Genomic DNA, 131,494 nt, shown 5'->3' on the forward strand with positions numbered 1-131,494 from the left:
TTCCGCTACCACGGACCACAACGGAATTCGGAATCCATATCGGGATTCTCCGCTAACCGGAAGCCGAACTTTAGACGCCGAACTTAAAACAGAAGTTCGCTCAACACTAATTCTGAATGGAGAGCAATCCGTTCAGGATGCATCAGGATTAGAGTTGAGCGGACACCTGGATGTTCGGGTTCGGCCGAACTTCACAAAAAAGTTTGAGTTCGGGACCTGAACTTAACCCGAACCCCATTGAAGTCAATGGGGACCCGAACTTTTGAGCACTAAAATGGCTGTAAAAATGTCATGGAAAGTGTCACCGCCAGTTCTGTGAGAAGGTCTGGCAGACGTTCTTCTCTACCTCTTGTATGACGTTCTTTGTTTTGGTTTCACTTTGTCTTTCCCTTTCCTTCTGCCAGGTGTCCTTATTTAGACTAATTGTCTTCCTTTATATTCCCTCCCATACTGCCTCACTTTGTGGTTTATACTACTTCCTGGATGAAGTGTTCACTGCTGGAGGCTGCTGCTGCTGTTTGCTCAGATATGTCTCTTCCTTTTTTTGTGTTTCCTTGCTGGCTTGATTCTAGGTGACCCTTACTACTCCGTCCGTATTAAGTGCAGGGAGTCAGTGGTCGTGTCCCCTCACTATTATAGGGTTTTCAGGTGTCACACTGTCTTAGGTACGTGGGCATGCAATCGTCTACCATTGAGACCCTTGCATGTGCTTAGCAGTCAGGGACAATCCCGATATGGATTCCGAATTCCGTTGTGGTCCGTGGTAGCGGAATCAATAATCGTCCATTATTGATTCCGCTACCACGGACCACAACGGAATTCGGAATCCATATCGGGATTCTCCGCTAACCGGAAGCCGAACTTTAGACGCCGAACTTAAAACAGAAGTTCGCTCAACACTAATTCTGAATGGAGAGCAATCCGTTCAGGATGCATCAGGATTAGAGTTGAGCGGACACCTGGATGTTCGGGTTCGGCCGAACTTCACAAAAAAGTTTGAGTTCGGGACCTGAACTTAACCCGAACCCCATTGAAGTCAATGGGGACCCGAACTTTTGAGCACTAAAATGGCTGTAAAAATGTCATGGAAAGTGTCACCGCCAGTTCTGTGAGAAGGTCTGGCAGACGTTCTTCTCTACCTCTTGTATGACGTTCTTTGTTTTGGTTTCACTTTGTCTTTCCCTTTCCTTCTGCCAGGTGTCCTTATTTAGACTAATTGTCTTCCTTTATATTCCCTCCCATACTGCCTCACTTTGTGGTTTATACTACTTCCTGGATGAAGTGTTCACTGCTGGAGGCTGCTGCTGCTGTTTGCTCAGATATGTCTCTTCCTTTTTTTGTGTTTCCTTGCTGGCTTGATTCTAGGTGACCCTTACTACTCCGTCCGTATTAAGTGCAGGGAGCCAGTGGTCGTGTCCCCTCACTATTATAGGGTTTTCAGGTGTCACACTGTCTTAGGTACGTGGGCATGCAATCGTCTACCATTGAGACCCTTGCATGTGCTTAGCAGTCAGGGAGAGCTCTTAGGGTTTTATAGGGCTCACCTACTGTATATGCTCCTTAGTAGATCAAGCCAGTCGGTCGTTTATTTATAAGTTCCAGTTATCTACAACTTCACCCGTGACAGAAAGGGCTAGAGGGCTGCAAATGCCAGCAAAATGTGGTTAAGAGCATGGCAAGTGCTCTGCAAACAAATGTGGATAGGGAAATGACTTTAAATAACATAAAATACGTAAAAATAAAAAATAATAATCTTGATCTAGGAGGACGAGGTCCACATGGAGTAGGAGGTTGAGGAGGCGGTGGATGTGGCGGTGGAGGTGGAAGCGCCGGTGGAGAAGGAGGAGGTAGCCTACACTGCTTTTTGGTTTTAAATTTATTTTTTATTTTTTTAATTAGGGTACACACCAAAACATTGGGAAATATAACCTGTGATAACCCCCTCCAGTCGTGCACGTTCAGACAATACACTGGCTAGAGGGCAGGCCAGCACCTCCAAGGCGTAAAGGGCAAGCTCAGGCCATGTGCCCAATTTGGAGACCCAGAAGTTGAAGGGGCAGACCCATCATTCAGTTCGTCATACTGCTCCACCATGTCGCACGTCTCCATGATGTCCACGATCCAATTGGATATCTTCTCTGTCAACTTTCGATGTTCTTTTATGCGCCTACCATGGTTATAACGGGTGGCAGGGAATCAGGGTTCCAGGCCGGAGAGGGAGCCTGAGAAAGAGAGACCACATCCAAGGGAGGTCAATGGATGAAATTAAATGTAATCGAGCAGGAATGTGGGACAAAGTATTGAAGCATAAGCTTCCAAGTTAAGGAGGGGGCGCGCAGCAATTACCCACTCCCGACTCGGGGAGGTAGTGACGATAAATAACAATACAGGACTCTTAAGATGCCCTGTTATTGGAATGATTAATAAAAAATTATAGGGAATGTCACTGTGGTATTTTGGATTTGGAAACGTTAGCCAGGAGAGGCCCTGCTGCCACTTTGTTGACTCTAGCTAACTTCTGCCTGATCGCACGTCCCTGTGACGTCCACCATCCATTTGGATATCTTCTCCATCAACTTTCGATGTTCTTTTCTGAGCCTAGCATGTTGATCAGGGTTATTGGCGAATCAGGGTTCCACGCCGGAGAGGGAGCATGAGAAAGGGAGACCTCATCCAAGGGAGGTCAATGGCTGCAATGGGATGAAGCGGAAATGTGGGACAGGTTATTAAAGCAGAAGGATCGAATGAAAGGGTCAATTAAAGACGAATTTTAGAAATTTAAGTCCCTGTCACCTATGCAGAGCAGGGGGTTTTCATCGCCAGAAATGGTTTAATGTCACCCACCAATGGAACCCTATGCAGAGCAGGGGTTTATTCATGGCAAAAGTTGTAAAATGTCACAGAAGAATGTAACAGAAAAATTAGTGAAATTTATTAACCTGTCTACTAGGTAGAGCAGGGGTATATCACAGCCATAAATTGGTGAATTTCACCCGAAAATGTAACAGACAAATTAGTGATTTATTTTAACCTGTCTACTAGGTATAGCAGTGGTATATCACACCCAAAAATTGGTGAATTTCACCCGAAAATTTAACAGACAAATTAGTGAAATGACATAAAATAAAATACGTACAAATAAAAAAAAAAAAACTTTATTTATGAGGTGGGTGTCCATATTGAGTATGAGTTGGAGGAGGCGGTGGACGTAGCGGTGTAGGTGGAAGCAGCGGTGGAGGAGGACGAGGTAGCCAACACTGGTTTTTGGTTTTAATTTTTTATTAGGGTACACTCCAAAAGAGTGTGAAATATCCAAAATACAAGAATGAGCAATTGCGCTGTAGTATGTCTATTCTGCAAAAGGTATGGACAAGTCCTGTGGGATCCATGCCTGGTTAATTTTAATGAACGTGGGCTTGTCCACATTGGCTGTGGACAGGCGGCTGCGCTTGTCTGTGATAACGCCCCCTGCCGTGCTAAACACACGTTCAGATAATACACTGGCTGCAGGGCAGGCCAGCACCTCCAAGGCGTAAAGGGCAAGCTCAGGCCATGTGCCCAATTCCACAAGAGAATCATGAAGTTCCTGTCTAGGAATTGGGTTGGCAAGGAGGCTTTCATTTATCCGCCAATTACATATTTTCGAGTGACATCCAGCTGTTTTGATATTGATAAAAATAGGCGCATGATCAGACCAGGAAATGTTGCCCAGCTCTGCCGATTCCAGCATTCGAAGAGTCGGGGTGTTCCCAAAAAAATAATCTATGCTAGTATGTGTGCGGTGTGGATAGGAATAAAAGGTGTAACTCTTAGGCTGCGTTCACACGGGCGAGATTTCCGCACGGGTGCAATGCGGTAGGTGAACGTATTGCACCCGCACTGAATCCCGACCCATTCATTTCTATGGGGCTGTTCAGATGAGCAGTGATTTTCACGCATCACTTGTGCGTTGCGTGAAAATCGCAGCATGCTCTATATTCTGCGTTTTTCACGCAACGCAGGCCCCATAGAAGTGAATGGGGTTGCGTGAAAATCGCAAGCATCCGCAAGCAAGTGCGGATGCAGTGCAATTTTCACGCACGGTTGCTAGGAGACGATCGGGATGGAGACCCGATCATTATTATTTTCCCTTATAACATGGTTATAAGGGACAATAATAGCATTCTGAATACAGAATGCATAGTAAAACAGCGCTGGAGGGGTTAAGAAAAATAAAAATAAATTTAACTCACCTTAGTCCACTTGATCGCGTAGTCCGGCATCTCCTTCTGTCTCCTTTGTTGAATAGGACCTGTGGTGAGCATTAATTACAGGAACAGGACCTTTGATGACGTCACTCCGGTCATCACATGGTACGTCACATGATCTTTTACCATGTTATAAGGGAAAATAATACAATCTACAGAACACCGATCCCAAGCCCGAACTTCTGTGAAGAAGTTTGGGTTTGGGTACCAAACATGCGTGATTTTTCTCACGCGAGTGCAAAACGCATTACAATGTTTTGCACTCGCGCGGAAAAATCGCGGGTGTTCCCGCAACGCACCCGCACATTTTCCCGAAACGCCCGTGTGAACCCAGCCTTAGGCTACTTTCACACTAGCGTTCGGGGCTCCGCTTGTGAGCTCCGTTTGAAGGCTCTCACAAGCGGCCCCGAACGCATCCGTACTGCCCCAACGCATTCTGAGTGGATGCGGATCCGCTCAGAATGCATCAGTCTGGCAGCGTTCAGCCTCCGCTCCGCTCAGCAGGTTGCAGCGTTCGGGTGTCCGCCTGGCCGTGCGGAGGCAAACGGATCCGTCCAGACTTACAATGTAAGTCAATGGGGACGGATCCGTTTGAAGTTGACACAATATGGCTCAATTTTCAAACGGATCCGTCCCCCATTGACTTTCAATGTAAAGTCTGGACGGATCCGTCTGAACAACTTTCACACTTAGAACTTTTTCTAAACTATAATGCAGACGGATCCGTTCTGAACGGATCCAAACGTCTGCATTATAGGAGCGGATCCGTCTGTGCAGACACCAGACGGATCCGCTCTGAACGCAAGTGTGAAAGTAGCCTTAGAGGCAGGGTAGTTTATTCTCCAAAAGTCATAAAGTGCATGCTTTCTGATTAGTCGCCTAAACCGCTGTGAAAGCCTACGTTGTGTGATGAGGGCGGTGCTGCATGCAGAGATAGCCTGTTCCAATGATCAGAGAATGAGATATTAAAGTCTCCACCGATGATCATTGTCGCTGGCAAATAAGTAGATAGTTTCCCATATTGTATTATGGGCTGTCACACATTTGCACCTAGAGTGTCCATGGGTACACAATTGACCAACATGCAAATAATCAATATATATATATACACAATACTATGAGGTTACAGGATGGCATTGAATTACATCCCGAACCCTCATAGAAAAACCTAATACAATATAATATACACACATACACCACACTATGGGGTTTCAGGATGGCTTTGGATTTTCGTCCCGAACCCTCATAGGAAACAGTATGTCCAAGTGATCCCTGGCTTCAGGACTTTGTTGGAGCTATGTCCTGAGCCTCCTACGATTAACTTCGTGAAGTTCTGTCTGGTTCTGGTTTAGTTGGTTCGCAAGTCTCTTGACCCTCCTGTAAATTAGACACAGTCCCATGTACATGACGATTACCAGAACCAGAAGAACTATCACCGGGTGTATCAATAGGTTGAAGAAGGATGTTGCCTTCGGACTGTAGACAAACTTTCCCACCAGGAAACTTCTCTAAGGCGGTAGCGATCGCAGTTATTTTGTTCTTATCATGCCATAGTTGAATGGTGGCTTGTTTCTCTGTCTCTAGAACATTATAAAGTATTTCATCCTCTTGGCTGAAGTCCAGCAGGAGGTGCTTAAGTTCTATCCCAAAGCCAAAAGGAATCTTCTGGAGTTTCACGGGAACGTCAGGGCGGATGTGGAGTCTCTTCTCCGGGGTGATTGGTGTCCTTCCTTGCAGCTCTGCAACGTCTAAACCTAGGACAGAACTAAGGGTGCAATACGCTCCGGGGAGGAGTTCTCCTCTCTCGGTGCAATTAGTCCCATGAATTGCATAAGACATATTTTGCCTTTGGTACCAACACCAATACCCCTGTCCCAAGTATTTTCAGATGGGAGGAGGGTATTGGGCTGGCCTTCTCATAGGACCCCTCAGTGTTCCAACACTGGTGTCCAAGCACCTGATCTTGACAGAGGATAGCATCCTCTTTCTCCCAACATCCCTCCGTGTCTAACAGATAAGGATGGCCTCCCTCATAGGCTAGAACACCCGAGGGGAGCTGTGGATGAAGTACCGTCCGGTTATTTATAACAATTCCTAGGTTAATGGCACTGTATCCCTGTCTAAGATGGCCAGATACAGGTGCCAATGATGAAGCAGTGCAAGTGAGATTCCGACATCCGTGCCACTGGACTACCCACCAGTTGGTGTGATTGGCTGCAAAAAGAGATATAAGAGGACTTACCTGTTGGCGGAGTTTCAATGGGAAGTGGCCGCCGTACAATGATGATACAATATATTTAAGGTTGCCCGAGAGTTCACTTTGGACTTGCGTACACGCCAGAGCAAGTTGAGTTCTATTCTGTTCCTCCAAGAGTTTACATCGTGCTGGGTCTTGAATCCTTCTCCGGCGTGTCGCGCAATATCCCCAAGTTTACTTCTCAGGACTTCCATATCCATAGTGTTCAGGGTGCCTACTCCCAATGCACCTCCGCCTAGTCCCATGGCTACCAGATCTCTTCTTCCCGTGTTTCCTGTGTCCGAGGTCGTCCTTTCTTACCTCTTGCCCCGCCTCTATCCAACCTCTTATCATGTCAATTTGGTTCCTCACAAACTCCCCACATCTGTGATCCCAATGATCAACTCTGAAGTCATCCACGGAAATTCTCCAGGTGAATAGGACGAATTATGCCCCTGTGATGATCTTCCATGGGGATGACAGTTGAGGAGCTATAGGATCTGCCAATTGATGGATAGGGGCGTTGCAAGAGTCCGAATGCAGTTTTATAGGTTGGAGACCTGTCGTTTCATACGGGATCCTCACCACTGTTACACAAACTTGCCCTCTACCTCTGAACGAATACCATTGGTCACTTTCTCCAGCCTGTAACACTAGTTTTCCTACGGGTTCGGATTTGGACAGATAGACCCACTGTGTAAATGTCCAGCACCCTTCATCTACTGCCTCGCAAAACGAACCTATAAAATCTATATTGATGTCAAAGTTAATATCCCTGCCACTGGGGTCTTTCCAATCGGAAGACACATACCTTCTCCGGTATTCCTCAGTCATAGGGGTACCGTCCATCCATACATCCACAGTAGGGGTATCCACCCCATTGCACACTAAATCCCAACTCTAGGGATTAGTGTCCAACATTACCATCTGGGTATCTTGTTCCCAGTGGGCATAGGTGACGAAATAGTATACAGTCACCTCCTGAACACAATTGTCTTTTATGATGGTGATCATGAAAGACCGTATGGATGGAGATCCCTTTAACTGAGCATACCTAGGATCCTTGGCATCAATCCGTACCGTTAAAACTGTGGCTCAGTAAAAGCCTTCCAGTTTTACCGGACCACTCTGGTCATTCCATAGGGCCTGACTAGAGTTACTGCAGTTTAACTTTAACATCATTATACTGGTTCGTATGTAATCTGTGGACACATGAACATAACTGGATTCCCTAGTGGGAATCCCTCAACATACAATAAGCTTTTAGGGTACCCTTTACCGGAATGGGTCTATCAAAATATGTCCTTACCCTCAACCCATCATGGCTGTCCTTCCTTATGAAGGTAGCTTTAGGATATGCCAGCCACTATACTCTGCCCCAGTGACATCTTCAGGACTCAAAACCCCTTCCTTGATACACAACACCATAGTAGTGTTGGCTTCCACTTGCTTGTAAGGGTGCAAGTGAGGATCCCTAGTCACCCATCTTAAAGATTTGATAGGTGCAGGGTCTGAGTCCTGAAAATGTCTGAATTCCTTGAGGCAGAGGGCATGTAAGTAAGTCATGTTGTATGGCAGACACATTCTCCACAGGGGTATAATGTTGAATTACACCTTTGGCAAAACCCTCCCTCTGGAAACCATACAGATACCACTGTCCCGGTGCAAAGGAGAAGTTCTCGTATGGTTCCAGGATTTTGCCATCCAAACATTCTACCATTAAAAGACCGGGTTTACTAATTGATATGTTGGCCATACCATTATGAACTCCCAGGCCCTCCCCCGAAGAGGTTGAGCCTGCCATCATTATGCTTACCACCAGTGTCACAAGTTGGAGATGTGCCATGTTCAGAGGATTTCTGGGACAGAACATACTTGGCCTTGTGGTTCATCTGCAGACTCTGGCCACTGAGATCCATAATCCACCTCCCGAATCTCTGTTGGGAGACTCCAGGGAGTGTATCACGGAGCAAGAAGGCCTATGGAGAGTGTGGAGTCTGCAAGGTGAGGGGCCTGAAGCCTACAATATGCTCTGTGTTTTTTTTTTTAAAAAGGCTTTATTTTTCCATTTTCACAGAAATAAACAAACTTTAAATAGGGGAACAACCCCCTCAACAAGGTGTAACCTTAAACATCACATTCAATTGACAGGCAAAATAATAGGATTACTTATAGACAATATGTCTGCAATTGCAAAGGGTCTAATGTAATTCACATCAGTCATGAAGCAGAATTATTGTCATGAAGTCTAATTGTTTCATTAAAACATGTCTCCATTCATGCACACATTCATACTGGCAGTGACCTGGACATCTCAAAACTCCTCCAGCCCCATTACACAGTGACTGAGTTTGCACTCAGCCAAATATCCCAGATTTTCCCCAAATTTTCCGGTACGCCCCTAGCTTCGTGAGTTAGCTTGTATACTGATAGTGTGGCATTAATAAGCTGGATCCAATGAGACAATGTTGTTTTTTTGGGGGGCTTCCAGTTTAGCAGAATTGACTTTCTCGCATAAAACATCAGCAACCTATAAAGGATTTTGGTATGTTTAGTTGGAATAATATCGTTGACAAGACCTAGTAGACTAACTTCAGGTGTTACAACTGCTGGGAGCCCCAGTTGAGCATCAAGATAGTCATCCACCTGCGTCCAGAATTCAGCAATGACCGGACACTCCCATACCATGTGCAATAGGGTCCCCCTGTCATTATCACATCTTGTACACGTATCTGAAGCAAGTTTATGCATGTGTACCAATCTCACTGGGGTATAGTAGACTCTGTGTAACCATTTCGTCTGAATCAGCTGATCCCGTGCACAAATCACAATCCTCCAATGCAGGAATATCAGCCCTCCACTTAAGAAAAGCACTTGTCATCAGCGAAGGCCGGGAGGATAGAAGGAAAGCGTAAAAAGACGACACCATTTTAGTGTCCGACTGGCAATTTTCTCTACTGCACTATATTCTAGCCTCAAAGGACCAGCCCCAAACTGGGATTCGCAAGCATGTCTCAGTTGAAAAAATCTAAAAAGAGATGCTTGTGGCAAGTTGTATTCCGTTTGCAAGGTTGAGAATGTTTTAAAAAACCCGTCTTCATACACTTGAGTCAGGTATTTGACACCCTTTCACGGCCAGAACTCAAAATCAAGCAGAGAATTTAGTTCCACCAGTTTGGGATTTCCCCACAAGGGCATCACTGGGGATAGTATATTGCTTTCCTCTCCATCCTCCCCACCCCCGCAAAAGTATTCCACGCATTGATCACCCCCGCCATCAGTGTAGTAAAATGTTTTACCGGGTACTTCCCTGCTCTATACACTAAGTTCGTCATAGCTTCATACGACCCCATGAGAGCCGCCTCCAATACCACCGCCGGGTTATAAGGGTCTGCCTTAATCCACCAAGCAGCATAATTTAGTTGTGTCGCAATGTAGTATAGGTACATATTCGGAAGGTCCAGGCCACCTCTCTCATTAGTAGCTTTCAAAGTATCCCTAGCTATGCGAGGAACGGAATTATTCCATAAAAAGGGCGTTAGTAAGCGGTCTAGGGTCTGAAAATGAGATTTCTGCAAAGTTAAAGGGGTTTCTCTATATATGTACAGTAGCTTAGGAAGAAGGATCATTTTAAATATATTAATGCGCGCTATCAGTGACAGTGGTAGCGCCTCCCAAGCTTTCAGTTTTTGCAAAACGTATTTAACTACCGGGTTTATGTTCAAATCTATAAATTGGGTGACGTCTTTATGTATGACTATCCCCAGGTATGTGAAGTTACTCACCACCTGAAGTGACGACCTGGGTGAGACACTCTGAGGGGAAGACTCATCAACCAAATATAATGCTGATTTGGCCCAATTGACCCGTAATCCTGAAAATGTTCCATATAAATCCACTATCTCTAGTAAGGCTTCCAAAGAATGACCTACATCTGTGTGAATTCAGTTAAAGGGTTTCTGTCACCCCACAAAACTCTTCTTTTTTTTTTTTGGATACTTATATTCCTTATAGCGCGATATAGGAGAATATAATAGTCTTACTTACTTTCATGCGGCCGATTCTTTAGAAAACGAAGTTTTATAATATGCAAATCAGGGCTCTACCAGCAAGTAGGGCGTCTACTTGCTGGTAGACGCAGCAGAAATCCGCCCCCTCATCACCGAAAGAGAAGACGTCATCGGCGCAGGCGCACTGAGGGAGTGCTGAGGAGACGAGCCTCCTCATCTCAGAGCGCCTGCGCCGAATGACCAGAGGCGCGCGATTTTTGAAATACTGACAGGGCCGGCCGGAGGAGGAGATCACGGCTGGCTCTGTCAATCAACAAGAGGAGGGGGCGGATTTCTGCTGCGGTTACCAGCAAGTAGACGCCCTACTTGCTGGTAGAGCCCTGATTTGCATATTATAAAACTTCGTTTTCTAAAGAATCGGCCGCATGAAAGTAAGTAAGACTATTATATTCTCCTATATCGCGCTATAAGGAATATAAGTATCCAAAAAAAAAAAAAAAGAGTTTTGTGGGGTGACAGAAACCCTTTAAGTATAAATTGTATTGTCTTTGAGCTAGCAACCAAAGTGAATGATACTCTGGCGTGGGGTCATCTACATATGCTTTTTCTGCAACATCTAATTTTCCCTCTAATTTCACCCGCGAAGAGAGCAGTTCTGTCCTGTGTGTTGCTATCGCCGCTATTAGTACCCCTCTCGCAGCCTTACTTGCGTCCCATACCACCAGTGGATTGGAGGAGCCCTCATTAACTTCCCAATATGCTGAAATAGCTTTCCTACACGCCACTCCCACAGGAAGGACGTCTAGCCACTTTGGATTCAACCACCAAGTAGAACGCGGCCTACTGCTCGGCAATGTAAGGATTATCTGCAAGGGGGCATGATCTGAAATACCCCTCGGCAGATACTCTGCAGCTTTCACCCATAAAAGCCCCTCCTGATTTGTGAAGGCCAGATCTATACGGGACAATGCATTAACAGAGGTCGAGTGACATGAGTATTGCTTTGTGTTAGAGTATAAGTTCCTCCTTATCTCCGTCAAGTGATGTGCTTTCGCCCAATATAGTAAAGCGGGATTATGTCTGGGAGAAGGCCTAAGTCTATCAAGATTGCTATCTAGCGTGGCATTAAAATCTCCCAATATGAACAAGGGAGCAGCAGGTAGAACAACTACTCTGGCTATGATTTGGTCAACCACTTCCCTCTTAAACGGTGGGAGTACATAAATACCTACTATTAAGACGTCACAACTAGGGATGAGCGAACCCGAACTGTATAGTTCGGGTTCGTACCGAATTTTGGGGTGTCCGTGACACGGACCCGAACCCGAACATTTTCGTAAAAGTCCGGGTTCGGGTTCGGTGTTCGGCGCTTTCTTGGCGCTTTTTGAAAGGCTGCAAAGCAGCCAATCAACAAGCGTCATACTACTTGCCCAAAGAGGCCATCACAGCCTTGCCTACTATTGGCATGGCTGTGATTGGCCAGTGCAGCATGTGACCCAGCCTCTATATAAAAGCTTGGGTCACGTAGCGCTACACGTCACTCAGCTGATTCAAGCATAGGGAGAGGTTGCAGCTGCGACGTTAGGGCGAGATTAGGCAGATTAACTCCTCCAAAAGACTTCATTCTGTGATCGATCTGCAGCTGTGGATCATTGAAGTGCTAATATCAACTTGCTCACTTTTTTGAGGCTGCCCAGAGCGTTTTTAGATCACTTTTTTCTGGGGTGATCGGCGGCCATTTTGTGGCTTGTGGTGCGCCAGCACAATTGATCACCAAGTGTATTTAACCATCAATAGTGTGGTTATTTTTTGCTATATCCTACATCAGCTGCAGGCTGAGCCTGTGTCACCGAAGTGCATTTAACCATCAACAGTCTGGTTATTTTTTGGCCATATACTACATCAGCTGCAGGCTGAGCCTGTGTCACCGAAGTGCATTTAACCATCAACAGTCTGGTTATTTTTTGGCCATATACTACATCTGGTGCAGGCTGAGCCTGTGTCACCCAAGTGCATTTAACCATCAATAGTGTGGTTATTTTTTGGCCATATACTACATCAGGGGCAAGTTGAGCCTGTCACCCAGCGCCTAAAAAAAAGACCTGACATTTCTATTCAACCAAATTTGTACTGTTTTAGCTGGTCAAGTTATTTGTAGTGACCGTAAAAGCACACTTTTTGTTCTGGGTTGAAAAACTATTCCCAAATTTGCCATTCTCAAAATAACTAGTTTCTGCTATATGAGGCCTACTTGAAATCTATCCCAAAAAGGATATCTTACATTGAAGGTGCTGATAGTGTCATTCAGAAAAACTTAACACACACGCTACCGTGCAGATACAAGTCTAATTCTGTGATTAAACCTATACCTGTCACACAGCGCAAAAAAAAACAGGCCTGACATTTCTATTCAACCAAATCTGTACTGTTTTAGCTGGTCAAGTTATTTGTAGTGACCGTAAAAGCACACTTTTTGTTCTGGGTTGAAAAACTATTCCCAAATTTGCCATTCTCAAAATTGTGGTGAACGGGAACAATGAGGAAAACATCTAATAAGGGACGCGGAAGTGGACATGGTCGTGGTGGCGTTAGTGGACCCTCTGGTGCTGGGAGAGGACGTGGCCGTTCTGCCACAGCCACACGTCCTAGTAAACCAACTACCTCAGGTCCCAGTAGCCACCAGAATTTACAGCGATATTTGGTGGGGCCCAATGCCGTTCTAAGGATGGTAAGGCCTGAGCAGGTACAGGCATTAGTCAATTGGGTGGCCGACAGTGGATCCAGCACGTTCACATTATCTCCCAAGCAGTCTTCTGCAGAAAGCGCACAGATGGCGCATGAAAACTAAGCCCATCGGTCTGTCACATCACCCCCATGCATATCAGGGAAACTGTCTGAGCCTCAAGTTATGCAGCAGTCTCTTATGCTGTTTGAAGACTCTGCTGCCAGGGTTTCCCAAGGGCATCCACCTAGCCCTTCCCCAGGGGTGGAAGAGATAGAATGCACTAACGCACAACCACTTATGTTTCCTGATGATGAGAACATGGGAATACCACCTCAGCACGTCTCTGATGATGACGAAACACAGGTGCCAACTGCTGCGTCTTTCTGCAGTGTGCAGACTGAACAGGAGGTCAGGGATCAAGACTGGGTGGAAGACGATGCAGGGGACGATGAGGTCCTAGACCCCACATGGAATGAAGGTCGTGCCACTGACTTTCAGAGTTCGGAGGAAGAGGCAGTGGTGAGACCGAGCCAACAGCGTAGCAAAAGAGGGAGCAGTGGGCAAAATCAGAACACCCGCCGCCAAGAGACTCCGCCTGCCACTGACCGCCACCATCTGGGACCGAGCACCCCAAAGGCAGCTTCAAGGAGTTCCCTGGCATGGCACTTCTTCAAAAAATGTGCTGATGACAAGACCCGAGTGGTTTGCACGCTGTGCCATCAGAGCCTGAAGCAAGGCATTAACGTTCTGAACCTTAGCACAACCTGTATGACCAGGCACCTGCATGCAAAGCATGAACTGCAGTGGAGTAAACACCTTAAAAACAAGGAAGTCACTCAGGCTCCCCCTGCTACCTCTTCTGCTGCTGCCGCCTCGGCCTCTTCTGCTGCTGCCGCCGCCTCGGCCTCTTCTGCTGCTGCTGCCGCCGCCTCGGCCTCTTCCTCGGCCTCTGGAGGAACGTTGGCACCTGCCGCCCAGCAAACATGGGATGTACCACCAACACCACCACCTGCGTCACCAAGCATCTCAACCATGTCACACGGCAGCGTTCAGCTCTCCATCTCACAAACATTTGAAAGAAAGCGTAAATTCCCACCTAGCCACCCTCGATCCCTGGCCCTGAATGCCAGCATTTCTAAACTACTGGCCTATGAAATGCTGTCATTTAGGCTGGTGGACACACACAGCTTCAAACAGCTCATGTCGCTTGCTGTCCCACAGTATGTTGTTCCCAGCCGGCACTACTTCTCCAAGAGAGCCGTGCCTTCCCTGCACAAACAAGTGTCCGATAAAATCAAGTGTGCACTGCGCAACGCCATCTGTGGCAAGGTCCACCTAACCACAGATACGTGGACCAGTAAGCACGGCCAGGGACGCTATATCTCCCTAACTGCACACTGGGTAAATGTAGTGGCAGCTGGGCCCCAGGCGGAGAGCTGTTTGGCGCACGTCCTTCCGCTGCCAAGGATCGCAGGGCAACATTCTTTGCCTCCTGTCTCCTCCTCCTCCTACTCAGCTTCCTCCTCCTCTTCTTCCACCTGCTCATCCAGTCAGCCACACACCTTCACCACCAACTTCAGCACAGCCCGGGGTAACGTCAGCAGGCCGTTCTGAAACTCATATGTTTGGGGGACAGGCCCCACACCGCACAGGAGTTGTGGGGGGGTATAGAACAACAGACCGACGAGTGGTTGCTGCCGGTGAGCCTCAAGCCCGGCCTGGTGGTGTGCGATAATGGGCAAAATCTCGTTGCAGCTCTGGGACTAGCCGGTTTGACGCACATCCCTTGCCTGGCGCATGTGCTGAATTTGGTGGTGCAGAAGTTCATTCCCAACTACCCCGACATGTGCGGGCCGTCTGTTCGCGCTTCCGGCGTTCACACCCTGCCGCTGCTCGCCTGTCTGCGCTACAGCGTAACTTCGGCCTTCCCGCTCACCGCCTCATATGCGACGTGCCCACCAGGTGGAACTCCACCTTGCACATGCTGGACAGACTGTGCGAGCAGCAGCAGGCCATAGTGGAGTTTCAGCTGCAGCACGCACGGGTCAGTCGCACTGCGGATCAGACCCACTTCACCACCAATGACTGGGCCTCCATGCGAGACCTGTGTGCCCTGTTGCGCTGTTTCGAGTACTCCACCAACATGGCCAGTTGCTATGACGCCGTTATCAGCGTTACAATACCACTTCTATGTCTCCTTGAGAAAACACTTAGGGCGATGATGGAAGAGGAGGTGGCCCAGGAGGAAGAGGAGGAAGAGGGGTCATTTTTAGCACTTTCAGGCCAGTCTCTTCGAAGTGACTCAGAGGGAGGTTTTTTGCAACACCAGAGGCCAGGTACAAATGTGGCCAGACAGGGCCCACTACTGGAGGACGAGGAGGAGGTGGAGGAGGATGAGGATGAAGCATGTTCACAGCGGGGTGGCACCCAAAGCAGCTCGGGCCCATCACTGGTGCGTGGCTGGGGGGAAACACAGGACGATGACGATACGCCTCCCACAGAGGACAGGGCAGCCTGGCACACATGAGCGACTACATGCTGCAGTGCCTGCGCAACGACAGCAGAGTTGCCCACATTTTAACGTGTGCGGACTACTGGGTTGCCACCCTGCTGGATCCCCGGTACAAAGACAATGTGCCCACCTTACTTCCTACACTGGAGCGTGATAGGAAAATGCGCAAGTACAAGCGCACGTTGGTAGACGCGCTACTGAGAGCATTCCCAAATGTCACGGGGGAACCAGTGGAAGCCCAAGGCGAAGGCAGAGGAGGAGCAAGAGGTCGCCAACGCAGCTGTGTCACGGCCAGCTCCTCTGAGGGCAGGGTTAGCATGGCAGAGATGTGGAAAAGTTTTGTCACCACGCCACAGCTAACTGTGGCAACATTTCACTAACATGGTGGAACAGTACCTGTGCACACCCCTCCACGTACTGACTGATGGTTCGGCCCCATTCAACTTCTGGGTCTCCAAATTGTCCACGTGGCCAGAGCTAGCCTTTTATGCCTTGGAGGTGCTGGCCTGCCTGGCGGCCAGCGTTTTGTCTGAACGTGTATTCAGCACGGCAGGGGGCGTCATTACAGACAAACGCAGCCGCCTGTCTACAGCCAATGTGGACAAGCTGACATTCATAAAAATGAACCAGGCATGGATCCCACAGGACCTGTCCATCCCTTGTGCAGATTAGATATTAACTACCTCCCCTTAACAATATATTATTCTACTCCAGGGCACTTCCTCATTCAATCCTATTTTTATTTTCATTTTACCATTATATTGCGGGGCAACCCAAAGTTGAATGAACCTCTCCTCTGTCTGGGTGCCTGGGCCTAAATGTGTGACAGTGGCCTGTTCCAGTGGTGGGTGACGTGAAGCCTGATTCTCTGCTATGACATGAAGACTGATTCTGTGCTGACATAAGGCCAGATTCTCTGTTACGGGACCTCTCTCCTCTGTCTGGGTGCCGGGGCCTAAATATGTGACAGTGGCCTGTTCCAGTGGTGGGTGACGTGAAGCCTGATTCTCTGCTATGACATGAAGACAGATTCTGTGCTGACATAAGGCCAGATTCTCTGTTACGGGACCTCTCTCCTCTGCCTGGGTGCCTGGGCCTAAATATGTAACAGTGGCCTGTTCCAGTGGTGGGTGACGTGAAGCCTGATTCTCTGCTATTAAGGAAATTGTGGAGACCGCACACCTGAGTATAATGGTGGGTGCTCGCAGAGGACTTCAGTCGCAGAGTATATAGAGATAATCCACGGCACACCAATGTCTTTTGCTTTGCAAATTTATTATTGGTACAAAAAAGTATTCACAGATTTTGTCAATATATGACTGGTCGCGCCATCATAATGATATCAGCATAAATCACATATCTTTGTAGGCCATAATGTGTCCCAACGTTTCGGTCCTGTCAAAGACCTTTCTCAAGGGATCTGTAAAGGAGTATAAATATAACGTTTTTATTGGCGTCTAGATGTGCCGACCATAGCATACTGTTGACATATAGTAAGGGAGGAAACAAATAAGAGAATAGGAGGAATTGTACACATACATATATGAGTGTGTATGTGTGTTTCTGTACACACACACACATACATGCACATACATATGCATACATACAGGTCTCAGATTATGACATTGGTAAAAAAGAGAGTAAAGGGTAGGTAAAGTAAGAGGGATACAGGACAGGTAAGGCAAATGCTGTCTTTGTTAAAGGAGAACCTAGTGATCAGGACTGGGCTGTAGCATGAACTATTACTGATTGGTGGGGCATAAAACTGAATCAAGGATCTGGGTAATGAATAAGTTAGATTGATGTGGTAAGTATCACAAGAATTGTCTGTGCATGAATAGAGCAGCGAATTAAATCTAAGTACCTAGTGCATAAATGGCATGGATATGTAGCATAGATATATGGCATATAGACTCACCATGGCCGGGTAGCAAATGGCTTGATGCAGGCGCTGTGTGTCTCTGCGTCTGTTTGGATTTTATGCTAGAGGACCGGAAGTCATGCGGGCGCTGTGGTCTGTGACCGGGTTCAGTTGGTCACATGATCGCTGGTGACGTCATGTGAGCCGCGTGACCGCGGGCCGCAGCATGCGCATGCGCACTAGGTGCTGGGGCAGAGAAATGAAAGATAGCTTTATTCTGGGGATGTGTAACCTGTTGTGCCTAGGAAAAAGGAAATAATTGGCTGGGGATCGCTCTGCTGGTAGATTAGAAGGAAGAAGAGGAGTTGTAGAGAAAGATATTGAGAATATTATGAAATAAAAAGTATATACAGTTCTATGCTAGAGCTATGATTGAAATGAATGGGGAAGGTTTTCTCTGGTGAAAAGGGGTCACATACATATATAGAAGGAATAATTTAAAGTATAATTAAGTAATTGCTTCTGTTCTCGTCGTGCTAAAATATGAGGAATAAAACAAGAAACCACACAATAGACAATAAAACAAAAAACAAAAGACAAAAGGCGAACAAATCACATTATATAGTTCTAGGTTCCATAGATAAGTATCTAAGCATATACGTATCTATATGTACTATAATCTTATACTATATTATACTATAATATAATCTATGATGAGAGAGAGGGGGGACGGAAAGGGAGAAAAAGGGGGAGGGGGAGGGGAAGAGGGGGAAGGGTGGAAGGAAAGTACGGGGGAGGGGAAGGGAGGGGGGAGGGAAAGGTTTTTTTCTCACCAACTTGTATATTGACTATGAATATATCCGACTAGGGAGCCTGAAATAAAGGAGAAGTATATGCATATTAATATCAAAGAAATAACATTATGGCTCCATAGCAGTCCACAATCCGAAAAATAAGAAAAATTATTAAAGATTGAGTGTTTAAAGATCACAGTAAAAGTCACATTCCCGGTTAAGGCCTCTCGGGGATAAAGTGTCCAGTCGGTGAATCCAGAAGCTTTCTCTTTGTTTCAATGTTTTGATCCTGTTACCGCCTCTCCGTGGGGTATTAACTTGTTCCAAAACCTGATAGCGTAAGGAGGAGATCTGGTGGTTGTGCTCCTTAAAATGTGCTGGGATTGGTAACAAAAACTGTTCAGTCCTGATGGTGGATTTATGTTTAGAAATACGATTCCTTATTTGTTGCGTGGTTTCACCCACATAGCAAAGTCCACACGGGCATTTAATTAAATAAACGACAAATGAGGAATCACAGGTATAGTATCCTTTGATAGGAAATCTTTTGCCAGTGTGTGAATGTGTAATAAAGTTGCCCTTGATCACACTCGAGCACTGGGCACAGTGTAGGCACGGGAAAGTGCCGTATTTTGGATTCTGTAAAAAACGCTGTTTTGGTATTTTATTTAAAGGTCCAATATCTGCACGGATGAGGTGGTCCCTAATGTTTTAGGGATCTTTTGTAACAAGTGATGGGGGGAGACTGAAACTCTGGGATCTCGGGGTATGCTTGTGACAGTATAGACCATTGTTTTCTGATTGTTTGTTGGATTTTTGGGGCAAGGGGGTGGTATGTGAGGATGCATGGTATCCGTGGTGAGGGAATGGTAGTTTGTGAGGTAGTTTGTTTGCATATTGTCGGTTTGTTGGTAATCAGTTGGTCAGGGTAGCCTCTCTGTCTGAATTTAGATTTCATATCTGATTGTCTCTGTTGTAAAGTTGATGGATCTGTTACTATTCTTTCTAACCTTGTGAATTGAGATTTAGGGAGTGATGCTTTGGTGGCTCTAGGGTGGTTGCTGGTGTAATGTAGTAGGCTGTTCCTGTCTGTTGGTTTATTGTAGAGGTCAAATTGAATGTGACCAGATGGATCCTTCAGGACTAAGGTATCTAAAAAGCAGATTTTCTCGGTATTGGTTATGATAGTGAAACCAAGTTCTGGGTAGACATTGTCAAGGTGGTGATGAAAGTGCAAAGCACTCGATAAGGGACCTCTCCACAAACAGAAAATATCATCGATAAATCGGAGCCATATTTTCGCATGTTCTTGAAAAAGATAATGTGTGTAGACAAACTGTTCCTCAAAGTGGATCATGAAAGCGTTTGCATAGGGCGGGGCTACGTTAGCCCCCATCGCGGTACCCCGTTTTTGAACATAGTATTGATCCCCAAAGAGGAAGTAGTTTTCCTGCAACACTAAGGTGAGCAAAGATAGGCAGAATTCCTGTTGTGTGGGGGATAAAGTAGAGGCAGTAGCAAGTAAGTGTGCTGTGGCTTTGATGCCTTTATCATGTTCAATGGACGTATAAAGGCTGTTGACATCCATAGTAAACAGAATGGTATCTGGTTCTGGTTGGATCTGTTTAATTTTGGAGATGAAGTCATTGGTATCTAATAAAAATGATCGTGACGTCTTGATGAGTGGGGTAAGTATACGGTCTAGGTAAATGGAGAGGGGGGACAGGATAGATTCAGTGGAGGCAACGATTGGTCTTCCAGGGGGGTTCTCGAGGTTCTTGTGTATTTTGGGCAAGATATAAAAAACTGGGATTATTGGATGTTGTTTGGTTAAATAAGTTGTTGTTTTGCTATCAATTATGCCTAATTCTTGATAGTGCGATAAGGTGGACTGAATTTTTTTGGCTAACGTGAATGTTGGGTTGGATGGTAATGGCAGGTAGGTAGTAGAGTCACTCAATTGTTTTTGCACTTCAGTAATGTACATGGACTTGTCCATGACTACTATTGCGCCGCCTTTATCAGCAGGTTTGATAATGATGTCCTGGTTTGTTTGTAATTCCGTGATAGCCCTTTGTTCTTCTATGGGGAGATTATTGGTGTGTTTAAATTTACCAGTCTGTTGGGCCTTGATGATCTGTTGAATGGATTGGTATGTGAAAGAGATATAGGTTTCTGCTGGGTGGTAGGTTCTGGGAGGCATGAATGTGCTTTTTAGTCTCAGATCAAAGTTCTTCAATGATAGGGGGTCTGAAATGCTGGCTTGTGATGGGATTGGTATGGGATCTGCTTGGTTGAAATGTGCCTTTAATCTTATGTTGCGAAAAAATCGCTGTAATTCTAATTCCAAATGAAATGTATCAAGAGGAGTGGTAGGACAAAAGGTTAATCCTTTTTGTAAGACTGCGATATGTGCTGGAGATAGGTTCATGGAGGAAATATTGACAACTAAGTTCTCAACTTTACCTGAGAGCGAGTCTGGATTCTGTTGTCGGTGTCTGTGCCTTTTGCCCCTCCGCGTTCGTTTCTGTTGTAGCGTTGGCGTGTCCGTCCTCGTCCTAAAAAAGGTTGGGAGTTGTATTGGTTGTAGGATCGGTCGCTTTCGGATCCGGAGGAACTTGCGGAGAAGTGTTGTTGGCGATGGTCTTGTGGTGGCCGAAAGTTGGGATCCCTCCACCTGTAGACTCGATTGGAGCGATAGTCTTCCGCGTCTCTGATGAACTTTGTTCTTTTCCTTTTTTCTATCAGCTTCTGGAACTCGGAAATCTGTTTGGTAGTTTTCTCCTTTAGGTTTGTCCACTCCTCTTGTGGCAATACTGTTGAGAGTTGGTTTTCTGTGGATTCAATCTGTTTCGTTAATTCGCCAATTGTTTGATGAGCCTTGTCTATGGTCAGGAGCATTAAATCAAAAGAGCACTTATTAAGTATGCTTTCAAAACGATTGCAAAAATCAGGGTCATCACGAAAAAGTGTGGGACGCAAATGGGACCGTAGTCCCCTCGGTATGCGACCGCTTTTGTGATACTCGGTGAGTGTACTGCAATGTAACTGCAGTGAAACCAGTCTTCGTTGATCACGTGTGTAATCTCTGGTTTTCCATTCCTGTGAGGGAATTTGTAGAAAATCATTACCCAGTTGTACCTGGGCGATGATATTGGTAGTTGCTTCAAGATCATATGAAAACGTGTTCTGAGACATATAGTCTGGGTGCTGATTCTCTGCTATGACATGAAGACAGATTCTGTGCTGACATAAGGCCAGATTCTCTGTTACGGGACCTCTCTCCTCTGTCTGGGTGCCGGGGCCTAAATATGTGACAGTGGCCTGTTCCAGTGGTGGGTGACGTGAAGCCTGATTCTCTGCTATGACATGAAGACAGATTCTGTGCTGACATAAGGCCAGATTCTCTGTTACGGGACCTCTCTCCTTTGCCTGGGCCTAAATATGTGACAGTGGCCTGTTCCAGTGGTGGGTGACGTGAAGCCTGATTCTCTTCTATGACATGAAGACAGATTCTGTGCTGACATAAGGCCAGATTCTCTGTTACGGGACCTCTCTCCTCTGTCTGGGCCTAAATATGTGACAGTGGCCTGTTCCAGTGGTGGGTGACGTGAAGCCTGATTCTCTGCTAGGACATGAAGACAGATTCTGTGCTGACATAAGGCCAGATTCTCTGTTACGGGACCTCTCTCCTCTGTCTGGGTGCCGGGGCCTAAATATGTGACAGTGGCCTGTTCCAGTGGTGGGTGACGTGAAGCCTGATTCTCTGCTATGACATGAAGACTGATTCTGCGCTGACATAAGGCCAGATTCTCTGTTACGGGACCTCTCTTCTCTGTCTGGGTGGCGGGGCCTAAATATGTGACAGTGGCCTGTTCCAGTGGTGGGTGACGTGAAGCCTGATTCTCTGCTATGACATGAAGACAGATTCTGTGCTGACATGAAGACAGATTCTCTGCTATGGCATGAAGAGACTGATTCTCTGCTGACATGAAGCCAGATTCTTTGCTATGGCATGAAGAGACTGATTCTCTGCTGACGTGAAGCCAGATTCTCTGCTATGGGACCTCTGTCCAATTGATATTGGTTAATTTTTATTTTTTTAATTTTTATTTTAATTCATTTCCCTATCCACATTTGTTTGCAGGGGATTTACCTACATGTTGCTGCCTTTTGCAGCCCTCTAGCTCTTTCCTGGGCTGTTTTACAGCCTTTTTAGTGCCGAAAAGTTCGGGTCCCCATTGACTTCAATGGGGTTCGGGACGAAGTTCGGGTCGGGTTCGGATCCCGAACCCGAACATTTCCGGGATGTTCGGCCGAACTTCTCGAACCCGAACATCCAGGTGTTCGCTCAACTCTAGTCACAACCTCTAATGTTAGCCTGCAGCAGTACATATTTCTCTGCCGGATCAATGTGCACGGACATCAGCTGAAACGGAAGAGTCTTACTGACCAGTATGGAAACTCCTCTAGCGTAGTTAGAATAAGTCGCATGATAAACAGATCCCACCCATGGTCTTTTAACCGCAAACACTTTTTGACCCCGGAGATGAGTTTCCTGAAAAATAAGAACATCCGGGTTATACTTCTTAATAGTGGTAGGTTGTGGTGGCTCACTAGCAAGTAGTTAAGGTATGGTGCTGCAAGCTCATATAGAGGGAATCACCCCACCCTCTCTTAAAAGGCAAATGTAGTAACTGGTAACTGGTAACAAGATTGACATGTGCAGAAAATATTTATTAAATTCCCATAAAATACAAGTAATAAAATTTATAAGAACAATGTAGCAATAATATACAACATTACAGTCACATATATTGTGGTAGATATGATCGATACTATATTAAAAAATATATATATTCGATAGAAATATTCGATAGATTGAATGGTAGAAAATTCAATGTTGAAATATTCGATAGAATATTCGATACCACTCAATAGTGTCGATAAATTCAATAATATATATCACACCAAAAAACTTATGCTGTTTAGCAAGTATATGCTGTTATTTGGGAAAGAGGGGGTATTATCTTCTAGCACTCTATCCCAATTTGGGAAACTGAATGTCACTGAAAATGTTGTAGGTGTATTCACTGGGAGCGCAATATGTTCATAAAGTGTCCACAGGAATCCTGATAATGTGAAAAGTCTCTTATAGCATATCCTTTTAAGGTCGATATGAGCTTTGAATTGAAGAAAACTTTAAATCGATATTTGGCTTACCGTCTAGCGTCTGTTGTCTCCCTATTGCTTCAATGGAGCTTTAAATATTTGCCGGCTTATTCAGTCGCTCCATACAGCAAGCTGGTTTAAATTTTGCGGGAGTTCCAAAGATCGCGGGAGTTGCCACTCTGTTCCGCAATTTCCTTTGGTGCAGCTTTCGACGATAAGAATAGTTAATCCTTTACTGTAGAAATTTTCTTCTGTATGGCCATACAGTATTATCGGAGGCTTTTCAATGCAGGTACATCACTTGTTTCACCATACGCATTACGGGTAGATTCACTCTCCCTTCCTCAGTGGTCAAGTGTCTGCCTGCTCTGCCTCCATTTTTATCCATTCCTTTAATTGCTTCCCAAATCTCGGACACCTGTTGTTCATGCTACTCCCAGTTGGCCAGGGAATCCTCCCACATAATCAGGGGATAATTCTATACAGCCTGGATTTTATTTTATTTTTTTCCCTCTTGCAGTTTCCATGCGTTTTTTATGCGTTTTTTTGGGGACACAATCGTTTTTTGGCCCAGATGTCCCAATTGGTGTGATATATCATTGTGTGAAATATTAACTTGATATCTGATTGCTAACACTTATAAAATTACTTTTTATAATAAAATATTATTAAACAAATTTTCAAGATTAAAATATCAATATAAGAATGTAAAACAATAAATAATAAATGTGAGGAATCTCACATTTATGATCTGTTAGAGAAAGGTCTGAAGTTTACCCCCACTAATAAGATAGATAAATTCTCTACATATATAGGAGTACAAAAACTAATAAGGAATATCTGCCTCAAAAAATATTTTATCAAAAATCCAATTGTGAGGAATGAGAAAGTGATAGTTGAAAAAAAACGTAAAAAAGACAAAAAACCCTAACAAAAACCTCCTAACAAATAAATCAAATATGTTCCCGAGGAGTGAAATCAGCAAAGAAATAGGAGCCTTTCAGAAGTGTGTAGAGGAAGATATTTGCAAACTAAAAGCTAGATCAAGAGCCACAAACAATCTTACCAGAGGAGAGTTTGAGGCATTGAAACTACAAAAAAAACACTCTATCACTATACGCCCCGCGGATAAGGGAGGTGCGGTAGTGGTGATGGACACAATTAATTATAATAGGGAATGTCTCCGACAACTCTCAGATGGGGAGACCTATCAAAAATTGGGGGGAGACCCCCTTGAGAGATTTGAGTTGGAGCTCAGGAGATACAGTATGGACGGATTGGATAATGGTACAATATCACAGCAGGAACTGGATTTCATTTTGGGCACGCAGAGGAGGCTACCATGCTTCTACTGCCTGCCCAAGGTGCATAAAAATCCGAATGATCCTCCAGGACACCCTATCGTCTCAGGGATTGGATCTATCACATCCAACCTGTCCAAATATATAGACGTACAGTTATAGCCAATAGTCAAGAAAACCAATTCCTATATTAAAGATACTACCCAAATCATACAGATTCTGGAAAACTTAGATGTCCAGTCTGGATGGATTATGGGTACACTTGATATTCAGTCACTTTATACTGTGATTGAACATCAGCAAGGAATTGATGCTGTAAAAATGCAATTAATAAGAGATGGCTCGTATGGAGCAATAAAAAAAGAATTTATAACGAAAGGAATAGAGTATATCCTGAGCCACAACTACTTCTTTTTTGAGGGGGAATTCTTCCTGCAGAAGCAGAGTACCGCCATGGGGACCAGATTCGCCCCCAGCTATGCTAATTTGTTCTTGGCTGAGTGGGAGTACAACCTCATCAAGCCGAGGCTGGGGACGGATCTGGCCCTGTGGCGCCGTTATATAGATGATGTGATCTTCATCTGGAAAAAGAGTAAAGAAGAACTGGAAAAATTCCTAGAAACAATTAATATTAATAATTTAAATCTGGTCTTTTCCTCAAACATACAGGAGAGCACCGAATTCTTGGATTTATTAATCACACAATCTGGTAATAAATATATATGTGAGACATTTTGTAAATCCACAGCTAGAAATAGTTATATTGATTTTTCTAGCTGTCACCTGCCGAAATGGCTGACAAATGTTCCCTCTGGTCAGTTCCGTAGGATTAAGCGGAACTGCACAGAGGGACATACTTTTCAGATGGAAGCCATTGAGATGAAAAGACAATTTATTGAGAAGGAATATCCTGAAAACTTAGTGGAGGAGTCACTCACTAGGAAATTAGATAGAAGAGCGTTCTTTAATAAGGAGGACAATAAAGATAAAAATGAGATGGATAATGAGAAAGATAAAACACAAAATAAAGAAGAAGCCATGAGAGTTGTTCTTCCATTTAATGAGAATTATAGGAAGATTCAGAAAATTATTAAAACCCATTGGCACCATGTGTTGAATGACAAAATTGTGGGACACTTACTCCCGACTGTTCCGACGATTACCTTCACTAGGGCACCCAATCTAGGTATCAAGGTGGCCCCTACCGTAAAACCGTGGAAACAGAATAAGTTGAGTTTTTCAGGAACTTGGCTGAGTTTGAAGGGTTTTTATAAATGTGGAAGGTGTATGGGGTGTAGAATGAATAAAAAAACCCTGCCTGACGACTAATGTCCCCTCGACTCAAAACGACTTTAATTGGGAGATAGAAGATTGTCTTACATGTGACTCCAGTGGAGTTATCTACCTTCTCCAGTGCCCCTGTAACAGACAATATATAGGACGTACCAAGAGGCCATTCAAAAAAAGAGTGGCCGAACACAACATCAGGAAGGGTTATGATAAACATTCCCTATCTAAACATTATAAAGAGATACATAATCAGGATCCATCAAGTCTGATGTTTATGGCACTGGAGAAGGTGGAGAAACACTGGAGAGGCAGTGATTTTATCAGACAAATGTCTAGGATAGAATCCAGACGCATTTATGAATTTGGATCTCTACAACCGAAAGGCCTTAATTCGGAGTTGGAAATTTTTGGATTTATGTAGGTTGGGGGTCTCGTGGCCGACGGCACGTCGCATGCTAGGCCGTTTATCGGCGCTGCGACGTGTCCTTGGCTCCGAGATACCCACCCTTCTTTCTCTATCAAATCCGAATAATTGTATCAAACTCTAGGATTCCTATGAAACTTTCAAGATTCCTCACATTTATTATTTATTGTTTTACATTCTTATATTGATATTTTAATCTTGAAAATTTGTTCAATAATATTTTATTATAAAAAGTCATTTTATAAGTGTTCGCAATCAGATATCAAGTTAATATTTCACACAATGATATATCACACCAATTGGGACATCTGGGCCAAAAAACGCATGTGTCCCCAAAAAAACGCATAAAAAACGCATGAAAACTGCAAGAGGAAAAAAAAATTAAAAATTAAAATCAAGGCTGTATAGAATTATCCCCTGATTATGTGGGAGGATTCCCTGGCCAACTGGGAGTAGCATGAACAACAGATTTGGGAAGCAATTAAAGGAATGGATAAAAATGGAGGCAGAGCAGGCAGACACTTGACCACTGAGGAAGGGAGAGTGAATCTACCCGTAACGCTTATGGTGAAACAAGTGATATACCTGCATTGTGGGCTGCCCTCTTCACAGTTCTATCGTTATTTGCAACTTTGACATGCTTTAAAAGCCCAATCTAAGATAGCCCCGAATTTGATGATGGAGGCAGAGCAGGCAGATACTTGACCACTGAGGAAGGGAGAGTGAATCTACCCGTAATGCGTATGGTGAAACAAGTGATGTACCTGCATTGAAAAGCCTCCGATAATACTGTATGGCCATACAGAAGAAAATTTCTACAGTAAAGGATTAACTATTCTTATCGTCGAAAGCTGCACCAAAGGAAATTGCGGAACAGAGTGGCAACTCCCGCTATCTTTGGAACTCCCGCGAAATTTAAACCAGCTTGCTGTATGGAGCGACTGAATAAGCCGGCAAATATTTAAAGCTCCATTGAAGCAATAGGGAGACAACAGACGCTAGACGGTAAGCCAAATATCGATTTAAAGTTTTCTTCAATTCAAAGCTCATATCGACCTTAAAAGGATATGCTATAAGAGACTTTTCACATTATCAGGATTCCTGTGGACACTTTATGAACATATTGCGCTCCCAATGAATACACCTACAACATTTTCAGTGGCATTCAGTTTCCCAAATTGGGATAGAGCGCTAGAAGATAATACCCCCTCTTTCCCAAATAACAGCATATACTTGAAGTTTTTTGGTGTGATATATACACTGCTCAAAAAAATAAAGGGAACACTTAAACAACACAATGTAACTCCAAGTCAATCACACTTCTGTGAAATCAAACTGTCCACTTAGGAAGCAACACTGAGTGACAATCAATTTCACATTCTGTTGTGCAAATGGGATAGACAACAGGTGGAAATTATAGGCAATTAGCAAGACACCCCCAATAAAAGAGTGGTTCTGCAGGTGGTGACCTGACCACTTCTCAGTTCCTATGCTTCCTGGCTGATGTTTTGGTCACTTTTGAATGCTGCCGGTGCTTTCACTCTAGTGGTAGCATGAGACGGAGTCTACAACCCACACAAGTGGCTCAGGTAGTGCAGCTTATCCAGGATGGCACATCAATGTGAGCTGTGGCAAGAAGGTTTGCTGTGTCTGTCAGCGTAGTGTCCAGAGCATGGAGGCGCTACCAGGAGACAGGCCAGTACATTAGGAGATGTGGAGGAGGCCGTAGGAGGGCAACAACCCAGCAGCAGGACCGCTACCTCCGCCTTTGTGCAAGGAGGAACAGTAGGAGCACTGCCAGAGCCCTGCAAAATGACCTCCAGCAGGCCACAAATGTGCATGTGTCTGCTCAAATGGTCAGAAACAGACTCCATGAGAGTGATATGAGGGCCCAACGTCCACAGGTGGGGGTTGTGCTTACAACCCAACACCGTGCAGAACGTTTGGCATTTGCCAGAAAACACCAAGATTGGCAAATTCGCCACTGGCGCCCTGTGCTCTTCACAGATGAAAGCAGGTTCACACTGAGCACATGTGACAGACGTGACAGAGTCTGGAGACGCCGTGGAGAACGTTCTGCTGCCTGCAACATCCTCCTGCATGACCGATTTGGCATTGGGTCAGTAATGGTGTGGGGTGGCATTTCTTTGGAGGGCCGCACAGCCCTCCATGTGCTCGCCAGAGGTAGCCTGACTGCCATTAGGTACCGAGATGAGATCCTCAGACCCCTTGTGAGACCATATGCTGGTGCGGTTGGCCCTGGGTTCCTCCTAATGCAAGACAATGCTAGACCTCATGTGGCTGGAGTGTGTCAGCAGTTCCTGCAAGACGAAGGCATTGATGCTATGGACTGGCCCGCCCGTTCCCCAGACCTGAATCCAATTGAGCCAATTGAGCACATCTGGGACATCACGTCTCGCTCTATCCACCAACGTCACGTTACACCACAGACTGTCCAGGAGTTGGCAGATGCTTTAGTCCAGGTCTGGGAGGAGATCCCTCAGGAGACCACCTCATCAGGAGCATGCACAGGCGTTGTAGGGAGGTCATACAGGCACGTGGAGGCCACGCACACTACTGAGCCTCATTTTGACTTGTTTTAAGGACATTACATCAAAGTTGGATCAGCCTGTAGTCTGTTTTTCCACTTCAATTTTGAGGGTGACTCCAAATCCAGACCTCCATGGGTTAAAAAATTAGATTTCCATTTTTTTATTTTGTGTGATTTTGTTGTCAGCACATTTAACTATGTAAAGAACAAAGTATTTCAGAAGAATATTTAATTAATTCAGATCTAGGATGTGTTATTTTTGTGTTCCCTTTATTTTTTTGAGCAGTGTATTATTGAATTTATCGACACTATTGAGTGGTATCGAATATTCTATCGAATATTTCAACATTTAATTTTCTACCATTCAATCTATCAAATATTTCTATCGAATATATATATTTTTGAATATAGTATCGATCATATCTACCACAATATATGTGACTGTAATGTTGTATACTTCTTAATGTAATTAAACACTAGTGCTCTTTTACCTTTGTCATTGAGTCCCCGGACATTCCAGGAAATTAGCTTACATATAGCCATTGTTGCTTAAGAGATATATCCCCTTCTCCTCCAGATCCTTCAGCGTCACTGCCCCATTCACACACACACACATTCCAACTTATATCTAAAGTAGAACATCCCAATCTGCACCCACCCTGCCCAGACATCCCCAACTCGTCTAAGCTTCTATATCCCTAACCTACCAATCCTTTTAGTGTAAACCAAGGAAGACACAGTCTGCTTAAAAAAACAAAAACTAAGACATAGTATAAGACCTAAGTCCCTCAAAACTATTCAAAATAGAGTGATAACTCTGAACTGAGATTAACCCCTGTCAGTACCAAAACTTCCTGGCATTACTATACTATCCTGCTATCTGCGTGTAGGATCATATCTGTCCCGCAACAGCTGAGGTGTGACACCTAAAGACCAGATTGATATAAACAGAGCTCCATTAGTAGAGCAAAACATTAGCAGCGGTTCTCTGCGATTCCATAGTCCTCCACCTCATCTCGGACGCTGTCGATCAATCCAGTCAGCCGCTTCCTCTGGAGTCTGGAAGAATCTGGCTCTGTCTCCCTGTTGGATTCTCAGCTTGGCCGGGTATATCATTGCGTATTTAATTCCCAGCTCCCGTAGACGAGTCCTGGCATTTGAGAACGGTCGCCGTTGCTTCTGCACCTCTGCTGTAAAATCAGGGTAGAAGGATAACTTCTCATTTTCAATTTGAATGTCCTTCTTTTGTCTGGCGGCCGCCAGAATAGCATCCCGATCCCTGTAGTTTAATATCTTCATTATTGAAGACCATTTCAGGGGACTACCTCTTGAAGCTCATCAAGAGAATGCCAAGAGTGTGCAAAGCAGTAATCAAAGCAAAAGGTGGCTACTTTAAAGAACCTAGAATATGACATATTTTCAGTTGTTTCACACTTGTTTGTTATGTATATAATTCCACATGTGTTAATTCATAGTTTTGATGCCTTCATAGTCATGAAAATAAAGAAAACTCTTTGAATGAGAAGGTGTGTCCAAACTTTTGGTCTGTACTGTATATACATATATATACACACACATATTATATATATATATATATATATATATATATATATATAAATAATATACTTATGTAATGCGGCCAGAATATCGCCCATTTCGGGTGCCCCGCCAGAATGCGCCTGCAGGAGGGAGAGGCCGACAACTGGACAATTATGTCCAGTTTCGGCCACTTCAAAGGACAGAGGATCAATAAAGATCCTCTGCCCTTTGATAACATCTCCGGCAGCGCCGGAGTAATTACAGTGTCGGAGGTATGCGATATCTCCACACGCGGGAGGATCAAAGGATCCCCCTGCCTGGAAGCGCGGGCTGGCGCAGTGATGTCAGGAAGGCGCGGAAAGGCAGGAGCGCGCGCGCCGGGTCTAAATAACCCGGCAGCGCTGCGCTACAGTGAGTTAACCCCCGCCGCCCCAGAAGCGAGGAGAGCGCAGGCTGCGCTCTGAAAGAGGCGGTGCTGCGCTCCATATTTAGCCGTGCAGCCCGGACAAGAGCATCCCCTAGAGACGAGCATTACCCCTGGACCGGTATAAGTATCCCTATATCACCAACAAACCCCTTACTATTCCCTATACCACCAACGCTTTTATTAACCCCTTCCCTGCATTGCCCTGCTATCCCTGATCCACTGCCACCAATCCCCTATAACCCCTGCTATTGCCCTACATTCCTACCCACTGCTACCAATCCCTGCTATACCGCTGATCCCTGTACCCCCCTTGCAGTAACCCCTACAACTTGTTCCCCTGAAATACCCCTTTACCTACCCCCCTGCTGTACTCTTGCAGCAAATAGTGTTTATCCCCTTGTTACCCCATAGAGACAGCGTATAGAGCCAGGTTGGGTGGGCTGCTACTATTTGTGTGTGTGTGAAGTGTAATATTTAGATAGATTTGGGGAGGAATATTGTACTGTGTGTAGCGTAGTTTAGGCGTATTATTATAGTGTATTGTTTTATTATATTGCGGTGTGTACAGCTATATGTATATATATAACCGTTGATGTATAAATATATATAGCGTATTGTTAGACTTGTATATTTGTATTGTGTAATAAATATTTTATTATTCATAATACAGTGTATAGTGTTTTTGGGTCGTCGCCGTAGTATATCGTAGTAGCAGTAGTAATTTGCACGTAATTCAGGAAATTAGGTAAGGCAACAGAGGTAGTTTTCTTTTAAAGGGTTTCTGTCACCCCACTAAAGTGATTTTTTTTTTTTGGGCTAGTTAAATTAGTTATATAGCGATATCTGAAAATATAATAGTGTTCCTTACTTTGATCCAGCAGTTTAGTCAAAAAACGAAGTTTTATCATATGCAAATTCGGTCTCTACCAGCAAGTAGGGCGTCTACTTGCTGGTAGCTGCTGCAGAAATCCGCCCCCTCCTCTTGTTGATTGACAGGGCCAGCCGGGATCTCCTCCTCCGGCCAGCTCTGTCGGCATTTCAAAAATCGCGCGCCCGTGTTGAATCTGCGCAGGGGCTCTGAGATGAGGAGGCTCGTCTCCTCAGAACTCCCTCAGTGCGCCTGCACCGATGACGTCTTCTATTTCGATGATGTCATCGGCGCAGGCGCACTGAGGGAGCTCTGAGGAGACGAGCCTCCTCATCTCAGAGCGCCTGCGCAGATTCAACACGGGCGCGCGATTTTTGAAATGCCGACAGGGCTGGCCGGAGGAGGAGATCCCGGCTGGCCCTGTCAATCAACAAGAGGAGGGGGCGGATTTCTGCAGCAGCTACCAGCAAGTAGACGCCCTACTTGCTGGTAGAGACCGAATTTGCATATGATAAAACTTCGTTTTTTGACTAAACTGCTGGATCAAAGTAAGGAACACTATTATATTTTCAGATATCGCTATATAACTAATTTAACTAGCCCCCAAAAAAAAAAAAATCACTTTAGTGGGGTGACAGAAACCCTTTAAGGCATAAATAGGCAGAGTCATCACTAGATGACTCACGCCTATTTATGAATATTAATTATTGATATTAACCAAAATATTAATAATTAATATTTCCCTTTACAAAGCCAAAGCTTGATTTATCCTGTCCAGAAGATACTGAATAGACAATCTGGGGAAGGGGGGGAAAAGACAAACATCATTTAGAGGAAACTAAAGAGGAAATTTTATCCTGTACAAATATTAAATAAAATTTTAATTTACACAGCTGGTAATTGCGTATCATGGTTTACAGTTTACATAGACGGATCTATCTTTGTAAATGAAAGCAGACATATTTATTGTAAAATTATTATAATATGTACAGTAAGCACTGAACATAATCGGTTACAGCTAACCCCAAGTTAGGTTGGTAGTAAAAGCAGTGACATGACTGTTGCCTACACCAATGTTCCTTTGCCCTATTGTATTTACTATACAACATATATACACACACACATATCACAGAAACACATTATTTCATTTGCATTCATGACTGAATGATCCATCTTCCTGTTTTTTCAGAACCAGGACTAGGTTTGCTCCATGCCAGCCATAAGAGATAAAGCCAAAGATTCCACTAAGACAAGGAAAGAAACAAAAGGTACTCAGTGACAGCACGTAATACCCCTCCATCCACAGATACAAGCAAGCATGTAATACAGGGAGACAGGATTAGAGTTGAATTTGTAGTAGACTAATATATATATATATATATATATACAATATAGACGATAGCTTTTGGACTTTAGGGAACAAGAAAATTTTATTTTACCACTGTTGCATTTCAAAAGCTATAGCCTTTGTTTTCTGTTGGTATGTAGTTCTACAGGTCCATACAAATGAAGTCATACCAAATAAGTGGGCAGTAAAGATATCAAGTTTTTCCGGGACTTCTGATATTGATGACCTATCCTCAGGATAGAAAACCTCAGGGATTGGCAGCACTACTTATCCCACACACTTGGGTACGGACCAGTAGACAGGCTTCAAGCCGGGTGGTGCACGCAGATAGGGATCCTGCCTGGGGGTCTGCCTGGGGGTCCCAACTCATCCAGAAGCTTCAATAATCCGCAGCACTCACCAGTAGTTGATGTAAAGTGGTGATTTATTCACTCAGACAGCAAGGTTATAGCGACGTTTCGACCATGGTTGGTCTTTATCAAGCAATGTTGCCTCAGGATAGGCCATCAATATCAGATCAGTGGGGGGGCAACAACCCCTGTAATTAAACTTAATTATATTTTTTTTTGTCCCCCCTCCTACAAGAACTTAAAGCAGCAATGCTTTCAAATACATGATAGTGTCATATGGGCAAACTATTAGGACATGCATCCAACTGGAGATCAACTTTATTTGACAAAGGGATGCTTCAGCACATGGAGCTGCAGTCTTCATCTAAAGCGCCGCAGTATAAAGATGGCACATCAGAAGATGTTCTTTAAAAGGCTGCTTTAAAAACACTGTGCAATGGTGGCTAAAGGGGTTATCCAGTCTTTTAAAATTGATTACGCTCACAGAAACACATACATACATACATATATATATATATATATATATATATATTTTTTTTTTATATATATTGAATGGAGTTATAGAAAATTAGCTCACATGAAAACAAAAAAAAACCTAAAACATAACTTTTAATAAATATAATATAAAGATAAAATAATCTTAGATCGTTGCCAACAGATTAGCTAGTGTGACTGATATAAGATATCAAATACAAGAGGCACAAGTAGGGATAATTCTATACAGTAAATACTGAATGAATAAACAAAGTGGGCCTCTTAGTGAGGTACTCACGGTTCCTGTGATTTAGGAATATCACTACCTGATGGAGGTACACTAATGAACTCACGGTTGTTGCGGTTTCTGGAGAGTAACCCACCAAAGTATGTCGTCACCGAGAGATGGTTGTCGGCAGATGACCTGTCCCTAGGTGTCCCTTCAGGCTATCCCTGCCTAAAAGCGGAGCACCCGCCCCGAAAGGGGCGACCCCACTTCTCGGGGGCTAAAGTCTGAGAAAATGCCCTAGAAGGCCCTAGGTGAGTTTGTCAAGCTGAAGTCCCGACGAGTTTACCCATTAATGGTAAAAATGGTTCATCAGGGGACAAGAAAAAAGTCCAATCAAAACAAAAGATACAGAGGACAGATGATAATGGATACCCAGATACTATAGGCGCAATTGTACACCCACAAGGGCCCCCTATTTTTACCTAATGTGGGCTCCGTTCAAAAATGGCCCTCCCGCACTTACCGACGCGAACAACCGGAGGAGGAAGTTATTAAAAACTTCCGGTACGTGGAACGCAAAATGCGTTCCAAAATGGTGCCAGGTTAATATAAGATACTAGAATGTTAAAAAGATAGGCAGTACACCTACAAAGTATTTGCCCACATTCAAATAAGTAGTTGATAAATGATACATATCCTAGTATTCAGCGATAGAAACAGAGCATGTCTCTCTCCACTGAGGTGCGACAAACTTCCTGTGAATGGACCGCACTTCCGGTAATTAGAACGCACATGGGAAGATATACTATATCGGTAATTAGGTCAAATTGCCGTGTTCGCACTTTGTGATAAAATGCAAATAGGAGGAGGATAAGTTTATGCTATCGTGTGCGCTCCATCCCATTGTTGGGACATAGAACAGTATTATAATTATTATAATAACTGCTAATATGATAGGAGAGGGTACAATTAGAGGAACAATTGCACAATATAGAGGTAACCTAGTTAAAGTGAGGCTACATAAAAGGGAAAAATTAAACCTGGGATACAGGGCATAATACCCTGAACGTCAGGACCCCCAGTAGATATTAATGTACACTATAGACCAATTATGGTCAGATTAGAAAAGCAGGTTAGTGTGTGTACATAAAGTGAAATATAAAGATACCAAATTACTAACAGTCTTGGATTTTTTAATTTCAAAAGGAACAGAAAAGGAGCTCAAAGGAAACACGCAAAAGAGGGGACACCGATTTGAGACGGTGCAAAACAATATTGAGTGTCATCAAACCACTCTAAAAGAAAGAAAACAGACAATTTATACAGGATCTTACTGAATTTCGTGAGAAACATGTATTTAATTTTCTCAGGAACGATACCCAGGAAAATATAATTGGTGAATCCTCAGTATCTTTTGTTTTGATTACTTTTTTCTTGTCCCCTGATGAACCATTTTTACTATTAATGGGGAAACGCGTCGGGACTTCAGCTTGACAAACTCATCTAGGGCATTTTCTCAGGGTTTAGCCATGAGAGGTGGGGTCGCCCTTTTCAGGGCGGGTGCTCCGCTTTTAGGCAGGGATAGCCTGAAGGGACACCCAGGGACAGGTCATCTGCCGACAACCATCTCTCGGTGACAACATACCTTGGTGGGTTACTCTCTAGAAACCGCAACCATGAGTTCATCAGGTGGTGATATTCCAAAATCATGGGAACCATGAGTACCTCACTAAGAGGCCCACTTTGCGGTATTTACTGTATAGATTTAGCCCTACTTGTGCCTCTTGTATTTGATATCTTATATCCAGTCACACTAGCTAATCTGTTGGCAACTATCTAAGATTATTTTATATACGTGGGGGTTATTTATATTATATTAATAAAAGTTAAGTTTTAGTGGTTTTTGTTTCATGTGAGCCTGTTAAAATTGATGGCCTAACCTTAGAATTGTCCATCAATATTAAGATAGTGGGGGTCTGACTCTCGGCAACTCCACCGATCAGCTGTTTGAAGGAGCCAAGGTTTACTTGAAATAGACAGAGCTGCAATACCCACAACAGCCACTACTAATAGTAAGGCGTTTTGAGTATAAAAAGTGCCCAAACCAATGTAAATAATGAAGAGGCCTGAGCGCTCACACGGGCACCGGTGCCCCATCAAGCTGCTTACTGGCGTGGTGCCGCGCGTTGGCTCCCCACCGATCTAATATTTATGAGTTATCCCCGCTGAGAGACCTACAGAAAATCTAAATCAATTAGATTAATAAGATTATCGCATTTTCTCTGGTGATTGATTTATATTTGCCATAGGTCTCTCAGCTAGTCACTGCATTCCCAGATCAAGTGAAGGTCAATACAGAGATTAATAATCTCTATGTAGCAATGTCAACATGGACCAAATTTTACTACCATATATTTAAAAGGGATATTCCGGTTATAGAAAGTTATCAAGAGAACGGGGTGCCCCCCTTAAGTGGACGGAGCGGCTGGTAGGAAAAGCGCAACGCCACTCCATTCATTTCTATGGGAGCGCCGGAGATAGTAGAGTGCAGCGCTGAGCTATCTCCATAGAAATTATTGAAGTGGCACATGGCTAACAAGCCGCTCTGTCCATTTAAGGGTCTCCATGGGGCATGGGAGCCCTGTTCTCATGATCAGTGGGTGTCCTACCACCGTGGATAGGGGATAACTTTTTGTAACCGGAATACCCCATTAATAAAAGTACTAAATATGTGTATATATACTTACAGTGTGGAAACGAGCCCCTGCAGACTGCCTTATTTAATACTTTTACAAGAAACTTGTGACAGTTTGTAAAATCAGACTCCATCTTCAGGATATATTCTGCCCTTTAAAAAAAAGCATTAAATATATTAACACACATTTTACAAATCCAATAGGTTTACACTACCTGGGTCAGTGTCCAGTCCTTCTCAATGTCTAAATGGTAACAGATCAGTTACGGACAAAGTTCACTGCTCACTGCCACATCTATCTGTAGATATAACTGGTTTCACTATGAACTTTGGAGGTAGTTTCCAGTTTACATTGCATTACTTACTTCCATGCTCCGAAACCAGCATGCCAGCGATCTGCAAACATCAGCACAACATTCATCACTTTCATTATGGCTTCTTTTACAGAGCTCACCTAAAAGCAAAAGTAATATCACATTTAAAAGAATTTAGCTGGAAATTACTGAACACTGAAGACTAAAACATAACATACTTAAAGGGGTTGTACTGTGATATAATACTGATGACCTATACTCAGCATAGGTCATCAATATCATATCGGCGGGGGTCCGACACCCAGCACCCCCAGCTGTCTGAAGGGGTTGTGGTGCTCCTATGTGCGCTGCGTCCTCTTCAATAATTACATGAATGCCACCTAGCTTGCAGCGCTGGTGAAATGTATCTACAGAACCCCATTAGCCTATTTTCAGGACAAAAGATGACCTGCCATTGTTACTTTCCAATTATAGTTGTGGGTAGTAAAATCAAAGTCTGACATCATCTTTTCATACCTTTTCCCTTAAAAGACAGCGATCATGAATGGTAGACAGATATCTATAATGAATTTTAATCAGTTGGTCCAGATCTTTTGCTTCCTCTACTTGATGTTGAAACTCCAGTCCTGTGCTATGAAGAATCTTTAAAACAAAATGTTATTAAATAACTGCAAAGATTTATTGGGACTTACTATCCCTACTCTATTCAGTTAGGCATTGCATAGACCAGGGATCAGCAACCTTCGGCACTCCAGCTGTTGTGAAACTACAATTACAAGCATGCTCCATTCATTTCTATGAGAGTTCTTAGAAGAGCAGAGCAAATATGCATGCTGGGAGTTGTAGTTTCACAATAGCTGGAGTGCCGGAAGTTGCCTACCCCTGGCATAGACAATAGAAGAATTAGAAAAACACAGTAATTTAATTTTAACATGTACATGCTTTACAACGGTTATTAAAGGGGTATTCTGGTTGTTAGAGTCATCCCCAATCCACAGGCCAGGGGATAACTATTAGAACAGTGGGGGTCCTAACGGCTGGAACCCCACCCGAAATCACGAGAATAGGTACCCTGTACCCCTCATAGCCTCCCCCCAAAATGAACGGAGCCCCAGGTCGAGCATGCCTTTACTCTGGTGAAGATGAATGGAGCAGCAGTGCACACGCTTAACCTGCAGCTCTGTTAATTTCAGAGGCTCAAAATGGTATGGGGTGACCATTCTTGTGATTGGTAGGGGTCCCAGTGGCAGGACTACAGTAATCTAAGTTACCGCCTACCCTGTGGATAAGGAATAACTTTGCGGGGCAAGGTTTTGGGTTGAAAATGAAAAAATTTGATGATTTGAGAATAAATGTACAGGTGCCTGCTGTTTTATACATCACTAGTCTAACGAAATGTTATTCATGATTTATTGATCGCATGTATAACCTGTAATAACTCTCATTTCAATAAAGAGATTATAAAAAAAAATAAAAAATGAAAAAAAGGAATAACTTTGAACAAGTGGACTACCCTTATAACCCTTTAGTGACCACCAATACGCCTTTTTACGACAGCCACTTCTACGGTGGCCTAGTCTAAGTGCTGCACATATTTCCCTTGCAACAGAGAGCGGAGATTCAGATCTCATATGAGCCGGAATCGTTCTTTAATGGCCCGGTCCAGCAGAAGTGCCTATCCAGGCCGTTTAAAAAAAAAAAAAAAAAAAAAAAAAAAAAAAAAGCTTTTCAATGGAAAAAATTGCTAAAATAAAATCTCCTCCTCATATTTGGATTGCTGTATCCGTAATGACCCGCACTATACTATGGCTACTTTCACACTCGCGTTTTGTGCGGATCCGTCTTGTATATGCACAGACGGATCCGCACCAATAATGCAAACGCTTGTATCCGTTATTAACTGATCCGATTGCATTATTCATTAAAAAAAAAAGTCTTGACTTACATTGAAAGTCAACGGGGGACGGATCCGTTGTCAATTGCATCATATTGTGTCATTAAAAAACAGATCCGTCCCCAATGACTTACATTGCAAGTCTAGACGGATCCGTTTGGTTCCGCATAGTCAGACGGTCACCAAAACGCTGCAAGCTGCGTTTTAGTGACCGTCTAAAAAACGCAACGGAGACCAAACGCAGCCAAATTGATGCATTCTGAACGGATTCTTATCCACTCAGAATGCATTGGGGCTGAACTGATCTGTTTTGGGCCGCTTTTGAGAGCCCTGAAACGGATCTCACAAGTGGACCCAGAAAAGCCAGTGTGAAAGTAGCCTATCATGTATTTTATCTTTAACATTTATTTATTAATGGGTTTTATTGTGAAAAAGTACCAAAACGTAAAAAAAAAATAAAAAAAAAAATATGTATTTGATATTGCTGTAATTGTACTAACCCAGAGAATAAAGTTATCAAGTTATTTAAAAATGAACACCACAAAATTTATAACGTAAAAACTCAATGGTGGCATTCCTGCCCCCTCCCCCATAAAGAGTAAAAAAAAAGTGAATCAGTAAGTTATGTGTAGCCCAAAAAGGTGCCATTAAAAACTACAACTTGTCCTGCAAAAAAGAAGCCCTCATACAGCTTTATCAATGAAAAAAAAAAAAAAAAAGATATAGCTATTGGAATGCGACAATGAAAAAAAAAAATATAAATAATCACTTGGTCACTAAGGCCCAAAATAGGCTGGTCACTAAGAGGTTAAAGAGCATTCACTGCCTGTTTATCTTCACATCCCCAGGCAACTTTCATAAATTCAGTTGGAAATTAAATTAATTCATGAAAAATCTAATCGCTAACCCTGGTCATCATATAATTGTGCAAACTGTTGACAAAATGCATAAGCTTGACCCGAAGGAGAAACATGCGATGGATCTGCTGTTCCTTAGGCTCTGCTGGCGTTACTAGATGAGAAGGTAGTTGTTGCTGGTGTTCGGATCCAGACTCCTCTTTTGGAGATTCCTTCTCAGCCGCGCTAACAAGTTCTGTGAAAATATAGGTAATAAAAAAACATTACGATGAAGATCAGATCATCAAATCATCTCAAGGAACAGGGTCCTCACAAGAAAGAAATGATCCATAAAAGGAAGCTGATCATAAGAAAGATATACCAGAAGAAACTTGAATTATATTTTGACTACTAGAGAAGTCCTGAGACCTGGTCCCATCCGAGACTCTGCCCACCCTTGACTTGGTAACGTATGTTATATTTATTGCTTGTGATATTAATAATATACTTCTATCGGTATATAGATAGAAATCGCCATATTGTGGGAATATATAGTGTTAAGCGCCTCCATAATGTTTAGTACTCTAATAGCAAAGATGCATATTGCTAATGGAAAATTTGGCATTATTTGAAAAGAGGACTAAACCTTTGGAAAGTTATTTTCCGTAGTCTGATTACCGAATTGAATACATTACCATATTAATATCATATATATTTTTGATTGTCAAAGGCAGAGACAGAGTCAAGGGACAATATTTATTGTTCTTGTATTAATCTGTGTTTTGTCATGTTATAACCTGTTGGTAAACAGAAGATCCTGAGTTTCTCTTGATATATTAATTATTGGTCTGTTTGCTAAAAATAAAGCATTTGCATTTTATCATATGTAACTAAGTCATTCTATATTAGTGAAGTGATGGTGTTTGGTTACAGCACCATCTAGTAGTGGTGAGTGGCATCACAGTTTAAAATCTGTATGTCTGTCCTGAAGCCCTGCAGGACCTGAGTAGAGGTATCAGTTCTGAGGAAGTAATCTATACAATTAACTCCTTGAAACTGGGGAAGGCCCCGGGCCCTGATGGGCTGTCAGCCATGTACTACAAAAAATATGCCCCGATATTAACCCCACACATTGTACAATTCTGCAACCATTTATTATCAGGTCATAACCCCCATCCAGACTTTCTTTTTGCTAACATCACCGTACTGCCCAAACCTAAAAAAGATCCCTTATCTCCCACTAACTATAGACCGATATCCCTGTTAAATTTGGATACTAAACTTTTTACATCTATACTAGCGAGGCGCCTTAATATTCTTCTCCCCGGCCTTGTTCACAAAGACCAGGTGGGTTTCATACCAGACAGAGAGGCACCAGATAACATCAGAAAGGTACTCAACGTGATACAGGTAGCCAACACTAGTAAGACTCCACTGGCCATTTTGGCGCTGGATATAGAAAAGGCCTTTGATTCTTTTAGCTGGGATTACTTGTATAAAGTGTTGCACAACATGGGCATTACGGGTCCTTTCTTAAAAGCGATTCAGGCGATATACTCAGCCCCCGTCGCATACCTTAAACTCCCAACTACTCATCCCTCACCAATCCAAATTCTTAGAGGCACTAGACAGGGTTGCCCCCTCTCCCCTGCCTTATTCGCATTGGCCATGGAACCCCTCGCAATCTCTATCAGGAACGACCCCAACCTATCAGGCATTAAAATAGGAAACACTGAATATAAACTAAGCTTATTTGCGGATGACCTCCTGTTATCTCTGACTAACCCTCTCATCTCACTTCCGAACCTCTTACAGCTATTAAATACCTTTTCCTCAGCCTCGGGGCTCAAAATTAACCAAAAAAAGTCCGAACTCCTGTTATGTAATTCCCCATCGTCCCTCCAAACTTCACTTGCTCAAAATTTCCCTTTCACCCAACTAACCAATCACATTCAATATCTAGGAACCTCAATACCTGCGAAGCTGTCCTCAACCTACAAACTCAACTATATGCCGCTCTACCGTAGAATTAGAGAAGATTACAAAACTTGGAGCTCACTACCAGTCTCATGGGTAGGGAGAATACATATTGTTAGGATGGTGGTACTGCCCCGCATTCTATACTTGTTCAGAACCCTTCCGGTTCAGATCCCCATCAAGGACCTCCGAAATTTGCAGGCGGACACCATGAAATTTATATGGGCTGGCAAGCGGGCTAGGATCTCCAGGTCCACAATGTGTAGACACAAATCCCAGGGAGGTCTTTCTGTTCCAGACTTCATCAAGTATTACAAATCAGCAGGCTTAGCTCAACTATTCTTGACCCACTTAAAACCAGAGGCCTTCCCTCTATGGGTATCTTTGGAACAGACTCTGTGTGCACCCTGGACCTGGAGATCCCTCCTCTGGAATACCATTCCCTTGGCTTCAGCTATACGTACAGCTTCACCATTGTCGTACCATTCTCTGATCCTTTGGCGGTCTGTCAGATTTAAAGCAGGCCTCCAATCTAAACATACGCTGCTTTTTTACCTTTTTGGGAATCCATTATTCCACCCTGGCCTCCGGATGGAGACTTTCCGGTGGTGGATTTCCAATAATTTCACCACTCTTTATAGGTTTTTGGTTAGGGGAAAGCTTATGTCCATAACTGACTTGAAAACAAATACAATTTGCCGGATTGTGAATCATTTAATGCCCTACAGATCTTTTCATGCCTACAATCCCTGAAGATCAATGACACGAATGTGGAATTTACTCCCTTTGAAAGATCTGTTACTTACTCACTATATAAGCAGGGGTTATTATCTAGGATTTATGGTTTACTTAATACCTTACCGGAGGGACTTAGGTTGCCATATATGCTGGAGTGGGAGGGGGATATCCAGGAAGACCTTACGATTGCAAAATGGCATCAATGCTCACAGACTTTGAATAAGACTTCTTGGCAAATTACACTAGCGGAAACTTCAATCAAGGTTCTTCATAGGACATATTTAGTTCCTTATAGACTTCACCACATCTACCCGGAGGTCTCTCCTCTGTGTTTCAGGGGGTGCGCGGTGGATGGCACGGTCTATCACATTTGGTGGTCTTGCCCAGTGGTGCAGGGATTTTGGAGTAAGATTTGTGACCTGATCTCCTCTGTGCTGGGCTGTGCCTTTCCCCTGATACCTACCTTATGCCTTCTAGGCGATAAATCCTCTAGGATGCCATATTCCAAATTCAAGCTGTCTCAACATATGTTATTAGCAGCCAGGATCCACATTGCATATAAATGGCGGTCGGCCGATCTTAGTTTTCAAGCCGTAGTTGATAGAATTAACAAAATATTACTGTATGAGAGATTGAATGCTATCCGTCAAGATACATACGAGGCCTTTGAGAAGTTGTGGGAACCCTGGATATCCTCCTCATATTCAACGGCTACACAGCATAGCCTGACTTATTACTGACCATGATCCTTAGGGCACATGTCCTGATAATTTACATCTAAAAGGTAAATGTGTGTCGCTAAATATTTTTCAACATTGCCTTGGTCTACTTTGGCTCATAGATATGATCTCCATATGTTAATTTATTTTATTTTTATTTAATCTTGCTTTATTTTTGTATTATTTATGTTATTCTCATTATTTGCTCTTCATCATATTCTATATGGATGTAATGATACCTGCTTAGCATATATGACTTGCCTATTGTGGTGCTTGTTACTCCGGCACCATTTTATGTATCCTATATGATGTGCACAATTGCTTTCATTATGAATAAAATACTTTGAAACATAAAATCTGTATGTCTGAAAATTGTCTGTATTTTATTGGATTTATATGCATTCTGTAAATAAATTTTATATTTTTGCATAATTGATTGCCCATTTTTTTTTTCATAAATTGCATAAATTAAATTTTGAATCTCAAGATAAAAGAAAAGACGTTTTTATGTCCGCCTAGTGGGTTTCCTGACCTGATTTCCATATTTTATTGACATTTTATCTCTTATATAAGATATTTATATAAAAGATTAGTTTTGACAACGAGCAGAACAATATTATCTCATTCTCTCAGTTTAGTCAATGATGGGCAATGCCAAGGTTGAAAGCAGCGGAAGATAAAGTCAAATTCCTCATGCAATGCTGCCGTATAAACCAGACCATTTCAGGCGGCCAGTGGATTTCAGGAAAACCCACTGCTCAGTTTCCATTTTGGAACTTCAGACTCGCTACGTGTGGACCCTAATAGGGTACCTTTACAGGATGAGCATGTTCTTACCATTAAATTGCAGGACATCCAAGCTGTATTTTGCCCACTTTATTAGCAACAAAAGAAGAAAGATCTGGTTATAAATCTTTTGGCACTCTGAGCTGATAACTATATCAACAGGCCAAGGCACCTAGACAAAAAAAGATAGGAGGAGCAGTTGTTGAGAAGACATATGGCATGTAAACATTACAGAAAAGGTTAGGCAGCTGGACATACAACATTTGGCTGAATCTGTCTGACAAATACCATAAGGTGTTACCCACGGCTCTCCTAGTTTTCCAGCAGCACAGCTCACTACCAAGCCATGCATGTACTAAGTAATCATGATGTTATAACTCAGAACAAGGCCATGTATGCACGGGAATCGGTCACCAACGGCCTCTCCATCCAACTTTTTGCATAGACACATAGCTGTATTCCACTTGAGGGAGGGGATGGCCACAGAGCTCGAGTGCAACAAGAGCAAAGATGATGCCCTCCTTGCACCAAAGTCCTAATTTACATATTAAGAAAAAGTATCAACTCTGGAACGAGGCCTTGGATCATCAGAAATCATCAGGTGACCCACAGTAACGTGTCTATAAGGATGTGACAAAACAGCATTACCTTATAACTCAGTACAAGGCCGTCTAATGTATGAACTGGAAGCTTCTTCTTAGCCAAGTCAACATTTTCAAAGAAGAGGGATAATCTGTATGTGAAAAATAACTAATATGTTATGTTCTATCCATTCACAATAGAATTATTTATAGTGCTTATAACAGTGGTGGCGAACCTATGGCACGGGTGCCAGAGGCGGCACTCAGAGTCCTCTCTGTGGGCACCCGCACCCTGGAAAAAGTCTTTGGTGTATATCAATATGCCTTAGACTTTTCCTGCCATTCATCATCGCATGGCGCACTATGAACAGCACAGGCAGCGCATTGAATGCAGGCAGGCTATTATAGCTAAAAGAAAAAGTACATGGAAGATATACTATATTGGGCTGTAGTGTTCAGGTTACATTGCCGTGTTGGCACTTTGTGATAAATAAGTGGGTTTTGGGTTGCAGTTTGGGCACTCGGTCTCTAACAGGTTCACCATCACTGGCTTATAAGAAGATAACATAAATCCACAGTGCTGTACTGAGACCATCACTAGGAAAAATGTCCTAGCAGGTCTATTAAAGGGGTTGTCCAGTTTCCCATAATGATGGCCTATCAATATCAGATCAGTGGTGGTCCGACTCCCGACACCCCTGCTGATCGGCTGTTTGAGAGACCACAGCGCTCGTACGAGCACTGCCTTCTCTTTACTGTTCACCCGCTCACCGACCGTGCAGTGTAACTAGAGCTGCGCCATCCCATTGAACTGCTGTAAAGTCGGTTCCTAATTAAGACGTATATGACATACAGTACATAACATTTTTGTATTCCTTACCGGGCACTGTCCTCCAGATACCGCTGACCGACTGCTTCCTGCAGCTGGACATTAAGAAAAACAATATTCTGCCACTGCTCCTTCTCCCTTATTTTATCAAATATCGAGGTGTAGAAATCATACATAGTGTCTCCAGCTTCAAGTAGGAAAAAATTTCTCATCGACTGTAGATATTCTACCAGCCTGAAAACCGACATTCATTAGGAAAGATTAGGTTTGTGGAGGATTATACAGTAGACAATCATTCAGAACCTCCATACATACCAGACATCTTTTAAACTAAAGAATTGGGCAAACTACAATAATACAATATTGTTATAAATACATTATCTAATAATCTAAATGCTCATTTCTGGATTCAGTTTAATAAAAATAGACTTTTTACGTTTAATTGGAGTTTGGCCACTTACTTATAATCTTCCTTCAGAGTCTGCATGAGGTTTCCGCAGCACTCCAGATACTGTTTGTCAATGTGGGGATAAAGGCACGAGCGAAGGGTTAATTCAAACGACTGACAAGTAACAGATTCGGAGGATCTATCCACACTGATCTCTTCACAGGTAAAGGTCTCGAGGAAGTCACTCTGCTCCAGGTACAACCTTCAAGGCAGACATGAAATTCTACTGAATAACTCGTGCAGTTTACTTCTTATTTGGTCAGAATGTTATACACTGGTTGCACCCGGATAGAAATGTCACAGGTGTCGTCTCAGACACTGGAGTAAAAGGGCTTCCTCTGCTGTCCTACAAAAAGGCTCTTTTGGGTAGTGTAGCCTTGGGGAGAGCTTGTGGACTGCTAGACATGCCTCTACGATGTGTTCACAGACATTTTGTCCAGATAACAGACTTGGAGAGAAGCAGGATGGTAGTTTCGATGAACTGCCCGCCATGTCGGCTCTTCTGACCTGGCCTTTTAGGAGGTGTGGGAGCAGTGGTTACGTGAGGGCACGAACAGCCTAGACAGACCACCAGTAGAGAGTTTCCTTGTCCACCATCCAGACAGAGGTGGCACCTTCATTACACACCCCCGTCAGAAAACTGGCGGACATAATGACAAGTCTGCATGGGCCTTTAGCCCCACTCACACCACACTCCCATCTTGGAAAGTGGCGAGGGTGGTGTAAGAACAGTTTGTGACAGTTTTGATAAATGACCTCCGATGTCATGTATTTCTCCTACCCAGCCCTTCTGAGTTATTACATTATTAACCCTTGTTTTAATTTTTCTTCCCTATGTTCCTTGAGCCATAACTTTTATATTTTTCCATTCACATAGCTGTATGAGGGCTTATTTTTTGCAGCACAAGTTGTACTTTCTAATGCCACAATTTAATATGGCATACAATGTAGTGGGAAGCGGGAAAAAAAATCCAAATGGGGTGGAATTGGAAAAAAAAAAACGCAATTCCTCCACTGTTTTACGGGTTTTTGTTCCCACGGCGTTACGTTTGCCGCAAAACCGAACTGTACCCTTCATTCTCTGGGTCAGTACGATTACAATGATTCCACTTATGTATAGGTTTTTATGTCTAAATAGTGTAAAAATACTTGAGATTTCACATTCTGACCTCCATAACTTTTTTCTAGTTATATCTACTGAGCTCTGTGGGGGCTCCATTTTGGAGTGAGTGTGACTTTTTCATCACATTTTTCTGGGTAAAAAAAAGCTATAAAAAAATGTCAAAATTGGCTATTTTTACCCTTTTTTTCCTTTGCGCCATTCACTGTATTGGAAATTTTTTAAAATATTTTAATAGTATGGGTGTTTTCGGTCGCAGTGATACCAATGATGTTTATTTTTTATGTTATGGACGGGGGGGGGGGGGGGGGATTTAAACTTTAATATTTCTTTAATTTTTTATATCTTTACTTTTTTTCTTAACTTTTTTAAATTATTTTAAAACTCGTATTTGAGCCTACAAAATCCTTTCTTTTTTTAATTCTGAACAATCATGGATTTTTTACATCCATTAATCGTTCATAATTGCTCATTTCCTATGTTGGCCTGCCACAGCGAGACCTAGGGTATTGAATTCAATTACCGCCATCCTCATTGGTCGCAGAGGATGGCGGTAAGGAGCACTTGATCACGGCACGGTAAGATGCACTTGATCATGGCATTTAAAGGCTCTAATGACCACAATCAGCATTATTGCTTGTCGCGGCCATTAGCCGCGGGTCTCTGCTGTTTCAAACAGTGGAGATCCCCCAGCCATGACGCCCGCTGCACGTACGAGAGGGGGCCATGTTTGTACTTCGCTCCAGTGCCGTACATGTACAGCTCTGGTAGCAAAGAGGTTAAGGAACAAGACTGATCTTCAAAGTTACAGAAATACTTAGGTGAAATTATCTGTAATACATTTATATTGTTATCTGTGTTACATTTATATTGTTATAGGTATATATTTTTTTCCATATGTATTAAAGAGAATCTGTCACCACATACCTACATTTCATTCCAAATAAATTGTTAGATGTGCGCTGGTCTCCTGAGTAAAACACTCTTTCTCCCATCCCGATTGGTTCCCGCATTCCAGAGAAATGCTTTTTTCTGATATGTAAATTAATGTCTCGGTGCAACGAGGGCGTAACTGCTGCACCTGATTGTACTGAAAGCCATGCTCCTCATTGCTGCCCGTCCCGCTCCTCCGAGCTTTGAGGGACACCAGCGATGTAATCTAACCTGACACTGTACTCTCGTCCTGCGCGTTTGCTGGGCACATGTGCACACCTACCAATTCATTTCATCTGGACTGATATGCAGGTAAGTGGTAAGAAATTCCTTATAAATACATTTGGAGAGATTTATCATACGTGGGATTTTTTAAGTCACACTCGCGTGTGAGAGGGTGCAAAATTTGGAGACATTTTAGAGACATAAATGTGTCTAAATCCTGACTAAGCAGCAATTCACACCCACTTTTACATACATTATGCAAATGGCTCTACTTTCTGGCACAAACAGTTAATAAATGTGTCCCACAGCAGACAACACAATAGTGGAGTAAAATACACCAGAAAAAAATGGGCAGATTGATAAATGTCACCCATTGGCTTTCATTTCTTATCTCCAGCAACCACTTTTTATTTTCTGAACACGTATGAAGACTAAGGGGGTGTAAAACTAAAAGTACTGGCTTTTACCTTGCAAAGTTGATGGCAAGTAGTGGATCGTGTATATCATTTAGTTCCAGGTACTTAGCTACTATTGACTGCATCTTTATTAGACTCTGCTTGTTCACTTGCTGTTCTGTAATGGCATCAGTTCCCGATTCTTTTCCATGCTGTAGTCGGGACTGCACAGATTCTAGGAAGAGATTGTACAAACTTTTCCTATCTGCATCTGTTTTAACAGAAAAAGAAAAAAAAAAAAAGTGAAGAGAATTTTAGACAAAAACTCAAATTTCAACTGAACATAAGGGCACCCCCCCCCGTAAGTGTTTTGCGAATCCGCAAAACACGGACACTGGCAATGTGCATTCCGCAATTTGCAGACCGCATATCGCCAGCACTATAATAGAAAATGCCTAATCTTCTCCGCAATTGCAATAGGACAGGTTATATTTTTTTGCAGAAACTGAAGCATGGGTGCGGATCCGGACAGCACATTCCTGCCCCATTGAAAATAAATGGGTCTGCACCCAAATTGCGGAACGGATGCGGACCCATTTTGCGGACCTGTGAATGGACCCTAAGTATTCAAACCCTTTACTATGACACTTGAAATTTCGGGAGCCTCTCATTTCTCTTGATCATCTTTGAGATGTTTCAACACCTTAAAGGGGTTATCAGAGTTACTTTTTTGTTCTTTCTATGTTCCTAACTGGGCAAATGTAGCAGCTTTCCAAGTAACTCACTATCTCCAGTGGCTCCTTTCTCAGATGTCACTGAGGGTCACATCACCTGTGATGTCAGCTTCTCTCCGTGCCCTGATAATGTTGATGCACAAGCCTGAGAGATCTGTACAAGTCACTGTGCTGGCCACGCCCCCTGCACTACAGGCTGCTGCTTATTGCTCTCTCCCAGGATTCTTAACCCCTTGAGCTGCACAGACTCAGGGCTGAAGTGTTTACTGTGTAGCTGCAGGCAGTGAGGAGACAAATGCTGGGCACAGGAGCTGGAAGAGAAGTTCTGCAGAGCATTGCAGGTAGGGGGAAGATCCTGTGTGTATTAGCAGTGTCATTATACAACTAGGACTTGTAGTTCTACACATACAACATGCTGCTGAGTCTCGCAGCAGGCAGACATGTCACTCAGGGCAGCACTTGTATTCACTCCCTTAGCAGTGTCATTATACAGCTGGGACTTGTAGTCCTACACATACAACAAGCTGCTGAGTCTCCCAGCAGGCAGACATGTCACTCAGGGCAGCACTTGTATCCACTCCCTTAGCAGTGTCATTATACAGCTGGGACTTGTAGTCCTACACATACAACATGCTGCAGAGTCTCCCAGCAGGCAGACATTTCACTCAGGGCAGCACTTGTATTCACTCCCTTAGCAGTGCAGGAGGAGGGGCAGAGATTGTTTTTATTGCATGTAAACAAAGGGCCAGAAGAGAACCAGGGAAATAGATTGTTTTTGCCTAAAACTTGCTTAGCTTAGTTATATATAGCTGACCATCAGATTTAGGCCTCATGCACACGACCGTAGTTATGGTCCGCATCCGAGCCGCAATTCACTTCAATGGGGCCGCAAAAGATGCGGACAGCACTCCGTTGCTCCGTTCCGTGGCCCCGCAAAAAAAATATAGCATGTCCTATTTTTGTTCGTTTTGCGGACAAGAATAGGCATGTCTAGAATGGGCCGCCCGTTCCGTAAATTGCGGAAGGCACACTGGCGACTTCGTTTTTTGCGGATCCGCTGTTTGCGGACCGCAAAAATCGGCACGGTCGTGTGCATGAGGCCTTACAGTGCTATATCTTTTTTTTCCATAACTCTGACAACCCCTTTATATGGAGTCCATCTGTGGTAAATTCAGTTGATTGGACATGAAAAACACACACCTTTGTATATAAGGTCTCACAGCTAACAAAGCATATCAGAGCAAAAGCCAATCCATGAGGAGGAAAGAACTGCAGGTAGACCTCAGAGACAGGATTGTGTGGAGGCACAGATCTGGAGAAGCGTACAAAAAAAATGTCTGCTGCACTGAAAGTCCCCAAGAGCACAGGGGCCTCCACAATTCTTAAATGGAAAAAGTTTGGAACAACCAGGACTCTTCATTGAGCTGGCCGTCCCACCAAACTAAGTACTCAAAAAAAATAAAAAAGGGCCTTGGTAAGAGGTAACCAGGAACCCAATGGTCACTTAGGCTAAGCTCCAAAGATCCTGTGTGCAGATGGAAGAATCTTCCAAAAGGTCAACCATCACTGCAGCACTCCAGCAATCTGGGCTTTATGGCAGACACATGTCCTATTTTTGGACGAACGCTATTCACTGAATAGTTCCATAGACTTCCATTGGTGCTAGAAATGGCCGTGTGACGTTATGTGCATGAGGCCTTAGGATAAGACATCGATGTGTGACCCCAGCTGATCAGTAAAATGTAGTGACTGTGGTGCTCTCACTGTTCATCCAGGCACAGCAGATCATCTATAGAGGATGCTGTGTCGGGTACTACAATCATGCCCACTAATTGGAATAGGCTCAAGTTCCAGCTACAGCCATACAAATACATATGTGCTGCTCATCCATTGCAGTTCCAGGAGGTTGACCACCCACTCATACTATATTGATGGCCTTGCTTCAGTACAGAGAACCCCTTTAATAAATAAATAAATGCTCAATTACCCTAAACAATTTAACATTACCTCTCGATGAATCCTGCTGCTGGGACAATCTGCATTTAAGGTTTTTCAATAGTTGCATGGACTTCCCAGCCATAATAATCTGTTTCAGTACAGGCCGCAGAAAGGAGACCATAGTGTGCTGCCTGCTGGCGGGAGCCTGGTCACTGCCTGAGCTGGCACTGGCATTGTCACTCATTTTGTCTTCATTCTCAGTCTTTTCTGAGACACTATACAAAGTGTACGTGGCATACCAAAAGTCCCGATGGTCAACAGGAACATCTTTATTTCTGTAAATAGACAATTCAATCACATAAAAGACCAGCTGGTCCATGTAGTCTACACACATTATTTCCCATTTATTCTTCTCTTAGGATAGATCTGATTAACCCAGGCACGTTTAAAGGGATTGTCTCACTTCATCAAATAGCATTCATTATGTAGAGGAAGTTAATACTTCTACTAATTTAATAATGTACTGTGATTGTCCATATTGCCTTCTTTGCTGGCTTGAATAATTTTTCCATCACATTATACATTGCTCGTATCCAGGGGTTACGACCACCCTGCAATCCCTCAGCGGTGGCCATGCTTACTCACTATAGGAAAAAGCACCAGCCTATGTGCACTCCCACGGTCCCGGCCACTAGAGAGGTTGGTGCTTTTTTCTATGGTGTGCAAGCACAGCCACCGCTGATAGATTGCAAGTTGGTCGTAACCATGGAAACACGCAGTATATAATGGATGGGAAAAATGAATCAAGCCAGTAAAGGAGACAATATGGACAATCACAAAACATTAGTAAGTGCCTTGTATTAACTCTACATGATAAATGCCATTTGCTGAAGTGACACAACCCCTTTACTTCACTCACTTTCATTTTCCAACTGAAGTTTGTTCCAAGCATCTAATACTCTTTCAGTAAAATAATATTTTTTGACATTACTTCTGATCTTCCCCCTTCTAATTTTAGACTGTGCCCTCTAAATATCCTTTTATAATAACTGGCATCTGAAGAGATATCAACACGTAAAAGATTTATATGAATTCTTGGAAGTATAAAGAACTGAATCAATGTTAACCTCTTTCAGGTAAAACTATTATACCCAAGCTTCACCTACCGTTGAATAATAAACTCTTTTGCAGGATCAAAGAGATTTCCATGGACAATCCACTCATCGACTATTTCTAAATACGGCCTCACAGTCTCTACCCAAAGGAAAAATAGAAGTGATACCTGCAAAGACAACGGTGCTATAAATCACGTGTCCCCGACTACAACAATGGTTTGTCTGAAAGTTAAAGGGGTTGTCCCTTTAGCAAGTGGCATTTATCATGTAGAGAAAGTTAATACAAGACACGTACTAATGTATTGTGATTGTCCATATTGTCTCCTCTATGTATATGTATAATGTGATGGAAAAATGAATCCAGCCAGCAAAGGAAGCAATATGGACAATCACAATACATTAGTAAGTGCCTTGTATTAACACTCTCTACATGATAAATGCCACTTGCTGAAGTGAGACGGCTCCTAAATTAATGCAGCTGCCTTTTGTCAGTCCTTCCTGGCTTTTCTGTTTTAGTAACTATTTGCCTCCCCATGAGGTAACACTTCGAATGCATATTTTATAATGACTATGTTGTGCCATTTCTTTATTATTCCTGATAGAAGTTATGAACACATTTCTAGCAGTTTGCAATGAAGATCCAGATGGTGTCACCAGTTGGGGGGTGTCCCTGCACAGTCTGACACTGGAAGCACTGACTGGATAGTGTCAGATTGAGCAGGGACACCCCCCTAACTGGTAACATCCATCTGGACCTTCACTAACTTTTAGAAGGAATAATAAAAGGAATTGCACATCAGACAGTGATACGAATAGATCCTCCAGAATTGTTATTACAATAACAGACATGTCAGGAAAGGTTACAGGTTCTTGTTAAAATAGCTACTTGTTCACCTTAAAGGGCATCTGTCAGCAGATTTGTACCTATAAAAACGGGCTGACCTGTTGCATGTGTGCTTGGCAGCTGAAGGCATCTGTGTTGGTCAATGGGACGGCTTGTTCCTATACAAGTGTACACTGCGTGCAGAATTATTAGGCAAATGAGTATTTTGACCACATCATCCTCTTTATGCATGTTGTCTTACTCCAAGCTGTATAGGCTCGAAAGCCTACTACCAATTAAGCATATTAGGTGATGTGCATCTCTGTAATGAGAAGGGGTGTGGTCTAATGACATCAACACCCTATATTAGGTGTGCATAATTATTAGGCAACTTCCTTTCCTTTGGCAAAATGGGTCAAAAGAAGGACTTGACAGGCTCAGAAAAGTCAAAAATAGTGAGATATCTTGCAGAGGGATGCAGCACTCTTAAAATTGCAAAGCTTCTGAAGCGTGATCATCGAACAATCAAGCGTTTCATTCAAAATAGTCAACAGGGTCGCAAGAAGCGTGTGGAAAAACCAAGGCACAAAATAACTGCCCATGAACTGAGAAAAGTCAAGCGTGCAGCTGCCAAGATGCCACTTGCCACCAGTTTGGCCATATTTCAGAGCTGCAACATCACTGGAGTGCCCAAAAGCACAAGGTGTGCAATACTCAGAGACATGGCCAAGGTAAGAAAGGCTGAAAGACGACCACCACTGAACAAGACACACAAGCTGAAACGTCAAGACTGGGCCAAGAAATATCTCAAGACTGATTTTTCTAAGGTTTTATGGACTGATGAAATGAGAGTGAGTCTTGATGGGCCAGATGGATGGGCCCGTGGCTGGATTGGTAAAGGGCAGAGAGCTCCAGTCCGACTCAGACGCCAGCAAGGTGGAGGTGGAGTACTGGTTTGGGCTGGTATCATCAAAGATGAGCTTGTGGGGCCTTTTCGGGTTGAGGATGGAGTCAAGCTCAACTCCCAGTCCTACTGCCAGTTTCTGGAAGACACCTTCTTCAAGCAGTGGTACAGGAAGAAGTCTGCATCCTTCAAGAAAAACATGATTTTCATGCAGGACAATGCTCCATCACACGCGTCCAAGTACTCCACAGCGTGGCTGGCAAGAAAGGGTATAAAAGAAGAAAATCTAATGACATGGCCTCCTTTTTCACCTGATCTGAACCCCATTGAGAACCTGTGGTCCATCATCAAATGTGAGATTTACAAGGAGGGAAAACAGTACACCTCTCTGAACAGTGTCTGGGAGGCTGTGGTTGCTGCTGCACGCAATGTTGATGGTGAACAGATCAAAACACTGACAGAATCCATGAATGGCAGGCTTTTGAGTTTCCTTGCAAAGAAAGGTGGCTATATTGGTCACTGATTTGTTTTTGTCTTGTTTTTGAATGTCAGAAATGTATATTTGTGAATGTTGAGATGTTATATTGGTTTCACTGGTAAAAATAAATAATTGAAATGGGTATATATTTGTTTTTTGTCAAGTTGCCTAATAATTATGCACAGTAATAGTCACCTGCACACACAGATATCCCCCTAAAATAGCTAAAACTAAAAACAAACTAAAAACTACTTCCAAAAATATTCAGCTTTGATATTAATGAGTTTTTTGGGTTCATTGAGAACATGGTTGTTGTTCAATAATAAAATTAATCCTCAAAAATACAACTTGCCTAATAATTCTGCACTCCCTGTATAGGAACAAGCTATCCCATAAAGGTGAACAGGACATCTTGCAATTACACCTGCTCACCACTGTGATGTCGACAGCGGGCAGATAAACAATGATCGGAGCGCTGCCTTCTCTTCAACCAGCTGATCGGCAGAGGCGCTGGGTGTCAGATTCCTGCCGATCTGATATTTTTGACCTAACCTGAGGAAAGGTCATCAACCTAAAATCCTGGTAAACCCCTTTAAAGGGGTTATCTGGGATCATACAATTGTACCCAAACAGCATCAAATGTGATAGAATGAAAAAAATAAAAAAATAAACCATTACTTATCTATTAAATCCTCACTGTTTTAGCATCAATGGTTTGGTAGTCCCTACCGGTCTTCGCTGACTTCGCTGCAGCCAATCAGTGTTCTCAATGGCCTAAAGCTGTGCATCACTGCTGAGACCAGGAACTGGCTGCAGTGGTCACGAGCATGTATGGCACACCACTGCTTCAGTACTCAAAGACTGGCGGAGCTCCAAGGGATTTAAAAGACAAGCTAAGACTATTTTTATGGTATCACATTACTGCTCTTAGGCTACTTTTACACCAGAATTTTAGCTGGATCCGTCATGGATCAGCAAAAACGCTTCCATCATAATAATACAACCATCTGCATTCGTTCTGAACGAATCAGGTTGTATTATCTCTAAAATAACCAAGACGGATCAGTTTCTAAAACCATTGTAAGTCAATGGAGGACAGATCCGTTTTCTTTTGTGTCCACCACATCGCAGACAGAAAAACGCTGCTTGCAGCGTTATTCTGTCCACAATGGGGAGGCAACCAAACCAAACAGAATGCATTCTGGAGCACTCAGTTTCGTTCAGTTCAGTTTTGTCCCCATTGATAATGGATAGGGACAAATTGGAAGCGTTTTCCCCCCGCTACGGAGATCCTATGACGAATCTCAATAGAGGAAAGGAAAAGCGCAAATGTGAAAGTAGCCTTAGGATATTGTGGTTAAAAAAATAAAAAATAAAATCACAGAAAACCCATTTAAAGGACTAATAAGAGAAAATCAGTAATAATGTTGGCAACGATTTGCAACATCCCTATAAATAAAAGGTGACAATGTAAAACAAAGCTAGAGTGCTGTAAAGTATGTGTAAGTATCTAAATGCGAGTCTTAGGGTACTTTCACACTTGCGTTAAAAGTTTTCCGGTATTGAGTTCCATCGTAGGGGCTCAATACCAGAAAAAACGTATCAGTTTGGTCCTGATGCATTCTGAATGGAGAGCATCAGGATGTCTTCTGTTCCGTCCCTTTTACAATATTTGGCCTGAGAAAATACCGCGGCATGCTGCAGTATTTTCTCCGTCCAAAATTCTGGAACACTTGCCGGAATTTCCATTGAAAATTAAAATTACCACATTGATGGATCCGGTCTCCTGGTCTGCGCAGACTTTAATAATGTGAAAAAAATATATACCGGATCCGTTTTTCAGAATGACACCTGGAGAGACGGATCCGGTATTTCAATGCATTTGTCAGACGGATCCGTAAACAAATGCAATCCGTTTGCATACAGATTTCCGGATCCGACAGGCATTTCCGGCAATGGAACTGCCCGCCATAATCCAACAACGTTAGTGTGAAAGGGGCCTTATTGTAAAGGTGCTTCTGTGATGACCACATACCGTTTGCTCTGACGCTTCTCCTACGTTGTCATATTCCAGAATAGCTTTATACAGTGTATTAAGTAAATGAGACGCTCTCACAACATTCCTGGTGTCCGGAGGCACCTCTGCAATGCCAGTGCTGAAAACTTTATGCAAGACTTTAAGCTGCGCAAGCCGAGGAGCCAACTTCTCAACCACCATTGCCAAAGTGATGGTTTCATCTGGGCACACAAAATGAACACAAGAAAATCTACATTAACATCTTTTACGATTTCATTAGTACATGCCGCGGTACTGAATCATGAGCAATTACCTTTATTAATAATGCATTTCTCAATCTCGGAAAGGTCTTCCTTAAAGCTCATGAAGTATTTATACAAAGCCCACATAAAAGCCTGATATGTTCGGAAGGGGGCTTCAGCGCCTTTCTTTGTAGTTGGTAGCGTTCCTGGCAGTGAATTCTCAGCACAATGACCAGTTACGTCATCCATAAATTTCTGAAGTCTGAACACGACTTGGCCATAGGCTGCGATTTGTTCAAGCACAGACCTAAGGCAATTCTGATGGGAAAAAAGAAAAATACAATTTTTGCAGTCAATTATGCAGTGATAAAGCATTACTGTGAGCACTTTTTATTTTCCTAGTCCCTGGAGATTTATCAAAACTGGTGTACAGGAAAACTGGCTTGGTTGCCCATAGCAACCAATCAGATTCCACCTTTCATTTTTCAGAGCTGTTTTTTATTTTATTTTTTAAGTGGCTATATATGTATCACGGGCTAAATAAGTTCACCACAAAGGTTGGGTATAATATATTGGTATTAGGGTTAGGTTGATCATTATGAATTTATTTATAATTACAGTAAAAAGTTTTTCTGCATGAATTTATACATCACTTTTTAGCACTTATTTATTAGCTTGGCACTTTTTCACTTTTGTTGAACTTTCTATAAATTTCATTGTAGGTATATGATGGCTAGGCATTAAAAAACATGATTTTATCAAGGGGTTAATATAATTATGAAAACTAGATTTTTGTTCTTACCGTAAAATCTGTTTCTCTTCCGTTCATTGGGGGACACAGGCTTGACCGTGGGTATAGCTGCGCCACTAGGAGGCAACACTAAGCACAAAAGTGTGAGCTCATCCCGCCAGCTATACACTTCCTACAGGGACTAAGCTAAAACGAGATTTTTGTGAAACTCACCTGTAAAATCTCTTTCTCTCTTAGTTCATTGGGGGACACAGGACCGTGGGTATAGCTGCTTGCTGCCACTAGGAGGCGACACTAGGCTGAAAAGTGATATGCTCTCTCCAGGCTCCAGGGGAGGAGCTATCAGTTTTTGCCCAAGCAATAGGAGTAGAAGAAAAAAAATAAAAACATACGGTAAACAACCAATAACTGGCCAACGCCAGTCGGATCGAACCAGAACTGAGGGCCATACTGGCTCTACAACCGCCATCATGTACGGCAAACAGAAATTACTGGGTGGGAGCTGTGTCCCCCAATGAACTAAGTGAGAAAGAGATTTTACAGGTGAGTTTCACAAAAATCTCGTTTTCATGCTCGTATCATTGGGGGACACAGGACGGTGAGACGTCCTAGAGCAGTCCACGGGGAGGGAAACAAGTCACATGCCCATGGAGAAAAACGCCCTCGAGGATGCGTAACTCACATGGCTGATGGAGAGCTCGGTCTGTATAATGCAAGGGAGAAAGAAAAGAAATCCATGTCTGATGACGTGGAAGGGCGACAACCTTCTGCAAAGAAAGAGGATACTGGGCGGAGCACTGCCTTATGTTCATGATAAAAGAAAAAAGTACGTACAAGAAGGCGTATCAACTCCAAAAAAACGCCACCAAACAGCTGGCTCCTGGCCGCAACTGTGGAAGTAGAACTAAAAAGCCAGGTCCGCAGGATCCTCCTCTGGCCAAGAGAACGCCCCCTACGGAGCGGAATATTGGTAGACCAATGCCCTTATAGCCGTAGAGGCTTGTGGTGAGACTTCTAGTGAGAGAAGCTGCCCGAGAAACCACTGAGAAAAAAAAAAAACACCTGAGCCAGGCATGCCCCACTGCAGGCCAAAGAATTAATACCTCGAGAGAAAGGTAAAGTAAAGCCGATGTGAGCATCACCGGTGATGGGAAGCCCCATCAGTGACCATATATTGACAATATGACAACCCTGCCTGGAAGGGCAAATGAGTGGAACAAAGATGAGAGAAATACTCTTGCCGGGTGGAGTGCGACGTCCAACGCCTCCACCGTACCCGAGGAACCCTGGGTATATGGAAAAAAAACAGAGATGGGCTTCCAGAGTTGTACAACCCATGGCTACTGGTCAGCTAGACAGAAGGAGAAGGTGATCAGTTATCCAGCTCGAGGAGAGACAGGGAAGGAAAAGGGTGTTCCGTTCCAGGGACGAAAACCCTACCAGCGGTGGCAACTCGTGACAGACACCCGCTCTACCAGTCGTGGGAAGGCTCTCAGTCCACCGCCGGAATGAGCAGTGAAAGAATGACCACCATTGGCTTGAGGTGACGTAGACATTACTGATATCTGAAGAGAGGTAGCACCGATGGCGTCACGGCATCACTAGTAGAACCCAAGTCCCGTTTATAACGGCAATCTAGTGGTTGACGAGTGCCGCAGGGACTAAGCTACCCAGTAGAACGCACTCGAAGGTAGGTGCTGATCAGCAATGGCAATTACGCCATCGCCACGCCCGAGTTGATGACAGAAGGACAACAGTTGTCAGAGCAACGGTCCCTTATCGGTAGTGTAAACCAGAAAGAGACCAGAACTAAAGCCCGTTCCCATCTGAGACTGGCGCTCTACAGAATCTAGTGGTAATGCGATACTCCGTTTGAAGATGAGGCCATCCAAGGGAAGCCACAAGAGTAATGCTCATGCCGTACTCCAGCTGAGGAGTAGGCCACACCGTAGAGGTCACTGATTCTCGTGTTAGAGGAATCAGTCACCTGACGAAAGAGCTGTGCAGTAGGAACCTTAGCATGTAATGGTGACGCAAACACCCCTTGTGCAGTAGGAGCTACCACATGCTCCGCCAGCGTAAAACTGAGGGGAAGGCCTGAGGACATCCAGTAGAAGTCATGGTATCATGCTGTTTCAGTTAGTAGAGCTAACCTTAAACCCTCCACCTGAAAAGGGTGCTGAATAGGAGCAACCGCCGAAGTAGTGCCAGGGTAGAACCCCTACCTGAGGGGGCTGTCCCACTACAGCGATTACGATCATCTAGCCCTAGCGTGAAGACTTCCCCGCGAAGGAGAACCCGTTGTAGTAGTCACTGCAGAGTGCCAGCATAACACCCTCACCTAGATAAGGAAGAGTGGTGGACGAAGCATCCAGAGTCAGTGGAATATTCTGCTTGCTGGATCGTGATCACAGTATTCTGTGTAATGTGACTGACCAGAAACGGTGGAGGCTCATGGGGATGGGGGGTCTCTAGGATAAGTGTTGCTGGGTGACCCGCCTGAGAGCACAAAGGTCAACATTTGTGTGTCCCCAACCAGTGCCGGAAGAAAAGAGGGATACAATATGGGAGTAGCCATAGTATCCAGTGGCAGTATCCATATGCCACTAGATGGAGAGTACCAGGCACCAGTGGGTACCGACTGTTGCCACGGACCACCTGTGAAGGAAGCCAAGGCATCTAGTGTCGTGGCGTAGTTGAATTATAGCATGCAAAGATGCTTAGTGATTCCCCCGTTAATGGATCATTTGTAGAGGGTAATGCCACAGGAAGTATGTGATGGCAAATGAGTGATGGAATAGCAACCAATGGTAGTGCAATCCCCCGGTTAAGGAAGGGGGTAGTGCGATAGTCAGAACCGCAATCTATGGAAGTGCAATTACCCACCCTATGGAGGGGGGTAATGCCTACGGTAAGCACTGCACTCAGTGGCAGTGCAATCACTCCACCTATGATGGGGAGTAACATATCCAGCAAGTACTGTAACCCGAGGTAGTGCAAATACATCACCTATCAAAGGGGGTAACGCACCCAGCAGGAACTTGCATATGACGAGTTCTGTACCCGGTGGGAAGTGCAATTATTCCACCCCAGTAAGGAGGTAATGCATACGCAAACAATGCAACAGCAGTGAGAATGCCATAAAGCCACCTATACAAGAGGCTAATGCATACTGACAGTACTGTGCCCAGTGGAACTGCAATTCCGCCACTTACGGAACGGGGGACGCCTATGGCTGGCATTGAGACCAGTGCTAGTGAGGTCAGTCCACCTAAGGAAGGAGGTAATACATAAGGTAAGTATTGTATCCCGTAGAAGTGCAAATACCGCCTAAGGCAGGGGGTAATGATACACCAGTACCACCGGCTAGCACGGACGTAATCTTGTAAGATTGAACCGGATTCATGTCAGAGTCTGAGCGCGACCCTGGGATGAAGAGTGGGGGTTTGGAGGTGAGCCAGTAGGAATTATGTCCTGCTTCGGCCCGCTCGTGCGCAGTTCCACCTCTCAGCCTCTAGCCCATGGCTGTTGCAGGCTGTGCCGATGTTGATATAACAACCCAACTACCTCGGAGGTGGAATGGAACTAAAGGTCCACGTACCGGACTGCGCAGACGGTGTTCTATTAACCAAACGACCCAGGAGGGTGGATTGGGAACTTCCGTTGTATCGCGCAGGAGGAGAAATATCAATCAGACGACCCAGGAGGGTGGATTGGGAAGTTTTAGTTGTCCTTCACTGGCTTTGCGCAGGTGGAGCATTATCAACCAAACTGCCTGGAGGGCGGATTGGGAATCCTTCAGATGTCCTCCACTGAATTTTTGCAGGTGAAGCATTATCAACCACTGCCCCGGAGGGCGATTGGAAAACTGAGAAATCCTCAACTGTCCGGGATAGGGCACAGGCCCAGTTGGTACACCAGCCAGGGTGATCCTGCCAGTCGGAATACAGCGCTACCTGGATCGGTGTCCGGAATGCGGCCGCCTGTGTCCACTGGCCGCGGAAGCCCACCCCATGTGCCGGAAGAAAAAACTAGATTTTTGTATAACTTACCAGTAAAATCTCTTTCTCGCTCTTCCTTGGGGGACACAGGAAACCTTGGGTATAGCTCATCTCCATAGGAGGCGTGACACTAAGTGAAAGACTGTTAAGCCCCTCCTCCAGCAGCTATACCCTCAGCCTGGAGCGAGAGACTACCAGTTATGTGCCCAAGTAGTTAAAACAAAGGCAAGGATCAACCAAATTAACACCAACAAGTCAAAACACCCGTCAGGGCAACCAAAACAATGGGTGGGTGCTGTGTCCCCCAAGGAAGAGCGAGAAAGAGATTTTACTGGTAAGTTATACAAAAATCTCGTTTTCTCGCCCAATTCCTTGGGGGACACAGGAAACCTTGGGACGTTCAAAAGCAGTCCAAAAAGAGGGAGGGACCACAACCCAAGATGAATTAAAGCACTATAGGCTTTAAGGCACCGCCGCCTGCAAGACCAGGTGGCCCAAAGCAGCATCCGCCGATGCATAAGTGTTCACCCTGTAGAACTTGGTGAAAGTGTGCAAAGAAGACCAGGTGGCCGCCTTACACAATTGTTCAGCCGAAGCTCGATTTCGCTGAGCCCAGGAAGCCCCGACCGCTCTGGTAGAATGAGCAGTAACACCAAAGGGCGGCTCCCTGCCCTTAGCACGGTAAGCCTCGGCAATAGCCATCTTGATGAAGCGGGCAATAACCACTTTAGATGCCGCCAGTCCCCTGCGCGGACCCTCCGGAACCACAAATAGAGAATCCGAGCGCCGAAAGGGTCTAGTTACATCCAAGTAGATCCTCAGAGCCCTAACAACATCCAGACGGTGAAGATCCCGTTCCCGAGGATGAGACGGGGACGGGCACAGAGAAGGAAGGACAATATCTTCATTCAAGTGAAAAGCGGACACCACCTTCGGAAGGAAATCCGGAACCGGGCGGAGAACCACTTTGTCCTGGTGAAAAATCAAGAGGGGTTCTACGCAAGAAAGTGCCGCCAATTCAGACACACGCCGAAGAGACGTGATGGCAACGAGGAAAAAAACTTTGCAAGATAACAAGCGAAGGGAAACCCTACGCAGAGGCTCGAAAGGAGAAGATTGGAGAGCCGTCAGCACAACATTAAGATCCCAAGATGGAACGGAAGCGCGATACGGGGGAGCATAGTGAGCAACCCCCTGAAGAAAGGTCTTAACTGGACCGAGCGGAGCCAGAGGGCGCTGGAAGAGGATCGAAAGCGCTGAGATCTGACCCTTTAGGGTACTGAGACCCAAACCTATGTCCAGACCAGACTGCAAGAAGGATAAAATCGTGGGGAGAGAAAACCGAAGGGGATGAACATCCAAGGTCTCACAGAAGTTCAAATAGGCCCGCCAGGTTCGGTAATAAATCCTGGACGATGCCGGTTTACGCGCACGAATCATGGTACGGACCACATCAGCAGAAAACCCCCGCCGCGTTAGGACTGCGGTTTCAATAGCCACGCCGCTAAACGTAGCGACCCTAAATGCTGGTGGAAGATCGGCCCTTGAGAGAGGAGATCTTCTCTTAGAGGCAGAGGCAAGGGAGCGTCTGCCAGGAGCAGCATAAGGTCGGCGTACCAAGGACGACGAGGCCAATCCGGGGCTATTAGGATCGCCGGCGTGCCTTCTGCCACGATCTTCCGAAGGACTCGTGGAAGAAGAGGCAGGGGCGGAAAAACGTAAAGGAGAGAGAACCCCGTCCAGGGAAGGACGAGTGCGTCCGCGCCGTAAGCGTCCGGATCCTTGGCTCTGGCCATGAAGTGAGAGGAGAACCGCCCTCAGCTCCAGAACGTTGATCGGCAGTTTGGACTCCGATGGAGACCAAGTGCCTTGTACGGACCGAGGAGGAAACACCCCCCCCCCAACCCCGCAGACTGGCATCGGTGGTAATCACCAACCAGGTTATCGGCAAAAAGGATTTCCCTTGGAGAGGGGTCCGCAACCACCAGAGGAGCGAACCTGGGGGGGAAGGGGAAAAAGCCGATCCAGACTCTCCTGGGACTTGTCCCAGGCGGACAGAATGGCAGTCTGAAAGGTGCGGGAGTGATACTGCGCGTAGGGGATTGCTTCGAAACAGGACACCATCTGTCCCAGGACCCGCATGCTGAACCGGAAAGAAGGATGGCGGTGGGTCAGAAGGCTCCGAACCGACCGATGAAGGAGCTGGCGCTTTTCTGACGGAAGCCGAACCTCCGCTGCCTCTGTATCCAGCAGCATCCCCAGAAAGATCAGTTGTCTGGATGGAACAAGAGAGGATTTGGGAAGATTGTTGATAATCCAACCGAACCGGCGTAAGGTTTGTAGCGAGAGGTCCACACTGGCAGATGTCAGTGACAGAGAGGGTGCCTTGATAAGGAGATCGTCCAAATATGGAAGAAGAAAAACTCCCCTGGAACGAAGTAAGGCGAGGACAGGTGCTAGGACCTTTGTGAAAACGCGAGGGGCCGTTGCCAGCCCGAAGGGGAGGGCAACGAACTGGTAGTGGTCGGACCCCACTGCAAAGCGCAGAAAGCACTGATGACACCGAGCGATTGGAATATGAAGGTAGGCGTCCTGGATGTCGATAGAGGCCAGGAACTCCCCTTTTTTCAGAGAGGCCACCACCGACCTGAGAGACTCCATCCGGAACCGCTGAAGACGAAGGAAACGGTTTAACCGTTTTAGATCCAGAATGGGACGAACCGAGCCTTCTTTTTTGGGGACCACAAAAAGGTTCGAATAGAACCCCTTGAATCTTTCTTCCATAGGAACCGGAGCGATGACCCCTTTGTCCAGAAGGGTACGAGTGGCAGTAAAGAAGTCGGCCGCCCCTTGGGGATCCCGGGGAACCCGGGAGCGAAAGAACGGAACTGGGGGAAGGGACGCAAACTCGAGTTTGTACCCGGAAGACACAACCTCGAGAGCCCAGGCGTCGGAGACGTGCGCCTGCCAGAAGTCCCTGAACAGGAGGAGACGTCCCCCCAGGTAGGGTTCTGCTTGGTCGCGGGAGGGCGAGCAGGCTGTGACTTGCGCCAGGAGGGCTGGGTCCGAAAAAAAGGTTTCTTACGTCTGTCTTGGACAGGGTTAGAGGATGGACCTGAAGTGGTGCGAGGTGCGGGAGCCCTGCGGGAAGACCTGAAGCGAGAAAAGGTGGGACGGCCTCGAGTGGTGCTCCTAGTCCTGGATTGGGGAAGATGTGTACTCTTCCCTCCCGTGGCTTCGGAGATGATTTCATCCAAGCGGGTCCCGAACAATCGAGAGCCAGTGAAGGGAAGGCCAGTAAGAGACCGCTTTGACGTGGCGTCCGCCGTCCAAACCTTTAACCAAAGCTCCCTCCTAGCCGAAACGGCCAGGGCAGACGAACGGGCTATAAGAGCCCCCGCATCCAGGGATGCCTCACAGACAAATTTGCCGGCTTGAACAATAAGTTGGGCTAGAGCACGGAGGTCCTGAATAGGGACGTCGGATTCAAGCTCCTGATCCAGCTGAGACGCCCACTCCGAAACCGCTTTTCCAGCCCAAGCGGAGGCAAAGACTGGCCTGAGGGCGGAACCGGAGGCTGCAAAGATACCCTTTGTAATGGCCTCTATACGGCGATCTTCCGTGGATTGTAAGGAAGAACCATCTGCAACGGGAATAGCCGTGCTTTTGGACAAACGGGCCACAGGGGGGGTCGACTTTAGGTGGTGACGCCCAGTTTGTAATGCAATCTGCCGGGAATGGATAACAGATATCCAACTTCTTTGGCGGGGTAAAACGGGCATCAGGACGGGCCCAGGCCTTAGAAACCACTGATGAAAAGTCAGCGTGGAGGGGAAAAACCGCAGACGCCTGTTTTTGGCGAAAAAAGGAAACACTGTTTTTTTCAGAATTAGGAGGATCATCGTGAATCTTAAAAGGTATCACGGATATTGTTAATAAGATGGCCCACGGCAGAAGCCAGCTTTGAAGGCAAGGCCGAGTCCATATCCCAATCAGAATCGACTAGCTCCCCTTCAGAGGGCATATCCTGTAATGAGGAAGGGCCCGACTGAGAGCGCACCCTTGGGGGTGATACCGAAGCATCCGAGGATGATAGGTGCTCCGCCCTGGACCGCTTCTGGGGTTGACGGGCTCTGGAGGTGTCGCCTGGAGAGAGAGACTCAGACGGGTCAGCTAAGGTAGCGGACCCGGAGGGCCCAGCAGGGGAATTATCCGGCTGCGGTAAGGGCAATGCATCTGCAAGGCGGCCCACAACGTTAGTGAGACTGACCACAGCCTGGGAAGGGGATCTAGCCCAGTCAGGGGGATCCAAGAGGCCAGGGGGTGACACAGCAGATGGCGGACCCTGTAATGGGGCTTTGCAAGCCGAGCAATGCGGGTGCACAGCCACCTCACCATTCGACGTTTTCACCCTCTGTCCATCCAGCAGGGACGCCCCTTCAGCCACTGGCACCGAGGTGGCAGGGAGCTGGAGAGGGGCTTGCAGGTGGGCGACCCTTGTGCTGGCGGGATGCAGGGGAGCTGGGCTGCCCTGGTCCTCCTTTTCTTCTGTGGGGGAGGCAGCAGTGCGGATAACCGGCACTGGCGCAGCTCAACCCCGGGAAAACAGAGAGGTCTGTTGCGACTCTGTTGTCCCTGTTGAAAAAAGCAAAAAAATTGAAAGTAAAAAATAAAAAATAAAATAAAATCTTTAGCAAAGACAGCTCTGCAGTGCAGAGAGTGTCTTGCCTCCTTGACACTAAGCAAAAAACTGGTAGTCTCTCGCTCCAGGCTGAGGGTATAGCTGCTGGAGGAGGGGCTTAACAGTCTTTCACTTAGTGTCACGCCTCCTATGGAGATGAGCTATACCCAAGGTTTCCTGTGTCCCCCAAGGAATTGGGCGAGAAAACAGTGCAGCCCGGAGGAAAAAACACAGCGGTACCTGGATCGGTGTCCGGAATGCGGCCGTCTGTGTCCACGGGCCGCGGAAGCCCACCCCATGTGTCGGAAGAAAAAACAGTGCAGCCCGGAGAAAAAAAACGTAGGCCCGAATAAAACCGGGGCCTAGATTTTGCGGCGTCCGGCCAACTGCTTAGCAGGGAGGTCTGTCTCCTACGACACTAAGCTAAAAACTGATATGCTCTCTCCAGGCTGGAGGGGGTATAGCCGGTAGGGGAGGAGTTATCACTTTTCAGCCTAGTGTCACCTCCTAGTGGCAGCAAGCAGCTATACCGACAGTCCTGTGTCCCGCAATGATACGAGCGAGAAAACAGTTTGTGCAAAAGCAGTAGGAGAAGCAAAAAGAAAAAACAGGAAAACAAAACAATGTACAAACCCTGAATCACACAGGCCACAACGAGGCGTGTAACCACAGAAAGGGAGCTGTGTCCCCCAATGAACGGAAGAGAAACAGATTTTACAGTAAATACAAAAATCTATTTTTCTCATCCATATCATTGGGGGGGGGGCCGTGGGACGTTATGACGTTACACAGCAATCCCAGGGGTGGGCCATAAACGAAGAAGCCCTCTGGCCAATCAGAGAACCGCCGTCTGCAAAACTCTACGCCCCAGAGAAGCGTCAAAAGATGCAAAGGTGTGTAAAATTTTGAAAAGGTGTGCAAAGACTAACAGGTAGCCGCCCTGCACACCTGAAGGTTCGACGCCCCATGATGTATTGCCCAAGAGGCCCCCACTGCCCAAGCAGAATGAGCAGTAACCTGGAAGGGTGGAGCCCGGTCACTGATGCAGTACACTTCCACAATGGGCAAACAAATCCATCGGGAAATGGAAACTTTGGACCCAGCCAGCCCTCGTCTCAGTCTCTGGAATGACAAATAATGAATCAGTCCGTCGGAAAGAGGACGTCTGAGACAGATAGATGCGAACGGCCCTACCAAATCCAGAGAGAGTGTGGAGCGACTGCTCACGAGGATGAGACGGGGCAGTACAAAAGGAAGGGAGAATGATCTCTTTATTGAGATGGAATGCCGACACGACGTTCGGAAGGAAGGACTGGACAGGGAGAAGTACTACCTTGTCCTGATGGAGGAAAAGGAAGGGCGACCGACAGGAAAGAGCCGCTAGTTTCGACACACTACGGATGGAAGTGACTGCTACTAAAAAGGCCACCTTGTAGGACACGAAGCGAAGAGACACCTGCTGCAAAGGCTCAAACGTAGAGGACTGGAGAGCGCTGTGCACCAGATTAAGGTCCCAAATATTCAATGGAGGCCGGTAAGGGGGCGCAGTGTGCGCCACCCGCTGCAGAAAGGTCCGAACCGCAAAAAGTGAATGGAACGGGCCGAAACTTGCCCTTTGAGGGAACTGAGAGCCAGCCCCAAGTCCATGCCCGACTCCAGTAAAGACAAGAGTCGCGGCAACAAGAACAGAATGGGAGACAACTTGGTGGTGTTCGCACCAACTAAAGTAGGACTTCCAGGTCTGGTGATAGATCCGGGAGAACTACGGCTTCCTAGCCCGAATCATGGTCTGGACAACAGCATCCGAGAAACCCCGAGCCCTTAGTACGGTGGCTTCAACAGCCATGCCGTTAAATGTAGCGACCCTAAATTCGGGTGGAAGATCGGTCCCTGCGACAAGAGGTCCTCCCGAAGGGGAAGACGCCAGGGTTCGTCGGCGAGGAGGGAGACTAGGGATGCATGCCATACTCTGCGTGGCCAGTCCTGGGCCACGAGAGACGGGCAGACCTTCAAACCTAATTTTCCGGAGAAGATGCGGAAGAGGAGGGGACACGTAAGGAAACGTGAACTGCGTCCACGGGATCACAAGGGCATCCGACGCCCAAGCCAGAGGATCCTTGGACCTTACGACCAAGTTTTCTACCTTGCGGTTGAAGCGGGAGGCCATGAGATCCACATCCGGCTGACCTCATTGCTCGCAGATTGAGAGAAAGACCTGTGGATGCAGAGCCCATTCGCCGGGATCGATTCTCTCTCGGCTGAGAAATTTGGCGATCCAGTTGTCGACGCCGGGGATATGAACTGCCAACAGAGCTTGAACATGGCTCTCCACCCAGGAGAGGATGAGCGCTGCTTCCAACATGGCTGCGGGGCTCCAGGTGCCGCCCTGGTGATTTAGATATGCGACTGCTGTCAGATTAAACCCGAACTGGACAGGAGATGGTCTGTCCAATAAACCAGAGAGAGACGAATCGCCAGCAATTCTAGAATATTGATCGGAAGGGAGCGTTCCTTGCGGGACCAGGTGCCCTGGACCGAGAGATTGTCCAGAACTCCCCACCCCCCAGGCCTGGAGACTGGTGTCCGTAGTCAACACTATCCAGCGGAGGGGGAAGGAAGAAGTGGCCTGTTGTCAGCATCGGAGACATCAACTACCACCGAAGGTCTCGGCGCTTCGGGGCAGGGAGGCAGATGAGTCGATCCAGGGAGGCTAGGGAACGGTCCCAAATGGTCAGAATGTGCCGCTGAAGAGCCCTGGTATGGAACTGAGCGTAGGGCACTGCTTCGAAGGAAAAGACCATGTAGCCCAGAGTCCTCATGCACTGACGAATGGGAAGAGGCCGAGGCCGCAACAAGGAGAGGATCTGACGAGGGAGAGTGGAGAGTTTGTCCGGGAGCAAGAATATCTTGGCCCGATTGGTGTCGAACAGCATGCCCAGAAACATCAGCTGTCGAGATGCGTGAAGACATGACTGACAGGTTCAGAACCCACCTGAAGCGTTCCGGGGTGTCCCGGATGATGCGTAGGCTGTCTGCCTTTGTCCGGAGTGACGGACCCTTGATCAGGAAATCGTCCAAGTACGGAATCGCCAATATCCCCCTGGCATGAAGCAGAGCCATGACTGAGGCCAGTAGCTTGGTAAAGACCCTGGGAGCTGTGGCAAGACCGAATGGGAGGGCCACAAACTGGTAATGAAATGGTCCCATTGCGAACCGAAGATATTTCTGGTGACTGACGCATATGGGAACATGGAGGTAAGTGTCCTTGATGTCTATTGAGGACAGGTACTCCCCCGGGTCCATGGATGCAATGGCCAATCGCAGGGACGCCATCTGGAAAGGGCGGAGCCGAAGGAAGCAGTTGAGGGCTTTGAGGTCTAGGATGAGACGGACCGTTCCCTCCTTTTTGGGGACCACAAAGAGATTGAAGTAGAATCCGCGCAAACGGAACAATCACTCCCTGCCGCAGAAGGGTGGGAATAGCCTGAAAAAAGGAATGGGCGGCGGAGGGAAGCAAAAAAAAACAGGGAGGAGGTGGGGACCTGAACTCCAGTTTGTTACCCTCAGAGATTACTTTTCGTACCCAGACATCCGAGATGTGAGCTAGCCAGACATGCTGGAACAGAAGAAGAGGCGCCAGAGACCACACGTCATGCAGAGGAGGACTTGGGGGGTATAGGGCTTAAAGCCTTGCTGGCGAGGATGAGGCTTGAAAGATGGCTTGTGCTTCTGCTCTGGGGCAGATTTGTCGGCTGGCTGCTTCGGGCTGGAGGAACTCCGAAAGGGCCAAAAAAGAGGTTGGCTCTTTTTAGACCTGTTGACACGCGCTCTACTCTGCGGCAAATGGGTGCTTTTACCCCCTGTAGCATCAGAGATAATCTCATCCAGACGGTTGCCGAAAAGCCTGTTACCTGCAAAGGGGAGGAACGTCAAGGCCTGTTTAGAAGCATTAGAGAGGCCTCACAGATGTAAGAGCTGGCGTGGGAAAGTTGCACTGCAATATTTGAAAGTTCCTCCGAGAAGTCCCCCGAGGCGAGGCCCTGGCGTAGCTTGTTTGCCCAATCGGTTTAGCAAGGCGCTAAACCACGTAGAGGCAAAAACAGGGTGTAGGGCAGTGCCAACTGCTTCAAAAGATTTGGCAAAAGATTCCAATTTCTTATCCCTGGGGTCCGAGGAGGCCATAGGCAAGGTGGTATTCTTAACCAGGCGTGATACCGGAGGGTCAACAATAGGAGAGGAGGACCACTTCTTTGTTAAATCCTCTGGAAATGGATTATAAGACATCTAAGCGTTTCAGCAAAGCAAAACGCCTGTCAGGGAAGTTCCATTCCTTGGAAAGGGAGGAATCAAATTCCGGGTGGTTGGGGAAAACTTTTGGCGAGCGACAGGATCGCCTGGAGGAAAAACTAGAACCGGCAGGTGAGGCTGTAGGGTCCTCAACCTGTAAGATTTCTATAACCGCTGCAATGAGATTGTTTACCATAGCGGACAGTTTGGAAGACTGGTCCTCCAATGAGACAAAGTCAGCGTCTGACAACTTATCCTCAGAACACCCCTCTTCTAATGAGCACACGTCAGAGCAAGACTCCCTAAGAGGCGGCAGGGAGATGGAGAAAACTGGGGACGCAGACGCCCTTCAAGGAGAGGTTGGTCTGGCCCGTTTTTCAGGACATCCGCGATGGGCAGCAGCAGAGGGGTCCCCAGAGTCTGACTGGTCAGATGGTGGCCGCGCAGCCAAACGCCCCAGCATTTCCACAATGGCCCTGTTGGATTAGGAAACGTCCTGCACCATCTTAGACAGAGAGCGCACCCACTCCAGCTCTACCATGGGCTGGGAAGGGGGGGTGACTGGGACAGGGTCAGAGCAACTTGGCGGTGGAGCATAGCAAGAGGAGCAGAGGGGATCCAACTGACCGGATGGGAATTTTGAGAGACAAGAAGCACAGGCAAAATGTTGCACGGAAGTGACCGCAGGCTTTGGGGCCTGGCATCTGGGTTCAGACATAGTGAGTACCTGTAGTGAAAGGTAGGAGGGCTAAAGTTAGACCCTGTAGGAAGGGGGGAAAAAGCTTACCCGGCCTGTGTCCCTTACTGCAGCCTGTCCGGAAAAAACCTGGTGCCAGAGTTCGCAGAGGTCCTCCTGAGCAGGAGATGGGCGGAGTCAGAGAAAACGTACGAAGAATTTGCACCAGGAAGCTAGATGAAGGAGAGGGGAAGCATGGAGAACTAATGCCCCGCCCCCCTTATGGAGTCTGCGATAATTAAAAAGAGCCTCGGTGCACCAACTGGAGGTCTCTCCTCCCCACCACCCATATAGAGGTGCTGCCGCAAGGAACCCTGGCCGGGCGGATCAAAAGTAGGCAGCAGTAGAAGGCGGGGCCTCAATTTACAAGCGGCCCCGGCGGAGGAGAATAACATAACTCTGCAAAAGAACAGGTGGGGGCGGGCGCCATGCAGCTGTTAGCCCTTTCCCTGCCTGGGGGGACAAGGCTTCATAGGTGCCATCCACAGCAAATGTGACCTGAAAAGGGGGATTTGCTGCCAGGAATACTACCCACTATTTATTATTTTTAATAATGATTGAAATGTGATTATATACATATATCATGAGAATTATTACACATTCTTCTTCATATTTATTACATTATACTTCCTTTTTTTTAAAATGTTTTCATGATTGTTTATCCACCATCAATTGTTCACGTACAGTGGTTCATGTATAAAAGGGTATATGGAACTAATAGAGCACGGTATGTGTTACTGCGATGCAAGCTGATGATGGAGCGGTGCGTTCCAGAGTGAAGCGCACGCCGGATGTCCAGGAGTACTGAGGCACGTGGCACGATAAGAGCGCAGTGCGCTCTCTTGCCCTGGGAGGTGGCAATGAGATGCGCTCCAGGGTGGAACGCATGCCGGATATCCATGAGCACTGTTGTACGCTCCTAGGTGAAGAATTACCGCTTCTATTTGATATATAAATTCCCTCTCTCTTCCTTTCTTTTTCATTATCTGGCCTTAGGTCTTTCCTGATCTTCAGGATTTATTTGTATTATATTGAGAAATCTAGCAGGTTAGGAGGTGGGAGGTCCCTAGTAATGGAAAGGATGTGATGTCATGCGTTCCAGAGTGGCACGCACGCCATGAACATCCAGGAAGCACATGTGCTGGCACTTTAATAAGGTATTCCCACTGATTTTTTATGTTATAGTAATTAGTAGGGTATATATAGCTAGTGAGCACACAGTGTATTCCTCCCCTGAAAAAGCGATATGCGAAACGCGGTTCGGGGTCAGAGCCACACTGGTCAGTATTACTTGTTTCATTATGTACTCCTTGATAATCTCTGTATAGGACATATTGCACTAGGCACTTTATTCTGATGTATTTATTGTAGAAATGTGACTTCTCCCTTCCAAATGTAATTTGTTTTACTTGAATGAAAGGGTTGCACAATGCAATTTTCGGTATCTTTCCAATCCCTTATAATGGTGAGGATGGGCACTACATATTAGTACTAGTCATCAATAGGTCTTTTCTTTGGTATATGATATATTCATTGTGGTTCGGTTTCTCTGCTGTATATGTATGCCGCTGCTACTGGTTTTTATAGGTTACTAGATATGTAATTAATAAAATATTTATTTAGACTGATCGTGTGCTGTGTATCTATTATGTTTGTTTTGGTGTGGGGATTCTAATTTAGCCGTGCACAGCCATTACCTTGTTTGGAGCTAGTGTATTTTTGGGGTCTGTTTTGGAAAATGAAAGGTGGAATCTGATTGGTTGCTAGGGGCAAATAAGCCCGTTTTCCTTTGCACCGCTTTTGATAAATCTCCCGCAAAGTATTCATAATCACATGACAGCAGTAATATTTCAGATCTTTTCAACAAGATACATGATTTAGAGGTGCTAGGAAAACATTTTCAGTAATTAATCTAACTAGTACGCAGGCAAATCTTAAAAGGGTTGTCCAGGACTCAAATACTGACGATCTATCCTTAGGATGGGCCATCAATAGCTGATCGGTGGGGGTCTGATGATCTGTAGGCCTCTGACATCACATCCATCAGTCACGTCGCCTTTCTGCTGCTCAGTATCTTTCAAGTGAATGGGGCTGAGCTGCAATACCAAGCACAGCTGCTATACAACGTAGGGCACGGTGCTTGGTATAGTATGAAGAGGTCGCACCTCTCATCTCAGCACTGTGGCCCTTCAAGCAGCTGAACCCCACCAATGTGAGATTTATCAGCTATCCTGAGGATAGGTCATCAATATCTGAGTCCTAGATTTAAATGTAGACGTCAGGATAAAAATAATCTTATCAACCTACATGTGTCATATGTGTCACAACAATGTCATTCCTGACAGTAACTTTTCCATCATTTAAGTGAAATATAAAAAGCTTCTTCACCCCTGAAAGTAACCTGAAAGAGACAAAATATAGTTTACTTAACATTAAAAAGAAAATAAATAAATAAAAATCACAGCAAAAAACTAAACTATGCCCGATGCAATAACATTACCTATTTTAAATTAAAGGGGTTCTGCAGTTTTTTTTAAACTGATGATCTATCCCTCTGGATAGATCATCAACATCTGATCGGCGTTGGTCCGACACCTGGGACCCCCACCATTAGCTGTTTGAGAAGGCAGCAGCAATGGCAGTAGCGCCCAGTGATGTCACGACTAGTATCACTGGCCTGGGCTAAGCTCTGTTCATTTGAATGGATCTTAGCCCCGCCCAGGCCACTGATACTAGTTGTGACGTCACTGGCCTTACAGTAAACAGCGAGAAGGCCGCGGCACTACTGCCAGCGCCGCTGCCTTCTCAAACAGCTGATCAGCAGGGGTCCCGGGTGTCGGACCCGTGCCGATCAGATGCTGATGATCTATCCAGAGGATAGATCATCAGTTTAAAAAAACTGCAGAAGCCCTTTAAAGCAGTTTTCCAGGAGCTCAAAGATGATAGGCAAGTCAGAACCTACAAGCTACTAATATTTATCTTCCTCCGATCTTGCTCCTTGCCTCAGCTCTGAATCTGTTACTAAACTACAGCACCTACAGGGAGTCTCGTGTAGTCTAAGACACCCCTCCTATCTCCTCATTGGTCTAGGGTGCTGCTCTCTACCTCCTTGTGGCAGCAATGTCCCCTCTCATTGGCTGTGGTGTTAACAGAAGTCTGTCACAGCTCCCCAGGAAGTCACTGAGTAGAACGCTAATGTCTATTACAGCAAAAATTTGATTTTTTTGTGCTTACCTGTAAAATCCTTTTCTCGCCGAGTTCATTGGGGGAAACAGGAGACCATGAGTATAGCTGCTGCCACTAGGAGGCGACACTAAGCAAAAAAGTGTTAGCTCATCCCCTCAGCTATACCCCTCCTGCAGACACTGAGCTAATCAGTTTATACAAAAGCAGTAGAAGCAGCCAGGAGCAGCCAACAGAGACCAATTGTAAGAAAGAGAGCTGGAGATGGGTCAGAACCAAGAACAGGTGGGACCCACCAAAAAGAACCAGCAATGTACTTACTGGGTGGGTGCTGTGTCCCCCAATGAACTCAGCGAGAAAATGATTTTACAGGTAAGCACAAAAAATACTATTTTCTGGCTCGTATCATTGGGGGACACAGAAGACCATGGGACGTTCCAAAGCAGTACCATTGGGAGGGAATAAAAGCCTAGAACAAATCTAAGGCCGGTCATAAGGCCCCGCACAGAAATGTGGGAAAAGGATGCATAGGAACTCTGAATAGGACAGGAAGAGCATGAACCAGGAAGGCCAGCCAGAGAGCGTAGAACGCACGGCATCTTAGACTGGGCAAAAAGAGTCTTCAAAAGATGTGGATAGCAGCACATAATATCCACAAGGATAAGCATGTCTGACGACTGAAGATGATGTGCGGAAGGTACTTCCGGATAACGAGGACCACAGAATTACTGTGGGGACCTGGACTGGAAACCCAGGATGTCTTGCATGGCAATAGGCCCCAAGGAAAACCGAGGGGTGTTTACTCAACAGAAATGAACCTGTAGAATCCGGGTATGCACGAGACCTGGCGAATGAGCAACAAGAAAACCCAGACACGACCTTACCAAATGTGTAAGTATCAGGATGAGATACTTCAACTCAGGAAAAAACTGAGAAAACTGGAAGGAATTACTGGGCAACTGGCAGAGGACTAGCCCTGTAGGTATCTCCAAGGTATGTGAGGAGACCCCTGTGGGCCAATTTGTAAAAGAAAATAGCGAGTAGCCACTCCCTTGTAAAGAATCCAGCACGAGAAGAGACTAAAAAGTATAGAATATGATCACTCATCAAGACAGAGATAAGGGATGGCTAAGGGGGATAAAAAGCCACAACGGGAATCAATCAGAGGTAGAAAAATGAAAAACCATAGACAAATGGGGAATAGTCTCAGAGGAAAAGACTGTCCCCGGGGATCAATAGCATCTCAGCCGTGCAGCAGAGAGCAATGCGGCAGAAGAGTGCAGCCAAAGCAACCTCCGCCACTAAACAAAAGGAAGACTGCGAGTGATGCTGGATCCAGAACCTTATCATCACTGGTATTAGATAGCCTGAGGAAACTCAAAAGAGAGCAGGCTACAACACATACACTCGCTGGAATACACTCATGGAACCCGATCCAAAAGATAAGGATCGCAGCATACATCTCTGCTTAAAAAGGAAAGGCCCCCTAGGAGCAGGTACTGTGGAAGACAGATGCCCCCACAGCCGTAGAGGTTTGTCGTGAGACTTCTAACAAAATAAGCTGCTTGATACTCCACAAACTGCCTGGATCAGGCAGACCCTGGTGATAGGTAGAAGCAAAACAGACACCAAAAATATCGGAGGTGTGTAGATTCGTCACAGACCATCTACTGTCACCGTGTAGCGACTCTTCCTGAAGGGGACAGTGCGGTCATCAGCAGAACGCACAGATTGGTCCCAGATAGGAGAAATACTTCTCCAGGAGAGAATGTCCGACATCACAAAAACACCAGAGAAAATCTGGACATAAGAAAAAAAAAATAGTGCAGGCGTTCCAGAACAGTAAGAACCCAACCTCAGGAGTAAGGACACTGGCCATGTAGACAGAAACATAATTTAGGGGAGCGCAATTACTCGCCTTGCGGACGCACATAACGTCGAAAGGGTGTTGCGTTCCAACAACTAAACATCTATCAGCATGCAACATGCGACAGAACCATAGTCCCGTCCAGTGAGGGGGGAAAAGCAGTTGATGCACAGTATGTGCCCTGAATAGGTGTGTCCCCTACATAAGGACATGTCAAAGCTAGTACTCATCTCTTAAAAGAGGCAGTATTGATGGTGTCACAGCATCAACAGTTAGCGCCAACGTCCTGCTTGAAATGAGAACCATGTGGTACACCAATGTCATAGAAATGAGGGGGTTATGCCAACCAGGGAGAACCCTGCAATAGTGCGCACCAGAAGTGAATGGCTCATCAGCTATATAGTATGCATACTAATGAAAATACCTGGTCAGAGAATGAAAGTACTACAGATGACAATATCTTTAGGAATGATTGGACAAATCGGCTAAAACTGCAAGCGCCAGCATAAAGACCCCACCTACTGGTGCAACGGCATCCATTGGTCGCGTAAAATGAGCCGGAGATCCACTTGAGAGGGAATGTAGACACAACCACCACACCTAGAACCAGTGTGAGAGTTCCACCTATAGAAGGAAAGAAGCGGTAGAAGCTACAGCATACAGAGCCAGTGCAAAAACATGGAACTGAACAGAAGGCAATGTGGTAGAAACCACAGAACCATATCCAGTGCAAATGCAAGGAGTGAGGAGGAAAGCAACGTGGGTGACACCATGGCTTGCAGGGGGTACGTAAGCCCCAAGCCTGAGAAGGGAACCACACAGTGGTAGACAAGGCACTTAGGGCTAAGGCAAATTCTCCACCTGAGAATGGGGCCAGACAGGAGTGGCCATAGGAACTAGTGCTAGCACAATACTCCACCTGTAGAGGAGGTCATACCGTAGAAGCCATAGTATACAGTCATAGCACCATACTCCACCTGATGAGGAGACCATACAGAAGGAGCCATGGTATGTAGTACCAACGAAAATACTCCACCCAAGGGGGAGACTTCAGTAGGAGCAGTGTGGCATGGAGTGCTAACACAAATCCTTCCCCTGAGAAGAAACCCATACAGATAGTAACCACCAAAAGAAGGGCTAGCGCAATACCTGAGAAGGCCATACAGTAGTAGCCATGATATGTAGCGCTAGCAGAAATACTCCATCTGAGAAGGAGGCTGTAGTAGCCACAAAAGCCAAAGTCAGGGTAGACACACCACCTGGGAATCAGGCCCTACAGTAGTAGCTACGATCTCTAGTGCTAGCATAAATACTCTACCTCCAGAAGAGGACATATAGTAGTAGCCATGGAAAGGAGTGCTAGACTAAATACGCAACCTGAAAAGGAGGAGAGCTAGAAGTGGAAACAGTATTCAGAGGCAGTGCAATACTCAATCCACTTGGTAGTAACCACCGAATTCTCTTCTAGGGCAGATACACCACCTAAGGAGGTGTCGAGTATCATAACCAACCATGTAGTGTGGAGTCCCACAGGGACTTAAAGCGGTGTGGTGGGGATACACCCTGAGAGGACAGAGACTGCCATGTCGGCAATCAAAACCTACAACAAAAAACAAAGGGAATAATGCGGTAGTAGCTGCAGTATCCAGTGGTTACGCCTGAAATCCGCTTGTGGGGGCAGACCAGTTAATAGTAGGTACCGTCTCTTCCCATACAGCCCCCGTGGAACAGGAAGAATATGATAGGAAATACAGTACCTGGTGCTGTTGCGTAGTAAACATAGTATCCAATGGTGGTGCAATTACTTCACCCGTTCATGTGAATACTTAACTTGTGGGAGTAGGTAACGCAGGATATACTATCCAGTGATAGAGCAATTACTCCGCATATGGAAAAGAATAATGCGACCGGCTGTGCAGTATACAGTGGTCGTGCAATTACGGCACCTATGAAGGGAGATAATGTGACAGGCTGAACAGTATCCAGTGGTTGTGTAATTACGCAGCCTACGGAGGGGGGTAATGCGACAGGCTGTACAGTATCCAGTGGTTGTGCGATTACGCTGCCTATGGAGGGGGGTAATGCAACTGGCGGTACAGTATGCAGTGGTAGTGCATTTACGCCACCTAAGAGAGAGGGGGCAATGCTACAGAGTGTGAGGCATCCAGTGGTAATTACTCCACCCGAGGTGTGAGTAACACGACAGGATGCACGGTATACGTGGGTAGTGCAATTAGTCCATCTATGGATGGAAGGTCATATGACGGAACGCACGGTATACATAGGTAGTGCCACTACTCCATCTATGGGAGGAGGGGAATATGGATGTACGGATGTACTGCAACCAGTAGTAGTGCAACTACTCCACTTAAGGAAGGAGGAACGCAGTGCCAGTGCGTGTCCATGGAAGGGGGGTTGCATGAAAAACATCCAGTGGACTTGTTGCAGGGAAGCGTGGCAGTATCCGCATAAGGGGGAGCGCACATGCACCGCCTTAGAGGGGTTAATTCTGCAACAGACACCGCACTCAGCACTTGATAGTGCCAGGATAACTTATTATTTATTTATTTTAATATAAACATAGTCGTGTATTCAAAAACTGACACCCCTAGCCCCAACTGAAGGCAAGAAGGGGTTAATTTTAAACTACACAGCCATGTAATGGTGAAGCCAGCCTCAGAAAGGGTTTAGTTTTTTGTTTTTTTTTCGGACAGAGAGGCCGGGGGCGGAGCTCAGCAGGCTTCTGGAGAAGGAGGCTGTTTGGGCGAGATTTGCGCCCAGGGGACAGTCCCCGTCAACCAAACTCCAGAATGGAAGTTGAGGCCTAATAGGCCACAAAGCCGGAGACTCGCGTAGGAGTGGGCCGACCAGAAGGAGAGAACGGTGGTGGGATTCTCGAACTCCAGACCTAGGAGACCTGGGACAGGCATCCTCGACGGCCGGCAGCTGGATGCAGCGGTCGCCCTAGGAGGGGATGTGACCGCTGGGAACTGGTACTGGTCAGCCCCGGAGGTAAGGGGTTGGACAGAGGGGTTCGCAAGGAGAGAACACGGGCCGGGAAGAAACAGCATTTGGCCGGACAATGGAGGGGTGGAGAGGGGAGGAGGGGGCAATACTTATCCTATCTTCATCCTCTTCTGTTCACCCCCCCCGCCCCCCCATGGTACCAGCAGGGTCACCTCTTCAGCTACTAACACCGTGATGGTAGTGAGGCTGGAGTGGAGGGGGGGGGGGGGTCTGCAGGTGACCCCACGGTTGGCGGGGTGCAGGGCAGCTGAGCCGCCCTGGTCCACTTTTGCCTTCTTGGGGAGGTCGGGCGGTGAGGGAAACAGACACCGGCCTTCCTCCCCGGGTAAACAAAGAGGCCAGGAGTCTCTGTTTCACGTACCTAAAGGGGAAAAAAAGGAAAAATAACAAAAGACGACATCCTGCAAAACAGGGAGGTCTGCCTCCTACAGACACTAAGCTAAAACTGATTAGCTCAGTGTATGCAGGAGGGATATAGCTGAGAGGAGGAGCCAACACTTTTTTTTGCCTAGTGTCACCTCCTAGTGGCAGCAGTAGCTATACCCATCAGTGAAAAAACATTATCAGGTAATGGCCACACATGCTGCAGCAAATGGGGCTTAAATGAAGATGCAATGGGTAAAGGTGGGTTTATATCGCACTGTCAGAACAAGGAACTGAAGAGGCACCAGTTGGAAATACAAGTTGCATACATTTTTTGTGGACAACGCGTTTTAGTTCCAGCATATGAGGTACCAGTATCAGTACCAGAGAACACCAATTGAAACGTGTTTGAAAAGCATTGTCAAAATAAAGTTTGTGCTACATCCATTTCCACCTGAAATCTCTGCAATTCCTTCTCCTGACAGCACAATGTAAACTCGCCTTTACCAACTGCATCTTCATTCAAGCTTGCTCTACAGTATCCCGAGGACTACAAACCTGACTACACTTTTACTGTTGTATGACCATAGCAGGTAAGAACACATTTGGCAAACACTGGTGTGCTCCAATATTATACAGACTATACAACTGTGTATTTTTATGCCTTTCACAGCAAATGAGGGTCAGTAAGAGGAGATGAGAGGGTCACTTTAAGGAAAATCTAAGCAATTTATAAAAATAAAAAAAAACCAACATGAAGCAGTGCAAGTTATCCGGATGCAATGCGTTTTTCACAGAATCCCAATTCACCTCTATGGAGCCAGGGCTGCATGTAATTTTTACGCACCGCAGAACTGATGTGTGACAAACAACACTCGCGTGCACAAACCCATTGAAATGAATGTGTCAGGATTCAGTGCAGGTGATATGCATTCACCTCACACATCGCACCTGCACGGAAAACTTGCTCGTGTGAACGGAGCCTAAAATTTGGTAGAGTAGCAATAAATAGGTGGAAGATGGGAAGAGTATGACTGCAACACAGGGTCACCATGGAAACATAATGGTCTGCATAGGAGCTGTAAACACAATATAAGGTAGTGTTTTTTTTTTGTTTTTTTTTAAGAAGATCATTTCCCAAGTTGTTTCATATTTCTATTTACCTAAATTGGATTAAAGGAGTTGTCCGAGTTATTTTTTTGTTCTACGGATGTTTCTAACTAGGCAAAATGTAGGGGGTTTACAATGGACTTACTTTATCTGCAGTGTCTCCTTTCTCAGATTTCACTGAGGGTCACATGACTTGTGACGTTAGCCTCTCTCCCTGCTCTGATGATGTTATGTACACAAGCATGAGAGACCAGATCTGTGTCTGTGCACATTGTCACAGTGCTGGCCATCCTCCCTGCACTGGTGAGCTTCTGCTGTCTGCCTTCTCCCTGGATTCTTCAGGAACGTTTAACCCCTTCTGCAGCACAGACTCAGGACTGAAGGCTTTGCCGAGTAACTGCAGGCAGGGAACAGACACAGGATCTGCCCTCCTCATTCACTCACTTTGCAGAGCAGGGGGAGGGGCAGATCTTGTTGTTATTGCTGGCAAACAAAGGGCTAGAAGAGAACCAGGAAAACGAGGAAATAGATTTTTTTTTTGCCTAAAACTTGCTCCGCTTAGTAATATATTGCTGACCATCAGATTTACAGTGCTATATATTTTTTTTTCATAACTCGGACAACCCTTTTAATGAAAATGGTTGCAAGGGAAGCTTCTAAATTTTGGGTAGGTTTTGATTCTGCTACTAGTGCCTTTATTTGAGTATCCCTTTCTTGATCAAAATCTTTTCGGTATCATAACAATGCTGGGGATACACCGGAGGTAGCTGCAATAACACTCTCCATGTCATTCTTGCCGATATAGTCAATCATAAGAAATGTCTACTTACCACAGCGTCTCCCGAATCACTTGGGTTTCAGTTACAAAGGTTTTCTCATCAGGTGTATAGAGAGGATCTGTTGTGTATAAATGCTGATCCCTAGATAATAAATACAGAATAATTTGATTATTAACTGCTCATGTTAAGGACTTATGCACACGGACGTATTTTTTCCCCGCATCCTGTGTGCAGGTTGTATGCAAACCCATTCACTTCAATGGGGCCATAAATGTATTTCTATTCCCTGTTATCCGCAAAACAACAGAACACGTCCTATTTTTGTCTGTTTTACAGACAAGGACAGGACTGTTCTATAGAGGCCAGGACGTTCGGCTAAACGCGGAACACAAATGGCCAATATTCGTGTTTTGCGAATCTGCAATTTGTGGACCGCGAAACAGGCTACGGTCGTGTGCATGAGCCCTAAAACAAATAAATACATGATAAAAATAATTAAAGGTGGACAAACACTTTAGATAGCTGTAGGCTGACCCTTAACCCCCCCCCCCCCTACACACATGCAAGCTCAGCCGAGCCAAAAGTAGGAGCAATGCCAAACACATTAGATGGTCGGCCAATTCAGCTGATCCTACCAATTTCGGCAGAAGCAGTCATCTATTTACAGTTCTCTTTTTTTTGTCTGCACTCCTTCATCAAAATCTACACCACACTGCTGGTAGTGAACCTGCCCTTAAAACAACTACTTTATAAACTACCTAGCTAGACAGAAAATAGGACACAAAGACTGAAGTGGTAGGAACAGAACACATTTCTTACCAGACAGCAGCTAGATTAGAATGTAAATGTAAACTGTGTGAAAATCTGCTAGCCCGAGGCGTCCAGTACTGAGGGACTACATGCTGCTCCAGCCAAGTACGTGCATCAGGCTCCCCAACTACAGGGAAAAGATACATTAGACATAGAGCAGTCTAGCACAATTATGAATTTAACACTGTAAAATTGAATGGGACACACACACACACACACACACACACACACACACACACAGAGTAAATACGGCAGAAGATTTAGAAGCCTCAATATGTGACCATGCAAGATAGTTGGCGCCCGTCTGGGACCAAGAATGGTCTGCATAGCTTCCTTATGCTATGTTTTTCTGTCTTCTCTATGATATCATCCCCTCTTCGCCTCATCATAGGTACAACAAATGGACTAATACAGAATGATAAGGTTGATGTCGCTTTTCTATCAACATGGATGTCATGTCCCCTAGTACTTGACAGTAACTGGACTGACGTTTACTTCATCCCCTCTCATCCTGCTCTGTCTACATTGATGGTGTCCTTTTCTTCCTGTGCAGGTGGTATGCAGATTCTAGCCCTTCTGACTGCACAAGTCAAGCATGCATTTTACTATGTTTCACCTGGCTGTGTTGATGTACAGCTGAGCATGCACACACCACACAAGATCATGGGTGTGCTCATGGGAGATGTAGTTTTTACTACTGTCAGCTGCAGGACGTGCCACAAAATTATGTGACCATTAGAAACTAGGATCAGAAGTTTTTAATCAATGGGATGACAGGTGAGAAGGCGACCCGTTTTATTAAAAGAACAGGGATCTAACAAAGTCTAAGAACCTCAGAGGAGGAGTTGTTGATGCTCATAAGGCTGGAAAAGGTTACAAAACCATCTCTAAAGAGTTTAGAGATTCCACCAATTTACAGTCAAACTGATTGTGTACAAATGCAGCAAACTAACAATGATTATTACCAGCCCCAGGAGTGGTCGACCAACAAAAATCATGCCAAGAGCAAGGAATGTAATAGTCTGTAAACTAAAGGAATCCAAGGTAACATCTAAGCAACTAAAAGGTCTCTCTCACATTAGCTAATGTTCATGTTCAGGTGTCCAGCATTAGTAGGACAATGGACAACAATCGTGTGCATTGCAGGACTGCAAGAGGAAAGCTGATTCTCTGAATAAAGAACACTGCTGAATTATATTTGGAGAAAGCAAAACACTGCATTCTAGCATGAAAACCTCATCCCATCTGTAAATCGATATGGTGACAGTATCATAGCTTGGGCCTGTTTTGCTGAATCTGCACCAGGACAGCTTGCCATCATTGATGGAACAATGAATTCTGAATTATACGAGCCAATACTAAAGGAAAAATATTGGGATATCTGTCCGTGAGATGAATCTCAAGAGAACGTGGGTCAGCAAGACAATGACCCTAAGCACAAGTCGTTCTACCAAAGAATGTTAAAGCAGAATAAAGGTAAAATTCCTCACCTTAAAGATGACCTTTCATGTTTTTTTTTGGTTTAGATAAATACCTTTACTTGCGGGGTATACCCCGCTGATGCTTCCACCCTGCCTGTTTTTTTCAAATATCGCTCCTACGCCCCGCTGTGCCCCCCTGCAGTTTTCCCGCTCAGTATGTTAATACTGTGCATCGGTACAGGGAGGAGGAGGAGACACCAGGGTTTCTCAATGCCGTACGAAAAACTTCCAGCAGCTGTGTCTTCATAAATGCATATACTTTATTCTCTGTTAAAAATCATATATCCCAAAACTACCAGGACGCGTTTCGGCAATATGCCTTCATCGACAGGTATGTAAAAGGATGTACCTGTTGATGAAGGCATATTGCCGAAATGCGTCCTGGTTGTTTTGGGACATATGATTTTTAACAGAGAATAAAATATATGCATTTATGAAGACACAGCTGCTGGGATTTTTCACATGGTATTGAGTGAAGATTGCTCCTTCCCTGTGCAGCGTGCACACACGAGCGAGCGCTTTGGCGTAACACCTTGGATAAATACCCCGCTTTTTATGGATCCAAGTGCACTGTAAAGAAAAAGTAATTTTCTCCATTCTATAAGAAAAGATCCCAAGACGTCATCTACCTGCGCCTGAAGTTGTAAGTACGTCATCCTCACACCGAGCCGGACTTTGGAATCAGCTGTGAGCGAGACGTGGGACGCGATCAACACCATAGCCGGGACGCCGGCATACAGCACGGAGCAAAACATTTTTCGCAAGTCCCATCAAGCTACAGGCAAAGGTAAGCCCACATAGTGGGTACATTTTTGTGAGGCATTATACTAAGTTAATGGAAGGAGAAGCAACGAACTGCACCTAATTATATATTTAGGACTTGTTCTCAGCAACTTAAATCAGATGCAACAGTATCCTGCAGACATAAAAGAGACTGGATACACTCTGTAAAGAGTATCAAGCGCAGAGGAAACATTATATATGTGGAATGCTATTCTTGTTGAATTGATACAGGACACTTAGCGGCATTTGAGCATATCTGCGGATTTTATTATTCAAATATAGGACTGAGTACACCACTATAAGTGGCATATTTTTAAAGATTGGTGTGTGATAATCATACCTATGAAATTATAGGAGAATATTGCCGAATTTCCATATACGAGTGCCCATCCATATTTTTTCTACATTTTTATCCAATTTTGAGGGGTGTTCTCAAATTTTGGTTGGTGCACCTACTTTGAGGGAACAGAGGTGAGTGGATCTCTCAACTCTTTTTTTCCAAGATTGCTCCTTCCCTGTGCAGCGTGCACACACGAGCGAGTGCCGGCCGGCTCTGCTATTTACTTAGGGTTTCTCAATGGGCGTCTCCTTCTCCCTGGCTGTGCCGCGGTCCAATCACAGCGGAGAGTGTCGCAGCCAGGGAAAAGGTGAGTTTTTAATTTATCTAAACTAAAAAAAAAAAAAAAACATGAAAGGTCCTCTTTAATCCAATAGAAATGTTGTGGAAGGACCTGAAGCAAGCAGTTCACGGGAGGAAACTCATCAACATAACAGAGTTGAAGCTGTTTTATACCAAAGAATCTGCTGAAATTCCTCCAAGCTGATGTGCAGGACTAATCAACAATTACTGGAAACGTTAAGTTGCAGTTATTTCTGCACAAGGGGTGGTCACCAGATACTGAACATAAAGGTTCACAACTTTTGCCACTCACAGACATGTGATATTGGTACATTTTCCACAAAAAGTCAATGGCCAAATGTATTATCATTAATTCACTTGTTTGATTTGGTTATCTTTATCTACTTTTAGGACTTGTGTGAAAATCTGATTGTAGTTTTAGATCAAAAGTATGCAGAAATATAGAAAATTCGGAAGGATTCACAAACTATAAACCACCACTTTATACCATCAGCATCCAATATGTGCTAACCAGCACTTTTCATCCATGAGGCCAATGTCTCCATCTCTACCAGAAGATACTTCAATGATAAGATCACTATACAGAATATGATGTAGTGAGTAGAAGAGGCACACAGGTCTGCACACAGAGACTGAATCATAAGCACATGCTCACCTTTCCATGATACTACAGGAGCAGTGGCCTTCTTTTCACCATCATCTTGTGGGGTCCTATCAACCTGTATTCCCGAGTCCTCCCTACTGAGGGTCTCTTGATCATCCTCCTCCTCACTTACATCAGACCACTCCTGAAATCATATAAAACAGAGTATTACAAAAGTATTATATTGGTTCTCTCGGTACTCCACCCTGCCCTTCAAAAAAATACTTGCACATTCATAGAACTGTCCAGACAAATTGTTTAATATCTGGGTCCTTACAGGAGTTCTATATCAAACTCCAGTGCTGAAAGTCTACGTGGTGTTTATGCTTTGTGGGGGGGGGGAGAAAGTGAAGAGATGAATTGTTATCATGGATCTCTAGGGATCCAGATGAGCACAGGAAATTAGGGAAAATTAGGATTTATTTAGATTGATGATTTGAATCCATTCTTTGGATTAAAAGGGCTTCTGTCACCCCACTAAACTCCTTTTTTTTTTTGTGTACTATCCTATCCTGCGATATTGCTATACATTATGTTATTAATAATTTTCGTTCAGTAGATTTGGCAAAAAACTAACTTTTATGATATGCTAATTACCTGTCTACCAGCAAGTAGGGCGTCTACTTGCTGGTAGCAGCCGCAGAAAACCGCCCCCTCCTCTTGTTGATTGACAGGGCCAGCCGGGATCTCCTCCTCCGGCCGGCCCTGTCAGCATTTTAAAAATCGCGCGCCTGTGTTGATTCGGCGCAGGCGCTCTGGATAAGGAGGCTCGCCTCCTCAGCACTCCCTCAGTGCGCCTGCGCCGATGACGTCACCGGAAGAGAAGACGTCATCGGCGCAGGCACACTGAAAGAGTGCTGAGGAGGCGAGCCTCCTTATCTCAGAGCGCCTGCGCCGAATCAACACAGGCGCGCGATTTTTGAAATGCTGACAGGGCCGGCCGGAGGAGGAGGAGATCGCGGCTGGCCCTGTCAATCAACAGGAGGAGGGGGCGGTTTTCTGCGGCTGCTACCAGCAAGTAGACGCCCTACTTGCTGATAGACAGGTAATTAGCATATCATAAAAGTAAGTTAGAGTTTTACTTCAGAGTTTTCGCTTCATTGGTTCAGTTCTTGCTGGGGGGGTTTTCTACGCAGATGTCTTCAGTTTTCATGCACTTTTCAAACGTGAGAAAAACTGAAGAATAACACTCAGCATCTTCTAGCAAGCTTCAGCGTGGTTCAGTTTTTTTTCACTGACCCGTTGGCTTAATTGGACCAGTCGTGCTTAAAACACAGATGTAGATAGAACATGCTGAAGTTTTTCCTGATCCAACAGATGGTCAGTAAAAAATGATGCTGTATGTACTTATTGAAATGAATGGGGTCAATGTTCAGTCCGAATGCTATGTGCTGTAAAAACAGACCGCATCCAGACAGAAACACCGCTTGTGTGAAATAAGCCTTTAGATGGTCTTTAGAAGGGTAAACCCTGTAGACAAAAGGATCTGAAGTCTTACCGGCGTGTCATCATCTGCACTGAGACCAATGTCTTCCCCTTCCATCAAGTATTTGCCCCAGTCAAAAGGCTCCTCTTCTTCTACAGATTATCAACACAACATGTCAGGAAAATTATCCAGTCGCACCCATTTCGCTATATTATCTCTACGAAATACTTTTTCATTAATTATCATTCAAACAAAATTTAAAAAATTATCCTCACACCAATGTAACATTTCATGCAGAAAAGATACAAAACCTTGTAGCACACTAGGGCTGCACGATATGGGAATTTTGTGTGATTGCGATTAGGGCCCTAAAAATTGCGATAACGATATGCGATGCGATATTTTAAGGGAATTGTGCTAGAGGTCTATTTGCTTGGATTTTCAAGGCAAAATCACATACAAATTACTCATAATGCTGAAGTGTAGTTATGCTCAACTCAAGAACTGAAATGCACAGTGTTTTTCAAAATAAAACATGTTTTACTAAAGCTTTTTGCCCTATAAGACGCACCTGCCCATAAGCCGCACCTAGGAAAATAAGAAAAAATAATAATTTCAACCAAAAGGTGTGCTTTTGGTGGGTTTTGAATTAATGGTGGTCTGTGGATGACACTATTATGGGGGATCTGTGGCTGACGCACTGTTATGGAGGGGGGGTGTCTCTGTGGCTGACGCACTGTTATGGAGGGGGGGTGTCTCTGTGGATGACGCACTGTTATGGAGGGGGGGTGTCTCTGTGGATGACGCACTGTTATGGAGGGGGGGGTGTCTCTGTGGATGACGCACTGTTATGGAGGGGGGGGTCTCTGTGGATGACGCACTGTTCTGGAGGGGAGGGTCTCTGTGGATGACGCACTGTTCTGGAGGGGAGGATCTCTGTGGATGACGCACTGTTCTGGAGGGGAGGGTCTCTGTGGATGACGCACTGTTCTGGAGGGGAGGGTCTCTGTGGATGACGCACTGTTCTGGAGGGGAGGGTCTCTGTGGATGACGCACTGTTCTGGAGGGGAGGGTCTCTGTGGATGACGCACTGTTCTGGAGGGGAGGGTCTCTGTGGATGACGCACTGTTCTGGAGGGGAGGGTCTCTGTGGATGACGCACTGTTCTGGAGGGGAGGGTCTCTGTGGATGACGCACTGTTCTGGAGGGGAGGGTCTCTGTGGATGACGCACTGTTCTGGAGGGGAGGGTCTCTGTGGATGACGCACTGTTCTGGAGGGGAGGGTCTCTGTGGATGACGCACTGTTCTGGAGGGGAGGGTCTCTGTGGATGACGCACTGTTCTGGAGGGGAGGGTCTCTGTGGATGACGCACTGTTCTGGAGGGGAGGGTCTCTGTGGATGACGCACTGTTCTGGAGGGGAGGGTCTCTGTGGATGACGCACTGTTCTGGAGGGGAGGGTCTCTGTGGATGACGCACTGTTCTGGAGGGGAGGGTCTCTGTGGATGACGCACTGTTCTGGAGGGGAGGGTCTCTGTGGATGACGCACTGTTCTGGAGGGGAGGGTCTCTGTGGATGACGCACTGTTCTGGAGGGGAGGGTCTCTGTGGATGACGCACTGTTCTGGAGGGGAGGGTCTCTGTGGATGACGCACTGTTCTGGAGGGGAGGGTCTCTGTGGATGACGCACTGTTCTGGAGGGGAGGGTCTCTGTGGATGACGCACTGTTCTGGAGGGGAGGGTCTCTGTGGATGACGCACTGTTCTGGAGGGGAGGGTCTCTGTGGATGACGCACTGTTCTGGAGGGGAGGGTCTCTGTGGATGACGCACTGTTCTGGAGGGGAGGGTCTCTGTGGATGACGCACTGTTCTGGAGGGGAGGGTCTCTGTGGATGACGCACTGTTCTGGAGGGGAGGGTCTCTGTGGATGACGCACTGTTCTGGAGGGGAGGGTCTCTGTGGATGACGCACTGTTCTGGAGGGGAGGGTCTCTGTGGATGACGCACTGTTCTGGAGGGGAGGGTCTCTGTGGATGACGCACTGTTCTGGAGGGGAGGGTCTCTGTGGATGACGCACTGTTCTGGAGGGGAGGGTCTCTGTGGATGACGCACTGTTCTGGAGGGGCTCTGTGGATGACGCACTGTTCTGGAGGGGCTCTGTGGATGACGCACTGTTCTGGAGGGGCCACCTGCTCCATTCATAAAGTGGGCGGCGCAGGTGCATGACGTAGTGAGTGACGCGCCGCCCACTGGATTACACATGATTATTATATTGTAACAATGCCTACAGGTTAGATAAGATTATATTACAGTGAGCGGGGCCGGTGCATTAGAATACAGGGACTGCAACGGTCCCTGCTGTCATTCCTAATCCAGATGCCGGCCCCCAGCCCCTCCTCCCTCTGTTGATACACCCGCCAACCGCGCTGTGCGGTGGCTGTGTATCATTGTAGGTAATCGCAGCATTTTTGGGTCGGGCAAATCGCAATCATCGATTATCGCGATAAGATTGCTTTGGCGATATATCGTGCAGGCCTATAGCACACTTATGGTTAATATTTGTAATGTCACATGTCTACACTTTTTTCCTGGGCTGGTGAAAAAAAGATAGCGGGGTTTATACGGAACGCTCCCATTCCAAAGGTGCTCCGATCTCTGATGTGCTCCACCTCCTGCTCCTGATTCAACGTGGCAGGATACGACTGGGAGTGATTTTGGGAGCAACACTTTTAAAAGTAATCTGTCACCAGGACATTGGACTATAATTTGCTGCAATACATGAGAAGTATTGCACACAAGTCCAGATCACTAGTTTTTATTTTCCTACTGTCCCCTGTTCCTCCACTGTCAGCGTATAAAGCTGCACTGAAATTCACTGTCAGGACTGCTGTGCATGAGTCCTCTCCATTATATTAGCACAGCAGTCCTGACCGTGTATTCCAGCACAGTTATAGGCACTGACAGCAGGGGAACGGGGGGCAGCAGGAAAACAAAAAATAGTCATCTTGGCTCCTTATGTGCAGTACTACTCATGTTTTACTGCAGATAATGGTCCAGAATCATGGCGACATATTCCTTTTAAAGGGGTTGCATGCCTTTTTCTTACTGTTGATCTACCCTTTGGATAGGTCATAAGCATCTGATCGGAGGGGGTCCGACACCAGGGACCCCAGTCGTTCAGCTGTTTGAGAAGGCAGCGTTGCTGTGGCCTTCTGGCAGCTGCCCGCAGGCCACTGACCTCACAACTATAGGTTACGTGGCCTGGGAGAAGCTTAGCCCATTTCAATTGCCAACACCCGGGACCCCTGCCGATCAGATGCTGATGACCTATCAAAAGGATTGATCATCAGTAAGAAAAAAAAAGCGGACAACCCCTTTAGGCTTTATTTAAATAAAAGAAAAACAAACATTCACAGAATTAAGCATTAGCAATTACCTGCTTGTTTCTTTCTTGGCTTTTCAATAAAGTCATTTTTGGCAGGTGAGTCAGACAAACCAAGAAGAAGAGACAGTATGGCATAATGAGTGTCTGTCTGCAAGAAAAGAGAGTAAATATGACAACAGAATGGTATAATACAGTATACAAGTACCTGATACACAGGGTGAAGAGAGGAACACCACAGGGATACTGACGACAATTACACAGCCCAAAAAAAAGGGGGCTCTGGACTTCCTGGAACAGAGAATGTGTCTAACAGCTATTTGGTGGGGTTGCTGGGTGTCAGACCCACACCAATCTGATATTGATGACCTATCCATATAATACTTCCAGAAGACTCATTTAAAAAGGACATCTGTCAGCAGACTTGTACCTATGAACCTGGCGGACCTGTTACATGTGCGCTTGGCAGCTGAAGGCATCTGTGCGCGTCCCATGTTGATATGTGTCCACATTGCTGAGAAAAATGATGTTTTAATACATGTAACTGAACCTCTAGGAGCAATGACCTTTGGTCGACAGGGCCAGGGGGTGAAAATGTCGTCACACCTGACCCTGTCAAAGTACAGAGGGCACAGCAGTTGCAGAGAGAGCAGAGCCTCTAGGTGTAACAGTAACGCCCCCTTTGCTCCTGGAGGCTCATCTGCATATATTAAAACATCATTTTTTTCTCAGCAATGCGGCCACATATAGTAACATAGTAACATAGTTTAGAAGGCTGAAAAAAAGACATCTGTCCATCCAGTTCAAACATGAGACCAACACAGATGCCTTCAGCTGCCAAGCGCACATGTAACAGGTCAGCCAGTTTCATAGGTACAAATCTGCTGACAGATGCCCTTTAGGGTCCATTCACACGTCAGCAAAATGGGTCCGCAATTTTGCGGAACAGGTGCGGACCCATTCATTTTAAAAGGGGCCGGAATTTCCGAAGCCGCCCAAAAATTTAATATATTTTCTATGAGAGTGCCAGCGATGTGCGGTCCGCAAAATGAGGAACGCACATTGCCGGTGTCCGTGTACAGACGTGTAAATGGACCCCTAATCATCCATACATAGCTAGTTCTTCTGTTAGCTGCCAAGTGGATACTATTTTATCCAGTCTAAACCATGTTTCTGAGCTAAAAAGCCTGCATTATACACTGATACATTTTACCTACTGACCCGGTTTCTAAAAGGTTCTATCTCCAGCTGTACAGCTAGCACCTGGGGCGTAAAAACCCAAGAGCAGAATATAAAATCAGTGATGCAGTCCTAACCTCAGTATCCGAGGAAAGGCAATTGCCCCCCAGGCCGCCCTAAAAAAAGTCAGTCTTTAACAAATTATTTTTTTATTTTAATTTAATTCCTCAGGGCCGCACCGCCGATCACCACAGGCGGCGCGGCCCTGTATGTAATTGCGGTGGGCAGCAGTGGTGGCGGGCAGTAGGAGATGAGCGCTTCCATTGTGGAAGTGCTCATCTCCATATTCATCTGTATCGCCGTCCTCAGGATAGCGATACAGATGGCTGTGCTGTGGGGCAGGGGAGGGAGAGGCGTGTTCCTCCCCTGTTCTTCTGATAGGCCGCAGGCACTAATGCCTGCAGACTATCAGAGGCCGGCTCAGGCAGCGCGATGACGTCATTATCATCGCGCCGCCTGAGCCGGGCAGCACACAACAGGGACACAGGCCGGAAGAGGCCTGCATCGCTGCTGATGGAGGTAAGTAGTGTTTTTTTTTCTTTGCGGGGGAAGCTGTCACTATGGCTATGGGGGAGCTGGCACTATGGCTATGGGGGAGCTGGCAATATGGGGGCATTTCTTACTGGCACATTATGGGAGGGCACCATGGGGGAGAGGAGCACTATGGGGGTATCTGGGGGCTCTAAAGGGGCTTTTTTAATTATTATAGGGAGAATTATTACTACTAGGGGGAATTATGGGGAGCTTTAGTACTACTGGGGGGCTATGAGGAACATGATTACTAGGGCACTATAGGGGCATTATTACTACTAAGTGTGCTCTGGCAGAGAATTATTTCTATTGGTGGGATTTTGGGGAGCACTGTTACTTTGGGGGCACCTTGGCATAGTATCAGCTTAGAACAATTATTTTTTGGGGACATTATCTTTATACTATTAGTGTCTGGGCGCAGTTATTTTTTTAGAGCACTGTGTGCCAATAATTGTTGAAGGGGGCACTATCTTTGTGGTAGTAGCATTTCCAGGGGGGACTGTTTCTGCAGTATAGTATTGGGGGTGGCAGGAAAGGGTGTTCAGAAGATGCAAAGATGATGGAAATGTGGGAAACTAATTTCTGTTTGTTAATCTCTGCAGAGACGGGAGATGGCAGAAAAATCTTCATGGCGGTCTGGTCTGAATGGAGAAGATAAAGAAAGAGAACGTCTACAACAAAGGTGACATCACTGGATGTAAGAGGTATGGGGCGCTATGTAGGAGAGGAGATGCTCCGGCTCCTCCTCCTGCCATTTGCAGAAGGAGGATTCAGAGCTGGGTGAGGACGGCCAAAGGGGGCAGCAGGCCACGGGCGGGTGGCAGATGGTGGGGGGAACCACAAGCCTTGAGCAGGATCAGGGGAGGGAGGAGAGCGGAGGAGCTTCCTGGCTGTAGCCTGCTGTTTATAGTATAATGTGAAGCAGGCAGTGCAGCCAGGACAGGTCTCCCCTCTCCGTATGATGTGTAGACAGGCCTCAACTATAGAATGTCAGCGGTACAGTGTGTGTTGGGAGTGGCCTATTATATGTAGGAGGGGCTTTTAATAATGGGCGGGGCTCAAATGGGCCACTTGACTGGATTTGCCCCCCAGGACTAAGGCTGCCAGCCCTCCCCTGCCTGGAGGGGGGGGGGGGAATGTGCTGTCAGGATACAGGTAGAGAAGAAAAGGTCCTCTCCCTGTGTAACTGTACATGACCCCAGGGGGAGAGGTAACATGGACTCCTGTGAATCAACACACATCCCTTCCATCAATCAGAGAGCATACTTGCATTTTCATTCACTGACTATTCCCATATACAATAGTTTTAAAAAAAATATATATAACTAATTGAAAAAAATGAAAAATCACAGTAATAAAAAAGTCAATGAAAAAAAAGAATGAAAAATCACGTCAACACCAAAAAAAAACAAACGCACAGCTCCGTCGACAATAAAATAAAAAGCTTATGGGTCTCTGAAAGATGATGCATTCGTTTCCTTCTAAAACTTGTATTGTGCAAAAGTAGTAGAACATAAAAAACCTATACATACAGTATTTGGTATCACCATAATCATACAAAAAGGTAAGGTAACAGCATCTTATAGTCAAAAAATCCGTATATTAGAACGTTGTAGAACTTATGATGATTAAAGGGGTTGTCTTTGACTCTGGTATTGATGAGAGGGGTCTGACTCCCGGCCGCCCTGTCAATCAGCTGCTTTGCATCTCTCAGGAATTCACAAATCAGAACATGATGAGACAATGGCACTTACTTTTGTCCCCTCTGTGCTTGGAAGAGGAAGGTTCAAAAACTCCTCAGTAAGACGCTTCCAGCTCTCAGCTTTACTCAGATCTGAATGGATCACAAACTTTTCATAGATCCTGTAAAAAGAGATCCATCTTTATACTCCCTTCATAATAGCCCTTACTTGTGATATAAGGAATAAGGAACAAGTTACCCATCCAAGGTCCTGTGTATCTGGTGACTGCTCACATCAAGAAACCGATGGAATCTAAAAGGAAGATAAAAGATAGACTGTTCATATCTCAGTCACACTGCAGAGGGTTATGCTGGACATGCACACTAGATGGACATCACCCAAACCTGCCAGACCAGCTGACCACTAATTATGTATGGGAGCCCTCCTGACTCACGCCTCACAGTAGATGTCTGATATATAAAGGATCAGGCTTTTTGCTCTTGGGGAGATCATCCATGCCAGAGGTATCTGATGGAGGCTTACTCCCCTATCCCCGTTCATAAAACAATCATGTTCAGCCCAGCCAAATATGCATGTGAATGGGGGGGAGAGACGCAGCTGGCGGCTCATGTGTATGGGGGGGAGAGACGCAGCTGGCGGCTCATGTGTATGGGGGGGAGAGACGCAGCTGGCGGCTCATGTGTATGGGGGGGAGAGACGCAGCTGGCGGCTCATGTGTATGGGGGGGAGAGACGCAGCTGGCGGCTCATGTGTATGGGGGGGAGAGACGCAGCTGGCGGCTCATGTGTATGGGGGGGAGAGACGCAGCTGGCGGCTCATGTGTATGGGGGGGAGAGACGCAGCTGGCGGCTCATGTGTATGGGGGGAGAGACGCAGCTGGCGGCTCATGTGTATGGGGCGAGGGGGAGAGACAAAGCTGGCGGCTCATGTGTATGGGGGGAGAGACGCAGCTGGCGGCTCATGTGTATGGGGCGAGGGGGAGAGACACAGCTGGCGGCTCATGTGTATGGGGGGAGAGACGCAGCTGGCGGCTCATGTGTATGGGGGGAGAGACGCAGCTGGCGGCTCATGTGTATGGGGGGAGAGACGCAGCTGGCGGCTCATGTGTATGGGGCGAGGGGGAGAGACAACTGCCGGCTCATGTGTACATATGTATGGACAAGGCAACATTCATTTGCGCCGACCTGTGAGCGGCCAAATGTAATAGGACAAGATGAATTATCCTTCTACAGCCAATCATACAGGACACAGGGAGACGTTCTGCTAGCCCTGTCAGTCAGAGGGACATCTCTCACTACAGGCATTCCTTGTGGAAAGACACAGATCAGGTAAGAACTTTCCGGCATCTGGGTCATCACAACCTATTAATACACAGACCTTGTGCACGGACCTGTCAATTAAACTAAGGCTACTTTCACACTCGCGCTTGGTCCGGATCCGTCATGGATCTGCACAGACGGATCATTTCAGATAATACAAAAGTCTGCATCCGTTCAGAACCGATCCATTTGTATTATCTTTAACATAGCCAAGGCGGTGAAAGTCAATGGAGGACAGATCCGTTTTCTATTGTGCCAGAGAAAATGGATCCGTCCCCATGGACTTACATTGTGTGTCAGAACGGATCCGTTTGGCTCAGTTTCGTCAGACGGACACCAAAACGCTGCAAGCAAAATTATAAACAGGGGCACAGCAATGACTGAACTGAGTGAAAGCACTGAGTGAAAGCACTCTTGGGTGTAATCCATCTGGACCCCGTAGCCTTGTTCACATTTACCTTATTTAACTTATCTTGGACCATATCTACAGTTAGCCAATTGAGTATATTATTGGATGTACTAAAAGCCCCAGCACAACAGATATCAGCTACTTTCTCTTCTTTTGTATATACTAAGCTAAAAACCCATTTAGTAACCTTGCCTTTTCCTTATCTTCAGTGATTACACCCCTTTACGATTATTTAGGGGACCTACCTGCTCAGATCTAGGTTTTTTAGCATTTATATTTAAAGAATTTTTTGGGATTTGTTTTGCTCTCTTTTGCCACCTGCTGTTCGTTTTGTATTTTTCCTAATTTTATTTAGTTTTTACAGATTTGATTAAGCCCTTTGTAATCTTAAAACGATTTTTGCCAATTATACAGGTTACCTAAAGGAATAATTTATTTACTGCAATTACTCATGGTGGATTTGAAGCTCTCCCTTTTCTCCTCAGTATTATTATGTGACAGTAGCTGCTCCCAGTCTATGCCCTGAAATGATGCCATCAACCCAGGGAAATTAGCCTTTTTAAAATTCAGTGTCTTTACTCTCCCTGACAGAGTTTGCTTCTTATAGTTTAGGGGGAATATAATTATATTGTGGTCACTATTACCTAATGTTTCTTGAACAGTAACATTACCAACAAGCTCTGCATCATTAGAAATGACCAGATCCAACAGAGCATTGGCCCTAGTGGGAGCTTCTACAAACTGGCCCATAAAGTGGTTCTGCAGCAAGTTGAGGAATTTTCTCCCTTTTGACTGGGGTCATGATTCTGCCTCAACCGCAATGTCTGGGAAGTTAAAGGGTTTCTATCACTTGGTATGACATAATTAGCTGTCAGACACTAGCGATCTGCTAGTGTCTGCTCTGGCCAACCATCCTACTATAATCACTTGTGGGGCAGCGGTTTTGCTAAAAAACTAACTTTTATAAATATGCTAATGAGCCTCTAGGTGCTATGTGGGCGTCATTAGCACCTAGAGGCTCCGTCTACCTTCATACACAGCCGCCGCCCAGCGCGTCCCTCCAGCCCGCCCATGTCCTCCTCCGTGTGACGCAGCGGACGAGTTCTCGCGCATGCGCCGTGCACGGCTGTATTCGGCGCATTTGAGATCTCAGCTCGGAGCGGTCAGACATTCAATGCGCATGCGCGGCTGTATTCGGCGCATGCGCATTGAATGTCTGACCGCTCCGAGCTGAGATCTCAAATGCGCCGAATACAGCCGCGCACGGCGCATGCGCGAGAACTCGTCCGCTGCGTCACACGGAGGAGGACATGGGCGGGCTGGAGGGACGCGCTGGGCGGCGGCTGTGTATGAAGGTAGACGGAGCCTCTAGGTGCTAATGACGCCCACATAGCACCTAGAGGCTCATTAGCATATTTATAAAAGTTAGTTTTTTAGCAAAACCGCTGCCCCACAAGTGATTATAGTAGGATGGTTGGCCAGAGCAGACACTAGCGGATCGCTAGTGTCTGACAGCTAATTATGTCATACCAAGTGATAGAAACCCTTTAAAATCTCCCATTATGACCACTGTACCAGCCTGTGCCGCCCGCTCTATTTGGTTATACAGTTGCTTTTCTATCTCTTCTGTGATGTTAGGGGGTCTATAGATTACACCAAGTATTATTTTTTCAGTGTTTATATCCCTTTGAACTTCCACCCATAAGGTTTCCACATTCTCACCATCCTCACGCACAATTGCCTCTTTCACACTAGTCTTCAGATCACTCCTCACATACAGGCACACACCACCACCTTTTCTATTGACCCGGTCTTTCCTAAATAGTGTAAAACCCTCAATATTAACAGCCCAGTCATGTGAAGAGTCCAACAATGTCTCAGCCACACCAACTAGCGTACATCTATGTGTTCTTCTACTACCATAGCCTGCAGATCCCCCATTTTGCTAGCTAGATTTCTGGCATTTGTGAAAATACATTTTAACCACCTCAGCCCCCAGTGCTTAAACACCCTGAAAGACCAGGCCACTTTTTACACTTCTGACCTACACTACTTTCACCGTTTATTGCTCGGTCATGCAACTTACCACCCAAATGAATTTTACCTCCTTTTCTTCTCACTAATAGAGCTTTCATTTGGTGGTATTTCATTGCTGCTGACATTTTTACTTTTTTTGTTATTAATCGAAATTTAACGATTTTTTTGCAAAAAAATGACATTTTTCACTTTCAGTTGTAAAATTTAGCAAAAAAAACGAGATCCATATATAAATTTTGCTCTAAATTTATTGTTCTACATGTCTTTGATAAAAAAAAAATGTTTGGGTAAAAAAAAAATGGTTTGGGTAAAAGTTATAGCGTTTACAAACTATGGTACAAAAATGTGAATTTCCGCTTTTTGAAGCAGCTCTGACTTTCTGAGCACCTGTCATGTTTCCTGAGGTTCTACAATGGCCAGACAGTACAAACACCCCACAAATGACCCCATTTCGGAAAGTACACACCCTAAGGTATTCGCTGATGGGCATAGTGAGCTCAAGTTTGTCACAAGTTAGCGGAAAATGATGATTTTTATTTTTTTTATTTTTTTTATTTCAAAGTCTCATATTCCACTAACTTGTGACAAAAAATAAAAAGTTCTATGAACTCACTATGCCCATCACGAAATACCTTGGGGTCTCTTCTTTCCAAAATGGGGTCACTTGTGGGGTAGTTATACTGCCCTGGCATTCTAGGGGCCCAAATGTGTGGTAAGGAGTTTGAAATCAAATTCTGTAAAAAATGACCTGTGAAATCCGAAAAGGTGCTCTTTGGAATATGGGCCCCTTTGCCCACCTAGGCTGCAAAAAAGTGTCACACATCTGGTATCTCTGTATTCAGGAGAAGTTGAGGAATGTGTTTTGGGGTGTCTTTTTACATATACCCATGCTGGGTGAGATAAATATCTTGGTCAAATGCCAACTTTGTATAAAAAAATGGGAAAAGTTGTCTTTTGCCAAGATATTTCTCTCACCCAGCATGGGTATATGTAAAATGACACCCCAAAACACATTCCCCAACTTCTCCTGAGTACGGAGATACCAGATGTGTGACACTTTTTTGCAGCCTAGGTGGGCAAAGGGGCCCATATTCCAAAGAGCACCTTTCGGATTTCACTCGTCATTTTTTACAGAATTTGATTTCAAACTCCTTACCACACATTTGGGCCCCTAGAATGCCAGGGCAGTATAACTACCCCACAAGTGACCCCATTTTGGAAAGAAGAGACCCCAAGGTATTCGCTGATGGGCATAGTGAGTTCATGGAAGTTTTTATTTTTTGTCACAAGTTAGTGGAATATGAGACTTTGTATGAAAAAAAAAAAAAAAAAAATATAAAAAAATCATCATTTTCCACTAACTTGTGACAAAAAATAAAAAATTCTAGGAACTTGCCATGCCCCTCACGGAATACCGTGGGGTGTCTTCTTTCCAAAATGGGGTCACTTGTGGGGTAGTTATACTGCCCTGGCATTTTCCAGGGGCCCTAATGTGTGGTAAGTAGGTAAATGACCTGTGAAATCCGAAAGGTGCTCTTTGGAATGTGGGCCCCTTTGCCCACCTAGGCTGCAAAAAAGTGTCACACATGTGGTATCGCCGTATTCAGGAGAAGTTGGGGAATGTGTTTTGTGGTGTCATTTTACATATACCCATGCTGGGTGAGAGAAATATCTTGGCAAAAGACAACTTTTCCCATTTTTTTATACAAAGTTGGCATTTGACCAAGATATTTATCTCACCCAGCATGGGTATATGTAAAAAGACACCCCAAAACACATTCCTCAACTTCTCCTGAATACAGAGATACCAGATGTGTGACACTTTTTTGCAGCCTAGGTGCCCAAATTCCTTTTAGGAGGGCATTTTTAGACATTTGGATACCAGACTTCTTCTCACACTTTGGGGCCCCTAAAATGCCAGGGCAGTATAAATACCCCACATGTGACCCCATTTTGGAAAGAAGACACCCCAAGGTATTCAATGAGGGGCATGGCGAGTTCATAGAAAAAAAAAATTTTGGCACAAGTTAGCGGAAATTGATTTTTTTGATTTTGTTCTCACAAAGTCTCCCTTTCCGCTAACTTAGGACAAAAATTTCAATCTTTCATGGACTCAATATGCCCCTCAGCGAATACCTTGGGGTGTCTTCTTTCCAAAATGGTGTTATTTGTGGGGTGTTTGTACTGCCCTGGCATTTGAGGGTCTCCACAATCATTACATGTATGCCCAGCATTAGGAGTTTCTGCTATTCTCCTTATATTGAGCATACAGGTAATGAGATTTTTTTTTTCCGTTCAGCCTCTGGGCTGAAAGAAAAAAATGAACGCCACAGATTTCTTCATTCGCATCGATCAATGTGGATGAAAAAATCTCTGCCAAAAAAAGAAAAAGGAGGGGAAAGGCGTCTGCCAGGACATAGGAGCTCCGCCCAACACCCATACCCACTTAGCTCGTATGCCCTGGCAAACCCGATTTCTCCATTCACATCAATCGATGTGGATGAATAAATCATTGCCGGGATTTTTTTTTTATATATACAAAGTGTTTGCCAAAGTATATGAACACCGCCACCTCCTCAGCTGCAGAGGAGAAATCTCGTCTTGCAGCGCCGCATACACCGACTTGCGTGTAATCTGACAGCAGCGCAATGCTTCTGTCCGAATGCACATCAGTGCTGCAGCTAGTCGATCAGTTGGTCCACCTGAAAGGTAAAAAAAACAAAACAAAAAAGAAAAAACCAGGCCGCAACGCAATAACTTTATTAACTTTAGAACAGAACATATTAACTTTTTTTAAACTTTTTTACTTACCGGTAATTTTTTTTTTGTTTAGTTTTTTTTTACCTTTATAGAACAAACCTCTCCTTCCCCATGGGACAATGTGCAAAGCGCAAATCGCCCAAAGATGTGTCAAAGTACGTTATGCACTTTATCCCAGGTGAAAGGAGAGGTTTGCAGCAGCTGTGAGTAAAAGGGCCCTAATAGCCCTGTGTGCCTGTCCTGTGAGATGCAATCCCTATGCTAGGTGTACCTGTGTGTGGTACTTCCGGAAACACTCACCAAAGCATAGGGCAGGGTGGTCAGGACAGTCAGGACAGAAATAGCGGGTGTCACGCCTTATTCCACTCCTGCTACAGACACGACATCTTTTTCGGGGTGACGGTTGGGTTGAGGTACCAGGAACGACACTGGGGAAATGTCGCTCGTGTAGACGGCTAACTACACTGGTGGATGGGGCCACGGAACCTCCTGGGTAAAGGAGGTTCTCGATGATCTCTTCCTGGAATTTGAGGAAGGATCCTGTTCTCCCAGCCTTACTGTAGAGAACAAAACTATTATACAGCGCCAATTGAATTAAATATACAGACACCTTCTTATACCAGCGTCTGGTTCTGCGGGAAACTAAATACGGAGACAACATCTGGTCATTGAAGTCCACCCCTCCCATGAGCGCATTATAGTCGTGGACACAGAGGGGCTTTTCAATGACACGGGTTGCTCGCTCAATTTGGATTGTCGTGTCTGCGTGAATGGAGGAGAGCATGTAAACGTCACGCTTGTCTCTCCATTTCACCGCGAGCAGTTCTTCGTTACACAAGGCAGCCCTCTCCCCCCTTGCAAGACGGGTGGTTACAAGCCGTTGGGGGAAGCCCACGCGACTAGTTCGCGCGGTGCCACAGGCGCAAATCCGTTCTAGAAACAAATGCCTAAAGAGGGCCACACTTGTGTAAAAATTGTCCACATAAAGATGGTACCCCTTGCCGAATAAGGGTGACACCAAGTCCCAGACTGTCTTCCCACTGCTCCCCAGGTAGTCAGGGCAACCGACCGGCTCCAGGGTCTGATCTTTTCCCTCATAGATCCGAAATTTGTGGGTATAGCCTGTGGCCCTTTCACAGAGCTTATACAATTTGACCCCATACCGGGCACGCTTGCTTGGGATGTATTGTTTGAAGCCAAGGCGCCCGGTAAAATGTATTAGGGACTCGTCTACGCAGATGTTTTGCTCGGGGGTATACAAATCTGCAAATTTCTGGTTGAAATGGTCTATGAGGGGCCGAATTTTGTGGAGCCGGTCAAAAGCTGGGTGGCCTCTGGGACGGGAGGTGGTGTTGTCGCTAAAATGCAGGAAACGGAGGATGGCCTCAAATCGTGCCCTGGACATAGCAGCAGAGAACATGGGCATGTGATGAATCGGGTTCGTGGACCAATATGACCGCAATTCATGCTTTTTTGTCAGGCCCATGTTGAGGAGAAGGCCCAAAAAAATTTTAAGTTCGGAAACTTGGACTGGTTTCCACCGGAAAGGCTGGGCATAAAAGCTTCCCGGGTTGGCGGATATAAATTGTGTGGCATACCGATTTGTCTCTGCCACGACTAAGTCCAAGAGCTCCGCAGTCAAGAACAGCTCAAAAAATCCCAGGGCCGAACCGATTTGAGCCGTCTCAACCCGAACTCCAGACTGGGCGGTGAAAGGGGGAACTAATGGTGCGGCTGAAGTTGGTGACTGCCAATCAGGGTTTGCCAGCACCTCAGGGATTCTAGGGGCTCTACGGGCCTGTCTGTGCGGTGGCTGCGACGGGGTAACTACTGCACGTGCCACCGTACCAGCTTCAACTGCCCTTCTGGTGCTCGCCACGTCACCATGTTGTACGGCAGTGCTGGTACTAGGTCCAGGGAGGGCTGCGCTGCTGGTGTATGCCTCACCACGTGATCCGGCAGCGACAGCCCCACTCTGCTGCTCTTGAAGCGGATCCTGCATAACCTGTGGTCTAGCGACACGGGGCCGGGTACGCCTGGTGCTGCCAGGGACCTCAACCTCCTCGTCCGAACTTTGGGTCAGAGAGCCACTGCTTTCTACAGGTTCATATTCTGACCCGCTAGATTCGTCAGATGAGGGTTCCCACTCCTCATCCGACTGGGTCAGAATCCTGTAGGCCTCTTCAGAAGAATACCCCCTGTTTGACATTTTGGACTACTAAATTTAGGGGTATTCCCTGAGACTACCCAAGAAAAAAAGCAAGCCTGTCTTACAAAGGGGAGGCTAGCGAAGTACCGGAGGCCGCTGCGGTTGATAAAAAAATATCAAAACTGATTTTTTTATCGCCGCAGTGCGTGTAAAATGAATGTGCAGTGATCAAAAAATATATATTTTTTGTCACTGCGGTGGGGCGGGCGTGGGTGAACGCACGTGTGGGCGACCGATCAGGCCTGGTCGGGCAAACACTGCGTTTTGGGTGGAGGGCGAGCTAAGGTGACACTAATACTATTATAGATCTGACCGTGATCAGTTTTGATCACTTACAGATACTATAAAAGTACAAATGCTGATTAGCGATACGCTAAACAGCGAATAAGTGACTGCGGTGGGGTGGGCGCTAACTGACGCTAAACTACCTAACCAAGGGGCCTAAACTATCCCTAAAACCTAACAGCCAATACTAGTGGAAAAAAAAAAGTGACAGTTTACACTGATCACTTTTTTTTCCTTTCAATAGTGATTGACAGGGGCGATCAAAGGGGTGATCAAAGGGTTAATTGGGGTGCAGGGGGGTGATCTGGGGCTAAGGTGTAGTGTTTGGTGTACTTACAGTTCAGTCTGCTCCTCTGCTGGATCCAACCGACGAAAAGGACCAGCAGAGGAGCAGACAAGCCATATAACAGATCATATTTACTAATATGATCTGTTATATGACTTGTGATTGGATTTTTTGAAAATCGCCAGCCTGCCAGCCAATGATCGTTGCTGGCAGGCTGGTGACGAACTTGTTCTTTTAATTTTGCCGGCCCGCGATGCGCATGCGCGGGCCGGCTTTGAGCGAAATCTCGCGTCTCGCGAGATGACGCGTATATGCGTGATTGTGCGCAGCGCTGCCACCGCCGGAACGCGAATCTGCGTTAGGCAGTCCGGAGGTGGTTAAAGGGCTTCTGTCACCCCACAAAAGTCTTCTTTTTTTTTTTTGGATAGTTACATTCCTTATAGCGCGATATAGGAGAATATAATCTTGTCACTTACTTTCATGCGGCCATTTCTTTAGAAAACGAAGTTTTATAATATGTAAATCCGGTCTCTACCAGCAAGTAGGGCGTCTACTTGCTAGTAGCCGCAGCAGAAAACCGCCCCCTCGCCGTGTTGATTGACAGGGCCAGCCGTGATCTCCTCCTCCGGCCGGCCCTGTCAGTATTTGAAAAATCGCGCGCCTCTGTTCATTCGGCGCAGGCGCTCTGAGATGAGGAGGCTCGTCTCCTCAGAACTCCCTCAGTGCGCCTGCGCCGATGACGTCTTCTCTTTCGGTGATGTCATCGGCGCATGCGCACTGAGGGAGTTCTGAGGAGACGAGCCTCCTCATCTCAGAGCGCCTGCGCCGAATGAACAGAGGCGCGCGATTTTTCAAATACTGACAGGGCCGGCCGGAGGAGGAGATCACGGCTGGCCCTGTCAATCAACACGGCGAGGGGGCGGTTTTCTGCTGTGGCTACCAGCAAGTAGGGATCGACCGATATTGATTTTTTAGGGCCGATACCGATAATTTGTGAACTTTCAGGCCGATAGCCGATAATTTATACCGATATTCTGGGAATTTTCATTTTTGAGAAAAAAAAAATTCCAACACAAATCTGCTGAAAATGAATATGTTTATTGTTAATGTGTATTTTTTTGGTTTATTGTTAATGTGTATTTTTTTTTTTTTTTTATAAATCTTTTTCATTTATACTTAATATTTTTTGTGGGTTTTTTTTACTAACTTTTAGCCCCCTTAGGGACTAGAACCCTTGTCCCATTCACCCTGATAGATCTCTATCAGGGTGAATAGGATCTCACACTGTCCCTGCTGCTCTGTGCTTTGTGCACACAGCAGCATGGAGCTTACCATGGCAGCCAGGGCTTCAATAGCGTCCTGGCTGCCATGGTAACCGATCGGAGCTCCAGGCTTACACTGCTGGGGTTCCGATCGGAGGAGCACGGGAGAGGGGATACTGTGGCCACTGCCACCAATGAGTAATACTGGGTGGGGGGGGGGGGCACACTGCGCCACCAATGTTTTTACTATTGGCCGGGATTGGGATGGGGGCGCACTGCGCCACCAATGATTAATACTGGGGGGCTTGGGGGGGGGGGGGCGCACTGCGCCACCAATGAAGATAAGTCTCTCAATCATTCATATACAGGAGGCGGGAGCTGGCTGCAGAATCACATAGCCGGCTCCCGACCTCTATGAGCGGTAGCTGCGATCCGCGGCACCTGAGGAGTTAACTACCGCGGACCGCAGCTACTTGTCATAGAGGTTGGGAGCCGGCTATGTGATTCTGCAGCCAGCTCCCGCCTCCTGCATATGAATGAATGAAAGGCTTATCTTCATTGGTGGCGCAGCGGCCACAGCCCCGCCCCTCCTCTATGTTCTCTCCTCTCATTGGCGGCAGCGGCAGCAGCAGCACAGGGGGAGGAGACACTGCTTCCTTCTCCCCTGTGCTGCGGAGGGAACACAGAGAGCGCTGAGAGCAGCGCGTTCTGTGTTCCCAATATGTTATCGGTATATCGGCAAAATAGATGCCGATACCGATAACGGTCAAAATCCTCAATATCGGCCGATAATATCGGCCAAACCGATAATCGGTCGATCCCTACCAGCAAGTAGACGCCCTACTTGCTGGTAGAGACCGGATTTACATATTATAAAACTTCGTTTTCTAAAGAAACGGCCGCATGAAAGTAAGTGACAAGATTATATTCTCCTATATCGCGCTATAAGGAATGTAACTATCCAAAAAAAAAAAAAAATGACTTTTGTGGGGTGACAGAAGCCCTTTAAAGGGAGTCTGTCACCACATTTGGGCATATTAGACTGATCAAATAGCGTTATATGTGCCACCCAGAACATAAAAACGGTACCTTTGCTGTATGTAACGGAGTTTTCTTTTAGACGAAAATGAACTTTTAACATTATGTAAATGAGCCCTCTCAAGTGGCCAGGGCGGCGTCTCAATCCTCCGAGCCCCAGGCAGCACCTCCTCAACGGCTCATAACCCCGCCCTCCGTGTGCCTCTGCCCGCCCGTTTACTCTCCTCCTCTCTCCTTTTCCACTGCAGCTGCGCGGTCAAATTCGTAGCGGGCGCATGCGCAGTAGGTATTGCGATGCCCTGCCAGGAGCGGGCATCGCATTGCGCATGCGCCCGCTACGAATTTGACCGCGCAGCTGCAGTGGAAAAGGAGAGAGGAGGAGAGTAAACGGGCGGGCAGAGGCACACGGAGGGCGGGGTTATGAGCCGTTGAGGAGGTGCTGCCTGGGGCTCGGAGGATTGAGACGCCGCCCTGGGCACTTGAGAGGGCTCATTTACATAATGTTAAAAGTTCATTTTCGGCTAAAAGAAAACTCCGTTACATACAGCAAAGGTACCGTTTTTAAGTTCTGGGTGGCACATATACGCTAGTTGATCAGTCTAATATGCCCAAATGTGGTGACAGACTCCCTTTAACTACTTCACATCTGGGCCATTTCCCCCTTCCTGACCAGGCCTAATTTTGCAAATCTGACATATCTCACTTTTGTGGTAATAACTTTGGAACGCTTTTACTTATCCAAGCCATTCTGAGATTGTTTTCTCGTGACACATTGTACTTTATGACAGTGGTAAATTTGAGCCAATAATATTTCACTGTTATTTATAAAATAATCCCAAAATTAAGAAAAATTAAGAAAAATTCTCAATTTAAAAAATTTCTATTTCTCTGCTTTTAAAAAAGAAAGTGATGCCTCAAAATATTTATTACTTAAAGGGACACTGACAGGCCCAATAAGCATATTTAGCTATATATGCATGCACAGGTCTTCTAAAGTGTATTAAAATCATATAAGTATACCCCCTGTCCACCTTATAAATACAGCAAACTGATGTTTTATAACCTGGTAGAATCGTCTTTCTGCCCAAGGGGCGGCGTTTCAGCTTCACTTGCGCCCAGCCAGCTGCCCCCAACCGCTGTTTTGAAGCGCCGCCCAGCTCATCAATATTCACTTCGCTGGGCAGCTTCTGCTGTCATCGACTTTACAAGATCCGGCGCATGCCCAGTAGAAAGCTATGGGCATCGGACATTTCATCTTCAGCGCATGCGCCCGGCACCCTCACTGGCCGGGATCACATCGCGCCTGCATCCACTCTGCTTCTTAGAGGCCGCTTCAGCCTCTGCGTTCTGCGCCTGCGCCGGGCACTCTTCAGAGCAGTCGGGGACAGCAGAAGCCGCCCAGCGAAGTGAATATTGATGAGCTGGGCGGCGCTTCAAAACGGCGGTTGGGGGCGGCTGGCTGGGCAGAAGTGGAGATGAAACGCCGCCCCTTGGGCAGAAAGACGATTCTACCAGGTTATAAAACATCAGTTTACTTTATTTATAAGGTGGACAGGGGGTATACTTATATGCTTTTAATACACTTTAAAAGACCTGTGCAGTCATATATATAGCTAAATATGCTTATTGGGCCTGTCAGTGTCCCTTTAACATTTCCCATATGTCTACTTTATGTTTGCAAAATTTTGAAAATGTCATTTTATTTTTTTAGGACGTTAGAAGGCTTAGAATTTTAGAAGCAATTCTTAAAAATTTTAAGTAAATTTCCAAAACCCACTTTTTAAAGGACCAGTTCAGGTCTGAAATCACTTTGTGGGGCTTACATAGTGGATACCCCCATAAATGACCCCATTGTAGAAACTACACCCCTCAAGTTACTTAAAACTGCTTTTAGAAACTCTATACTGACGGAGTGTTCCACAGGATTGGCGCATAGCAAATGTGGTGCTAATATTCAAAAAGGGTCCAAAAACAGAGCCTGGAAACTATAGACCTGTAAGTTTAACATCTGTTGTGGGTAAACTGTTTGAAGGTTTTCTAAGAGATGCTATCTTAGAGCATCTTAACGGAAATAAGCAAATAACACCATATCAGCATGGCTTCATGAGTGATCGGTCATAACAAACTAATTTAATCAGTTTCTATGAGGAGGTAAGTTCTAGACTTGACAGCGGCGAATCAATGGATGTCGTATATCTGGACTTCTCCAAAGCATTTGACATTGTACCACATAAAAGGTTAGTATATAAAATGAGAATGCTCGGACTGGGAGAAAACGTCTGTAAGTGGGTAAGTAACTGGCTGAGTGATAGAAAACAGAGGGTGGTTATTAACGGTACATACTCAGATTGGGTCACTGTCCCTAGTGGAGTACCTCAGGGGTCAGTATTGGGCCCTATTCTCTTCAATATATTTATTAATGATCTTGTAGAAGGCTTGCATAGTAAAATATCAATTTTCGCAGATGACACTAAACTGTGTAAAGTAATTTACACTGAAGAGGACAGTATACTACTACAGAGGGATCTGGATAGACTGGAGGCTTGGGCAGATAAGTGGCAGATGAGGTTTAACACTGACAAATGTAAAGTTATGCACATGGGAAGGAATAATGCAAGTCACCCATACATACTAAATGGTAAAACACTCGGTTAGGGTCCATTCACACGTCCGTTGTTTCTTTCCTGATCTGTTCCGTTTTTTGCGGAACAGATCTGGACCCATTCATTTTCAATGGGTCCTGAAAAAAAACAGACAGCTCAATGTCTGATTTTTTTTCAGGACCCATTGAAAATGAATGGGTCCAGATCTGTTCCGCAAAAAACGGAACAGATCAGGAAAGAAACAACGGACGTGTGAATGGACCCTAACACTGACATGGAAAAGGATCTAGGAATTTTAATAAACAGCAAACTAAGCTGCAAAAACCAGTGTCAGGCAGCTGCTGCCAAGGCCAATAAGATAATGGGTTGCATCAAAAGGGGCATAGATGCCTGTGATGAGAACATAGTCCTACCACTTTACAAATCGCTAGTCAGACCACACATTGAGTACTGTGTACAGTTCTGGGCTCCTGTGAACAAGGCAGACATAGCAGAGCTGGAGAGGGTCCAGAGGAGGGCAACTAAAGTAATAACTGGAATGGGGCAACTACAGTACCCTGAAAGATTATCAAAATTAGGGTTAACACAAATTAAAAGACACCTTGGTGTCGCCATCCCTGATACTCCTGAGTGTATTTTGTTTCATGCTCCTCCAGAGAACAAACACATACGACCAATCGTGCATATCATCATTCTGGCGGCTAAAAGGTGTTTACTGAATAGCTGGCTTAAACCCCAGGTACCTTCAATGAATGAGGTATTAGAACATGTCAAAAAATGCTTTGATATGGAGAGAATAGAGGCGAACTCTGTTAGGGGTAACCGTATTGACCATTTTTTCAAAAGATGGGAGGATTTTATGATAATAGTGTATTCAGATCTGGAGTTGAAGAGCTTGATGGCACCATTTCTATCCTCGGAGTGGTATTTGAAACGAAAAGTGGCGGGGACATTAGGGAGATTACTGTCCGATTAATACATCAATTAAGTCGGGACCTGGTATACTGGAGGAAAAAAAAAGTTTGGGGGGGGGAAGGAGGGGTTATTTTCAGTTGGGGACTAGTAAAGATCAGAATTTTGATCAAGGGATCAATAATTAATGTGAAAAGCTAGGGGTCAGGTTTTTTTTTCATACAAAGAATTGGTCAGTATGAGACGGATATATTGTATCTTTATGTCAAAACTTGTCAATTTTTCATAATTCTGTAACATGCTTTTGGAATGTAAATTGATAAAAGTTAATAAAGATTATATTACAAAAAAAAAAAATTAGGGTTATTCACTTTAGAAAAAAGACGACTGAGGGGAGATCTAATTACTATGTATAAATATATCAGGGGTCAGTACAGAGATCTATCCCATCATCTATTTATCCCCAGGACTGTGACTGTGACGAGGGGACATCCTCTGCGTCTGGAGGAAAGAAGGTTTGTACACAAACATAGAAGAGCATTCTTTACGGTAAGAGCAGTGAGACTATGGAACTCTCTGCCTGAGGAGGTGGTGATAGTGAGTACAATAAAGGAATTCAAGAGGGGCCTGGATGTATTTCTGGAGTGTAAGAATATTACAGGCTATAGCTACTAGAGAGGGGTCGTTGATCCAGGGAGTTATTCTGATTGCCTGATTGGAGTCGGGAAGGAATTTTTCCCCCTTAAGTGAGGAAAATTGGCTTCTACCTCACAGGGTTTGTTTTTTTTGCCTTCCTCTGGATCAACTTGCAGGATAACAGGTCGAACTGGATGGACAAATGTCTTTTTTCAGCCTTATGTACTATGTTACTATGTTTAGGTGTTCCACAAGAATTAAAGGAAAATGGAGATGACATTTCTAAATATCACTTTTTTGGCAGATTTTCCATTTTAATCCATTTTTTTCTTTAACACATCGAGGGTTAACAGCCAAACAAAACTCCATATTTATTACCCCGATTCTGCGGTTTACAGAAACACACATGTGGTCGTAAACTGATGTAAGGGAACACGGCAGGGCACAGAAGAAAAGGAGCGCCTTATGGTTTTTGGAAGGCAGATTTTGCTAAACTGGTTTTTAGATGTCCCTTTGAAGCCCCCCTGATGCACCCTTACAGTAGAAATTCCCAAAAAGTGACCTCATTTTGGAAACTAGGGGATAAGGTGCCAGTATTATTGGTACTATTTGGGGTACATACGATTTTTAATTGCTCTATATTACGTTTTTTGTGAGGCAAAAAATGGTTGTTTTAGCACAGTTTTTATTTAGATCTTTTTACAGCGTTCACCTGAGGGGTTAGGTCATGTGACATTTTTATATAGCAGATCATTACGGACGTGGCAATACATAATATGTATACTTTTTTATAAATTTTTTTACACAATAATAGCATTTTTGAAACAAAAATAAAAAGATGTTTTAGTGTCTCCCTTGTCTGAGAGTCATAGCTTTTTTTAAGCCACATTCTTATCAGTAAAATAAGGATTAAGCTATGATGAGGGTTAATAAAGAGAGCAGGGATAGGGAGCCAGTCAGCTCCCTATCTGACGGAGTACAGAGAAAATACAGATCCTGCTAGCAGAGCATCTCAGTACTGTAAAGAGAAAAGGGCTCCATGTTTTTAATAAAGACCAATTGAAAAAAACTTTTACCTTTAGCTCAAAATGAGTACAATGCTCTAATAAAAAGAATGCCCCCCCCCCCCCAAAAAAGGTGTACATAGCCTTTAAACTGCAACAAAAAGTGCACAATTTGGTGCATATCCTGTAGCTTTACAGAAATTATCTGCATCTAGCCTTGGGCATTGTGGGAAATGGGGCATGGGCTGAGTTGCAACATTTAAGACCGTACACTGGGCGCGTGATCCTAGCCTGGCGTTAGAACCCGCAATCTCTCGCTAGCGCTGTGATGAGAGATTCACATGTATGTCCTGCAGGCACTAAGTCTGGGCTAGGAACACATGCCCAATGCACAGTGCCTGATCGCGGAAGTGGCAGCCGCACGAGATCGCGGATAATCCCTTTAACTGGTCCGTCAGGTATCTATATTTTTCTATAAGAAGCAATAGCACAGCCCTTTACTGACAGCAAGCAGAGATATTAATGGTACTGAATAACACAAGTGCTATCAGAAAGCTGGAGACACCTCATTTAATAAACACTGAAGCCTCCCCCAGCATGATAATCAGGAAGTAACTGCTGCTGGGACTTGTAGTCCGACAGCCCAGCAGCTCAGGCACAGACCTGAAGTTGGACCAGGCGTACTGCAGCGCAAGCTGGTAGTTCTTCTCGCTCTCATCGCACAGGCCGCTCACACTGGAGATCAGCCGCTGGACATCTTTCTCCTGCTCTCTTTCAAAGCGGGTCCAGTGCGCCATGTCCCATACATTAGCAGGCAGCCCAGCAACCGTCACCTGACCACGGATTCGACAGCGCCGAACCAATCACCGTTCTTCACTACGTAAGACAGCAGCCAATAGTCGGTAGGGAACAGCACGTTTGCGTGAGGGGTGGAGCAACAGGAAGAGGCTTCTGTGATTGGTCAAAAAACGGTGACACTACTGAGCTGAAAAATAAACTACTTTGTCGCCATCTGCTGGAGAGAAATGTGTAGCGCGTTCCTAATAAATAAAAAAAAAGAGTCCGCAATCATTATATGTAATATTCTGCTACAGTTTTGAGAGTTTTCAGGCAGAGACAGTTCTCCTATTTGTAATAGCCCACCTTCCCATCACCGTGTTCCTGTTCTGCTAGATGAAGCGCCGGATTCGGCACATAACTTAGGGTACTTTCACGCTAGCGTTATTCTTTTCCGGTATTGAAATCCGGTTAAGGGTCTGAATACCGGAAAAAAAGGCATCAGTTTTGTCCCCATGCATTCTGAATGGAAAACAATCCGTTCAGTATGCATCAGGATGTCTTCCGTTCCGTCCCTTGTACGGTATTTGAACAGACAAAATACCGCAGCATGCTGCGTTATTGTTTCCGGACAAAATCCCAGAACACTACCGCGCTTGCATTGAAATTTATTAATGCCGGATCCAGTACCAAGTGTTCCGTAAATTGCCGCATCGCCGGATCCGGTTTTGCGGTCTGCGCATGCGCAGTTCTTTCTAGCTTTGAAAAAATGTAATACCGGATCCGTTATTCCGGATGATACCGGATAGACAGATCCGGTATTTCAATGCATAAGTCCAACGGATCCGGAAAAAAAATATTACCGTTTGCATACGTATCCGGCAGGCAGTTCCGGCAATGAAACTGCCTGCTGGATTCTTCTAACGCTAGTGTGAAAGGACCCTTAGGGTCCATTCACACGTTCGGATTGCAGATCCGCAAAACACAGACACTGGCAATGTGCGTTCCGCATTTTGTGGACCGCACATCGCCGATACTCTCATAGAAAATGCCTTTTCTTGTCCGCAATTGCGGATAAGAATAGGACATGTTCTCATTTTTTGCAGAACGGAAGAGCGGATCCGCAAATGCGGATGCGGACAGCACATTGCGGCACCATTGAAAATGAATGGGTCTGCACCTGTTCCGCAAAATTGCGGAACGGATGCGGACCCATTTTGCGGCCATGTGAATGGACCCTTAGGGTCCGGCTACACAGCTATATGTGTCACGTGACACAAAGTGGTATGGCTGCATAGTGACATGTGTCACGCGACAAGAAAGTCAGACGACATTTGATATATTGTATTTGAATGATGTCACTATAGGACATGCCAGATGTTCCGACCGTGATGCAACAGACACAAAAAAATCTGACTCGGATGGATTTTCTGTGACTGTCACATTGCAGCATGTCCCATAGTCACACCATTGAAATTCATTACATGGAATGTCGTTGCCATATAGCCATCCAGGCCTTATTGTCTGCTCATTTAGGCGGAATCCGCAAACCCTCCTTAACATCTGCCACTGGAGGGCCAAAAGGTAAATGGCTACAATGAAGAAAGAGGTCAATGTAGCTATATTATCCATCAGATCTCTAGCAGTAACTATACTAGTCACTAACCTCTGTGCAAAATAGTGGAACATACAAACTAAACTTATGCACATATGGGGTCATTTATCAAACTGGTGTAAAGTAGAACTGGCTTAGTTGCCCATAGCAACCAATCAGATTCCACCTTTCAATTTTGACAACTCCTTTAGAAAATGAAAGGTGGAATTGGATTGGTTGCTATGGGCAACTAAGCCAGTTCTACTTTACACCAGTTTGATAAATGACCCCAATAGTATTTACACGTGTGCACATTACTGTACATGCACAAGTCATGTTTGTCTATAATGGTGTACCCCCTGTGGCAGCACTGATCTATGACTATGAGCAAACTCATGGAGCAGGGTCACTGGAATAGGAAAATAAGTGTGTGTATGGTGAGGTATGCTTCATCTACATAACGGCGCTTTCACATAAGCATTATATAGACACATTTTTGTTTCTGTATTATGGCAGAAAATCCCAGTCCAATCATGGATCTACTGACCCTAAAGGTCATGTGTCCGAAGATTTGTACCTATGAAACTGTCTGACCTGCTGAAAGCCTCTGTGTTGGTCCCATGTTCCCGCATTGCTGAGAAAAATAAAGTTTTAATATATGCAAATTAGCCTCTAGGAGCAATAGGGGCGTGACTGTTACACCTAGAGATTCAGGTCTCTCTCTAACTGCCACGTCCTCTTCACTTTGACAGCGACAGGAGTGATGACATCTTCACTGCCTGGTCCGGTCTATCAGCCAGTTTCATAGGTACAAATCTGCTGACAGATGATTACGTTTTGGCCTTTGGAAAGCATGTGTGAACTTTTTTCTTTCATAGCTGCACCCATTTTTCCAGGCCTCGTCCCGTTTTGCATGGTAAACCACCCCCATCACTACACCCCCTTTTAAGACTCTCAAAGTACTTGAGTGCCAAGGTTTAGTGCGCTGAAGTGAAGCCAGCAACAGAAAGCTGAGGATCTGAGGTAGAAAGAGAGACTGGGCGCCGCCCCTCGGTGCACTTATACCCTCATTTGCATAACAAATAACAGTCTTTTTTTTCTCGGGAATGCTCAGGAATCGGGAGCTGATTTTCACAAGACATTATATTAAAATGAAGGCCAAACTACAAACCAAATGAAGAAAAGAAGGAAGGAATTAACCCCTTTGCTACCAGCGCTGTATATATACTGCGCTGGAGCGAAGTACAAACATGGCGCCCACTCGCTCGTGCAGCGGGCGCCATGGCCGGCAATAATGCTGATCGCGGTCATTTAAGCCTTTAGATGCCGTGATCAAGTGAGATCACGGCATCTAAAGGGTGAAAACCCAGAAAGAGAGACCCAGGGCATTTAAGCTGCACTTCTTATTTTGGCCAGCAGGTGGCAGGCCAACAGAAGAAATAAGCAATTCTGAACAATTAACGAATCTAAAAAATCCATGATTGTTCAGATTTTGAAAAAACATTGGATTTCGTAAGCTCAAATACGAGCTTCAAAATAAAAAAAAGTAAAAAAAAAAAACGTAAAAAGTATTAAAAAAAACTAAATTTAAATCATACTTTCCGTATAATAAAAAATAAATAAATAAAAAAAATTTCACCACGACCAAAAACACCCATACTATTAAAATATAAAAATATTTTTCAAATACGGTGAATGGCCATTTTTTCATAGCTTCCCTTACCCCAAAAAAGTTATAAAATTTGATCAAAAAGTCACACACACTCCAAAATGGTATCAATAAAAACTATAGATTGTCCCGCAAAAAATGAGCCCAGCTCAGTAGATTCTACACAGCTCAGTAGATTCTACACACCAAAATTACCAGTGCACAGCATACAATTAATCAAAATATATATTCTTTATTAATTTCATATAAAAACAATAATACACAATATAAAATATAAAATCAGCAGCAGTGGGCTATACAAAGAAAAAAGCACAGTAAATACACTGCATGTCCAAAAAATCATTCGCCACCTGGATTTAACTAAGCAAATAGTTATGAGCCTCCTATTGGATAATTACTGCATGGGCGATTATCTTTCAGCTGGCAATAAGTTATTTAACCCCAACTGGTGCAATGAGTTACTTCTCATTTCTTAAACAACCATGTCGAAAGACACATCTCGTAGTCGTGGAAAAGATGTTAGTCTGTTTGAGAAGGGTCAAATCGTTGGCATGCATCAAGCAGAGAAAACATCTAAGGAGATTGCAGAAACTACTAAAATTGGGTTAAGGACTGTCCAACGCATTATTAAAAACTGGAAGGATAGTGGGGACCCATTGTATTCGAGGAAGAAATGTGGCGGGGAAAAAATCCTGAACGATCGTGATTGGCGATCACTTAAACGTTTGGTGAAATCAAATCGAAGAAAAACAACAGTAGAACTCAGGGCTATGTTTAATAGTGAAAGTAAGAGCATTTCCACACACACAATGCGAAGGGAACTCAAGGGGTTGGGACTGAACAGCTGTGTAGCCGTAGGAAAACCACTAATCAGTGAGGCAAACCAGAAAAAAAAGGCTTCAATTTGCTAGGGAGCATAAAGATTGGACTCTGGAGCAATGGAAGAAGGTCATGTGGTCTGATGAGTCCAGATTTACCCTGTTCCAGGGTGATGGGCGCATCAGGGTAAGAAGAGAGGCAGATGAAGTGATGCACCCATCATGCCTAGTGCCTACTGTACATGCCTGTGGGGGCAGTGCTATGATCTGGGGTTGCTGCAGTTGGTCAGGTCTAGGTTCAGCAACAGTATGTGCTCCAAGAATGAGGTCAGCTGACTACCTGAACATACTGAATGACCAGGTTATTCCATCAATGGATTTGTTCCCTGACGACACGGGCATTTTCCAAGATGACAATGCCAGGATTCATCGGGCTCAAATTGTGAAAGATTTTCACTCATGGATTGGCCTCCACAGAGTCCAGACCTTAACCCCATTGAGAATCTTTGGGATGTGCTGGAGAAGGCTTTGCGCAGCAGTCAGACTCTACCATCATCAATGCAAGATCTTGGTGAAAAATTAATGCAACACTGGATGGAAATAAATCTTGTGACATTGCAGAAGCTTTTCAAAACAATGCCACAGCGAATGCGTGCCGTAATCAAAGCTAAAGGCGGTCCAACGAAATATTAGAGTGTGTGACCCTTTTTTTTTTGGTGGCGACTTTTTTTTTGGACAGACAGTGTATAACTATAAAAAGTTATGGGGGCCAGAATGTGGTGATATAAAAAAAAAAAATTTCCTCTAAGTAAATTATTTTTTTTACACTATTTAGACATAAAAACCCTATACATTTGTGGTATTGTTATAATCGTACTAACCCAGAGAAAGAAGGGCATGGGTCAGTATTTCCGCAAAGGGAACCCGGTGGGAACAAAACCCTTAAAACGGTGGAGGATTTGCATTTTTATTCCCTCTTCCCACTACATTGTATGCCAAATTAAATGGTGGCATTAGAAAGTACAACTTGTACCGCAAAAAATAAGCCCTCATACAAGAATGTGAACGGAAAAAAAAAAAGCTCAAGGAAGATAGGAAAGAAAAATGAAAACTCAAAAATGAAAAAACCTCCGGCATCCTAAGGGTTAAAAGTTATTCTACAGTTGTAAATGTTGTAAATGTATCACCAGCTGAGCTTCTTCACAGACCTTTAGCGCTGCATACCGTTCACGCGCTGTGAGACAAAACTGTGAATTTTATCACTGCATACAATTGCTTCTCTTCATGTTAATTGCCTTTTTATTAAAAGATATAAAACTGATGTAAATTACTGCATGCTACATAATGCCTGATACCACTGTACAGATTCACATGCTGAATAAACAGCTATGTCTTGATATGCAGATAAGGACTAGTGCTTAGTAGGAGAGACTCTGCCAGAGTGCACAAGTGACCAAAAGAAGATGCTGAGACAAAGATACTCTGCCACAGACTGAGTCACTATACAGACAGATACCATATTTTTTGCCCTATAAGACGCACCTAGGTTTTAGAGGAGGACAAAAGGAAAAAATATTTTTGATTGTACATCAGGTCAGACCACAAATCAGACCCCCAATGTTAATCAGACCTCAGCTAACAGCCCCAATCAGACCCTCAATGTTAATAAGGCCCCAACAAGACCTCAGATCAGATCCCCAATCAGACCTCAGCTCAGACCCCAATGTGATTGACCCCCAATCAGACCTCAGATAAGATCCCCATGCCTCATATCAGCCCACATTGCCACATATCAGCCCCCATTGCGTCTCATATCAGCCCCCAGCAGCCCCCATTGCCTTTGATTTTAGCCCCCATTGCCTCAAATCATCCCCCAGCAGCCCCATATTGTCCCAAATCATGCCCCAGCAGCCCCATATTGCCTCAGATTACCCCCCCAGCAGCCTCATAGTGCGCATAGTGCCTCACATTACCCCCCAGCAGCCCCATAGTGCCTCATATTACCCCCCCCAGCAGCCCCATACTGCCTCATATTACCCCCGAGCAGTCTCATAGTGCTCATAGTGCCTCATATTACCCCTCCAGCGGCCCCATAGTGCCTCATATTACCCCCCCAGCAGCCCCATAGTGCCTCAGATTACATCCTCCAGCAGCCCCATAGTGCCTCATGTTTTATAAAATAAAAAACCCAGCGTGAGGTCACATAGTGCTCATAGTGCCTCAAATCATCCCCCAGCAGCCCCATATTGTCCCAAATCATGCCCCAGCAGCCCCATATTGCCTCAGATTACCCCCCCAGCAGCCTCATAGTGCGCATAGTGCCTCACATTACCCCCCAGCAGCCCCATAGTGCCTCATATTACCCCCCCCAGCAGCCCCATACTGCCTCATATTACCCCCGAGCAGTCTCATAGTGCTCATAGTGCCTCATATTACCCCTCCAGCGGCCCCATAGTGCCTCATATTACCCCCCCAGCAGCCCCATAGTGCCTCATATTACCCCCCCAGCAGCCTCATAGTGCTCATAGTGCCTCATATTACCCCTCCCAGCAGCCCCATAGTGCCTCAGATTACATCCTCCAGCAGCCCCATAGTGCCTCATGTTTTATAAAATAAAAAACCCAGCGTGAGGTCACAGTGCACCCTCACTCTGTGAACAGCCTTGCACAGCCGACAGCCGAGGACCAGGAAGCGGTGAGTACAGAGCCTTCACCGCTTCCTGGTCCTCTGGTGCTAATGAAGCGCTTCCATAATGGAAGTGCTTCATTAGTATTCGCCCCATAAGACGCAGGGGCATTTCCAGGGGGGGGGGGGGGGGAATTGCCCCTGCGTCTTGCATTTGCATTTGCGAGGCTCTTTGGAAAGGGTTAATGGAAAGGGTTAATGAATACTGAGAGACTTTTGGGACTTTGAATAAGAAGCTGGTATTTTTCCAGACTGTGGGCCTCAAGCCTTTGGCAAGGTTACCAACCTTCTAAGAGAGAGAGGGATAGCTAGCTCAGGCCTATCCTCATCATCAAACCCTTCTTCTGCCAGGGAGGAGACTGGAGAAGCCAGCCCTATGCCTCACCTGTATTGTTTTGCACCTGAATTCCTCCAGTAATGAAGCACACTGGTTTACTACAGACCCTGACTCTCTGAACTTATTTCCCATTTGGGTGCACCACGCCTTAGCAGCAACATGTGGTGACACCTCGGCGGTGTTCGGAGGACCCAGCATAGCGTTGGGGCCACCCCAAACCCAGCCACTGAAAGTGTATCTAGAAGAATTGATGCTGTTTTGAAGGTAAATGGTGGTCACACCAAATATTAATTTTGATTTCTCTTCTCTTCATTCCCTTTGCATTTTGTTAATTGATAAAAATAAACTATTAACACTTCAAAAAAAATGTTTTACTTTTTATTTGCTGTGCAGCATTTTTTCCACCTAGCATTTCTTCCTACCCACCTCAAAAATTCTGCACAGTGCTTGAGGAGCTCTGTAGTTGGATTTCATCAGCCAAGTAAGTCTGGCTCTGCCTGTGAGAGAGACAGATGTCTGTGAGACTGTGTGAAACTCAAGTCAGAAAAGAGCAGTTTTTTCCAGGAAAAATACATACTGCAATTCCTGTGGTGTTGTGAAGCTGTCAAAGAACAGCGATTGTGCCAGAAGACTTGCCCTGACGGAAAGAGAACAGATATCCATAGACTGTCTCGGATCACAAGGTTGTGCGCATTAGCAAAGCTACGTTTGTTTAGGGCAAAAGACTACTATGGAGAGGGAACTGCTAAGAGTGCCCGCCACATTTCTATAATGCACTGGCCAACTGTTTGTTGATTTGCACCCCTCAGCCCGGGACATCAGTTCTGATTGTTAGAGTGTTGCATGCCTATGATCCTCTTGGAAAGTGTTTAGTATGAGACTCAGGGACTACTACTACCATCACTGCTGCCTAAACACAGCTATTGGGAAAAGTGAACTCTGTGAAATACCTCAGAACTGTGCCTGTTGCTGCTGTTTATACTTTAAGTCTCATCATCCTTAGTAAAGTGCCTTGTTATCACTAAATTGCCCCTGGTTATTGACTCCACAATAGGTCCACTGGCCCCTGCACCTGCCCTCCTGCCTTTCACCCTGCCAACTGATCACAATCAAGGGCACCCCAAATACCAACAGGCAGGAGTCCCAATACCAGGGAGTGCACCGAGGGAAGAAAGGGTGTGCCATCCATTAACTGCATAGATCCAGGGAGCGCAAGAATGGAGATTGCCACAGTGAACTGTGAGTACTTGGCCTCGTCCCTACGAGAGTCCCTGAGAGCCATCATCCTTGTAGATGCCTCTGAGGCAGAGAACTGAGACCAAGCGTTAAGAGAGCAGTTCATAACAGGTGCTGCTACAGAGACTCAGAAAAGTCAATTAAAGATGTCTCCACAACACTCAATCACCCCTTCTTGGACTTGGACTGGTTGTCAGCATCCTAGGGATGAACCACAGGCCTGAACCTGCCAAGAGTGTTAATTCATCACCTAACCTGCATCCTGTACCAGCAGAAATCACCCATGCCATCAATCAAGTTCCTGTTCCAGACACAGTCACTGCCCTAACTGACCAAGTCTTCCTTCTAACCGAAAGCATGTAGAAGTTAGGGAAGCATCCACTGGCAGATAGAGAAGCCCTGAAAACTACCATTGACTCCAGGTAGGCTGCCTACAAACCGATATGATGAGCAAAGTATACCTATCTGCCACACAGATATGCTAGTAGTTAAAAGTGTGTGCACTATAGCAATAGATGCAAACATAACATACGGACTAAGCCCTCACTCTAATGATAAAATCTCAGACTCTTAGCCAATATATTTTGATCAAAACATCTGTGCCCACCTACCCAGTGCCACGGTGGTCTCAGTCAGGCAGGTCCTGCTCTAAACCTACCTATGCCGTTATGCATCTATATTCAGGAGAGCAGACCCTGCACATATATTGGCTAAGAGTCTAAGATTGTATCATTAGAGTGAGAGCTTGCATCTATTGCTATAGTGCATTATTTTCCGTGGCTCTATAAATGTAGCCATGCACATCCGCATATTTACCATCATATCGTGCATCTTTTGTATCTTTTTCCCCCCGTGATTTAGTTAAAAGGGCATCCCCCCAAGGCCAGGGACTGTACCTTGGGAGGAAGAATTTTAGGTCCAGAAGAACCAGGTTTGATACCCAGGTATATGGGACCCTATCCTGAAGTGGTCCTCCGTATGAATGAAGTCACTACCATTCAACAAGCTGCATGAAAAATATTGGGACAGTCAACAACTAATGCAACCACCAGAATCCTGGGTGAACATTATGGCCAGTAATGGCAAGCCTGTACCTGTGGATAGGTACTGGGAAGTGACTCTACAAGTCGGAGAAACCAGACTCCCACAACAAGGTGTCCATTGTCGTGCAAATCCAAGACAATAACACCTCTACAGTTGTTATACTTGGCATGAAAGTTCTTAGAAATTGCTATGGAGAAATGCACTACACCGGTCTTTGCCTACAGCTCTTTACTGAACCAGGAAAGTGACCCAGCAGACTATTAGAATACTGTCTCCTCAACAAAAGTTTGGTAATCTCAAAGATACACAGCCAGTAGTGTTCTAACCTGGCACAGAGACTCTGCTGTGGTGCCTTACCTGTATGGGCACCCAAGGTCAATACTACCAAGCCTTAGTGGAACCCATCCACCTGGAAGAGCCTTCTGGTCTTAGCAGCAAGGTGCCTAATGACAGTCTCCCAAGAAAGTGTACCAACCCATCTCTTGAACCCATGTAAGTAACTAGCAAGTAGAATTTAAAGGGGTTGTTTGGTTTCCTATATTGATAACCTATCCTTAGGACAGGTCATTAATATCAGATTGGCAGGGGTCCAACTCCTGGCACCCCCGCCAATCAGTGTAAGCACTGCATTCTCTTCACTGTTTACCTGCTCTCTGTCAGTATTGCAGTGGCGAGGAGGTGTAGATGTGCTCCTCTGTCCCATACACTTGAATAGGAAGGAGCAGTTGTAGCTACACTCCATCCCACTGATTAGTACACACAAAACCTGTCCTAATCATACAGTAGCACAAGTTACTTCCAGACACTGAGCTAAAGAGCTGCCTCATCCTCCTCTCTGCTCTAGTTGTTAAGGATTATGATCCTCAATACAGCTGATAAGACCTTCAGCAGAAGAATGGAGGAATGGAGTTCATAAGAAACAGCGGAAGTAAAGAGAGGACGGACAGAACAGACTGCGGTAATGTGAGGTTGTGGTAATGTAGCTGACTACATACTAGTGCTGCTACTCATTAGCCACACCAGGTGACAGTTGTCAGATGACAGTTGGGAAGATGTAGAGATGCCATCTTTCTACACCAGATTTGCCTAGCAGTACACAAAAAGAGTAAAAAAAAAAAGATCTGAAGACCATCAGTTCACAACCACAATCCAGTCCTGAACCACCACTTTTCATAGAAATAGGCCAACTGCTCCAAAGAACTCTAGATCTCCTAACCAATAAATGTCTTCACTGAAACCACCATCAGATACTGATTCTCCTGGATTGGAATGAGGCAAGATATCGAAACCTGGTCCTGTGAATGTCCAACTTGTGCATTAGAGGAAAGAAGCACGGCCACAAGGTTCTTCTACATCAAATTGTAAGCAAAAGACACCCTAGAAACCATAGCTATTAACCACATCAAGCTAGAACCCAGTCAGTCATCATCATCATAGACGACTACAAAAAAATTGTAGTTGCTGTACCTGTCTGAGACTTGACTGCCAGAACCACTGTAGCTGCCTTGTGGAAGTCCTATGTTGCCCTATGGGGGTCCAGACCAAATTCTTACTGACTAAGGCTCTGCCTTTAAATACATGCTGTTTCAAAAACTGCGCTTTTTGTATAGCTGTCAAAAACTGAGAACTACTGTTTATCACCGTCAAGGCAATGGCCTATGGGAGAAAATGAAACAAACTCAACATGCTAAAAGCTGTGTCACCTCACAAAAGAAGCAATTGGCCGATGCTCCTACCAGAACTGGTATACCTTTACAACAATACTATCCACTTTTCCACTAGGTATACCTTTTACTATCTAATGTTTGGTTGACAATAGAATCTACCTGGTGACATTGCCCTGGATGTGTCAGTACTAGATGCCATGAATCCACTAACTCAAACTGAATGAGTCAAGGAACACCAAAGACGTTTAGAGGAACCCAAAGAGATTGTCGACAGTCGACAGACACAGACTACGACCGAAATGCCAAAGCTGAACCACTCAAAATTGGAGACCAAGTCTGGCACAAGAATAACCACTATTCCAGTAAGTTTCATAGTAAGTGGAAGAAAGAACCCTATATAGTGATTGCATTCCACATCCAGGTTCAGACATCTATGAAATTACCCAAGAAAGCCGAGGTGCCCAAACTTTCCATTGCAACGAACTAAAGCAGTGGTGGCGAACCTATGGCACGGGTGCCAGAGGAGGCACACAGAGCTCTTTCTGTGGGCACCCGCACCCTGGAAATAGTCTATGGTGTACAAATATGCCTTAGACTTTTCCTGCAATTCATCAGCACAGGGCACACTATGAACAGCACTGACAGGGCATTGAATGTAGGAGGCTATTATAGCTAAATGATAAAGTACATGGAAGATATACTATATTGGACCTTAGTATTCGGGTTAAATTGCTGTGTTGGCACTTTGCGATAAATAAGTGTGTTTTGGGTTGCAGTTTGGGCACTCGGTCTCTAAAAGGTTCACCATTAATCGACTAAAGCTATGCCTAAAATAACTTTTTCCTGAACAGATCCTGGAAGTGGAAAAGTCACCAGAGCTGCCCAAGCCACTGATCCTTGATCCAGCACCTGGACAAGCATCTGTGCCCAAGCCGCTACAATGGTTCTTGAGACCATTTTTTCACTTCATGGCTCTGAGTGAACGCTTACCAGATTCTCAAGAGTCCACGGACGTCTCCACCCCAGAGGAGCCGGCAGTCTTACCAGTGCTATACAACAGCTGAGGAGATCTGAAAGGTCCACCTGAGATAAGATACCTGCCAAATACTTGGACTAGAGACTCCATCTTAAAGGTACTCAACCTAAAATCCCAGTTTTTCACATTGTACCTCCCCTACCTTCTTAGGTTGAAGCCAGAATAACTCAAAGTTAATGCAATGCAACGTAGCGATTTTCCTTTTTTGCATCTTTGTTTTTTACTCCCTGCCTTCCCGAAGCCTTAACTTTTTTATTTTTCCATTCACATAGCCGTTTGATGTCTTGTTTTTTTGCAGAACAAATTACACCAATTATTATTGCATAGAATGTAGCTGGAAAAAAATTCCAAATGGGGAAATTGGAAAAAAATCATCATATTCTGACCCCTATAACTTTTTTACCGTTATTTCTACAGAGATGTGTTTTTTTTAGGTCCCCAATTGGACCACAACATGCAAACATCAGAATTCAATTTGTATAGGGTAATGGAATTTTCTTCATTATCCTACAGAAATAGCTATATTACAAATCATGAGCCTGGTACAGGCTCAGGCTCATAACTCACATCTCCACCAGAGGGAGGCATTCCTGCCCATGAAGTGCACGCTTCCTGGTTTCCGGTCTATCATATTTGACCACGGCATCTGAGAGGCTAAATGCCGATCACGGACATTAGCCACGGGTGTCTGCTCTATGATGTTAAAGACCCGACATCCACCGTCCATGTACAGAAGATGTCGTGAAGGGGTTAAAGTGTCACTAAGCTTACAACAAACTTTGCATTAATCAATAGTGCAGAATGTGTATGTTAAACTTAAAGGGGTTGTCCCATCTCACTGTTTCCATGGCGACCCAATAGCTGGGTCTATGGAAACAGTCAAGCACGCTGATGCTCCACTGTTTCCATGACTCCCACTGTAGTGAATTTGAGCCACGCAAACAGCGTAGCAGAACAACCAACACCACTTCTGTAACTCTAAGGCCCCTTTCACACGAGCGAGTATTCCGCGCGGATGCGATGCGGGAGGTGAACGCATTGCACCCGCACTGAATACTGACCCATTCATTTCTATGGGGCTGTGCACACGAGCGGTGATTTTCACGCATCACTTTTGCGTTGCGTGAAAATCGCAGCATGCTCCTCTTTGTGCGTTTTTCACGTAACGCAGGCCCCATAGAAATGAATGGGGTTGCGTGAAAATCGCAAGCATCCGCAAGCAAGTGCGGATGCGGTGCGATTTTCACGCACGGTTGCTAGGAGACGATCGGGATGGAGACCCGAACCTTATTATTTTCCCTTATAACATGGTTATAAGGGAAAATAATAGCATTCTGAATACAGAATGCATAGTAAAACAGGGCTGGAGGGGTTAAAAAAAAATAAAAAGTCATTTAACTCACCTTTATCCACTTGCTCGCGTAGCCGGCATCTCCGTCTGACTCTTTTACTGTCTAGGACCTGTGGAGAGCATTAACTATAGTTTAAGGACCTGGGATGACGTCACTCCGGTCATCACATGGTACGTCACATGATCTTTTACCATGGTGATTCACCATGGTAAAAGATCATGTGACGTACCATGTGATGACCAGAGTGACGTCATCCCAGGTCCTTAAACTATAGTTAATGCTCTCCACAGGTCCTAGACAGTAAAAGAGTCAGACGGAGATGCCCGGCATCGCGAGCAAGTGGATTAAGGTGAGTTAAATGATTTTTTATTTTTTTTAACCCCCTCCAGCCCTGTTTTACTTAGCATTCTGTATTCAGAATGCTATTATTTTCCCTTATAACCATGTTATAAGGGAAAATAATACAATCTACAGAACACCGATCCCAAGCCCGAACTTCTGTGAAGAAGTTCGGGTTTGGGTACCAAACACGCGCGATTTTTCTCACGCGAGTGCAAAACGCATTACAAGGTTTTGCACTCGCGCGGAAAAATCGCGGGTGTTCCCGCAACGCACCCGGACATTTTTCCGCAACGCCCGTGTGAAAGAGGCCTAAAGCCTCTTTCACACGAGAGAGTTTTCTGCGTGGGTGCAATGCGTGACATGAAGGATTAGCACCTGCACTGAATCCTAACCCATTGACTTCAATGGGTCTGTGCACATGAGCGTTGTTTTTCACACATCATCTCTGCATTGCGTGAAAATCGCAGCATGTTCTATATTCTGCGTTTTTCACACATCCCTGGCTCCATAGAAGTGAATGAGGCTACATTAAAAACACAATGGATCCGGATGTAATGTGTTGCGTTGTGATATTAACGGTGAAGGCACATGCCACAGGAAGTTTGTCTTTGCAAGCGTCTGCAGAGTGCTTGTACTGTGAGCAGCAGCTTTCTAGTTTTCAGCCAGCCCTCGCAGTGCGTCTTACAAGATGCCGAAAACTCCTCGACCAATGGCTGTGGAGAAAATGATAATCCTCGTGCAGGAGAGGTCCTGCATTTGGGACACCTGGTCTGGGGAGTACCATGGCGGGCACAAGAAGGAGTTTTTTTTCTAATGTTTGGTCCAAGACCACAGAAAAAAAGTAGGCAGGGTCTGGGTAAGTGCAACATTTAAATTTGTTTGTGAACAGTACCATATATTAACTAGTGTAGCACATGTCAAACACTGTAGTATGTAGCATAGCACATGTCAAACAGCAGTTGCGTACTAAGGGGGAAGGGCGACTCTCGGGGGGGGGGGGGGGGGGGGTGCCAGAAGCAATGAACGCTTCCATCAATACAGATGGAAGCTCTCATTGCTGGAGTGCTAGGAGCTGCGGTCCTGTCACTCACTGCTAAGTTCCAGCACTCCTCCCCTCCTTGAGACCGGCAACGCACAGATGGTGAAGCAGGAAGACTTCTCCCCGCTCCGCCATTCAGCTTGCAGACACAGATCACGCTGCCAGCCTGTGTGATCGGATCCTGCAGCCCAGAAATCTGCATAAGCTCCACCCACACAGTTCTGCAGAGCGATCTGTGCCTGCAGGGAAGAGAGTTATGTGAGCTTCCGGAACGGGACAAGGTGAGTAGTTACTGTGTTTGTTTGTTTTTGACAAGATTTTTTAGCAAACTGGCATAGTTGCCCATATTAACCAATTATATGGGAGCAAAATGTAATAAAAGGTTCTGTGATAGCAATATTTGTACTGTAGCATAGGATTTATGGACCTACTCTGTGAATTATAGAATGGCCCCTACATATCGTCATGGTGCAACGCGATGGTGGTGGCAGACTGTTTTTAAAAGTATTCATAAAACTCATACTATTCATAAAAAAATTAGGATCTGACTGTGTGTTGAAATTTTTAAAGGTAGCGATAAACCAATCTATCATGTTGTCTTGTTTATTTTAAAGAATGGAGGACAACCTGAGGGAAGAAGTGCATTTGTGGATGAAGGTCCATCATCCCATCCTCCTCCAGACAATGGTGAAGGGAGAACCTCCAGTGCGTCCCATGTCAGCGCTCCCTCCAGTTGAATCTGAGCCACCCTTGCTTCCCCAGATGTGGAGGTAGAGACCTGCTCCAGTGTTTGAGACGGTGGTGAATACTCAGATCCAGCAGTATATTTCCCGAGCACGACAGGAGGAAAATTTTGACCTGTATGTCAGGAGTCTGGCAACTCATTTTAGGAACCTGCCTCCAGAACGATACTTTAGAACTCAAGCTACAATAGGTATGATTCTGGAGGCAGCCACGCTTTCTCACTGGCCCTGAGCCAATGCCACCTCAAGTTCCCCAGCGACCCCCAGAATACCCTCCTCAAGGATGACAATATGGCCCCCTAACTCAACTTTATGGGGCTCCATATAGTGGCGAGTCTACATACGGCCAACATGTCCCCTCTTCTTCCCAACCTGGGCCCTCTCATCATCCAATGGGTTCTTCCCATGCCAGTTACCACGGCCAATGGTATGAGGGAACACCATCCACACCTGCAAGTTTTTTTAATTTGTAAGGCCTCTTTCACACTTGCGTTGTCCGGATCCGTCATGTACTCCATTTGCCGGAGGTGCCTGCCGGATCCGTAACAACGCAAGTGAACTGAAAGCATTTGAAGACGGATCCGTCTTCAAAATGCGTTCAGTGTTACTATGGCAGCCAGGACGCTATTAAAGTCCTGGTTGCCGTAGTAGTAGTGGGGAGCGGGGGAGCAGTATACTTACAGTCCGTGCGTCTCCCGGGGCGCTCCAGAATGACGTTAGAGCGCCCCATGCGCATGGATGACGTGATCCATGCGATCACGTCATCCATGCTCGTGGGGCACCCTGACGTCACTCTGAAGCGCCCCGGGAGCCACACGGACGGTAAGTATACTGCTTGCTCCCCCGCTTCCCACTACACTTTACCATGGCAAACAGGACTTTAGCGTCCTTGCAGCCATGGTAACCATTCAGAAAAAGCTAAACGTCGGATCCGGTAATGCGCCGAAACAACGTTTAGCTTAAGGCCGGATCCGGATTAATGCCTTTCAATGGGCATTAATTCCGGATCCGGCCTTGCGGCAAGTGTTCAGGATTTTTGGCCGGAGGAAAAAGTGCAACATGCTGCGGTATTTTCTCCGGCCAAAAAACGTTCCGGTCCGGAACTGAAGACATCTTGATGCATCCTGAACGGATTTCTCTCCATTCAGAATGCATGGGGATAATCCTGATCAGGATTCTTCCGGCATAGAGCCCCGACGACGGAACTCTATGCCGGAACAAAACAACGCAAGTGTGAAAGAGCCCTTATTTTTATGTTGTTTTATTTGTTTGTTTTTTGTCTGTGTCCAGTTACACTAAGCAAAGGTGACAAATCTCAGTTTATAAATAAAGGGCATTATTCTTTGTTTACTTGCATTTTTGTTTTCCCTTACGTCCTGAACAGCAGCACAACTGGGGTATTTCTGCCCCTGTGGACAATCAAGACAGGTGGAACTTTAATTAATTAAAACAAAATAAAGTACTAATTAACCAATTAGGACCTAATTGGTAAATTAGTACTTTATTTTGTTTTAATTAAACCACTCCCCCTGCACTGACCCCGTGCGATTTTTTCTGTCCTGCGGACAGAAAGGACAGGTGGTGGTCTCTTGGAGATCAATCTTTTCTAATACTATTTTATTTTCTCTTACTTACTTGATTCCTGGAGGAATCAAAGCAGTTCACTGTGCGCTCCCCGTCCTTGGCAGCAGTGTGGGTGGCGCTTCTTGGGCCTTCCAGGCCCTACCGCCGCCATCGTGGTCCTCCTCCTCTCTCCGCACGGCGGGGAGAGCAGGGCGCTTCTGAACTTCCGGTCCAGCGTCCGGACCAGAAGTAGTAGTTCCAGATACGATTGTTTTAGGGGCCCGCTGGGTGGGGGGGTTCCTTTTTTTTTTTAGGGAATAGGGCGCTAACGTCAGAGAGGTGGACTCCTACCCTCTCTGCTATTTAAGAGGCTCAGTTGTCTTCAGCTGTCTCTCCGTTTTGAGAGTTGCTGATGCCATAGTGCTGACGCCTTGTACTGTGTGCTGCTAAAGCCAGTGTGCCATGCACACTACTGCGGACGCTTCCTGAAGCCCAGCTGACGCTATCTGTTCATTTCTCCCAGCCGTCGGCTGATTTATTGTAATGTCTTCTCCTGGCTCAGGGGATGTTCCCTCTTCAGTGCGGAAGTCTACGTCGAATCGTAGGCACCTGACGTGTTGGGACTGTAGCGCCTTGCTGCCTGACGACTAAATCTATAGCAGATGTCAGATTTGTCACCCCCCTCCAGATCCTGAGCCCCAGTCTCTGGATATGATAACCTGGGTAAAATAATTTGTGGGCAAGTCCATAACTGACGCATTAGCCCAGAAAAGACCCAGGCAAAGTTCTCCTATGAGATCTTCGTCTTTTGGAGAAGACTTGATGATTATTGATGAAGCCCATACTACGGCTTCAGATAGTCAAGATGATGAGGACTCTACCACCCAGTTATTTCCGGTTGAAAAAGTTCAGCGACTGTTGAGATCCATCAGGTTAAGGGACCAGGATGTTGATCAAGGGGAAGCTTCTGCATCCACCTCTAGGGGGCCTAGGGCCTTTAAAGTGGAGGAGTCGCTCAGAAGTTTAATGACAACTGAATGGAAAGGACCAGTAATATCAAAGAGGTTCAAAACCTTATACCCCTTAGTCCAGGGTCATCTGGACCAATGGGACCCCCCTCCCAAGGTGGACTTAGCCATATCCAAGCTGTCAAGATGCACGGTTGTTCCCTTTGAGGATAGTTTTAATCTCCAGGATCCTCTGGATAGAAGGATTGAATGCACTTTAATAAGAAGTTATTCTGTCGCATCCGCCTCCGCCTCAGTTGCACTTGCATCCTCGGAGGTCGCTAATTTTCTCAGGAAGAAGCTCCTGGAAATCCAAACAGATCTAAACTCTGGCGTGGCTAGAACTGATATCTCTTCTCAGTTCAGGTCTGCGCTTTTGGGAGCTGACTTCTTAAGTGAGGCAACATCTCAACAGCTAAGGTTGGCTTCAAAGTCTATGGCTCTTTCTGTGGCCAGTAGGAGGCCCCTCTGGCTCAGGCCCTGGAAGGCAGACAATGCCTCTAAATACAATCTTTGTGGTCTCTCTTATGAACCAGGGAGACTATTCGGGTCTGAGCTCGACAAGATTATAGATGGACTCTCTGATAAAAAGGGAAAGTGTCTCCCTCATCAATCCTCTAGGGGGAGAGGTAGGCAGTTTAGGGGATCCAGATCCCAATCCTACCATAGATCCCGCAGAGGGCAAAGCTCTCGCGGCAGAGAATATCCTCGCACCCGCGACCCGGGGGAAAAGAAGTCGAGCCTTTGACGCCATCTCTACTCCCCTGTCAGGTCTTATTGTAGACCCTCTTATTCCCCCTGGCTTGTGCATTCCTGTAGGCGGACGTCTCCGCCATTTCCCAAAAAATTGGGAATACAGAATTTCTGACCAGTGGGTTCTTCAGGTTATAAGGGAGGAGTACAGAATAAGTTTCTTAGCTCCTCCTTCAAAGTTTGTGAGGACTTCACTCCTCTAGCCGTTAAAGCAGGCGTGCCTAGAACAATCATCCTTCTTTAACTACAGAAGGAAGCTTTGGAGGAGGTACCCTCTGCAGAGAAGGGATCCGGAGTGTACTCCCCCGTGTTCCTTGTACCCAAGCCAGTTGGAAGCTGGTGAATGATAATAGATCTTCGCTACCTGAACTGTTTTATAACCCAAAAACAGTTCCGAATCGAGACCATTCGCTCGGTAATAGAAGTTCTGCAACCAAGGGACCTCATGGTCACCATCAACCTCAAGGATGCGTATCTTCATGTACCCATTCATCTGGATCACAGAAGATACCTACGGATTGCTGTCTCTCTAAATGGCACTGTCAGACATTTTCAG

At 45.4% G+C, this 131,494-nt stretch overlaps 1 protein-coding gene across 1 annotated transcript; it reads right to left on the reverse strand.

Annotated features, from left to right (window-relative positions):
* Positions 1-33,145: 33,145 nt before the first annotated feature.
* Positions 33,146-112,118, reverse strand: TUBGCP5 (tubulin gamma complex associated protein 5). The gene is made up of 23 exons (XM_040425143.1): positions 111,940-112,118; positions 94,754-94,807; positions 94,568-94,676; positions 91,098-91,194; positions 87,740-87,819; positions 86,254-86,386; positions 82,704-82,821; positions 81,936-82,025; positions 73,863-73,956; positions 57,171-57,417; positions 56,876-57,078; positions 52,687-52,802; positions 51,590-51,855; positions 48,921-49,119; positions 46,189-46,377; positions 45,779-45,961; positions 44,966-45,050; positions 44,369-44,489; positions 40,169-40,353; positions 37,884-38,009; positions 37,419-37,507; positions 37,106-37,206; positions 33,146-33,201 (listed from the first exon to the last, which is right to left on the reverse strand). Exons 1-23 carry the CDS (start codon positions 112,071-112,073, stop codon positions 33,155-33,157), a joined length of 3,066 nt encoding a protein of 1,021 aa, XP_040281077.1. The 5' UTR covers positions 112,074-112,118; the 3' UTR covers positions 33,146-33,154.
* Positions 112,119-131,494: the final 19,376 nt, after the last annotated feature.

This window comes from Bufo bufo, chromosome 3 (genome assembly GCF_905171765.1).
Source record: "Bufo bufo chromosome 3, aBufBuf1.1, whole genome shotgun sequence".
Classification (NCBI taxonomy): domain Eukaryota; kingdom Metazoa; phylum Chordata; class Amphibia; order Anura; family Bufonidae; genus Bufo; species Bufo bufo.

What these genes read in the sequence shown, in the direction of transcription:
- TUBGCP5 (XM_040425143.1), bottom strand. Translation starts at nt 112,073, where the DNA reads ATGGCGCACTGGACCCGCTTTGAAAGAGAGCAGGAGAAAGATGTCCAG. An exon ending in TATCTGGAGGACAGTGCCCG is followed by an intron (nt 45,051 to 45,778) that starts GTAAGGAATACA and finishes TTTCACATACAG; the next exon opens with ATTATCCCTCTTCTTTGAAA. An exon ending in GCTGTCTTTTAAGGGAAAAG is followed by an intron (nt 37,508 to 37,883) that starts GTATGAAAAGAT and finishes TTTTGCTTTTAG; the next exon opens with GTGAGCTCTGTAAAAGAAGC.